This window comes from Rhinoraja longicauda, chromosome 22, assembly GCF_053455715.1.
Source record: "Rhinoraja longicauda isolate Sanriku21f chromosome 22, sRhiLon1.1, whole genome shotgun sequence".
Lineage (NCBI taxonomy): Eukaryota > Metazoa > Chordata > Chondrichthyes > Rajiformes > Arhynchobatidae > Rhinoraja > Rhinoraja longicauda.
The window spans coordinates 33,538,815-33,666,314 of record NC_135974.1 but is presented as its reverse complement, the minus strand read 5'-3'; the positions used below and the strand labels follow the sequence as shown (position 1 = coordinate 33,666,314).

The following is a 127,500-nucleotide window of genomic DNA, read 5'->3' as shown; positions in this document are numbered from 1 at the left end:
CTGGCAACATCCTCGTAAATCCTCTCCGTACCCTTTCCAGCTTGACAACAACACCTTTCCTTTAACATGGTGACCAAAACTGAACGTAGTACTCTAAATGCATCCTGGCCAATGTCTTATCCAACAGCAACATGACCTCCCAACTTATATACCCAATACTCTGACTGGTGAAGTAGGTGGATAGGCTAAGGTACAGATGAGGCCCAATCATAGAGACATAGAAAATAGGTGCAGGAGTAGGCCATTCGGCCCTTCGAGCCTGCACCGCCATTCAATATGATCATGGCTGATCATCCAGCTCAGTAGCCTGTACCTGCCTTCTCTCCATACCCCCTGATCCCTTTAGCCACAAGGGCCAAATCTAACTCCCTCTTAAATATAGCCAATGAACTGGCCTCAACTACCTTCTGTGGCAGAGAATTCCACAGACTCACCACACTCTGTGTGAAGAAATGTTTTCTCATCTCGGTCCTAAAAGACTTCCCCCTTATCCTTAAGCTGTGACCCCTGGTTCTGGACTCCAACATCGGGAACAATCTTCCCGCATCTAGCCTCTCCAACCCCTTAAGAATTTTATATGTTTCTATAAGATCCCCCCTCAGTCTTCTAAATTCCAGCGAGTACAAGCCTAGTCTATCCAGTCTTTCTTCATATGAAAGTCCCGCCATCCCATGGAATCCTAATGAGCAGCAGGTAAACTCAAAGATTCTAATAGCTGACTCTTGTTCTATGTTCACCCTTGGTCTGGCTGTGTTCTTGCTAATAAAACCTGTCAATCTTTACCTTGCAATTGAAGGTCATTGACTCAAAGTGTTATCTTTGGGTTTTTTTCTCTCTCAGCAGATCCATGTTAAACGAGTCTCTTCCAAGTCTATACTCAATCTGCATTAAATGTTAACAAAAGAAAAATACTGTCAAAGACCATTCCCCCCCCCCAGAGTACTGAGATCTGTAAACTCAATACAAGTGGAGGATGTTGGTTGAAGCTGGATACTTCTTACTTATTAGTACTTGTGAATACAGCTTCAAGGTGTTTAGAAAAAGCACAAGGAAAATCAATCAGACCAAATGTCAAGTGGCAAAAAGAAAAACTTTAGCTTTTATCTCGACGGGCTCCAAAACTCACCACCTGACAGCTTGGGCAGTTTACAACTCAGCGGTATGAATATTGATTTCTCTCATTTCAAGTGGCCCCTGCATTCCCCCTCTCTCTCTCTCTGTGTCTCTCCTGCCCTCCCCCACCCCTGCCAGTCGTCCTGCCAGTTCCACTGTTCACATCTATATATCCCTTCCTTATCAACTCTTCCACAGCCAACAATGGACCATTGTGGGCTCCACATTCCCGTGGCCGTCGGTGGCGGCTCTGATTTGTTCTGAACTTTCTCGTACCTCTAGTCTCTCTCTCTCTCTCTCTCTCTCTCCCCTCCGACCAGAAACGTCACCTCTTCCTTTTCTCCAGAGATTTGCTGCCCGAGCCGCTGAGTTACTCCTGCGTTTTATGTCTGCCTGGTAAACCACATGGGGTTCATTACTTCTCTAACATTCTGGCGGTCAGTGACTCTTCATGTCAAGCAGTTTCCACTGTGTAACTGACTGCTGCTTCTGCATTCACTTACTAGTGACAATCATCTCAATTCCTCATTGTTTTCTGAGAATTAAAAATGCACAACCACACAATTGTCTGCACATTTCCAAAGGCCAACCTGCATTTAAACAGCGCAAACCTTTGAATCAGTGAGGCCCACCGTAACATGGGCCTCCTCCAGTGCCATAGTGAGGCTCACCGGAAATTGGAGGAACAGCACCTCATATTTCACCTGGGCAGCTTGCAGCCCAGTGGAATGAACATTGACTTCTCCAACTTTAGATAGTTCCTCTGTCCCTCTCTTCCCCTCCTCCTTCCCAGATCTCCCTCCATCTTCCTGTCTCCACCAATATCCTTCCTTTGTCCCGCCCCCCTGACATCAGTCTGAAGAAGGGTCTCGACCCGAAACGTCACCCATTCCTTCTCTCCTGAGATGCTGCCTGACCTGCTGAGTTACTCCACCATTTTGTGAATAAATACCTTCGATTTGAATCACTGACAGATACGGCATGGAAACAGAGCCTTAGATCCACACGGACCATCTTTCACCCGTTCACACCAGTTCCACATTGCCCCAGGAGAAGACACAGAGTGCTGGAGTAACTCAGCGGGTCAGGCAGCATCTCTGGAGGACATGGATAGGTGTGGTTTTAGGTCGGGACCCTTCAGTCTACAAAACGGGACACAGAGTGCTGGAGTAACTTGGTGGTTCAAGCAGTATCTCAAGAGTTGCTGCCTTACAGCGCCAGAGACCTGGGTTCGATCCTGACTACGGGTGCTGTCTGTACTAGGCTTGTACGTTCTCCCCATGACAGCGTGGGCTTTCTCCAGGTGCTCCGGTTTCCACACACATTCCAAAGATGGTTAATTGGCCTCTGGGGTGCCCATAGTGTGCATGTTAGTGTTAGTGTACGGGATGATCGCTGGTCGGCGAGGGTACTATATTAATCACAGACAGGCCAATCAGAGTCACACACAATCAGGGCGGCACGGTGGCGCAGCGGTAGAGTTGCTGCCTACAGCGCCAGAGACCCGGGTTCGATCCTGACTACGGGCGCCGTCTGTACGGAGTTTGTACGTTCTCCCCGTGACCTGCGTGGGTTTTCTCCGAGATCTTTGGCTTCCTCCCACACTCCAAAGACGTACAGGTGTGTAGGCTAATTGGCTTGGTACAAATGTAAATTGTCCTTAGTATGTGTAGGATAGTGTTAGTGTGCGGGGATTGCTGGCTGGTGCGGACTCGGTGGGCCGAAGGGCCTGTTTCGGCGCTGTGTCTCTAAACTAAACTAAAATTATGAATTCAGATATATAACATGAATGTATCTACATAGACCAGAGGCAGTCTCGGTGGGCCGAAGGGCCTGTTCCAACCCGTACCTCTAAAGTAAACTAAACAATCCTTTCTGCGCATTGTCAGTATAACCTTCCAAAAACACGTGCCATTTCTAAGAAGCTTTGAATGAGTAGGGAACGCCCTGGAGATGTGCTAATTTAAGACTGATTTTAAAAAGAAATGGTGACGCTAATGTGAAGGAATGTTTCAGGGCAGGGAGTCAGCATCTATCAAAAGTTACCACGGGTGATTTGAACAAAGTGGATGAAACGTCTAACCACACCCAGGCAAGTTCTTGTCTAACCACACCCAGGCAAGTTTGTTTAGTTTAGAGATACAGCGCAGAAACAGGCCCTTCGGCCCACCGAGTCCGCGCCGACCAGCGATCCTCACACACTAGCATTATCCTACACACACGAGGGACAATTTACAACCTCTACCGAAGCCAACTAAACGACAAACCTGTACGTCTTTGGAGTGTGGGAGGAAACCGGAGCACCCGGGGAAAACCCACGCAGGTCACGGGGAGAACGTACAAACTCCGTACAGACAGCGCCCGTAGTCAGGATCGAACCCGGGTCTCTGGCGCTGTGAGGCAGCAACTCTACCGCTGCGCCACTGTGCCGCCCTGATTGAAGACTGTGGAAAAAGAGTTAAGAGTGTTTTGCTGTCATGTAAACTGAAACAGAACAATGTGAAATACTTGCATCAGCACAACAGGTATACAAACATGTAACAAAAAGGAACTGCAGATTACCGGCCTGGCTCTGCCCTGCCCTGCCCTGCCCCTCCTCTCCTCCTCTCTTCCAGCTTTCCTTCCTCTCCCCCCCCCCTCTACAATCAGTCTGAAGAAGGGCCTCAACCCAAAACATCACCGAGCCATTTTCTCCAGAAATGCTGCCTGACCTGCCGAGTTACTCCAGCGCTTTGTGCCTCCCTTTGACTTCACTCAAGTTTAATTTGATTTAGTTGTACAATCTTTGATTACTCAGAATCTCGAGTTTCAAAATTGATTGAACGATTGATACTTTATTATCACATGTGACGCGCCGCAGTGAAATTCTTCGTTTTGCACACCGTACACAAACAAGGTATGCAAAGGGTCGCTATGTAAAGGGCGCCGACAAAGTTACAAGTGTTCATTGCAGTCCCTCTTTGTTTTCTTGGTGGCCCCTGATAAGCAGAGAGTCGCTATGTATCAGGGCACTGACAAAGTTACAAGGGTTCAAGGTGGTCCCAATTGTCCCCCTATGTTCCCCCATGCTGGGACCCTCTTTGTTTTCTTAGCCCCCCCCCCCACCCTGGTACGCAGAGTTGACATGACAGGGGCACCACGTTACAATAGACAATAGGTGCAGGAGTAGGCCATTCGGCCCTTCGAGGCAGCACCGCCATTCAATGTGATCATGGCTGATCATTCTCAATCAGTACCCCGTTCCTGCCTTCTCCCCATACCCCCTGACTCCGCTATCCTCAAGAGCTCTATCTAGCTCTCTCTTGCATGCATTCAGAGAATTGGCATCCACTGCCTTCTGAGGCAGAGAACTCCACAGATTCACAACTCTCTGACTGAAAAAGTTTTTCCTCATCTCAGTTCTAAATGGCCTACCCCTTATTCTTAAACTGTGGCCCCTGTATATCTTCAAGGAAAAACTTTATTTACTTGCACTCAGTGGTAAATGTGATTTGACAACATTTTGATGCATAATGGAGGAGGATAGGGGAGAAGGTATCCTATTTATAGTATTCCAAAGGCTCTGATCAACCTATTCTTTCTTCTGCATATCTGGGATATATCACCTGAACAATTCCCCTGTGCCTGAAGCGAAGTCGCCAATGTCATTTGATGGTACTGGCATGGCTTCAAATAAAACTTCACCTGAACCCATGGAACCACTGTGTAGGAAGGAACTGCAGATGCTGGTTTAAACCAGCGATAGACACAAAATGCTGGAGTAACTCAGTGGGACAGACAGCATCTCTGGAGAGGAATGGGTGACGTTTCGCGTCGAGGCCCTTCTTCAGACGGACTGCTCCAGTGGGAAGAAGGGTCTCAACCCAAACCTTCACCCATTCCTCTCCAGAGATGATGCCTGTCCCGCTGAGATACTCCAGCATTTTGTGCCTATCTTTGGAACCACTGTTGCGTTTAATCTGAACCCTGAATCTGGCTTTCATATGGGGCCCAGTTGCCCTCTTAATTACAGCTCAGATAGGAACAGACACAAAGAACGTCTCGTAGATTAGTGGTGAATTTCTCAAAAAGGTTCGTTTATTCAAGGCCTTAACAATGCACTCTGAGAGAACCCAAAGTGTTTCCAAGATTCTTAGTACCCACAGCATTTTTATATTCCAACAATGTAATGGTTACATGTGGATTTTACATCTTTGAAACAATTCACCATTGATCAACATTTTAACCTCTTGTTTCCTGTTGTTTGAAAACAATTCTTCCCTTTACCTAACAAATGGGTGCAATAAAGAACAAATCTATTTCCTGCTACATGTGGAATTTATTTATTTAATCTATTTATCACCTCTCCTAATATTTTTAAGTTCCCTTTGCTATGTTGGCATGGTGCTTTCCCAGTACACAAGGTCTTGGGTTAAACCTATTACAGACTGTTTATCTTTCTTATGATTTTCAGAATTTCCTATATCAACCACCAAAGTAAGGAAGCTGCAGAACTAATACACAACTACATTTCCTTTACCTCAATCACCAATAAAATGGCACATCGATGAATATCATTTAAAGAAGTATAGGTATAGATAACGTCAAGTACTTTGTGCATGCTAAACAATTGTTAGTTGAATTGCCACGGCATGAGTAAGCAATATTAGTGTCAAATCAGCAGCACATAATGACTCGTATTGCAATCCAGTTGCTCTGCATACTCACAGTATCTCCAGGAACCATGTGCAACCATTTTAATTATCAGGTAGACTCATGCCAAAAACAAACAATTCACTCATGAAATTGGAATTCAGAAACTATAACCCCAAATGACCCGGTTGTAGGCAGATCAAATCGTAGACTATCATTTTCATGTGAAAAGTAATTTAATTCTTTCCTAGGTCTAACTGTTGTGCATGACTTTGATCCACATGCTTTCAAAAAAATCCCCACAGTGTCACCTGTTTGTGGCCAGAAATCTAAACATTGATCTTTCCGTGCCTACTGAGTTATTTTTGTTGGTGGGGTTGTCTTTATTTATCAGTACTCCCTTCCACATCATTATCCTCCTGTGTTAATAAATGAGAGGAAGTTTACTTGAAAAAGATAAAAGACCTCACTTCTCTCTTTTCATTTTCTCTTAAGCAACACAAGTTCAGCTGAGTGTTGTCTTAAACCTATACTACAGCCATAACATTTAGTCATTACAAACACAAAAATAATCTCTTCTGTAAATATCCTGATTTATTTTGATTCCTGTACTCCATTCAGTATCTGCGGCAGAAATAGGGGGTTTTGTTTGAATGGCTTTTAAGATCTGAAAAGAGTTGCAGCATGCCTCTCCTTCAATTTCCCCATCATCTTTCCTCTTGATAATCACAATTGCTGTTATGGCCTAATGTCACCATCTGCCATGCATACCAATGATTATGGAGAGGAGTAATCTCCGAATGATAAAGATTAAAGATACGGTAAAGGTGTAAGAAGTCAATTAACATTGCAGACAACAACATCATGGTTTCACAAACTGACCTCCCTTCCATTTACTCCATCTACACTTCAAGCTGGCTTGGTAAGTTCTGGGACTTTCAATAGACAATAGGTGCAGGAGGAGGCCATTCGGCCCTTCGAGCCAGCACCGCCATTCAGTGTGATCATGGCTGATCATTCTCAATCAGTACTCCGTTCCTGCCTTCTCCCCATACCCCCTGACTCCGCTATCCTTAAGAGCTCTATCTAGCTCTCTCTTGAATGCATTCAGAGAATTGGCCTCCACTGCCTTCTGAGGCAGAGAATTCCACAGATTCACAACTCTCTGACTGAAAAAGTTTTTCCTCATCTCAGTTCTAAATGGCCTACCCCTTATTCTTAAACTGTGGCCCCTGGTTCTGGACTCCCCCCAACAATGGGAACATGTTTCCTGCCTCTAACTTGTCCAACAATTGTTCACTGTGGCCCCTCTGTTCCCAGCAGCCTCCTGTCTGGGCAGAATTGACGAGCAGAGTGATACACCCACGTTGGTCGCAATTCGTTCCGTCCTGCCCTCGGGGGTTCGTTCCCTACCGGAGCGCAGTTCGTAGAATCAGTTGGCCGCAGGGGTTTCATGGAAGACATCAAGGCAAATAATATTTAAACAGAAACTTGGCACATGTCACCTCCCACAACCAGCAGCATGAACAGTTGTTGACATGAAAACCTTGGCCGGCATCAGGACAAAGCTGCGATCAAATGCGAGGGCTTTATAGGTTATGAGGGCAGCCCAGCAGCGCAGCGGGTAGAGCTGCTGCCCCACAGTTGCAGAGACCCGGGTTCGATCCACACCTCGGATGCCGCCTGCGAAGAGTTTGCACGTTCTCCCTGCGACGGCATGGGTTTCCTCCCACATAAAAACATAGAAAATAGGTGTAGGAGTAGGCCAGTCGGCCCTTCGAGCCAGCACCGCCATTCAATATGATCATGGCTGATCATCCAACTCAGTATCCCGTACCTGCCTTCTCTCCAAACCCCCTGATCCCTTTAGCCACAAGGGCCACATCTAACTCCCTCTTAAATATAGCCACCACTCTCTGTGTGAAAAAAAACTTTCTCATCTCGGTCCTAAAAGACTTCCCCCTTATCCTTAAACTGTGACCCCTTGTTCTGGACTTCCCCAACATCGGGAACAATCTTCCTGCATCTAGCCTGTCCAACCCCTTAAGAATTTTGTACGTTTCTATAAGATCCCCCCTCAATCTTCTAAATTCCAGCGAGTACAAGCCGAATCTATCCAGTCTTTCTTCATATGAAAGTCCTGCCATATCATCATATATATACAGCCGGGAGCAGGCCTTTTCGGCCCACCAAGTCCGTGCCGCCCAGCGATCCCCGTACATTAACACTACCCTACACCCACTAGGGACAATTTTTACATTTACCCAGCCAATTAACCTACATACCTGTACGTCTTTGGAGTGTGGGAGGAAACCGAAGATCTCGGAGAAAACCCACGCAGGTCACGGGGAGAACGTACAAACTCCGTACAGTACAGCACCCGTAGTCAGGATCGAACCTGAGTCTCCTGGCGCTGCATTCGCTGTAAAGCAGCAACTCTACCGCTGCGCTACCGTGCCGTGCCGTACCATACCGTGCCCAGGAATCAATCTGGTGATCCTTCTCTGTACTCCCTCTATGGCAAGAATGTCTTTCCTCAGATTAGGAGACCAAAACTGCACGCAATACTCCAGGTGTGGTCTCACCAATGCCCTGTACAACTGCAGCAGAACCTCCCTGCTCCTATACTCAAATCCCCTCGCTATGAATGCCAACATACCATTCACTTTCTTCACTGCCTGCTGCACCTGCATGCCTACTTTCAATGACTGGTGCACCACGACACCCAGGTCTCGTTGCATCTCCCCTTTCATCCCAAAGACGTGCGGGGTTGCAGGTTAAAATTGTGTAAGATTACCGCTGGTGTGCGTGGAGTGGATGAGAAAGTGGGATAAGGTGGAACTAGTGCGAACCGGTAATGAATGGTCAGTGTAGACAGAAAGGCCCGCCTCCATGCTGGATCTCTAAACGCAACAAAAATAAAACTAAACTATCTCCTGCAACTTTTGGCCTTGAGCCAGAAGGAAATCATTCACATCGACTACGCATTAGAGTCATTTCCCTCATCTCCGCCAAAAATTAACATGGACAATACAGAAAACATTTTTCCACACAAAGAAGGCTCAATACGTGAATCCGGGTCGCCCTGTTCATCTAAATCATATTCCCAGCCCTTTTTCCTTTTAGTTTAAAGTGTCAATTCTTTGGAAAGTGAACCAACATGTCACACACGTGACCAGATGTCACATAAATTGAAGGTATCACAAAATGCCGGAGTAACTCAGCAGGTCAGGCAGCATCTCTGGAGAAAAAGAATGGGTGACGTTTCGGGACCAGACCCTTCTTCAGACTGACGTCAGGGGGGGGGGCAGCAGGCGGCCTCCTGATAGGTCCCCCATTGTTCTCGGCGGTCCCTGCTAGGACCCCCCTTAATTCTCGGTGCCCCCCCCTGCTATGTCCCACCTTGTTCTCGGTCCCCCCCCCCCCCCGGTAACTCTCAGTGTGGACTCAGTGGGCCAAAGTGTCTCTTTCCACGCTGTATCTTTAAACTGAACTACACTTTACGCTTTAATTGAAGTTACATTTAGAAGAATGAGGTTGGGACCTCATTGAAACACACAGAATAGTGAAAGGCTTGGATAGAGTGGACGTGGGGAGGATGTTTCCACTGGCGGCAGAGTCTTGGACTAGAGGTCACAGCCTCAGAATTAAAGGACTTTCTTTTAGGAAGGAGATGAGGAGGAATTTCTTTAGTCAGAGGGTGGTGAATCTGTGGAATTCAATAGACAATAGGTGCAGGAGGAGGCCATTCGACCCTTCGAGCCAGCACCGCCATTCAATGTGATCATGGCTGATCATTCTCAATCAGTACCCCGCCCCTGCCTTCTCCCCATACCACCTGACTCTGCTATCCTTAAGAGCTCTATCCAGCTCACTCTTGAATGCATTCAGAGAATTGGCCTCCACTGCCTTCTGAGGCAGAGAATTCCACAGATTTACAACTCTCTGACTGAAAAAGTTTTTCCTCATCTCAGTTCTAAATGGCCTACCCCTTATTCTTAAACTGTGGCCCCTTGTTCTGGACTCCCCCAACATTGGGAACATGTTTCCTGCCTCTAACGTGTCCAACCCCTTAATAATCTTATACGTTTCAATAAGATCTCCTCTCATCCTTCCAAATTCCAGTGTATACAAGCCTAGTCGAACCAGTCTTTCAACATACGACAGTCCCGCCATTCCTGGAATTAACCTAGTAAAACTATGCTGCACGCCTTCAATAGCAAGAATATCCTTCCTCAAATTTGGAGACCAAAACTGCACACAGTACTCCAGGTGCGTTCTCACTAGGGCCCTGTACAAGTGCAGGACCTCTTTGCTCCTATAATCAACTCCTCTTGTTATGAAGGCCAACATTCCATTGGCTTTCTTCACTGCCTGCTGTACCTGCATGCTTCCGTTCAATGACTGATGTGAATAACTTTTAAAATATAACACCGATTTCAATGAAACTTCTTCCATTAGCACCAAAGGGACGACGGTGAGTAAGGTGGGCCTAAAATTGTTGTGCTATTGTGTACCGTTTTGGCTGTAGTTCAGGAACAAACAAAAAACAAACAAGAGTTTTAGTATATAGATAGATGTATTCCATAATTTTTCACATTTTTGGTCACACATGTGAATAAGAATGGCCCAAAGATACTGCACAGAAATAGGCCCATTGGCCCACTGTGTTCACACTGAACACCGACAACCCGTACACACTGGTTCAATGTTATCCCACTTTCACGTGCACTCCCTGCATGCGAGGGGCTGCCTGCGAATGCTGCGGGAACGGCTGCGACTCGTCGCCGGAGGCTCCGGCGCGGGCCGCGTGGACGTCGGAAGCCCGCAGGCCCCTGGATGGGGGCCGACATCGGGAGCTCCGGCAGCGGCAGAGGCAACGTGTTCGCCCGCCCCGAATCGCGGGGCTTGGGTCGGCCCGCCACGGACCTTTCACCATCCGGCGCGGCCTGAAATAGGCCGCGGGATTTTTTTTCACCGCCCAGCGGGGGCTTCAATATCGGGAGCCCCGACCGCCCCGACGCGGCAACTCCAACAGCCTGACCGCGGGACAAGACGGCAGGGAAGAGAAAAAGACATTCTGGCCTTCCATCACAGTGAGGAGGGACTGGAGGAGACTCACTGTGATGGATGTTTCTTTTTGTTTGGTGTTAGTTGTGATTGTATGTGTTATTGCATTTTTATTGATTAATCTTATTGGTCTTATTGTTCAACTGCGGGTAATGTTTCATTTTACTACACATTTATGTGTATGTAACAAATAAACCACTATTGACTATTGATATTGACCCCCACTTCTTTGGGATGTGAGGGGAAACACACCCAAATAAAAATGTCATTGTTCCATTTCAGGACATATGAGAATAAAACACTCTCGATATGACTTTAGACTTTACAGATACAGATTACGGAAACAGGCCCTTCGGCCCCAGAGTCCATGCCGGCCGGTGATCACCCTATAGACTCGCACTATCCGACACTTGCCGTGTGTGGAGATCGCTGGTCAGCGTGGACTCGGTGGGCCGAAGGGCCTGTTTCCTCGCTGCATCTCTAAACTAAACTAAAGTGCATTGGTTAGTAGGGAAAAAACCCTGCTGATGCTGGTTTAAATCGAATGTAGACACAAAAGGCTGGAGTAACTCAGCGGGTCAGGCAGCATCTCTGGAGAGAAAGAATGGGTGACGTTTCGGGTCGAGACTGATGTCAGGGGAGGGGGTGGGACAAAGATGGAATATAGTCGGAGACAGGAAGAATGGTGGGAGAACTGGGAAGAGGGAGGGGATAGAGAGGGAAAGCAGGGGCTACCTGAAGTGGGAGAAGTCAACGTTCATACCGCTGGGGTGTAAACTGCCCAAGCGAAATATGAGGTGCTGTTCCTCCAATTTGCGCTGGGCCTCACTCTGACAATGGAGGAGGCCCAGGACAGAAAGGTCAGATTGGGAATGGGAGGGGGAGTTGAAGTGCTGAAGGCTTTGTCCCGCCCCCTCCCCTGACATCAGTCTGAAGTAGAGTCTTGACCCAAAACGTCACCCATTCCTTCTCTCCCGAGATGCTGCCTGACCCGCTGAGTTACTCCAGCATTTTGTGTCTACCAGTGTACACTGTATTCTGGAGTGCACTGCACTGCCTCAATGGAGTTCTATTTGTGGGTTTGTTCATCTTTTCTCCAGAAATTCTAAAGGTTTCACAATAAACTTTCACAATAAAGTGTCCCTGGTTTGGCTCGTACTTCCGTTGCTGTTTATCCATCCTCACCCACCACTTGTGGACGTATCCGTAACATCAATAAACACAAAGTGCTGGAGTAACTCAGCGGATCAGGCAGCATCTCTGGAGAACACGGATTGGTGACGTTTCAGGTCGGGACCCATCTTCAGACTGAACAACCTTCTCCAGTTTGAAGAAGGGTCCCAATCCCAAGATGTTGCCTGACCTCTTGTGTGACTCCAGCACTTCTTTGGTACGAACCAGCACATGCAGCTCTTTGTCTCCAGGTTCTGAATAAGGTTCTGACTGTCTACCCTATCTATGCCTCTCATAATTTTATATACTTCTAACTGGTCCTCCCTGCCACCTCCATAGAAAACAGTCAAAGCCTGATCAACCTCTCCCTGTAGGTAACGCCCTGCTAATGTCAGTCTAATCCATCCCTACAAATTCCAAAACTTTCAAAAGTCCGCCAGGAATTGTCAACGTTTCCCTTTCCTCCTAAGACAACTTTACCGCATGATTTGTTTTGCATTAAGAATCTCTATGCAAAATCTAGTGGGCGAGTTTGAACGAGCAGAGTGGCCAATCCTCATAATCGAGTTGGACTAATTCCACCAGTTCTGCTCCTTTGTCCATTGAGCAGGTGAGTCAGGTGTGCTTTAAATGCCACCTCCAGTTTAAACAATAAGCACACAATGGTGTGATTTACATGCCACACATTCTTGTTACTCGGGCCTCAAACAAAAATAGAAGGGGTGTGCACACATGTGTGAACAAACCGGACTGTAAACTTAAAAAGTACTCCTTCAATAGACAATAGGTGCAGGAGTAGGCCATTCGGCCCTTCGAGCCAGCACCGCCATTCAATGTGATCATGGCTGATCATTCTCAATCAGTACCTGCGTTCTCCCCATACCCCCTAACTCCGCTATCCGCTATCCTTAAGAGCTCTATCTAGCTCTCTCTTGAATGCATTCAGAGAATTGGCCTCCACTGCCTTCTGAGGCAGAGAATTCCACAGATTCAAACGTTTTTTCTCACCTCCGTTCTAAATGGCCTACCCCTTATTCTTAAACTGTGGCCCCTTGTTCTGGACTCCCCCAACATTGGGAACATGTTTCCTGCCTCTAACGTGTCCAACCCCTTAATAATCTTATATGTTTCGATAAGATCTCCTCTCATCCTTCTAAATTCCAGTGTATACAAGCCCAGCCGCTCCAGTCTTTCAACATGCTTCTTTGCAAAACTCTCTCTCTCTCTCTCTCTCTCTCTCTCTCTCTCTCTCTCCCCTCCCTCCCTCCCTCCCCTCCCTCCCTCCCTCCCCTCCCCTCCCTCCCTCCCTCCCTCCCTCCCTCCCTCCCTCCCTCCCTCACTCCCTCCTCTCTCTCTACCCCACCCCCGTTATTAATACTACTGCGGCCAAACCACTTGTCAGGAGGATTAAAATTAACCAACAGGAGGTTAAAAAAAAACGCGCCGTCCTTCCCTCTTGTCCCCATTGCACATTATACACTCAGCACGCCAGCTGTTGTGAGAGGCAGGGAACTCCGAATAACTTTCAGTGTTGCAACGCCCGGCGCTGCCACAGTGTAACACTTGACAAAGTATCACCGTCAAATGCAACAGCGGTGTTGCAAATGTCTGCTTAAAGAGAAAAGGGTCTTTGGACTGCAGTTGTGCACATGGGATCGTGTGTGTGTTTGGGGGTTGGGGGGGTTGGTGGGGGGTTGAAGCAGCTGAGTGAAATAAACGTCCAGGCTCGGCGGCGTTTAGTTTGCCTGAGAGACACACAGACACACACACACACACACAGACACACACACACAGAGACAAACACACACACACAGACAAACACACACACACAGAGACAAACACACACACACAGAGACAAACACAGAGAGACACACACACAGAGACAAACAGAGACACACACACAGAGACACACACACACACAGAGGCACACACACACACAGAGACACACACAGAGACACACACAGACACAGAGACACACACACACACAGACACACACACAGAGAGACACACACACACAGACTGAGAGATACACACAGGCACACACACACAGACAAACACACACACACACACAGAGACAAACAGAGAGACACACACACAGAGACAAACAGAGACACACACACACACAGAGACACACACACACACAGACACACACACAGAGAGACACACACACACAGACTGAGAGATACACACAGGCACACACACACACACACAGACACACACACAGAGAGACACACACACACAGACTGAGAGATACACACAGGCACACACACACACACACACACACACACACACAGAGACACACACACACACAGAGGCACACAGACGCACACACACAGAGACACAGACACACACAGAGAGACACACACACACACAGAGACACACACACAGAGACACACACACACACAGACTGAGAGACACACACAGGCACACACACACACAGAGACACACACACACACACAGACTGAGAGACACACACAGGCACACACACACACAGAGACACACACACACACAGACTGAGAGACACACACAGGCACACACACACAGAGACACACACACACAGAGACACACACACAGAGCCAAGTGTGTGTGTTGAGTGGTCCCTCCCCCCACGGTGTGTGCCTTACCTGCTAGTCCTGCCCGCACTCTGGCCATCCTTGGCAGCGCCTCCCGCTTTCTCGTCATCTGCCATTGTTGTTCCTTGCTAGTGTGGTGGGGACTGGGCTGTGTGGTCCAGGCCAGCACTGGGCTGTGTGGTCCAGGCCAGCACTGGGCTGTGTAGTCCAGGCCAGCACTGGGCTGTGTGGTCCAGGCCAGCACTGGGCTGTGTAGTCCAGGCCAGCACAGGGCTGTGTGGTCCAGGCCAGCACTGGGCTGTGTGATTCAGCCGGCCCAGCGCCTCCCGCAGCCAAGACTACAACGCCAGCCAGCCACCGCGGCTCCTACACACACGGTCAAAATAGCAACATCCCAGCAACTGCGCCAAGCTCCACCTCCCACCCTAAAAAGGGGTTGAGTTTACTGACAAAACTTTAAGGTAGTCTGAAGTTCAGTCTGAAGAAGGGTCTCGACCCCAAACGTCACCCATTCCTTCTCTCCTGAGATGTTGCCTGACCTATTGAGCATTTTGTGAATAAATACCTTCGATTTGTACCAGCATCTGCAGTTATTTTCTTATAAAACTTTAGAGATAGAGCTCTAGGGGGTAGTGGAATCAAGGGATATGGGGAGAAGGAAGGCAGGCAGGCAGGCACGGGTCACTGGTTGTCATTTTCTATCACCTTGCTTAGTGATATATTGCAACAGTGATTATTTATTTATCTTAATCCCTTGTTAAATAACATTGTTTTTAAATTGTGTTATAGTGCTTCTATGTTAGTATGTTATGCACCAATGGAGTGGCAATAATAATTTCGTTGTATGCAGTGCTTTCAACGACAAATAAAGGCATTAATTCATTCAAGTAGAATGAAAGTTTCATTATATATGAATAAAATATGTAGCACGTGATGGTGGGGGGCAGATACGATAAGTGTCATTTCAGAGGCTGGTTGACAATATAATAATAATAATAATGCATTACATTTATATAGCGCTTTCCTAGAAACCCAAAGACGCTTTACATATCAGATCTAACATAAAGATAAATAAATAAACGAACATAAAAGGATGAATAAGGTGGAGCGGCGGTCAATGATTGAAGGCGGTGTTGAACAAGTGAGACTTCAGTGATGTTTTAAATGTGGTGAGTGAGGAGGAGTCTCTGACGGTTTGGGGTAGTGAGTTCCAGAGGGTGGGAGCAGCGATGGAGAAAGCCCTGTCCCCCCAGGTTCTGAGTTTGGTCCGGATGGGGGGACGGGACAGGAGGTTAGCAGCAGCAGAGCGGAGGGTGCGGGTGGGAGTGTGCCTGTGGAGGAGGTCAGTCAGGTAGGATGGGGCCAGGTTATGGAGGGCTTTGTAGGTCTTGAGGAGGATTTTGTACTGGATTCTCTGGGGCATGGGGAGCCAGTGGAGCTTGTAGAGGACGGGGTGATATGGTCACGGATCGAGGAGTGGGAGAGTAGACGGGCAGCGGAGTTCTGGATGTATTGGAGTTTATTGATGATTTAATGCCTTTAAATGCCACTCCGCTGTACCTCAGTACACGTGACAATAAACTAAACTCAACTGAAGATAGACACAAAATGCTGGAGTAACTCAGCAGGACATCAGGACTGTTAACACTCATATCACCAGGGACTAATTTAATCTACTGTATTAATTTATTTTTTGTGTTAATTTTTTTTCTTTCTATTCTGTTTTGTAGTTTAGCACAATCCGCAGGCATTGCCACTTTCATTTTACTGCACATCTTGTATATATGTGTATGTGACAAATAAACTTAACTTGTCTTGACTTGACAGGCAGGGCATGGAGCGATATTGATTATGCGCTGGTAGATATGTGATGTTTGCCATCATGTTCGGCACAGACATTGTGCAGTGCAGTGCTGTGCTCTATGAAATGGATGCTTGGTAAAATGCGGTTGTATCAAAACCTTCTTCCGTGAGGTTCACGCATCCCTTTGCATTTGCAACATTTCTGTTGGCTTCTACTTTTAAGACAGCAAGCAGCCATAAAGCTGGGCTCGATCCTGACCTCGGGTGCTGGCAGTGAGTGTGGAGTTTCCATGTTCTCCCTATGACCGCATGAGTTTTCCTTGGCTTTCTTTCACATCCCAAAGACATGCGGGTTTGGAGGTTAATTGGCACTCTGTAAAAACTGTTCTGAGTGGGTAAGGGAGTGGGTGAGAAAGTGAGATGACATAGAATGGGTGAAGGATGGTCGACGTGGTCTCGGTGGGCCAAAGGTGCTGTTTCCAAGCTGTATCTATCAATTAATCGAACAACCATGTACATAAATACGGACGTGGATAACAAGAACAGGTGCAGGGTCCCTGGAGCTGACACAACATGCAATACACATTTGCTTTTTTAGAAGGGACAAAGAGCTGTGAGAACACAATGCAGGCTGTAATCTAAGATGATGTTCCATGAACTAGTCACAACAGCAAACAATTAGATTATTTTCCCCAATGAATTGGAGGCAACAACAGAGGGGGGTTGCATGGGTTTGTATTACTGCAGTTGATTGTTTTCCACAAAATGAAGATTGTAAATCTTTCTGCGTGTATCTCAGGCAATCGACAGAGTGCCTGCAGAAGGGTCCCGACCCGAAACGTCACCTATCCATCGTCTGAAGAAGGGTCCCGACCCAGAATATCATCTACCCATGTTCTCCACAGATGCTGCCTGACTCCCTGAGTTACTCCAGCGTTACTTTGTGTCTTTTTTCATAAACCAGCATCTGCAGTTACTTGAATCGAAAGAATGTCATTGGCAAATTTAGTGCAGCACATTGGAGCAGCGGTAGAGTTGCTGCCTGACAGCACCAGAGAACCCGGTTCGATCCTGACATTGGGTGCTGTCTGCCAGTGGGCTGATGGGCCTGTTTCCACAATGTGCCTCTAAAATTAAAACTTTTGAGGAGTAAATAGTGAGCTGGAACCTCTTGACAACTGCTTTGCGGGAGTTGAGAAGAAAGTGGCCATCTATCTATATACTAAAACTCTCGTTTGTTTGTTTGTTTGTTCCTGAACTACAGCCAAAACTGTACACATTTTAAAGTTTAAATCTATCTCCTAGGGAGGGAGGGGGGAGCGGAGGGAGGGAAGAAGGGAGTGAGGGGGGAGGATAAGGGGGGTTGAGGGGGAGGTAGGAGGGAGGGATGTCTGGGGAGGGAGGAGAGGAGGGGGGAGGAGAGGGTGCTGCACCAATGCAGGAGAGGTTTGGGCCCAACAGGTCCACTTGGTCTAGTAAATATATAAAATTATGGGGTGTGCACATTTGCAGCTCTCAAATTCAGAGCTGAAACAGGTAAACCATGGAATTAAAAAACTTGCGCACAAGTTCAAGTCAAGTCCGACATTCTAATTACCAGCGCCTACAATTAACAATGCTTGACGTTTTCCTGAATTGCCTATTAGTTATAATTTTATCTAGCTATGAAATGGCTATGCAGAAGATGGAACTGGACGTTAGAATACCACAGACAGTCTCATTGGAGCCATTTCCATTTCCTAATGGAGGGATGTGCTTTGGATACACAAGGTTCTGGTAGTTTTGAAACTTATCTCCAGAAAATGCAACAAAACACTTTGGTTAGGGCGATGGGAAGAGAGATTATGATCTAAATAAATCAGTCTTAAAGGGAGTGGTGAAACAGGGATCTTGGAGTATATTTAGAGATCTTGGAGATGTTTAGTTTAGTTTAGAGATACAGCACAGAAACAGGCCCTTCGGTCCATCGAATCTATGCTGACCAGCGATCACCCGTACTCTAGTTCTATCCTACACATTAGTGCCAATTTATGGAAGTCAATTAACCTACATGGGAGGAAACCAGAGCACCTGGAGAAAGCCCACACAATCAAAGGAAGTATGTGCAAACTCTATCCAGACAGCACCCGTAGTCAGGATTGAACCTGGGTCTATGGCGCTTTAAGGCAGCAACTCTACCGCTGCACCACTGTGCCGCCTCAAATCTGTTCCTGTACTGCAGTGTTCTATGGTCTGTAAGTAACAAACTTCTGTGAGAATGGGCTGATAACGCAATTAGATTAGCTCAAGAGAACTTTGACGTTATTAATGGAGAGTGCAATAGTGAAGAGATGATGTTAAATCTTTACGAAGCAGTCCTGTGGTATCAGCTGGAAGGATTCATTTCTGGGCCCTGTGCAGCGATCGATACTTTGGAGAGGGTGTAGAAAATAATGGTGTCAGTGCACGAGGCATCAGTAATGTTTATCTTCAGGCAGCGAAGATTAAGGGATTTGGAGACACAAGGAACTGCAGATGCCGGAATCGTGAGCAACACAAAAAGCGCTGGAGTAATTCAGCGGGTCAGGCAGCATCTGTGGAGGGAATGGATAGGTGAGGTTTCGGGTTGGGACCCTTCTTCAGGTTGATTGTAATAGGGGGGGTCAGAAGGGATTATTTAACATCAGGAGGGATGATGAGACAGGGCACTTCGTGTCCTTCTTTTGCAAAGGCAAGTTATCTCCAAACCCTCCTGCTTTTGGGATATGGGAGGAAACCGGAGCACCCGGAGGAAACGCATGCTGTCACAGAGAGAACGTGCAAACTCCACAAAGACAGCACCCGAGGTCAGGATCGAACCCGGATCACGGGCTCTGTGAGGCGGCAGCATTATGTCACCCTCGTTAAAGCCTTAAATGTTTGAAGCGTTTCCTTGAGATCTGTGCAATTAAGTTGGTTTATGTTTTGTTCTAGAAGGGCGTGATTGCGATTCCGCGCTGTATCCTTAAACTAAACTAAACTAAACTTAGAGCATGGCACTTACAACAGGTTTGAAACAGACACATTAAGCGAAGAAGGGTCTCGACCCGAAATGTCACCCATTCCTTCTCTCCCGAGATGTTGCCTGACCTGCTGAGTTACTCCAGCATTTTGTGAATAAATCGATTTGTACCAGCATCTGCAGTTATTTTCTTATACATTAAGCGAACATCCAGTATGAAATCGAAAGAACACACCCATAATTTAACATCACTTTATTGAAAGAGATGGGATTTCATAAGCTGGTAATATAACAAAAAAAAATCATGATTTTTAAATAGTCTCAAAGTGATTTTGAGTACTCAAAAGAAAATGAATAGAGTGTTGGCCACAATTTGTCTGATAACTAGCACTTGATACCATTCTTTCATTTTTCTAGCTGTGCCTTAAAACATACGAGACACCATCATATCAGTATAAATTTTAATGAAGTGAAATCTTTTGCGTATACTTGTATCGTTGCGTACAAATAAACATACATTATTAATAAAGATACAAAATTGTGGTTTGAAAAACAATGCGGACTTTGCGAAGCAAACAGTGGGTTACAGAGTTTACTTAAATGATGCTAACATTAAATCTTAATTTTAATCTCGTCCAAACTAGTCTTGTCAACATCACTTCTGACATTCTGTCCGCCCGTCCCCCACCCCCCCACTCGTCTGACATTTTCAGACACCAATGATAAACCATACATTCAATTAACAATAAAAAATCCTTAAACCCTAAATCCCCCCTCCTTCAAATCTTTGAGATTTTGATCAGTGTTCACATTGCAAATCCCCTTTTCCCCCATATATCTAACAACAGCATGTCCAGGTATCCTTTGCACTGTGGTTCTCGATCTTATAGATTTAAATGCAAAAAAAAAAAAGGTTTCCCCACGTTTTATAAAATTTCATTCAAAAACAGTTTTACATATATATAGCTTGTCACATGTGACAATAAACGGAATCAATTCAATTCAATTCAATATAGCAGTACTATAAACTAAACTACAGGACTAATTGGTGGGAGAAAACCCAGAAATCTTCCACCGTTGGAATTGGTCTTGTGGTACTGATCAATAAATAATTCAGAAACCACACCCACTCAAGTGATTTGTGAAGCAGGGGATTTTAATTCGAACACATAGTCATCAATACAAAATTACAACTGTTTAACAGTAAACAGATGAGCACATTCGGACGAGCTCAAGAACAGTGCCCGAGCAATTGATTTCAACAACAATCAAATCTTGATTATGTTTTTAAGAATTTCTAAGTGTAAGGATAACTGCAGCATAAATTTGCAATCTTTTACCTTAAATAGGAAATTGATGCGTGACAATGCTGAGAACTATATTATGCACTCTGTATCTTAGATAGAGCTAGATAGTGTTAGATACTCTTAATGATAGCGGTCAGGGGGTATGGGGAGAAGGCAGGAACGGGGTTCTGATTGTGAATGATCAGCCATGATCACATTGAATGGCGGTGCTGGCTCGAAGGGCCTACTCCTGCACCTATTGTCTATTGTCTATTCTGCTTTGCTCTACCTATTGTACTTGAGTTTGAACTGATTGTATGTATGTGTGGTATTTATTCACAAAATGCTGGAGTAACTCAGCAGGTCAGGCAGCATCTCAGGAGAGAAGGAATGGGTGACGTTTCGGGTCGAGACCCTTCTTCAGACTGATGTCAGGGGGGCGGGATAAAGGAAGGATATAGGTGGAGACAGGAAGATAGAGGGAGATCTGGGAAGGGGGAGGGGAAGATGTGTGGTATATCTGAACTGTTTGGATAGCATGCAAAACAATGCTTTCCACTGTGTCTCGGTGTGTGTGTCAATAATAAACCTGAACCAAAAAATATATCACGACTATTGATTGTTAGATGGCTTCATACCAAGCTGCCCAATCTCCAGTTATTCTACCAACCGATCACGTTGAAGTTGACCACCAAGATTATTTTGCTAGTGAACATAGTTCACAAAAGGCACTCACCTGCGGAAGTACAAACTATCGGCCAAGACAAAGGAAGACACAAGGCGCTGGAGTAACTCAGCAGGTCAACAAGTAAAATGAAAGAGTGGCATGCTTTCAAAAGCATCAAGTGATTCTGGCTCCACACACTCATCCGCTCCTTGAATGTATACAGATACGCGCAAGAAATACCACAAGCAGTTTGCCAATAGCACTCCGTCACCAACACAAGGTGCTGGCACATAACACAAATTACATGAAGGTTAATTTCTCTTCAATTTTTTTCCCCATTCTCACAGCATTTAATAAACATTTCTGGCTTTTTTTTTAGATTTAGATTTAGATTTAGATTTAGAGATACAGCGCGGAAACAGGCCCTTCGGCCCACCGAGTCCACGCGCCCAGCGATCCCCATACATTAACACTATCCTACACACACTAGGGACAATTTTTACATTTTACCCAGTCAATTAACCTACATACCTGTACGTCTTTGGAATGTGGGAGGAAACCGAAGATCTCGGAGAAAACCCACGCAGGTCACGGGGAGAACGTACAAAATCTCCGTACAGACGGCGCCCGTAGTCAGGATCGAACCTGAGTCTCCGGCGCTGCATTCGCTGTAAGGCAGCAACTCTACCGCTGCGCCACCGTGCCGTTTTTAAATACAAATCATCTCAAAACATTTCATAAACATTCTTCTTTCGTTACTTTAAAAATAAATGTGGAATTAGAATACTTATGCCATTTAAGATCATAAGATCATAAGTGATAGGAGTAGAATTAGGCCATTCGGCCCATCAAGTCTACTCCGCCATTCAATCATGGCCGATCTATCTCTCCCTCCTAACCCAATTCCCCTGCCTTCATCCCATACGCTCTGACACCTGTACTGATTATACCACATGATTGAAACCCATTATATTTGATCATTGGACTTACTGTCACTTGCTGGAGCTAAGTCTGAAATATCGTGCTCACAAAATATGGGGAAACAAGACAAATACAGTTAAGGGATCCATTTTTCTCTCGTGATCTTGTCTGGCCTGCTGGGTCACTCCAGCATTGTTTGTCTATCTAAGGAATCAATTCCTCGAGTAATGGTGTATTTAAGCGACCCAGATTCTGTAATTTGATTTTATAAAAAAGAAATATTATTGAACTGCTCAGCTTCGCCACAAACGTCAGTGCTGTAAAACATGTAAACACTAAGCATTGGCAGTTTTGTTGAGAAATAAATGGTGAGTGGACGACGTTTCGGGTCGAGACCCGTCTTCAGACGTCTGAAGATGGGTCTCGACCCGAAACGTCACCCATTCCTTCTCTCCAGAGATGCTGCCTGTCCCGCTGAGTTACTCCAGCTTTCCGTGTCTATCTTCGGTTTAAACCGGCACCTGCAGTTCCTTCTGACACAATGAATGGTGAGTGTCGTTGCAAAATTGTCACATTAATTTTCTGGCCAAAGTCAGCTTTCAGAAGCTGCTGACTTTGAAATCCTTGTGTTTTACACATCCACTTGGTAAGGGCCAGTTTGAATCCCACTCAATCCAATGGTGTTTCCTGACACTCCTGTATTTCGGAGATCGTGAGATTGATAGAAATGCAGCAGTTCAATCATTGAAGATGAACGTACATTGCGTCAGTTTCCCCAATCATAATTCAATCTTATTTTAAAGTTAACGTTCTCTAACGTAATGTACAGAAAGTGCACTAGTTGAAACCTGTAGGTAGGAATTGAAATTTTTTTTTTGCACTAAAGTCTCTTAGGCCACAGTGAGGCAGGATAAAATCTTTACAAACAAAAGATTCAATATAATGCTTGGCATTTTATTCAGTACGTTTAAAGACTACAGTAAACATAGATGGAAACCTACTTATTTGGCAGCAGTATGCATTTCTATCAAGTGATAAATCTGATCAGAAAATGTATCTTAAAGTGCATTTGCTACATACTCATTTGGACTGACTCGAAACTTAATATATACATTCATATTCCACCTCACGCTGTATATAAAGCCACAATCTCTTTCTAAATTCACCTTTTTCACTGACTTGCTAAAACAGGACATGTACTTTTTTAATATATATATATAAGTGCTGTTAAACTTTATATGAAGGTGCTGATGTCAATTAATTTACATAAAACATTTTTTTTCCCTAAAATTTGTCAATCACATAGTAACATGTACAATTCAATTTCACAGGTAGGAGAATTTCACAAAACATAGACTTCCAAAATACAACAGAAAATACAAATCTTCTTTTTCAAAATGCATTTAATTAAAAATCTCATTGCATCTCACTGCCACTTTCAGTGTTTTAAATTAAATGTCAATCAGACTGAAGAATGATAGTGGTCATTTTACAATAGTCCAGAAAATTGGGCACTTCATCAGTTCGTAAGTTCTAGGAGCAGAATTAGGCCATTCGGCCCATCAAGTCCAATCCGCCATTCAATCATGGCTGATGCACCTTTCCCTCCCAACCCCATTCTCCTGCCTTCTCCCCATAACCCCTGACGCCCGTACTAATCAAGAATCTGTCAATCTCCGCCTTAAATGACGGCTTCCACAGCCGTCTGTGGCAAAGAATTCCACAAGTTCACCGCCCTCTGACTAAAGAAACTCCTCCTCATCTCCTTTTTAAAGTTACGCCACCTTTATTATGGGGCAATGTCCTCTGGTCCTAGACTCTCCCACCAGTGGAAACATCCTCTCCACATCCACTCTATCCAGGCCTTTCACTATTCGGTAAATTTCAGTAGGGTTCCCCCTCTCATCCTTCTAAACTCGAGGACTCAGGCTAAACCTCCAGGTCTCAGTCATTCTTGCATCTTTGACATGATCTCCTCATCTGGGATACCACGGCGACTTCATTGCCTGGGCACAACTCCATTTGGAGCATTACACCAGCCACATTTGAGTTTTAGAGCAAAGAGATCCTACTGCAGTTGTACAGGGCCCCGGTGAGACCGCACCTGCAGTTTTGTGCCAATTTTGGTCTCCTAATTTGAGGAAGGACATTATTGCTATTGAGGGAGTGCAGCGTAGGTTCACCAGGTTAATTCCCGGGATGGCGGGACTGAAATACGATGAAAGAATGGGTCAACTGTGCTTGTATTCACTGGAATTTAGAAGGATGAGAGGGGATCTTATAGAAACATATAAAATTCTTAAAGGATTGGACAGGCTAGATGCAGGAAAAATGTTCCCGATGTTGGGGGAGTCCAGAACCAGGGGGTCACAGTTTAAGAAAAAGGGGTAGGCCATTTAGAACTGAGATGAGGAAAAACGTCTTCACCCAGAGGGTTGTGAATCTGTGGAATTCTCTGCCACAGAGGGCAGTGGAGGCCAATTCACTGGATGTTTTCAAGAGAGAGTTAGATTCAGCTCTTTGGGGTAAAGGAATCAAGGGATATGGGGGGAAAAAGCAGGAACGGGGTACTGATTTGAGATGATCAGCCATGATCATATTGAATGGCGATGCTGGCTCGAAGGGCCGAATGGCCTAATCCTGCAAATATTTTTCTATGTTTCTGTGCCCCTTCCCGAACACATCCAATTTGTCTGGTCTGAATGGTCTCCCCATCATCCCCAACAAACTGCTGGCTCGATTTCCATCCTCGTATCCCACCACCGATACCACTATCCCGAGTGCTGGATCGAGACCCCCAGGGAGAACATGCAAACTCCTCTTAGACAGTACCCAAGGCTAGGATCGAACTGGGGTCTCTTGCACAGCGAGACAGCCTTCCCCTCTCAGCCTTCCGCCCCATGTCGAGTGTTTTGACCGTGTCCATAAGCATGTCTTGTTATATAAAGTGTTTCTACAATCCCAGTAGAATGCAGCTGAACTTACACTAGGCACAAAACGGACACATATCAGCAGAAAGATTTGCAATCCAAGGAAATAACAAACCCACACTGGCAAACTATACAATGTAAAGTATAAAGAATTTAGAGTATAAAATGGCAAGAGTATAAAATGCAATACAAGTGGTTGCTTAACTATCCAACAATCATGTGAAAGAAATTGCATTTGTGGAAGGAAGCCTTTCAATGTTCAGATTTAAAAAAAACAGTTTTCAAAGAGGATGGATTTGAAGAAAATACTCGCATTTTAATCAGAAGCTGAAAACGTTATTTTGTAGCCGAGTGAAGCTGAAATGTGGCTCACGCTGTCTAGACTGTCATTGTGTGCTGAGCGTATCGTCTCCAACACCCCATCACCTCCCCCCATGTAAACGCCCCTTTACTGTAGCTTGTGTTTGAGAGATTGAGGTGTGGTGGGTCAAGTGGTCGGAAATTTGGTCAAACTAAGGATCTGATGGATGAATTCTTCATTCTTTATTCCCTAGCACGATAAGGTATTTAGGAAATTCATTTTCGCTAAAATCCTGCTTTAAAAAAAAACAAAACTTTTTGCTGAAGATTAGTCTGGTAGAGCTTTTGCCTCACAGCACCAGAGACCCGGGTTCGATCCTGACCTTGGGTGCTGGCACGGTGGAGTTTGCACGTTCTCTGCATGGGCTTTCACCGGGTGCTCCGGTTTCCTCCCACACTCCAAACAAAGATGTGATGGTTCGTTGGTTAATTGGCCCTCTGTAAACTGCCCCTGGTGTGTAGGGAGTGGATGAGAAAGTGGGCTAGCATAGAACCAGTGTGAGTGGGTTGTGGGCTGAAGGGCCTGTTTCCATGCTGTATCTGTAATAAAAAACTAAATCTTGTGCATCCAGGTTTATATAGCTATAACAAATAAATTATTGTATATTTATTTGTTGAGTTGTTGCGTTTAATGTGCCTGTAAAATGCAGCCATTATGAATTTCATTGTTCTAGTCCTGGTACATTGAACAATTAAACACTCTTGCATCTTGAGGTGCAAATGCAGAGGAAATACCAGACATGTAATTCACGCTGAAACTATTTTGTCTTTATCGCAAATTATTTTATGATTCGGGCTATTTTATGATTGTGATAACCAATAATATTGTGACAGCAATATTAGCCAACTCCAAGCATTTGTACTTCAAACAGCTCCACTAGCGAATTAGAAATGGAAACACAAATAGGATGTTGTTCATAAGGTCATAAGTGATAGGAGCAGAATTAGGCCATTCGGCCCATCACGTCTACTCCGCCATTCAATCATGGCTGATCGATCTCTCCCTCCTAACCCAATTCTCTTGCCTTCTCCCCATAACCTCTGACACCCGTACTAATCAAGTTCAGACACTGTTGCAGGTTTTGTAACTGGTCATTCTCTTAAGTAGGCTGAATAAATGCCAAATCTACTAGATTTTCCCGCACTTTGAAAGATACAGTCCCTCCATGCCACCGAGTTTAGTCCCTACACACCAGGGGCATTTTACAGAATGCCAACTAACCCACAAATTCGCGAGTCTTTGGAATGTGGGTGGAAACCAGAGCACCCGAAGGAAACCCACGCGGTCCAACGGGGAACTTGCAAACTCCACACTGACAGGACCCGAGGTCAGGATCGAACCCGGTTCTCTGGCACTGTGAGCAGCATCTCTACCAGCTGTGCCACTGTGCTGCACAATTAATCTGCTCAAGGTTCTGCTACTGCGCTCTTAAACAGGGAGTTCCTGCTTCTTTTGCCTTATTCCGGTTTACTGAGACACTGAAGCAAGCCGTACTATCGAAACTTCACCCAAATAAAGTGCAATCTTGTCTTTTCCCCCAATCTGCAAACGTCCACATTCCTATTCTTCCTGTTTGAAGCTGATTTGGATATTTGTGTGGTGGTTATTTTACAGTGCAAACACTCGGATGAAGAAAGTGGAAAGAGAATTAGTGCAGATAGCGTGGGTGGAGTTGAATAAGAGTGAACAAGATTTCTCCCGTTTATTTTAAATCCCTGGCATTACATTGTTAGCCTGTCTGTTTTACAATGCGTCAAGGTTAATTGCAGAAAATATCAGGTGGTGCATTTCCTTCATTAACTCAACACACAAATGTCCCTTAGATAGACACAAAGTGCTGGAGTAACTCAGTGGGTCCGACAGAATCTCTGGAGTAAAAGGGCGAGTGATGTTTCAGATTGGGACCCTTCAATTTGAAGTCTCAAGTTCAATTTAAAGAAGGGTCCCGACCTGAAACAACACCCGTCCTTTATATGCTCACTGACCTGCTGAGTTACTCCAGCACTTTGTGTCTATTTTTGGTATAAACCAGCATCTGCAGTTCCTTGCTTCTACTGTTTTCACAAATGTGCCTTACTTGGTGCTGAGGAATCATCTAATTTTAATTTACTTTAGTTTCGTTTCGAGATATAGCGTGGAAACAAAGTCCTGCAGCCCACCGAGTCCGTGCCGACCAGCGATCTCTGCACACTAACGCTAACCTACACACGAGGGACACTTTACATTTATGCCTTTAATGCCAATTAACCTACAAACCTGTACGTCTTTGGAGTGTGGGAGGAAACTGGAGCATCCGTAGGAAACCCACGCAGGTCACGGGGGAGAACGTACATACTCCGGACTGACAGCACCCGTAGTCAGGATCGAACCCGGGTCTCTGGTGCTGTTAGGCAGCAACTCTACCACTGCACCACCGTGCCGCTAAAAATGGTGGACTCTTGGACAGGTTTGCATGTCATCCTTCGGTTACTAGACCCTGAAAGTGCGCATCAAATCACTAGAAAATAATAAGTCTATGAAATAAGACATTCTGCAGTAATTCCAATGCACTGAACCAAGAAATAAGAAGAGTCACATTCACCAAACTCAAGGAATAATTTTACTACTACACGTTGCCATTTAGGAAGCTGCCCACGATTATTGATATGAAAATCATGCATCCGCCTATAAAAATTACCCCTACCACCTTCAGTCCCACGATTTATTATATATATGTATATTATATCATTTATAATAGTTATTTTGGAAATAGAAAACACAGCCTTGGTTCTATAGTTATATATAAAAACATTAGTTTATATTGATAAATATTTATAAATATAAACTAATAGACTTGGATTGCAGTTTGATTATTAAATTTGTCTGTTAAATAATAAAAGAATTTCACCAATATAAATAAATAACCAATTTGATCAAAGTGCAATCCAATACTACCTATAAACCAACATTTTTAATGTCGTTAAAAAGCGTAACAAATCTCTTTTTTTTTTACATTTAACACCTTTTACCCCGTAATAGTGCCTACTTTATAAAAAGAAATCATAAACTATTAAGTCATAGAGCAGTATATAGTAACAAAGCAGTATTAAATAGCCATATAATCCTTTGTGCTAAACGACTGTACTCTTTCTGCATTCATTTTTAACCGAGATGCAAGGAGTGGCTTTTATCTGCAAAGACACACATTCTGCCTCTGGACCCAAATGCAGGTTCGTAATATATCGTACTACTTGTTAGGTAGTGCTATCTTATATTAATGTATCACTCTTCATTGATCGTGCTTGGAGGCTGACGAACATATCACCAGAGTAGTGGAGCTCTACCTTAATGTTGGCATTCATTTTGCACCTCCTTGCATCTTCCTTTTTTGCCGCCGGGTAACATATTCCTCCGTTTCACTTTGCTATTGCTCTTCAGACCTGGGGAGCACTGGCTGGTGATTTGATCTGTGGTGGCCTTTGCTCCTGCCATCTCTTTGTCCCTTCTCGAGAGCTCTGGCGCTATCTCCCTGGGCTTCCGGCCCCTCTTCTTGGCGGACGGGCACTCCTTGCTCTCTGAGTTTGCAACCTTCAGTTCTCTTCTGCTCCTTTGTCGGATTTCTGCAGAGGCCCTAAACCAGTTCTGTCAAAGGATATTGAACCTTTAAGTGTCGATTGCGTTTTCACGTTTGGCAAACCTGCATAGTATAATTTTCACTCCAACTATTTTCAGGATAAAACATGAAGTATTAGTGCAGGGGTGTGCATTTTTTTGCCACATGCTTACCTTCTTTAATGCAAATTTGTGCAAGCCTGGATATTTCTTTTGCTTTTCCAAATCCCAGAGCAGACACTTTCATGCTTTTACAAACATTTTGTTTAGTTTAGTTTAGAGATGCAGCATGGGTGCAGGCCCTTCGGCCCACCGAGTCCGCACTGACCAGCGATCACCCGTACACTGGTTCAATCCGACACACTAGAGACAATTTACAGAAGCCAATTAACCTACAAACCCGCACGGCTTTGGAGTGTGGGAGGAAACCGGAGCACCTGTGGGAAACCCACGCAGGTCACAGGGAGAACGTGCAAACTCCACACAGACAGCACCCGTAGTCAGGTTGGAAACTGGGTCTCTGGCGCTGTGAGGCAGCGACTCTCTCGCTGCACCACCGTGCCACCCTGGCCAAAGGAAAATGTGAGATAGTCCTCATGAATAATCCTCTCACTAATTTCCGCTAATTTTGGAGGAACAGCATCTCATATTTCGCTTGGGCAGCTTACAACCCAGTGGTATGAATATTGATTTCTCTCACTTCAGGTAGCCCCGGCATTCCCTCTCTCTCTCTGTCCCTCCTCCACCCATCGCACCAGCTTCTCGTTTTCAGCCTACAAACAGCTAACCTTCAGTTCTCTTCTGCTCCTTTGTCGGATTTCTGCAGAAGCCCTAAACCAGTTCTGTCAAACGATATTGAACCTTTAAGTGTCGATTGCGTTTTCACGTTTGGCAAACCTGCATAGTAGCACCCGGTGTTACATAAAGGGTGTTTCCTTTATCATCGTTACTTTTTCGAAAATCTTTTATTCATTGTTCTTTATCTCTCCACATCATCGTCTATATCTCTCATCTCCTTTATCCCTAACCAGTCTGAAGAAGGGTCTCGACCCAAAACGTCACCCATTCCTTCTCTCCAGAGAAGCTGCCTGTGTCTATCTTCGGTTTAAACCAGCACCTGCAGTTCCTTCCTGCACTAATTTCCCCTTCCTATTTAAGGGCAATATTTGTTTTACGCTCAGCACCTCTTAGTAAATGTACACCGATCAGCCAAAACATTATGACCACTGACAGGCGAAGTGAATAACATTGATTATCTTGTTACAATGGCACCTGTCAAGGGGTGGGATATATTAGGCAGCAAGTGAACAGTCACTTCTTAAAGTTGATGTGTTGGATGCAGGAGAAATGGGCAGGAGTAAAGACCTGAGCGACTTTGACAAGGCCCAAATTGTTATGACAAGACGACTGGGTCAGAGCATCTCTGAAACGGCAAGGCTTGTGGGGTGCTCCCGGTCAGCAGTGGTGAGTACCTACCGACAGTGGTCCGAGGAGGGACAAACCACAAACCGGCGACAGACAGGGTGTTGGGCGTCCAAGGCTCATCGATGCGCGAGGGCAACGAAGGCTATTCCGTCTGGTCCGAACCGACAGAAGGTCGACTGTGGCACAAGTCACAGAAAACTTTAATGGTGGTCACGGGAGGAATGTGTCACAATACACAGTGCATCGCACCCTGCTGCGTATGGGGCTGCACACGGAGGACCAACAGCATATTAGGCAGGTGGTCATAATGTTTTGGATCATCAGGTCATAATGTTTTGGCTGTTCGGTGTACGATTCTTGTCAGCACCTCAACATCCTGGGCTCCCTTGTGGTAATGCTTCAATGTATAATCAGCAGGTCAGGCAGCATCTCAGGAGAGAAGGAATGGGTGACGTTTCTTCAGTCTGAAGAAGGGTCTCGACCCGAAACGCCACCCATTCCTTCTCTCCTGAGATGCTGCCTGACCTGCTGAGTTACTCCAGCATTTTGTGATACCTTCGATTTGTACCAGCATCTGCAGTTATTTTCCTACTCCAATGTATAATTGCAAATAAACTAAATCATTTTAATTGAGTTTAATAGAAGACTTTTATCTGCAAATGATAAGCAAAGCAAACGATAACTACCCAGTTCTAAAACCTTACCAATTTGTATTGTTAAGGAAGGATAAAAGTAATATTTTCTCGTTATAAACTATTTCACCATAATTAGAAAATAAATATGGAATAATGTCTCTCTCTCTGTGATAATAATGGCATATTAGCTGATAGACTGTCAGTGTTGTTTACATTAGATTATAAATTACATTTTATCAAAGTTTTGATATTTATCTTTGAGTATTGTACATACATTAATCTGTGACAGATTTTGAAGTTTATTTTTAAATTGTCGGAAAAGACGTATTAAACAAAATTAGGCTGATACGGCAAACCTCCACTGAAGTTTAGTTTAGTTTAGAGATACAGTGAGGAAATAGGCCCTTCAGCCCACCGGGTCCGCGCCGACCAGCGATCCCCGCACTGCCCGACACACACTAGGGATAATTTTACATTTATACCAAGCCAATTGACTTACAAACCTGTACAACTTTGGAGTGTGGGATGAAACCGAAGATCTCAGAGAAAACCCACGCGGGTCACGGGGAGAACGTACAAACTCCGTACAGACAGCACCCGTAGTTGGGATGGAACCCGGGTCTCTGGCGCTGCATTCGCTGTAAGGCAGCAATTCTACCGCTGCGCCACCGTGCCACAACTAATTTTACTAATTTTCTCATGGTGGGTGGTTTGATAGTACACCAAGGAAATTAAAAAACTGTTATGGTTGAACAACAATTGTCCAGCTGTTTTTCATTCTCAGTCACAAATGTAGTTCTTCATTTCAAACCCTTTAACAGAGATTTAAATGTAATGACTAAACTTTAGGCTTTAGAGATACAGCACGGAAACAGGCCCCTTGGTCCACCGGGTCCGCGCCGACCAGCGACCCCATACACTAGTACTATCCTACACGCAAAGGACAATTTAACGCAAGCCAATCAACCTGCAAACCTGCACGTCTTCAGAGCAGTGAAGGAAACCTGAGCACCCAGAGAAAACCCACGTGGTCACAAGGGAGAACGTACAAACTCTGTACAGGCAGCACCCATTGTCAGGATCGAACCCAGGTTTCTGGCGCTGTAAGGCAACAACTCTACCTCTGCTCCACCGCGCCACCCTCGAATGAAAAAGGATAAAACCGGAGTCGGGACAATCAGTCCATTAATACTGGGAGAAGCTATTCCTGCTAATTCTTTGGCTATGACACTGTTTATGAAATGATGTCAGCTTACCTCAGAGTGCGAGTTGTTGATGTGATATTTAACTCCACTTTCCGAACTAAACTCCTTCTGACAAATCAAACATCTGTACTTCCCGACCAGGTGCTCACCCTGTTAATAGACAGATTATTAAATATTTTAAAAACTGTAAATTGCAGAAGTCTTGCCGCAAGACTTCAGCCGTTTTTAAGAGGCAACCTTTCATCTCTGCATTGCAGGTGGAAATTGTGCAGTGTTGGCTAAAAAACAGCAGAAACTGACTAAACGTACTGTGTGTTATGTATACTAATCACTCAAACGAAAGTTATTGTGGTACAGAGTGGAGCAGAAATTCCACCTAAGGGATGTACAAATGCCAGTTTACATCAACCAAACAACAATCAACAAGCTGCCTGAGGAGGTAGTTGAGGCTGGGACTACACCATCATTTAAGAAGCAGTTGGACAGGTACATGGATAGGACAGGTTTGGAGGGTTATGGACCAAGCGCAGGCAAGTGGGACTAGGGTGGCTGGGACATTGTTGGCTGGTGTGGGCGAGTTGGGCCGAAGGGCCTGTTTCCACACTGTATCACTCTATGACTCTATGACCTGCTCAGTACGTCAGAGTGTTATTACCTGAATTATCTGAAGAAGGGTCTCGACCCGAAATGTCACCTATTCCTTCTCTCCAGGGATACTGCCTGTCCCGCAGAGTTACTCCAGCATTTTGTGTCTATCTCCCATGTAAACCAGCATCTGCAGTTCCTTCCTACACATGTTATTATTTAATAATAACCACCCCATCTCCGGGCACTTTCCCCTGCAACCGTAGGAGATGCAACACCTGTCCCTTTACCTCCCCCCTCAACTCCATCCAAGGACCCAAATAGTCTTTTCAGGTGAGACAGAGGTTCACCTGCACCTCCTCCAACCTCATCTATTGTATCCGCTGCTCTAGATGTCAACTTCTTTACATCGGCGAAACCAAAAGCCGGTTCGGCGATCGTTTCGCTCAACATCTTCGCTCAGTCTGCCTTAACCAACCTGATCTCCCGGTGGCTGAGCACTTCAACTCCCCCTCCCACTCCCAGTCTGACCTTTCTGTCATGGGCCTCCTCCAGTGCCCTAGTGAGGCCCACCGGAAATTGGAGGAACAGCACCTCATATTTCGCTTGGGCAGCTTGCAGCCCAGCGGTATGAACATTGACTTCTCCAACTTTAGATAGCTCCTCTGTCCCTCTCTTCCCCTCCCCCTTCCCAGTTCTCCCTCTATCTTCCTGTCTCCACCTATATCCTTCCTTCATCCCGCCCCCCTGACATCAGTCTGAAGAAGGGTCTCGACCCGAAATGTCACCCATTCCTTCTCTCCTGAGATGCTGCCTGACCTGCTGAGTTACTCCAGCATTTTGTGAATAAATACCTGTTATTATTTAATGGTGCATCTGTTAAAATAATTTGCTTACAGACAAGCAAAGTCAATTGCTCACCAGGTTAAAATCTGAACTCAAATCCTACCCCTTCCCCAAACTGATTGTCATCTGCCAACCAACCCTTCCTGAGCTATATCCACCTATTGTCTACTAGCACTTGACCTAACCCTTCACCAAAACCCCTTCTTCATAGTGGACACTTCTCCTCTACTCTTTTAGTCTACATTCAGCTCACAACGCCTGTGGCAAACATGATGCCAAGACTGACCCTAATCTGCCTGCATGTAATCCATATCCCTCCATTTCCTGTGCTCGACCCAAAGTGTTGAATGTCATTTCCCTCCACAGATGCTGCCTGACCCACTGAGTTGGAGTCATAGAGCCGTACAGCGTGGCCCTTCAGCCCAACCTACCATGGCCCGTCAGCCCAACAGGCCCTTCAGCCCAACCTACCAATGCCAACCAATGTGCCCCATCTACATTTGCCCAATGGCTTGTGTTTAGCCCATATCCCTCAGAACCTTTCCTATCTATGTAACTGTTCAAATGTCTCTTAAATGTTGTTATGGTACCTGCCTCATCTACCTCCTCTGGTAGCTCATTCCATACACCCATCACCCTCTGTGTGAAAAAGTTGCCCTTCAGGTTCCTATTGAATCTTTCCCCTCTCACCTTAAACTTATGCCCTCTGGATCTTGATTCCCCAACAAAAAAGTAAAAGACTATGCATCTACCCTAAATATATGCCCCCCATGATCGTATACACTTCTATAAGATCATCCCTCATCCTCCTGCGCTCCAAGGAATACAGTCCTAGCCTGACCAACCTCTTCCTATAGCTCAGGCCCTTCATTCTCGTAAATCTTATCTGCACTCTTTCCAGCTTAACAATATCTTTCCTCTAAGGCTGACACAAAATGCTGGAGTAACTCAGCGGGTCAGGCAGAATCTTGGGAGAGAAGGAATGGGCGACGTTTTGGGTCGAGACCCTTCTTCAGACTGATGTCAGGGGAGGGGGCGGGCCAAAGTGCAGTGCACTGTCTCCCACTACATTCTATCTCTGTCCCGCCCCCCCCCCTCCCCTGATATCAGTCTCCTGACGTCACCCATTCCTTCTCTCCAGAGATGCTGCCCGACCCGCTGAGTTACTCCAACATTTTGCGTCCACCTTCGATTTAAACCAGCATCTGCAGTTCTTTTCTACACAATAACTTTCCTCGAGCAGGGTGACCAAAACTGAACACAAATGTGGCCTCGCCAGCATCTTGTACAACTGTGATATAATGTTCTCCCAGCCGTTTTGTGCTTTGATCCAGATTCCAACATCTGCAATCTTTTGCGCTTCTGTGCTAAAAAAATCCGCCTTGTTTGGGCTTCCATGCCCCCTACTGGATGTCTAGAGAGTGACACATGTGGACTCCACAGAAGCAACAATGCATCTTTGCATCCCTATCAGATTAACATCTTCCTCCCCTCCAATTTAAGTACAGTAATGTTATTCAACCCTACAATTCTAATTCTAAAGAATGGATCGACAGGGCTTGTATTCACTGGAATTTCGAAGGATGAGAGCAGATCTTATAGAAACATATAACGTTATTAAGGGATTGGACAGGCTAGATGCAGGAAAATTGTTCCCGATGTTGGGGGAGTCCAGAACTAGGGGTCACAGTTTAAGAATAAGGGGGAGGCCATTTACAACTGAGATGAGGAAATACTTTTTCACCCAGGGAGTTGTGAATCTGTAGAATTCTCTGTCACAGATGGCAGTGGAGGCCAATTCACTGGATGTATTCAAGAGAGAGTTCGATATAGCTCTTAGGGCTAATGGAATCAAGGGATATGGGGAGAAAGCAGGAACTGATTCTGAATGATCAACCATGATCATATTAAATGATGGTGTTGGCTCGAAGGGCCGATTGGCCTACTCCTGCACCTATTTTCTCTGTTTCTATGTAATTCCTTATACTCTAGAACCATTTGCTTTCATGTGTTTTAGGTTTACAAGTCAGCCGTATATTGGCCCTCAGTGTTCAGAGATGGTCGAAAGCTTTTAATTCCAAGGAGTCAATATCACCAACAACTTCGATTTATTCACAAAATGCTGGAGTAACTCAGCAGGTCAGGCAGCATCTCGGGAGAGAAGGAATGGGTGACGTTTCGGGTCGAGACCCTTCTTCAGACGGAAGAAGTGCATTGCATTGTCTCCCACTACATTCTATCTTTGTCCCGCCCCTCCCCCCCCTCCCCTGACTTCAGTCTGAAGAAGGGTCTCGACCCGAAACGTCACCCATTCCTTCTCTCCCGAGATGCTGCCTGACCTGCTGAGTTACTCCAGCATTTTGTGAATAAATCGATTTGTACCAGCATCTGCAGTTATTTTCTTATACTCACCAACAACTTCTCCTGGATCACCCATATTGAAGCAATGACCAAGAAAGCACACCAGCGCCCAAGAAAGCCTACTTCCTTAGAAGGCTTAGGAAGTTTGGCATGTCCCCTACAACTCTCACCAACTTCTACAGATGCACCACAGAAAGCATTTTATCAGGATGCGTCACAGCTTGGTTTGGGAACAGCTACGGTATATCCAAGACCGCAATAACTTGCAGCGAATTGTGGATGCAGCCCAGACCATCACACAAACCAACCTCCCTTCTATTTACTCCATTTACACCTCCCGCTGCCTCGGCAAGGCCAGCAGCATAATCAAGGACGAGTCGCACCCCGGCCACTCCCTCTTCTCCCCTCTCCCATCGGGTTAAAGGTACAGAAGTGTGCAAACGCACACCTCCAGATTCAGGGACAGTTTCTTCCCTGTTGTTATCAGGCAACTGAACCGTCCTACCACAACCAGAGAGCAGTGCTGAACGACTACCTACCTCTCTAGACGCCCACGGACAATCCTTGATCGAAAATGCTGGCTTTACCTTGCACCAAATGTTATTAATTTATCATGTATCTACACACTATAAATGGCTCGATTGTAATCATGTAGTGTCTCTGGTCGACTGGTTAGCACGCACTAAAAGCTTTTCACCGTACCTTGGTGCATGTGACAATAAACTAAACTGGAACTGAACCGAAACTGAAGTTTAGTTATCGTTGCCACTGTAACTCACCTGCTAGATCATAATGAGTAAAGCAAATATGTTCACACAAAGTGATCGCATTTTTTCCAACTGACCTTAGTACATGTTGCTAGATGGGCCTTCAGTCCAGAAAAGCTTGAGTAAATTGCTTCACAATGCTGAAACAAAAAATGTGCAAAGTGTTCATTTGCTCTATGTGTCTCTATATCACCATCTATATCTCTCTAATTCATCCTTGGCCTTCTCTCCTGAGATGCTGCCTGACCTGCTGAGTTACTCCAGCATTTTGTGAATAAATACCTTTGATTTGTACCAGCATCTGCAGTTATTTTCTTACACTCTCTAATTGATCCGGTCAGGCAGCATCTCTGGAGAAAAGAAATAGGTGACGTTTCCTCTTTCCTCTGACTCTCAGTCTGAAGAAGGATCTTGACCCGAAACGTCACCTATTCCTTTTCTCCAGAGATGCTGCCTGACCTGCTGAGTTACTCCAGCTTTTGGTGTCAATCCTCGGTTTAAAACAGCACCTGCAGTTCCTTCCTGCACACACGTGCAAAGTGACATTTATTTTCATCAGATCCAACAGCGGTAAGTTGTGGAAAAATGGTGATGCAGACTGAGCAGTGAAAATGCGGATCAGAGAGGGAGATACTTTCCTTGCTGTCTGCTCGACAAACGGTTCCAAATAATGAGCAAAGCAGCAATGTAACAGTTCATGGCAGCAAACCATTCTCAACATTCATGCTATTGTTTGTTTTTATGCGTATATAGATATATATATCTATATACTAAAACTCTCGTTTGTTTGCTCCTGAACTAAAGCTAAAACGGTACATGATAGCGTGACAATTTTAGGCCCACCTTACTCACCGTCGTCTCTTTGGGGCTAGTGGAAGAAGTTTCATTGAAATCGTTGTTATATTTTTTAACTTATTCACATTTTAAAGTTTAAATCTATCTCCTAGGGAGGATGAGGGGAGGGGGATGGAGGGGTGTGTGTGGAGGGAGGGGGTGAAGGGGGGGAGGTGGGAGGATAAGGGGGGGTTGAGGGGGATGGAGTGGGGGGGAGGGGATGGGAGGGAGGGGAGGGGAAGGGGGGGGGAGGGAGGGAGGGAGGGAGGGAGGGAGGGAGGGAGGGAGGGAGGGAGGGAGGGAGGGAGGGAGGGAGGGAGGGAGGGAGGGAGGGAGGGAGGGAGGGAGGGAGGGAGGGAGGGAGGGAGGGAAGGAGGGAGGGAGGGAAGGAAGGAGGGAGGGAGGGAGGGAGGGAGGGAGGGGGGGAGGGAGGGAGGGAGGGAGGGAGGGAGGGAGGGAGGGAGGGAGGGAGGGAGGGAGGGAGGGAGGGAGGGAGGGAGGGAGGGAGGGAGGGAGGGAGGGAGGGAGGGAGGGAGGGAGGGAGGGAGGGAGGGAGGGAGGGAGGGAGGGAGGGAGGGAGGGAGGGGGGGAAGGGGGAGGGGGGGAGGAGAGGGTGCTGCACCAATGCAGGAGAGGTTTGGGCCCAACGGGTCCTCTTGATCTAGTATGTATATAAAAGTTTGTGTGTATATGTGAGTATGTGTACATATACTGTACACACACTGAGCATTTTATTATATTGGTTAGAGTGTACCATGATTCCATATTCTGTTGTGCTGATACAAGTAAGAATGTCATTGTTCTACCTGGGACAAATGACAATAAAACACTCTTGACTCTTGACACCAGGTGTGCTTGCCACCTATTTGCTCCTGAAGTGAACTGTACACCTCGGCTGTCACCAGCCATGTCTCTGTGGCCCGGGACCGGGCAGGGAAGGAAAAGGCCTTCCCAAAAAGACATCGGCATGTTGAACAGTTTGGGGTTGAGAGATCCGGTGGCCTTTTGGTGGCTGCTCCAAACGTGAGGATGAAAAAGCAACATTGGGGTGAGTTCGAAGTTAGAAAAGGAAGGCAAGAACGACTTTGTGTGGAAAAAGATGTAGATCGGACGTGGTTGAAAGGTGGAAAACCAGCATGGAGAATAACCAAAGATGCAGAGGTGCCAAAGGCAGAGGGACAAAAAGGCAGAGCAAGAATGGAGACAAATTGCCTCAGGGAGAAGATTTTTTTTAGAGATACAGCGCAGAAACAGGCCCTTCGGCCCATCGGGTCCGCGCCGCCCAGCGATCCCCACACACTAACACTATCCTACACCCACTAGGGACAATTTTTACATTTTCCCAGCCAATTAACCTACAAACCTGTACGTCTTTGGAGTGTGGGAGGAAACCGAAGATCTCGGAGAAAACCCACGCAGGTCACGGGGAGAACATACAAACTCCGTACAGTACAGCACCCGTAGTCAGGATCGAACCTGAGTCTCCGGCGCTGGATTCACTGTAAGGCAGCAACTCTACCACTGCGCCACCGTGCCGCCTGCTAAAGATGGTCTTTATAAAAGAAAAAAAAGGGTTTTGGTTCTGGATAGATGACAATGCCTAATATGTACACAGTCCCATACAGGCAAGGAGATGGAGTTACTGTAGAATTTGCTAACTTTGTCACTTAAACCAAAGGCAATAATTTCAGGGTTCCCAAAGCTCATCTGTAAAAAATCTCATCTTGTCTAAAATTTAAAAGCAAAAAGTTTGTTTGAGCGATTAAATTTATGGAAGTGTCAATAGAAATGATGGATGTGGCGTCACTGATGTGCATGATATGACTAAAATAATTTGTTCACTTGCAGAAAAAACACATTGGCCTGGATCATTTTCAATGTACTTCCTTCCAAATGAAAAGTTTACGTGTTCACCATTAGTGGTAGAAGATTCCTGGCACATTTTCATGGGAATATTCGGGTGAAAAAGGAAATTGAGGGGAGAGCACTTGTCATAAATGGATCAAAACCGAAGCATTGTCAAGGAAAATCCTTCAAGAAAAGGAAGGAATCAAGGACTTGAGAGTTCAAGGAAGGTGAAAAGAGATGAAACACAGGCACAGAATAGCATTTGTGATGTCAGTTTTGATCATTTTGATATTGTGCAGTGTATGGAAACTTTTTCAGTCAGAGAGTTGTAAATCTGTGGAATTCTCTGCCTCAGAAGGCAGTGGAGGCCAATTCTCTGAATGCATTCAAAAGAGAGCTGGATAGAGCTCTTAAGGATAGCGGAGTCAGGGGGTATGGGGAGAAGGCAGGAACGGGGTACTGATTGAGAATGATCAGCCATGATCACATTGAATGGCGGTGCTGGCTCGAAGGGCCGAATAGCCTACTCCTGCACCTATTGTCTATTGTCTATTGCTCGGGAAGACTCAAATAAGGAGACTTGCAAGAGGTAGTCAGTGACTGGGAGATGATGGTACAAGTACTTAGGAAAGGAAGGAATGTTTGAATATCAGGCAGCGTTTCGGAAAGATGGGGGAGATTTTAGTTTAGTTTAGTTTAGAGATACAGAGCGGAAACAGGCCCTTCGGCCCACCGAGTCCGTGCCGACCAGCGATCCCTGCACACTAACACTATCCTACACACGAAGGATAATATACAACGATACCAAGCCAATTAGCCTACAAACCTGTACGTCTTTGGAGTGCGTGAGGAAACTGGAGCACCTGGAGAAAACCCACGTAGGTCGCGGGGAGAACGTACAAACTCTGTACAGACGGTGCCTGTAGTCGGGATCGAACCCGGGTCAGGCAGCAACTCTACCGCTGCGCCCTGGTGGAGATGCTGTGTATTATTTTAAGGAGAGGGTTTATAACAGCAGTTTTAAGAGTGGATGGAGAAAAATGTCAACAGAACCCAGTAGCGTAGGAATTGAGACTGGAGGTTGGGCGGTTAATTTGCTGGAGATTAGATTCAAGGAATATATACCAAAGATAGAGTGGGAGGGTCAGGAGGGAAATATAAGATAACACAAAACACCGCTGATGTAGTGATGGAAATAACAAAAATAAAACTAGTGCTGTTTTAACTTACATTATTTGGGCAGCAGATCTGACCATTTTCTTTGACTTCATTTTTCCAACTTTCCAGTTGTGTGGGATTGAACGTTGGGAATCCAGGACGGGTGTACTTAAGCTGCAACCAAAAAGAAAGAAGATTTCACTAAGGTAGACACAAAATGGCTGGAGTAACTCAGTGGGTCAGGCAGCATCTCTGGAAAGAAGGAATGGGTGACGTTTCGGGTCGAGAACCTTCTTCAGACTGATGAAGGGTCCCGAGCCGAAACGTCACCCATTCCTTCTCTCCAGAGATGCTGCCTGTCCCGCTGAGTTACTCCAGCCATTTTGTGTCTACCTTCGATTTAAACAAGCATCTGCAGTTCTTTCCTACACATGAAGATTTCACTAACTTATACAACAGGTTTCTCAGTCAAACAATATTCACTTCCATTGAACTACACAATGCTTTGTGATTCCAACTCTTGTGATTATGACTGCGCAATTCCTTTGAGGTGAATCTCATACCAACTGTTGCCATCACTTTCGCCACCATTTTGTAATACCACAAGATCTTTTCACCAAATGTTTGATGGTACTTTTTTATCAAGTGAGGAAAACCAAAATACACTTACACTCCAGGTCTTGAAGGCAGTTTAGTTAAGTTTAGTTCAGTTTATTGCCATGTGTACTGAGGTAGAGTGAAAAGATTTTCTGTGGCATGCTATCCAGTTAGCGGAAAGACTATGCATGATTACAATCGAGTCCTCCACTGGGTACCGATACAAGATAAAAGGAATTGCGTTTAGTGCAAGATAAAGTCCAGTGTGCGGTTGGAGTGGAGGTTTAAAAGAGTGGAGCGATTGTAATGTGTCCCACTCCAGGGACCAGCATGCATAGAGTCGCTTGGCTTGGGCGCCATCTTGCCTTGTTCGAAAATAACTTCTTAGTTTTTAACCGTGTTTGTGATTCCACCATCCAACATTGATTTTTAGGAACATGATGCTAATATTACCTGATCATTAACATTCCATTATTAAATAATTCCATTATTGGAATTAAACTAATGGTTGTGAGATTTTGCAAGAAGTTCATCAACTAGCGCAGTAATTGTGGCAAGTTTCTAGATGTAATTGTGGTTTGGGGTAGTGGAGCAAGGGTAAACAGGTTTTGCAGAAATTTTCCCAACACTTTGACAGAGAAATAACTCCCATTTCGAAAGGAGATGAGAGGAATTTCTTCAGTCAGAGGGCGGTGAATCTGTGGGATTCATTGCAACAGAAGGCTGCAGAGGCCAAGTCAATGGATATTTTTAAGGTGGCGATTGATAGGATCTTGATTAGTACGAGTGTCAGGGGTTATGGGGAGAAGGCAGGGGAATGGGGTTGGGAGGGAGAGATAGATCAGCCATGACTGGATGGCGGAGTAGACTTGATGGGCCGAATGGCCAAATTCTGCTCCAAGAACTTATGAACTGATGAACAGTTTTTTAAAATTGAAGTAGTATTAACAATTTTCATGGCACTTTAATTGAAATAAATAGGCTCTTACTCTCTTGATGTCCGGGACTAGGTCATCTTTATTTCTTCTTCTAGTCCAAAGTTTTGACAGCTCATCCTCGGCAATTTCCTGGAGATGGAAAACAGCCACTTGTGCAGATCTTCGTCGAATCCGCCCACTCGGCGTTTTCTCAAATGAATTCTCCAACTCTTCATCAACCAGTTTGTGATCAGAATCATCAGTTTCCTGAACGATATTTCATTGGAAGAGGTGTCATCAATGTCATTGCTTCACAAACACATGCTATCCATTTCTCTCCTATTACAAAGATAGACACAAAATGCTAGAGTAACTCAGCGGGACAGGCAGCATCTCTGGAGAGAAGGAATGGGTGAAATTTCGGGTCGAGACTCTTCTTCAGACTGTTTAGGGTTTAAGGGAAACGAGAGATATAGACGAAGTTACTCCAGCTTTTTGTGTCTGTCTTCGGTTTAAACCAGAACCTGCAGTTCCTTCTCACACATCTCTCCTATTACTAAATTGATACATCATACATTGGTACATGATTCATTCTTCATGTAAAGAGGCACGTTGGTGCAGCTTTACTGCTGCAGTCTCACCGCGCCAGAGACCCAGGTTCCATCCTCACCTTGGATGCTGGAGTTTGCACGTTTAGATTTAGTTTTGTTTAGAGATACAGCGCGGAAACAGGCCCTTTCGGCCCACAGGATCCGCGCCGACCAGCGATCCCCGCACATTAACACTATCCTATACCCACTAGGTACATTCCTTTTACATTTACCAAGCCAATTAACCTACAGACCTGCACGTCTTTGGAGTGTGGGAGGAAATTGAAGATCTCAGAGAAAACCCGCGCAGGTCACGGGGAGAACGTACAATCTCCGTACAGACAGCACCCGTAGTCAGGATTGAACCCGGGTCTCCAGCGCTGCATTCGCTGTAAGGCAGCAACTCTACCGCTGCGCCACCGTGCCGTCCAAACCCAGTTCTCCATGTGACCACGTGGGTTTCCCCTGCGTGCATAAGTTGGCCTCCCTAGTTTGTAAGGAGTGTATGAGAAAGTGAGATAACACAGAATGGCATTCAAGAGAAAGCTAGATAGAGCTCTTAAGGATAGCGGAGTCAGAGGGTATGGGGAGAAGGCAGGAACGGGGTACTGATTGGGAATGATCAGCCATGACCACATTGAATGGTGGTGCTGGCTCGAAGGGCCGAATGACCTACTCCTGCACCTATTGTCTATTGTCTATTGCTCGGGAAGACCCAAATAAGGAGTGATGGGTGATGATTGGTCGGCATGGACTCAGTCGGCCGAAGGGCCTGTTTTCATGCTGAATCTCTAAATTAAACTAACAAATGTCAACACTTGCCAAAGACTATCGGAATAGCTTCTATAGATGTGATTCTTCTCTGGAATGAGAACGGACTGCATATTACATTAACATACATGTAAAATTATTTCCGTATCTTATTTTACTCTTCATCAGGTTTAAAGGTGGGGAATATTTATAAAGAATGTTTCATGAAGTGAAATCATTTTAAACAATGAATTATGTACAACACAAGGAACTGCAGATGTTGGAATTATATGCAAAAAAAAAGTGCTGGAAGAACTCAGCAGGTCAGGCAGCATCTGCGGGGAAAACGGACAGGGAATGTTTCGGGTCGGGACCCTTCTTCAAGACAAATTGTAAGTTAATTACGCAGATTGTACTTGTTAATTCACAGATTGGTTTATTATAAATTATAATCCCTCAATAGGCCTGTACATTAGCAGGATTCGTGACAGTAAGTAATAAGAAACTGGTGCTTTTCAGAAAAATGTCAGGAAGAAATATTATAAAACTCAATATCCTGCTCAATACTGCCAATTTTGTTTGTACTATGTGTTCAATTTCTGCAGTTGGCCCTGTACCTACAAATATCTGACTTGGGGAAAAATAGTACACCAAGCCAATGTGGCAAAAACATATTTGAGATTGTGTTGTAAGAGTAATGTTTCTGCTGCATAAACTTTGCAGAATGTCAGATATCCTTGATAATTCCCATGGAAACATCCTTTCTTTAATAATAGTAGTCTTTCTTCCCAAGTAAATGTCAAGTCTTAATTAGACTTTTTTATTTAGAGATACAGCGCGGAAACAGGCCCTTCGGCCCACCGAGTCCGCACTGACCACCGATCCCCGCATATTAACACTATCCTACACACAACAGGGACAACTTTACACTTATACCACGCCAATTAGCCTACAAACCTGTACGTCTTTGGAGTGTAGGAGGAAACCGAAGATCTCGGAGAAAACCCACGCAGGTCACGGGGAGAACGTATAAACTCCGCACAGACAGCACCCGTAGTCAGGATCGAACCCGGGTCTCTGGCGCTGTAAGCGCTGTAAGGCAGCAACTCTACCGCTGCGCCACCATGCCACCCCGAAACTCAATCTATGGCCTAACTGGAAGGGAGGGCTACACTTTGAGTTGCCATTTTCTGTGGAGATGCTAAACCAAGGGCTTGGAGTTAATGTCTGGCACCATTCCTAGGACGTTTTCCAGAGCCTTTATTGGATAGCATTTAGCCCATATAACTAAAACAAAGTATTAAGTCACAGCTCATTTGTTCTGGCCTTTTCCTACTTCCGGCTCCTGCACTTCACCACCCCAGCCCTCTATTTTCAGTCTGAAAAAGGGTTTCGACCTGAAATGCCACCCATCCTTTTTCTCCGGAGATGTTGCCTGACCCGCTGAGTTACTCCAACACCTTGTGTCTATCTTCGGTGTAAGCCAACATTTGCAGTTCCTTCTTACACATATTAAGTTATTAATTTCACTCCTCCACATGGTATTAGCATTTTTCTCTGCATTTCAGCACATTTTCCAATAGTAGTCAATTGGATATCTTGTATGTTGTGCAAAAGAAAGTTCTCTTTATTCATTCCTGTTGTGAGCATTTAATGACAAACCAGCTCATCGCCAATGAAGTTTACAAACAGCAACAGATATACACCGATCAGCCAAAACATTATGATCACTGGCAGGCGAAGTGAATAACATTGATCATCTTGTTACAATGGCACCTGTCAAGGGGTGGGATATATTAGGCAGCAAGTGAACAGTCAGTTCTTGAAGTTGATGTGTTGGATGCAGGAGAAATGGGCAGGAGTAAAGACCTGAGCGACTTTGACAAGGGCCAAATTGTTATGGCCAGACGACTGGATCAGAGCATCTCTGAAACGGCAAGGCTTGTGGGGTGCTCCCGGTCAGCAGTGGTGAGTACCTACCGACAGTGGTCCGAGGAGGGACAAACCACAAACCGGCGACAGACAGGGTGTTGGGCGCCCAAGGCTCATCGATGAGCGAGGGCAACGAAGGCTATCCTGTCTGGTCCGAACCGACAGAAGGTCGACTGTGGCACAAGTCACAGAAAATTTTAATGGTGGTCACGGGAGGAATGTGTCACAATACACAGTGCATCGCACCCTGCTGCGTATGGGGCTGCACACGGAGGACCAACAGCATATTAGGCAGGTGGTCATAATGTTTTGGCTTATCTGCTCACAATGTTTTGGCTGATCGGTGTATACCTCTATACAGTGATGTTATGTGATGATACACATTGTTACAGTGTACCAGCCCCTCTAACGTATGGTTAATAATCGTGCTTAGCTAATGGATAATGTAAGTGAATGAATTGTGACATTTATTTGGATACACTGGGAACTGCAGGTGCTGGAATCTTGAGCGAAACACAAAGTGCTGGAGGAACTGAGTGCGTCAGGCTGCATCTTTGGAGGGAATGGACAGGCAACGTTCTGGGTTGATGTTCTGAACCTTCAGAATCGCCTCTGGAGTGAGATTAAGTGAGACACAAGAAAATGCAGATGCTGAAATCTCAAGCAAAGAATAAGCGCTGGAGGAACTCATCGGGTCAGTCAGCATATTTGGTGGCATGGGACGAGTAGCGTTTTGGGTCAGGACCCTTCTTCAGATTGAGTCCCAGAAGATTTATTTTGTTTAGACTTCGAATTCAGTTATTCTATTACAAGTACAACTGTGGGAATCTTGATGGGAAAATAATGGTGATGAATGTAGCTTAATTTTCAATTGATATGCATACTGACATCTTTTTATAAAAACGAAAAAAAAGCACTGCTTGTTTCTATGATGGGGTGGGGTGGGAGGGGGAGGAGGATGTTTACTTCAAGAAACATATGTACTCTGCAAAATAAAGTCCCCTAAACATTGCCTGAATAGCAGTCATGGAGCATGGAAATAGCCCATCAGCCCAACGCGTCCTTGCCAACCTAGATGCCCTTTCTGAGCTGGTCCCATTTGCCCACATTTGCCCCAAGTCCCTCTAAACCTCACCTATCCATGAAATGCCCATTCCTTCTCCCCAGAGATGCTGCCTGTCCCGCTGGATTACTCCAGCCATTTTGCATCTACCTCCGATTTAAACCAGCATCTGCAGTTCGTTCCTCCACATGAAGATTTCACTAACGTATACAAACAGGTTTATCAATCAAACAATATTCACTTCCATTAAACGGCACAATGAATTACAATACTTTGTGATTACAACTCTTGTGATTATGATGTCTAAGTTTCTTCTGAATATTGTTATTGTACCTGCCTCAACTACCTCCTCGAGCAGATCGATCCATATACACACATCCCTCTGTGTGGAAAAAGCTGCCCCTCAGGTTCCTATTAAATCTTACACCTCTCATCTTAAATCTGGTGTAGGAAGGAAATGCAGATGCTGGTATAAACCGAAGATAGACACAAAATGCTGGAGGAACTCGGCGGGACAGGCAGCATCTCTGGAGAGAAGGAATGGGTGACGTTTCGGGTCGAGATACTTCTTCAGACTTCTTTCTCTCCAGAGATGCTGTCTGTGCCACTGAGTTCCACCAGCATTCTGTGTCCATCTAAGTCCCCTGGTTCTTGATTCCAATCCCCTGGATAAAAGACCCGACATTCACCCTTCATCAGTTCCCCTCATCATAGGGGGCGTGGCTGGGCCCTGCAGCTGCGGCTCACCGGCAGTCTCTCTGTCTTTTTTGTCTTTGTTATCGTTTAAATGTATGTTTTGATTTATTTTTAACTCTGTATATGTGGGGGGTGGTGGGGGGGGGGTGGGGGAAACCTTTTTTTCTAATCTCCTCCTCAACGGAGATGCGACCTTTACCGTGTTGTGTCTCCGTTCGCGCTACGGCTAACACCGTGGAGTCGGCGGCCTCCAGCTGGGAACGACCTTGAAGACTCTGGTCGCAGGGCCTGGACTTACCATCTCGGAGGCTTCGGCCGTGGGCCCTGCAGACTGCAACATCGGGAGCTCGCAGGTCCCTGGCTGGCGACCGGCTTTCGGGAGCTCCAGCCGTAGCAGCTTCGACTGCCCTGAATCGTGAGGTTCGGTCGACCCGCTCGCAGGCCCTTCATCGCCCTGCGTGGCCTGGCCGCGGCACTTTCCATTGCCCAGTGGGGGCTTCAAAAGTCGGGAGCCTCGATCGCCTCGAGGTAGCAGTTTGACTGCCTGACCACGGGAGAAGAATGAGGAGGAGATAAGACTTTTCTTTGCCTTCCATCACAGTGAGGGTGTGCCTGTAGCAACCGCTGTGATGGTTTTTGTGTTAAATTGTAATTGTGTGTCTTGTTCTTTATTGTTCACTGTCGGACCCTGACGTGAGAGGACGCTGGCGCTATTTGTTCGCCGCTTCTCCGTCAGGACAAATCTTTTGTTTGTTTGTTTGTTTTTATGTCTTGTTTGCTTTATATACATGAGCGTGTATATATGTGTGTAGGAGTTGGCTGCGCCTAACGGCTGCGGCTCTCTGGCAGTCTGTTGTCTTTTTTTTTTGTTTGTGTCGGTGTTGGGATGGTTTTTGTTTCTGTTTTTGGCTGTGTATGTGGGGTGGGGCGGGGGAAACCTTTCTTTTATTAGGTCTCTTCCCCGGGGCGCAGCGGGACTTAACATCGCCGGCGCGGCTCGGCCGCGGGACGTTTCAGTGCCCGGTGCGGCTCGGCCGCTGGACTTAACATCGCCAGCGCGGTGCGGCCGCGGGACGTTTCAGTGCCCGGCGCGGCTTGGCCGCTGGACTTAACATCGCCAGCGCGGCTCGGCCGCGGGACATTTCAGTGCCCAGTGCGGCTCGGCCGCTGGACTTAACATCGCCCGGTGCGGCCGCGGGATGTTTCGGTGCGCGGGGCGGCTCGGCCGCGGGGCCTTCCATCCTCTTGCGGGGGCTGTGCGTGTCGGTTGCCTCGGTAGGGGTCGAGCTGCCTGTCCGTGGGTGCGGGGGGAAGGGAGGGGAAGTTTTGTTGCCTCCATCACAGTGAGGGGGTGTTTGGAGTCACTGTGATGGATGTTTGTGTTGGGGTCGGGTGTCCTGTGTTCTTTTCTTTTTTGCTGTGTCTTGTGACTGCTGAAATTTCGTTCGGTATTTATACCGAATGACAATAAAGTGTTGTTATACTGTTATAAAGCGTCTTTGAGTATCTTGAAAAGCGCTATATAAAATAAATGTATTATTATTATTATTATCATTTTCTACATTTCTATTAAGATCATCCCTTTGCCTTCTGCGCTCCAAGGAATAAAGTCCTAGCCTGCCAAATCTCTATGGAAAAATTATCCACTGTGTAAATCAGATGCTCCCCGGCTTACGACGCTTTGACTTACAATGTTTTGACTTTCGGATGGTGCAAACGGCAGTGACCCGTAGTGACCCGTAGCGAGCCGCGTGATCGCGTGTATTCAATGCATTTCGACTTACGATATTTTCGGTGTCCGATGGAACGTAGCCCCATCGTAAGTTGAGGAGCACCTCAAGAAATCTTACCTCAGTATGTTCACACTTTACATGGTGGTCATGGCCAGCCTTTGATTTGTATTCTTTCTCACAATGTTCACAAATGAAAAGAGCCTTTCCAATATCTTCCAGTTCCTTCCCACATCTTTTTTGATGATATTGGTAGCCCATTAGGCTGGTAAATGTCGTTATGCAACCCTAGGAAGATAATATTTGTAAATATAATGCAGCATGTGCAAAGACAGGGCCACGTAGTTTTTTTTCCAGATTACTCTGTTACAGTGTTTTTTTTCATAATTGCTTCCAATCAGAAACTCCAAAACATATATAACTTAAAACTATAAATGTTATCAATGGAATTTTCAGGCGGCACAGTGGTACAACGGTAGAGTTGCTGCCTTACAGCGCCAGAGGATTTGATCCTGACTACGGTTGCTGTCTGTATGGAGTTTGTACCCTCTCCCCGTGACCTGCGTGGGTTTTCTCCGGGTGCTCCGGTTTCCTCCCACACTCCAAAGACGTACAGGTTTGTAGGTTAATTGGCTTCGGTAAAAATAATAAATTGCCCCTAGAGTATAGGATAGTGTTAGTATACGGGGTGATCTCCAGTCAGAGTGGAAGGTATTTATTCACAAAATGCTGGAGTAACTCAGCAGGTCAGGCAGCATCTCAGGAGAGAAGGAATGGGTGACGTTTCGGGTCGAGACCCTTCTTCAGAGTGGACTCGGTGGGTGGAAGGGCCTGTTTCCGCGTTGTATCCCTAAAGTCTAAACGATGCCTATTGAGGTGTTTGTGATTGTAACCAGGTGGGTTCCAGCAAGCAAGGACAGCTATCACCGCAATTAACCCCAATAACTATCCAAAACCAAAACATTTTGAGACGCAAATTCAGCATTAAACCTTCCCATTTTTTAAAATTTAGAATGAATTTCACCTCATTGGGGCATTTCAGTTTTCCCATTTGTTTAAGAACACATCGGAGTCTGTCACGTTCCTGATGTTCATCCAGTAACTTCTCTGCGTTCATCACAGGCTGAAAGACAGGCCATGAGAAGTCTTGCTTTAATATCAGTTCAGAATTTCTTGTCTCCTTTTTATTATTTTAACCATTGAGTACCATGTTTATAAGTTCACAAGTCATAGGAGCAGAAGTAAGCCATTCGGCCCATCGAGTCTACTCCGCTATTCAGTCATGGCTGATCTATCTCTCCCTCTCAACCCCATTCTCCTGCCTTCTCGCCATAACCCCTGACACCCGCACTAATCAAGAACCTGGGAATCTCCGCCTTAAAAAAACTAATTGACTTGGCCTCCACAGCCGCCTGTGGCAATGAATTCCAAGATTCACCATCCTCTGACTAAAGAAATTCCTCCTCACCTCCCTTCTAAAGGTACGCCATTGGTGGAGCGGGAGCACGTGGCCGCTGGCAGGGTGAGGTCACGTGGGGCGGGTGACGTCACCCTTTGTCCTGTATTTCGGAGTGAGGAAGTTGGCGACTCTGCTAATACGGGACACAAGGGCGGTCCCGTACGGGACAAACTAATCTAGTCTAAAATACGGGATGTCCTGGCTAATAAGGGACAGTTGGCAACCCTAGCCACATGTGACATTAACGTATCATTCATTCATTCACGTACCAGGAGCTACTTTATATAATCTGTGTATGGTCCCACCAAGGAACCATGCCAATTGAAGGTGCCTGTTGCAAATTGGAGTAGGGCCCAAACAAAGATACTGGAGGAGCAAGATAGACCACTCGACCCTAAAAACCGTAGTATGTCACGGTGCCATTTTAGTAGGCAGAAACTTGCAGAAACATTTAAAAAGAAAAATAACAAAAATCTGTGAATTGATAGATGAGATATATTCTGCATTTTAATGGTATCATCACACATACTGTTCCCCCAAAACACTGATCACACTGCGAGAGGCAGAGCGAACGGCAGGTTTTGCCGACTAAAACGGCTGTTGTTATGCTCCTTTGTGTATGCACTTCAGTAGAGGTGATTTCAACGGAGTGGTTCATCTTGTTCCTCTAATATCTTTGCGCCCAAATATCCTGTTGTCTTCTTCCAGCGGATAAGATTTATCAAAGAGAGCTGACATTTACCAGATCAACTCGGGACGGGCGTGCAGGCCCACCACTGATCTTCTGGCACCCTCTGTCCCAAGAGCCTTTCCAGATGATCCTGTCCCGTGTTGCCGGACCAGCAGAGGTCACGGCCTCAGAGAGGAGTCCAACGGTATCGGAACGTTCCGCCTAGGCCGCCGAGGGGAGGGGCCAAGATACCAGCCCGCAAAGTCGGGCTGTGGGGACGGATCTGCCGGCTCGGGCCGGGCCGGAGTTCCAGAGCCCAGGCCGTAGGGGGCAGAGTCCACCCGCCGATTGGGTGCGGAAGTCCCGATGAGGTCGGGACCGGCCGCCTCACCCGGCCTGGGGGACACATGTTTGTGGGTGGAGTTCTGAGGGGGGGGATTTAAAGTGCGTTCTCGTGATTTTGTCCGGATTAAAGGAGGTGCCAGACCACCAGTGCCGTAAAACCGGTGGTAGAGCTGTATTAACTACTACAAAGGAAAAGATGTCGTAAACTTACTTTATTGTTGTGCTCCGCCATCATGTGATACCTCAGACCAGCTTTAGATTTAAACTGCTTGCTGCAATGTTGGCATTTCAATGCATCCTGCAACTGCAGGCAAAATAAAATAAAGCAAAGTGTTTACCCAACTAGTAACACTACCTCATATCACAACCGTTGCAAGTCATCTCAAAGAATTGACTCTTGTTCTGCAAGAAAATCTATATAAAAATAAATTACTTTATCAGCTGCAGGTACATTAACAACATTTAAAAGACATTTGGACAGGTCCATGGATGGCAAAGATTTAGATGAGTATGGGCAGTGTACAGGTATATGGGACTTGGGCACCTTGGTTAGCATGGATGACTTGGGCCAAAGGGCCTATTTCTGTGCTATACAATTCTATGATGCTGTAACAGACTTTGGAAACGAATAGGTGACTGATCAACAGAATACAATAAACTTTCACTTTTAACAAATAATACAACTTCGAAAATCCTCAAAGGGTTGAGCAACACTACAATAGTGAGCAATATTTCCACTTATGATCGCTTTCCAGCTCACTTTTCACTCAGGGGGTCGGGATGTGGAATCATGAGATGAAGACTGCACGGTGGCGCAGCGGTAGAGTTGCTGCCTTACAGCGCCGGAGACCCGGGTTCCATCCTGGCCACGGTTGGGTGCCATCTTGGAATGCAAACCTATTCTCAGATACGCATCCCAAGTTCCCTTCCAGGAGGCTACGGATACAAATCCTTGGTGTTGCGGGAAACTATCAGGAATGCAGTGTTCATCTCCTGGTGCAGAAACACAGTGTTCTGGGCAAGATAGCCAAAAACATTTGGAGAAGGTGCACAGACAGAATACTTACCGAATAGTGAAAGGCTTGGACAGAGTGGATGTGGAGACGATGTTTCCACTAGTGGGAGAGTCTAGGACCAGAGGTCATAGACTCAGAATTTAAGGACGTTCCTTTGAGGAGATGAGGAGGAATTTCTTTAGTCAGAGGGTGGTGAATCTGTGGAATTCTTTGTCACAGGCTGTGGAGGCCAAGTCAGTGGATATTTTTAAGGCAGAGATAGATAGATTCTTGATTAGTACGCGTGTCAGAGGTTATGGGAAGAAGGCAGGAGAATGGGGTTGGGAGGGAGAGATAGATCAGCCATGATTGAATCGTGGAGTAGACTTGATGGGCTGAATGGCCTAATTCTGCTCCTATCACCTATGACCTTATGACAGAAATCTGTGATCTATGCCAATGAACATTGAAAATGCTTTCCAATATCTTTGGGCCCCTTCCCACATCTATTTAGCTCTTCGGGCTAAAGGAATCAAGGGATATGGGGGAAAAAGCAGGAACCGGGTACTGATTTTGGATGATCAGCCCTGATCATATTGAATGGCGGTGCTGGCTCGAAAGGCCGAATGGCCTACCCCTGCACCTATTTTCTATGTTTCTATTCAAGGCAAGACAAGGGCCACTTCACTTCAAAGAGGTTCAACTAATTACAGTACTGTCAAATGTCGCCTATTAGGCTAGTAAAAAAAAGTTGTGCGACGTTTAATGAAAGCCTTTAATTACGGGTCGTGGGTTATCCAAGTGATTGAGATACCAATCCATCAAGTTAATTAAAAAAATCCCAGGAGTCTGCCATGGGTTAATTCGTCCGTAGATTGCTCCAGGAACTGCTTACCAGCTTTATGACGTCCTGCTACATTTTTCCTTGCAGTATTGGCATGCAGTGGCAAGGACTGCACAGTGGCGCAGTGGTAGAGTTGCGGCCTCACAGCGCCAGAGTCCTGGGTTCGATCCTGACTACGGGTGCTGTCTGTATGGAACTTGTACGTTCTCCCCATGACCAGGGTGGGCTTTCCCCGGGTACTCTGGTTTCCTCCCTCATTCCAAAGACATGTAGGTTTGTAGGCTAATTGGCTTGGTATAATTATAAATTGTCCCGGGTGTGTAGGATATAGTAAGTGTGGTGCTGGGATCGCTGATCGGCCTGGACTCGGTGAGCCAAAGGGCCTGTTTCTGTGCTGTGTCTCTAAACTAAAAAAACTAAACTAAATATTGAAAGTGAGACAAGATGGACATTCTACTTGCCAAAAGGCTGAGGTGCCTTCATTATTTAGTTTCAACGTCCGGTCAGTGGAGGAACGTGATAAACAGCCGGAGGAGAGATAGGGACCGGGGAGAGAATTTGAAAGCAGCATCTGGAATTATGAGTGAGGAATGTTGGAACAAGGAACTGCAGGTGCAGGGTTACGCAAAAGGACACAAAGTGCTGGAGTAACTCAACGGGGCAGGCAGCATCAAGAACATGGATAGGTGATGTTTGGGGTTGGGACCCTTCTTCAGACTGAGGAAGGAAGGTGACCCACATATTCAACACCATAGTCAGATCAAATAAACAAGGAGTACACGTTAAGGACCCAAAGCCAAATGAGCTCCAAATCCACTACTGACACTTGATATGAGGGCATTCCTTCATCTTGTCCATTAATGGCACTAGAGGTGAAATTGGGGTTTAGAAAATGGAGGCAGAAGAACGACCTACATCATTTTAGTTTGCTGCCTCCCTTCTCTGAGATCTCAATTTAGAAAGGCTTCTGCATTTGAGCACCACGCTTGAGTGGGCAATTTACAATTGTTTTACCGAAGCCAATTAACCAACAAGCCTGCACGTCTTTGGAGTGTGGGAGGCAGCCGGAGTTCCCAGAGAAAACCCACGCAGGTCACGGGGAGAACGTACAAACTCCATTCAGCCCGGGTCTCTGGCGCTGTAAGGCAGCAACTCTACCGCTGAGCCACCACTGTGTCTTTCTGATATATTTTGCTATGCACCTCAATGAAGCTGTCCCGACTTAAAGGTTGAATATTGATGGGGCTCGGTTTTGTGTCCGTTGGAAGAATTAAGCCTTGCGTACCTCCTTGCAAATTTCCAGGTGCTTCTTCAAACCTGCGACAGTCTTCCGGTGCACAGTCGCACAGTTAGGACAGAGAATCTCTCCTTTCTTCGTAATCTCCTGATGCCACTTTTCTTCCTGGCTACCTGTTATCAGCAGTGTGGGCACAGCATTAATAGCAACACGAGGGATCTGTTCCCATAATATTAAGCGCATAGCAAGTGTTTCATTTTATATAATAGAGCCTTGCTTGTGAACCACTTATTGAACCCAGCTTAACAAAATACTTCGACACAAGTAACGAGACACAATGTTTCAGAAACATTTACAACATTTAAGAAGCATGAAGGCGCATGGATAGGACAGGTTTAGAGGGAGGTGGGCCAAACGCAGGCAGGTGGGACTAGTGTAGCTGGTACATGTTTCTTGATTAGTACGGGTGTCAGGGGCTATGGAGAGAAGGCAGGAGAATGGGGTTGAGAGGGAAAGATAGATCAGCCATGATTGAATGGCGGAGTAGACTTGATGGGCCGAATGGCCTAATTCTGCTCCTATCACTTATGACCTTACGTCGGCCGGTGTGGGCAAGTTGGGCCGAAGGGCCTGTTTTGTTACTGTGCAACTCTACGACTCCATTAAACGTTTTCACCACAATCTATCTCCTGTTTGTGAATTGTTTAGACAATAGACAATAGACAATAGGTGCAGGAAGAGGCCATTCGGCCCTTCGAGCCAGTACCGCCATTCAATGTGATCATGGCTGATCATTCTCAATCAGTACCCCGTTCCTGCCTTCTCCCCATACCCCCTGACTCTGCTATCCTTAAGAGCTCTATCCAGCTCTCTCTTGAATGCATTCAGAGAATTGGCCTCCACTGCCTTCTGAGGCAGAGAATTCCACAGATTCACAACTCTCTGACTGAAAAAGTTTTTCCTCATCTCAGTTCTAAATGGCCTACCCCTTATTCTTAAACTGTGGCCCTTTGTTCTGGACTCCCCCAACATTGGGAACATGTTTCCTGCCTCTAACGTGTCCAACCCCTTAATAATATTATACGTTTCGATAAGATCTCCTCTCATCCTTCTAAATTCCAGTGTATACAAGCCTAGTCGCTCCAGTCTTTCAACATATGACAGTCCCGCCATTCCGGGAATTAACCTAGTTAACCTACGCTGCACGCCCTCAATAGCAAGAATATCCTTCCTCAAATTTGGAGACCAAAACTGCACACAGTACTCCAGGAGCGGTCTCACTAGGGCCCTGTACAACTGCAGAAGGACCTCTTTGCTCCTATTCTGGTTAAAGCTGGTTATTTAACTGGCTTTTATGGATGTTACCATTGCACATCACACGTTAAAACAACTGCACACAGCTGTCGGATTTGGCAAAAGAACAATCCATAATTCCAGACAATTGGGAGTGAATGGCATTTTAAACCTAAACAAAGGCAGTGAACAGCCACTAAATCCAGGCTTTAAAATTCATTAGCTCCCGTAATCCCAGTGAACAAACCAACAGAAGACAACAGTATCATTCTTTAAATATATGAATACCGTTCTGACGATCCGATTTCAAGCTCATGTCTATATGAGGTGGCGATTGAGGTATATGGTATATTTATTTTTTAATAAAAAATTGTCAGCATGCTGCTTTCTTTGCCTTGCGTGACACAATCTATGAAAGATATAGAATATACAAAAACACAATGTGGGTGTTTTTTAGAGAGACATTGCATTTCATCATTTCATATTGTAGTCAGATATTAGAATATGAAATAGAATCATTCTTTGCTGGACACAGTCAGTGGGTATTATTAAACTGTATAAACAATTCTAGAGAGAAACAAGGAAATGCAGATGCTGGTTTGTAAAAATAACACAAAGTGCTGGAGTAAATCAGTTGGCCAGGGAGCATCTCTGGAGGACAAGGATAGTCAACTTGTTTTCTGAACAAGGGATAGACACAAAAAGCTGGAGTAACTCAGCGGGACAGGCAGCATCTCTGGAGAGAAGGAATGGCAATAGACAATAGACAATAGGTGCAGGAGGAGGCCATTCGGCCCTTCGAGCCAGCACCGCCATTCAATGTGATCATGGCTGATCATTCTCAATCAGTACCCTGTTCCTGCCTTCTCCCCTTCTCCCCATACCCCCTGACTCCGCTATCCTTAAGAGCTCTCTCTAGCTCTCTCTTGAATGCATTCAGAGAATTGGCCCCCACTGCCTTCTGAGGCAGAAAATTCCACAGATTCACAACTCTCTGACTGAAAACGTTTTTCCTCATCTCCGTTCTAAATGGCCTACCCCGTATTCTTAAACTGTGGCCCCTTGTTCTGGACTCCCCCAACATTGGGAACATGTTTCCTGCCTCTAACGTGTCCAACCCCTTAATAATCTTATACGTTTCAATAAGATCCCCTCTCATCCTTCCAAATTCCAGTTTATACAAGCCTAGTCGCTCCAGTCAGTCGTGTCGGGTCGAGACCCATCTTCAAACTGAACAAGGGTCTCGACCCAAATCGTTGGCTATCCATGCCCTTCAGAGATGCAGCCTGAACCAGAGTTAGGAGCAGAATCAGGCCATTCGGCCCATCAAGTCTACTCCACCATTCAATCATGGCTGATCTATCTCTCTCTCCAAACCCCATTCCCCTGCCTTCTCGATGTAACCCCTGACACACCAGAGTTAGTCAAGCACTTTGTGTTTAAACGATTCTACACTTCAGTTTAGCAAAGTGCCTCAGTATTTTTAGAATGGCTGATCGATACGACTTTGAATTGTCCTTACCTGGTAAAGGCGTGACAGGTTCTTTTTTTACAGGGACCCCGACAGGTTTCTGGTGCACGTCTTCAGCGCTCGAGCTCTTATTTTTCTTCTTGCCTTTGCCCCTTCTCTTGTCATCTGATTTTGACAGGCCTTTAATTAATGAAGTAATAAATCCACAGAGTTCAATGAAACACCTTCAGAAAAGCATGTAGTGTAGGAAAATAACTGCAGATGCTGGTACAAATCAATGGTATCACAAAATGCTGGGGTAACTCAGCGGGTCAGGCAGCATCTCAGGAGAGAAGGAATGGGCGACGTTTCGGGTGGAGAAAAGCATGGTCTTCATCCAACACTATATTCAATTACCCCCTCTGCTATTTCTCCGGTTGTTTTTTTCACTCTACATTTTCTACTCAAATATATTGGGATTTTATTAAATCTGTTTGGAATGCATTTTCCAGAATTCTGTGCTGATATGAAACTTAAATAGTTTATTTCCCAACACTTAGACATTTCTATTTATGGTTGATTACCTACCTGTGTGTGGGGGAATATTAACAGTGCTAAACTCTCCCTGACAGTGGATTTGCCATGTTACAGAGGAACAGAGGGATCAAGGATTCACAAGTTGTCAAAGACTACAGGGCACAGCTTTAAGGTGAGGGAGGCAAAGTTTAAAGGAGATTTATGGTGGCAAGTTATTTTCATACAGAGGGTGGTGGGTGTCTACCAGGTAGGGTTGCCAACAGTCCCGTATTAGCCGGGACATCCCGTATTCTGGGCTAAGTTAGTTTGTCCCGTACGGGACCGCCCTTGTCCCTTATTAGTAGGGTTGCCAACTTCCTCACTCCCAAATAAGGGACAAAGGGTGACGTCACCGCCCCGCGCCCCAGGTGACCTCACCCAGCTAGCGGCCACGTGCTCCCGCTCTACCAATGGCGGCCGCCATTGGTAGAGCGGGAGCACGTGGCCGCTGGCTGGGTGAGGTCACGTGGGGCGCGGGGCGGTGACGTCACCCTTTATCCGCATTTGGGAGTGAGGAAGTTGGCAACCCTACTACCGGGGATGGTGGTGGAGGCAGATACACTAGTGACGTTTAAGAGGCTTTTGAATAGACACATGGATACACAGGGAATTGAGGGATATGGATCGCATGCCGGCAGATGAGATTAGTTTATCTTGGCATTATTTTCGGCACAGACATCGGGCCTGTTCCCGTGCTGTTCTTTTCCCTGTGGGAAGGAAGTGCAGATGCTGGTTTAAATTGAAGATAGACACAAAATGCTGGAGTATCTCAGTGGGACAGGCAGCATCTCTGGAGAGAAAGAATGGGTGATGTTTCGGGTCGAGACCCTTTGTAGGCTGGTAAACATATCAACGCTGTAGATCACTACACCAATCTAGTTTTTAACATTTTCGAGGTGTTGGCGTGCTGCAGAGGCATGTATGATCGCAAACGAAACACTGCTACATGCCCTTCATAAGTTTCAACGTTTAACACGATCAATTTCCCTCCTGGGATAAATAAAGTTCTATCAATAGACAATAGACAATAGGTGCAGGAGTAGGCCATTCAGCCCTTCGAGCCAGCACCGCCATTCAATGCGATCATGGCTGATCACTCTCAATCAGTACCCCGTTCCTGCCTTCTCCCCATACCCCCTCACTCCGCTATCATTAAGAGCTCTATCCAGCTCTCTCTTGAAAGCATCCAACGAACTGGCCTCCACTGCCTTCTGAGGCAGAGAATTCCACACCTTCACCACTCTCTGACTGAAAAAGTTCTTCCTCATCTCCGTTCTAAATGGCCTACCCCTTATTCTTAAACTGTGGCCCCTTGTTCTGGACTCCCCCAACATTGGGAACATGTTTCCTGCCTCTGTGTCCAATCCCCTAATTATCTTATATGTTTCAATAAGATCCCCCCTCATCCTTCTAAATTCCAGTGTATACAAGCCTAATTGCTCCAGCCTTTCAACATACGACAGTCCCACCTTACCGGGAAGTAACCTAGTGAACCTACGCTGCACGCCCTCAATAGCAAGTATATCCTTCCTCAAATTTGGAGACCAAAACTGCACACAGTACTCCAGGTGCGGTCTCACCAGGGCCCAGTACAACTGTAGAAGGACCTCTTTGCTCCTATACTCAACTCCTCTTGTTATGAAGGCCAACATTCCATTGGCTTTCTTCACTGCCTGCTGTACCTGCATATCGTATCGCATCGTATGGTATCGAGTCATCCCAATTATATAAAATGAGCTTGAACTAACAGCACAGTGGCACAGCTGGTAAAGCTGCAGGGAGACAATTCCCAATCTCAGTTACTGTCTGTGCGGAGTTTGCAAGTTCTCCCTGTGACCGCGTGGGTTTCCTCCAGGTGCTCCGGTTTCCTCCCACACCCCAAAACGTGTGAGTTTGCAGGTTAATTGGCCTCTGTAAATTGTCCCTGGCATGTTGGGACTGGATGAGGAAGTGGGGTGACATTCAACTAGTGTGTGAACAGGTGATCGATGGCTGGCGTGGACTCGGTGGGCCGAAGGGTCGATTTCCATGTTCTATCTTTAAAGAAATCAAATCGAGTTGTTCATTTACCTTTCAGTCCAAAAGTGCCAGATATGGATGGCTGTTCTCCTGTGAACTTCTTTGGTGTCTTCTGTTTCCTTCCTGGCTCAAACAAATTATTGTAAAGTATCAGTGAAGTATTTTTAGTGAAACTGTACATTGACCCTAAGTCACATTCAAACATATGCTTTCGAACTGATGCTCCAAATGCTTTCATGTCGTCAAAGCTGTGTTATAATCAGTCAAAAATGTATGAGGTAGACATATCCTTGCTCGACCTTAAAGTAATTTTAAAAATATATAGTTTAAAAAATATATATTTAAAAAGTTAGATGAAGCTGTTGGAAGTAGTTAAGACAATGTTTGAAAGACTTTTGCTCAGGTACATTGTTAGAAAAATGTTTTAAAAATTTAGAAAAAATGTTTAGAAGGATGCGGGCCAAATGTGGGCAAACTGGACTAGCTTAGATCGAGCATCTTGGGTTGGGCCCAAGGACTTTTTCCATGTTGGATGACTTCATGATTCAATGATTGTATTAAACATTGCGCAATAACATTATTAATGATTTTGTCGGCATTACTTTTGAAATTAATCTTGGAATCATTTTGTGCAATAGTATTTCTCATTTTCCACTGCATTTAATTTGCCGACCAAAGTTAATTACAGGGGTTAAACTCCACCAAGGTCATGAAGGTCCTACTAATCTGATAACCAGAAGGATATTTACATTCAGGTGGGAAAACAGCAGTTGATAGGCAGTAGAGAATGTGGGTAGGCCTTGTGCATTTAAGCTGCTGATGTTGTTAGCTTGGTGAATAAAAAGGCAGAAGGATTTGAGGTTAGGCTCGGGAAAGGAAGATGAAGTATTAAATCAACGTTTGAGACAAGTTCAATTGGACAATCGGAAATAACAAATAGTATTAAGGAGCTATTGATTATTCATAAAGTGTACAGATTTTTGGAAAAGATTTGGTTGCATAAATCACTAATGAATCTCCCAAAATAAGTACATTTATGTCATGAAAACTCTAATTTCACTGTCATAGAAACATAGAAAATAGATGCAGGAGGAGGCCATTTGGCCCTTCGAGCCAGCACCGCTGTTCATTGTGATCATGGCTGATCATCCACATTCAGTAACCAGTGCCTGCCTTCTCCCCATATCCCTTGATTCCGCTAGCCCCTAGAGCTCGATCAAACTCTCTTTTAAATTCATCCACTGCCTTCTGTGGCAGGGAATTCCACAAATTCACAACTCTCAGGGTGAAAAAGTCTTTTTCTCACCTCAGTTTTAAATGACCTCCCCTTTATTCTTAGACCGTGGCCCCTGGTTCTGGACTCCCACAATATTGGGACCACTTTTCCTGCATTTTGTCATCAACAAAAGAAGCATTTGTGTTCGTAAAAGTCCCGAATGCTGACTTAATGCCAGCAAAAAGCCCCAGTGGACAACCTGGAACATCACTGCATGGAGGCAGTGCTGCATCAGCTGATGTGAGCAGAAATCTTTTGAGAATTTTACGTGAACACTGAGAAATAGACAGTGAAATAATACTGAAATGAGATTATTAAAATCAAAAGTCAAACAATGATTTCCTCAAATGAATCAGTCCATTCCCACACGTGTTTGGATGAACAGTAGTGTATACCTATCCACAAGATGGGCAGAAGAGTCATAAGGTCATAGGTAATAGGAGTAGAATTAGGCCATTCGGCCCATCAAGTCTACTCCGCCATTCAATCATGGCTGATCTATCTCTTCCCTCCTAACCCCATTCTCCTGCCTTCTCCCCATAACCTGACACCTGTACTAATCAAGAATCTATCTATCTCTGCCTTAAAAATACTCACTGATTTGGCCTCCACAGCCTTCTGTGACAAAGAATTCCACAGATTCACCACCTTCTGACTGAAGACTTTTCTCCTCATCCTCGTCCTAAAAGAATGTCCTTTAATTCTGAGGCTATGATCTCCGGTCCTAGACTCTCCCACTAGTGGAAACATCATCTCCACATCCACTCTATCTAAGCTTTTCACGATTCGGTAAGTTTCAATGAGGTCCCCCTTCATTCTTCTAAACTCCAGCGAGTACAGGCCCAGTGCCGACAAATGCTCGTCATAGGTTAACCCACTTATTCCTGGGATCATTGTTGTAAACCTCCTCTGGACCCTCTCCAGAGCCAGCACATCCATCCAAGGGTCTGTCCAAGAGTGTGAACGAACACAAGTGTATGTTTAACCGCAAGATATGCACAAGTGTATGGATGTATAGTGCCCATCTCAAGGCCAGAGTTATGCAATGTTTCTTTGTTTGGTTTTTTGTGTGTTTATATATATGAGATATATATATATGTGTGTGTGTGTGTGTGTGTGTGTGTGTGTGTGTGTGTGTGTGTGTGTGTGTGTGTGTGTGTGTGTGTGTGTGTGTGTGTGTATTTGTGAGTATGTGTATAATATATACACACACTGAACTTTTTTCCTCTCCTTTATTACACTGTTTACAGTGCACTATGTTTACATATTCTGTTGTGCAGTAGCAAGTAAGAATTTCATTGTTCTGTCTGGGACATAGATGACAATAAAACACCTGTAGGAAAAGAACTGCAGATGCTGGTTAAAATCAAAGGTAGACACACAATGCTGGAGTAAGTCATTAACTTGGGAGAGATGCTGCATGACCCGCTGAGTTACTCCAGCATTGTGTGTCTACCTTTGACAATAAAACACTCTTGACTCATAAATTATTTTTGAAACATCAAATAAATAACTCGCATTATTTCACCTTTTCTCATTACTTGAGTAGAATATTAAATACACTAGACAGTCATTTCTGTTTTGCATAACAAAAGCTTTAAGTTGATAAGTTATAGGAGCAGAATTAGGCCATTCGGCCCATCAAGTCTACTCCGTCAATTCAATCATGGCCGATCGATCTTTCCCTGTCAACCCCATTCTCCTGCCTTCTCCCCAGATACACTGGTGCATACTGGTTCCACCAAGATGCAGGATGGAACGCCAGAGGAGATCCTTCTTTCCTCTGGCTATCAAATTTGGGTATGGAGAGAGGGCAGGAACGGGGTACTGATTGTGAATGACCAGCCATGATCACATCGCCATGATCACATCACACCTGCACCTATTGTCTATTTACAACTCCTCCCCCTTCTGTCGTGGGCTAGACTGAGACTGACTCCTCTCCCCAAATCTTTGCACATCCCCCAATCCTTTCCACTCATCACTTTAATTTCATGTATTTTGTGTTTTTATGACTGTTGCCAGATCAATTTCCCTCCTGAGATCAAGAAAGTTCTATTGTATCGTGTCGCATCATAATCAATGTGCACATTTATGTACAACTAGAATCGTTGTTGTCTTACTATGCTTTGTACGCTCCGGGTCTTCCTCTGGAATTAATGTCTGTTTCTTGCTTTTGTTCAGTTCATTAGACGTCAGAGCTTCTTGAGTGTTTGTAGCGTTGGTTACACTGTTGTTTCTGTTCTGCGTCGTACATTCCCCATTCTCAGAGTGCAAACTTAATTCTCTCTTCTTCTTCTTACACTTTTTCGGCGAGTTTTCTGCATTTTCAGTAGCCCTGAAGTCAGTAAAACCCCTTTAGTATGCACAAGCAAAGAACTGCAGATGCTGGTTAGTGCACAAAAGGCCACAAAAGTGCGGCGGCTATCTCTGGAGGACATGGGCAGGTGACGCTTCAAGCCTGAAGAAGGGTCCCAACCTGAAACGTGACCTCCTGAGTTACTTCAGCACTTTGTGTACCTTTACCTTTTACGTTACTTGTATGCAAACAATAAAAGTGGCCATTACATTGATGAGAACCTTGAACTCTATAAGATGGCATTTCCTTAACAAAAATAAGGCATTAATTGACCAAGGGTCATTAAGACCAAGTGGGCACACACACACAAAGACTTCAATGAAAATGTATTCAATATCACGCCCTTCCTCGTTAGTTTACTAATGATATGTCCGATATAAAACTGGTATTTATTTCACAAAATGCTGGAGTAACTCAGCAGGTCAGGCAGCATCTCAGGAGAGAAGGAATGGGTGACGTTTCGGGTCGAGACCCTTCTTCAGACTGATGTCAGGGGGGGCGGGACAAAGGAAGGATATAGGTGGAGACAGGAAGATAGAGGGAGATCTGGAAGGGGGAGGGGAAGAGAGGGACAGAGGAACTATCTAAAGTTGGAGAAGTCAATGTTCATACCTGCAAGCTGCCCAAGCGAAATATGAGGTGCTGTTCCTCCAATTTGCGCTGGGCCTCACTATGACAATGGAGGAGGCCCATGACAGAAAGGTCAGACTGGGAGTGGGAGGGGGAGTTGAAGTGCTCAGCTACCGGGAGATCAGGTTGGTTAAGGCGGACTGAGCGAAGGTTTTGAGCAAAACGATCGCCGAGCCTGTGTTTGGTTTCGCCGATGTAAAGAAGTTGACATCTAGAGCAGCGGATGCAATAGATGAGGTTGGAGGAGGTGCAGGTGAACCAATGTAAAACTGGTAAATTCTATCAATGAAATTATTTCATTCCATTTTTTCATGGGCTTTGCCATGACTAGACTTACGAACCAAATAGTGATTTTAATTACCACTTATTGTACACACCCCAAACAAGCCACTGCTGTTAAGTGCATTTAGGACCAACAGCTTAATTAAAAAATTAAAGTGAAATTAAATTTCACCACCAAATTTGTATTTGTGAAAATCATAAATAATAGTTAAAACTTAAATGGTTTAATGCATCATCAATTATTGCCTCCCATCCCTGGGGGCACTTTAATGAGATTAATGTCAAGCATTTATTTCAAGAGGGCTAGAATACAAAAACAGGGGTGTAATGCTGAGGCTCTATAAGGCGCTGGTCAGGCCACATTTGGAGTGTTGTGAACAATTCTGGGCACCATGTCTGAGGAAGGATGTGCTGGCTCTGGAGAGGGTCCAGAGGAGGTTTACAAGAATGAACCCAGGAATGAGTGGGTTAACTTATGATGAGCGTTTGTCGGCACTGGGCCTGTACGCTCTGGAGTTTAGAAGGACGAGGGGGGATCTCATTAAAACGTACAGAATAGTGAAAGGCTTGGATTGAGTGGATGTGGAGAGGATGTTTCCACTAGTGGGAGAGTCCAAGACTAGAGGTCATAGCCTCAGAATTAAAGGACGTTGCTTTAGGAGGGAGATGAGAAGGAATTTCTTGGGTCAGAGGGTGGTGAATCTGTGAGATTCATTGCCACAGAAGGCTGTGGAGGCCAAGTCAATGGGTGTTTATAAGACAGAAATAGATAGATTCTTGATTAGTGCGGGTGTCAGGGGTTATGGGGAGAAGGCAGGAGAATGGGATTAGAAGGGAGAGATAGATCAGCCAGGATTGAATGGCGGAGCAGACTTGATGAGCCGAATGGCCTAATTCTGCTCTTATCACATGACCTGATGACTTTCTGCAGCACACGGAGTTCTGGGTAAGCACCGTCGCCATTGTTGGCTTGTTTCGATGACAACGTGAGTGATCGTACAGAGTTGTGGAAATGACAAACTACCTTGGTTGAACTGGGGATTGAGTATTGAATTGTTTACGTAAGTGCGTGTTTACGTAAGCTGCCTATTGTGTAAGTCAAGGAATGTCTATATATAAAATTCAGTGGTGGCACGGTAGCGCAGCGGTAGAGTTGCCAGGTGCTCGGGCTCAATCTATGACTGCAGATGCTTGTCTGTACGGAGTTTGTACGTTCTCCCCGTGACCTGCTTGGGTTTCCTCCGAGATCTCCGGTTTTCTCCCACACTCCAAAGACGTACAGGTTTGTAGGTTAAGTGCCTTGGTATAAATGTAAATTCTTAAGGATAGCAGAGTCAGGGGGTATGGGCAGAAGGCAGGAACGGGGTACTGAATGAGAATGATCAGCCATGATCACATTGAATGGCGGTGCTGGCTCGAAGGGCCGAATGGCCTCCTCCTGCCCCTATTGTCTATTGTCTATTGCTGTAAGTGCATAGACACAAAAAGCTGGAGTAACTCAGGCAGCATCTCTTGTCTATTGTCTAATTTGTCTCTGGTGTGCATAGGATAGTGTAAATGTGCGGGGATCGCTGGTCGGTGCGAACTCGGTGGGCCGAAGGGCCTGTTTCCTCGCTGTACCTCTAAAACTAAAACTAAAAAGGCTGACACTGTGGATGGAACTTTCAAAAATGGAGAAATACTTAAGCCCACCCAAAGAAAATGCCCTCAGCCCATTACAAACCCTGCGGAGGACAAACAATGTCTGTTATATTCCAGGTGAAAGCATCATACCTTTTTCTACCTCTACCTCGACCAACTGTTTTTGCAACTTTCCCGTCCACTGACGCCTGTGTTCTTTCTGCATGTTTCCACTGAATATGCTTTTCCAGTTGGGACTTCGATACAAATGAGGCTTCACACTGCAGGCAGTGGTGACTATATTTCTTTGCAGCTATGACCTGCGATAAAACAGTCTGGTTTCAGCAAGAGTTGCAGCTTTGCAGGCAATCCCCATGTTACACAAGAGTTACGCTCCTGAGAACTATCCATAAATTGATTTAAAGTCAGAAACGTTCATTTCCTATGGCTGCTACCACTGGCCTTGTATTCACTGGAATTTAGAAGGATGAGAGGGGATCTTATAGAAACATACAATATTCTAAAAGATCTGGACAGGCTCGATGCAGGAAAAATGTTCCTGATGTTGGGGGAGTCCAGAACCAGGGGTCACAGTTGAAGAATAAGGGGTAGGCCATTTAGGACTGGGATGCGAAAAAAAAAATTTCATCCAGAGAGTTGTGAATCTGTGGAATTCTCTGCCACAGAAGGCAGCGGAGGCCAATTCACTGGAAAGTATTCAAGGGAGTTAGATATAGCTCTTAGAGCTAACGGAATCAAGGGATATGGGGAGAAAGCAGGAACGGGGTACTAATTTTGGATGATCAGCCATGATCATATTGAATGGCAGTGCTGGCTCAATATGATGTTTCTATATCATATCCCTTTGCATACACATCCTATAATTCTTTCATTTCATTGAATATCATCCATACATTAGGCATGATTAATTTAATGGGGCATGTACAGAAAGACTGGAGCGACTAGGCTTGTATACACTGAAATTTAGAAGGATGAGAGGAGATCCTATCGAAACGTATAAGATTATTAAGGGGTTGGACACGTTAGAGGCAGGAAACATGTTCCCAATGTTGGGGGAGTCCAGAACAAGGGGCCACGGTTTAAGAATAAGGGGTAGGCCATTTGGAACTGAGATGAGGAAAAACTTTTTCAGTCAGAGAGTTGTGAATCTGTGGAATTCTCTGCCTCAGAAGGCAGTGGAGGCCAATTCTCTGAATGCATTCAACAGAGAGCTAGATAGAGCTCTTAAGGATAGCGGAGTCAGGGGGTATGGGGAGAAGGCTGGAAAGGGGTACTGATTGAGAATGATCAGCCATGATCACATTGAATGGCGGTGCTGGCTCGAAGGGCCGAATGGCCTCCTCCTGCACTTATTGTCTATTGTCTATTGTCTACCCAGGACACAAGGAACTGCAGATGCTGGAATCTTGGTTTCCTCCAGGCTTTGTTCCCACATCCCAAAGACGTGAGGGTTTGTAGGTTAGTTTGTCCTCTGTAAATTCCCCCCTCGTGTGAAGGGAATGTAGGGATGAGAAAGTGGGATAACATAGAACTAGCGTGAAAGGGTGATCGATGGTGGGTGTGGACTCGGGGGGGCCAAAGGGTCTGTTTCCACGCTGTGTCGCTAATCAAAAAAAAAACATGACTGTATCTTTTAAATGCACATTCACTTTTAAAAAGCCAGATCTGTGCATTAAAACAGGTCACACACACAGAAACGCTACGCAAGCTTGTTAAACATTCACACGTAATATTTTTTAATTGAAAGTTCTACCCTAATAATTATTTTGCAGTTAGGTTATGAAACATACAATGTGCATTCAAATGGTGCACTATCCAATATGGCGTCAATGTCCTGTATTAATATTTACATTGATATCCCAATAATTTAATCACAAAGTGCATATTATCGAAGTGAATATTTAGGTTTTACAAGCATTTATGGTTCAAACTACCTACTGGGAGTTCCTTAAGATCTTTGTCCTCAGCTTTGTGCCTCCCCTTCCGTCTGTTTTCAACTTTTGCAGTATGTCCTAAATGATAAAAAAAACAATGTTCAGACAATAATAATTTTATTATGCTTAAATATTACATAACAAATATGCATTTGCACCTCATGGGATAATTACAATTGACTCTGCACCATTGTAAACTTTTTTTATAGTTTGTGTTAATGTTCTCTGGTTTATTTTATGTGGGGGTTGGGGGGGGGGAGGGGGGAGGGGGAAACTCTGTTTCAATCTCTTACCTCGCCGGAGATGCGATTGTTTTGCGGGTCGTATCTCCGGTCGCTCTGCGGCCTAACATCGTGGAGCTGGAGGCATTGCCCGGGACTGACTTTAAGCCCCCCGCGGGGCGTGGACTTACCATCTGAGCGTGCGATTCATTGCCTGGGATCGACGCTCCAACCGCGGTCTGTGGACTTTAACATCGCGGAGCTCGCAGTCTCAGGTTGAGACCGAAGTCGGGAAGCTCCAAAGCCGCACGAGGTTCGACAAGCCCCGACCTGGGGTAGATCGCCCGGCGAGTGGGAGCTGAGATTCCACCCCACCCCCCGATGCAGGAGCTTGATCGCCCCGACGAGGAAGGCCCGCTGCCGGCTACGGAAGTCAAGATCGTCCCGTCAACGGGAGGTTCGAGGCCCCCGACCGCTGGAGGACAAAGAAGGGAGAGATTGAACTTTTTTTCGCCTTCCATCACAGTGAGGAATGTGGAGGAGTCACTGTGGTGGATGTTCATGTTATAATGTATTTTGTGTGTCCTGTTGCTTTTTATTGTTATGACTGTGCGGCAAATGAAGCTCCTCGTATATGGTGCAAAACATACTTGGCTAATAAAGTATGATTGTGAATGGTGAATTGTGAATTGTAGTGAGAAACTCAATGATGTTTTGATTTTTCGAATCTTAAAAGATATATTAATTTTACGACTCAAAAAAAATATATCAAAAAAACAATTTGCTGGAGGAACTCTGAAGACAGGTTCCGACCTGAAACGCACCCATCCTTTTTCTCCAGAGACGCTGCATGACCCGCTGAGTTACTCCAGCACTTTATGTCTATCTTCAATTTAATTGTCGTGCATCAGAGAGGCAAAGTGGCGCACAGGTAGAGTTGCTGCCTTGCAGCTCCAGAGACCCGGGTTCGATCCTGACTACGGGTGCTGTCTGTATGGCGTTTGTACGTTCTCACTGTGACCTGCGTGGGTTTTCTCTGAGTGCTCCCACACTCCAAAGACGTACAGATTTGGAGGTTAATTGGCTTCTGTGAATTTTAAATTGTCCCTAGTGTGTAGGATAGTGCTAGTGTACGGGGTGATTGCTCGTGGGTGCAGACTTGGTGGCCCTATGGACTTGTTTCCACACTGTATCTCCAAAGTAAAGTCCTCCAGATTTTCAATTAACATATCAGGCCACTACTAGCTATAAGTTCATTGGAATTTCTGTGTGTTCAAAATATAACAGTCAGGGGGTATGGGGACAAGGCAGGAACGGGGTACTGATTGAGAATGATCAGCCATGATCACATTGAATGGCGGTGTTGGCTCGAAGGGCCGAATGGCCTCCTCCTGCACCTATTGTCTATTGTCTATTGTCTATCAACAAGTCAAAAGAAAAAGAGAAATGTATAATAATTTTTAATTAAGTTTGACAATTAAAGTTGATAAACTTGGTCAAACTAAGTAAGAAGAGAGAATGACATAAAACGTTAAATATTTTGTGACTACTTGTGAGTAATGAGGAACAAGTATTTAAGTATATGATTAAATTAAATTATCGTTAATTTCATTTCATGCACAGCTATAATTAAGCAGTTCTGATCGATCACAAAGTAGATATTAAAAAAGTATTGCTGACGACCAGGATTAGTCTCAGACTTAGGATGGGCACAAAAAGCCGGAGTAACTCAGCGGGACAGGCAGCATCTCCGGAGAGAAGGAGAGGGTGGCGTTTCGGGTCGAGACCTTTCTTCAGACTTCAGTCTCAGACTTGCAAGTCTGCGATCTCTACATTTATTTGGGCTGTGGATGCCATTGCCAATCGTCCGTCCCTCACCGCCATCAATAGATGGTGGGGAATGGTGGGGAATTACGGCCATCAACAGATGGTGGGGAATGACGTTCCTCAGTTCATCCAGTGATGGTAAACCCACAGCGTCTGGAATGTAAACTCGTCACAATGAAGGGAGCAGCTTAGTTTCATTTAGTTGAGAGATACTGTGTAGAAACAGGCTCTTTGGCCCACCGAGTCCACGCCGACCAGCCGACCTACACCAGTACTATCCCACACACTGGGGGACAATTTTAGAAGCCGATTAACCTGTAAGCCCGCACGCCTTTGGAATGTGGAAGGAAACCGGAGCACCCGGAGGAAACCCACACCGTCAAAGGGAGAACGTACAAACTCCGTGCAGACAGCACCCGTAGTTAGGATCAAACCCGGGTTTCTGGCGCTGTAAGGGTGCAGCTCTATCGCTGCGCCACCGTGCCGCCCTTTAAGGCAATGTGGTGTGGACATGAGAGGGGACTCAGCAGATGCTAGATCCTCATTCACCTTCATTGTCATCCTTCTAGGGAGGGAGTTCAAGAGCTGGTAGTGAACGAGCTGGTACAGAATGGAGCTCTGGTGTAATGATAGTGGAGAGTAAGGTCATGGAGAGGGTGAATGCGCAAGAGTCTTTCACCCAGGGGAGGGGAATCAAAAAACAACAGCCCATACAAGATTTAATAAGAACCTGAGGGTGGCACGGTGGCGCAGCGGTAGAGTTGCTGCCTTACAGCGAATGCAGCGCCGGAGACTCAGGTTCGATCCTGACTACGGGTGCCGTCTGTACGGAGTTTGTACGTTCTCCCTGTGACTTGCGTGGGTTTTCTCCGAGATCTTCGGTTTCCTCCCACACTCCAAAGACGTACAGGTATGTAGGCTAATTGGCTGGGCAAATGCAAAAAAAAAAAAAAATTGTCCCTAGTGTGGGTAGGATAGTGTTGATGTGCGGGGATCGCTGGGCGGCACAGACTGGGTGGGCCGAAGGGCCTGTTTCCGCGCTGTATCTCTAAATCTAAAAAAACCCAAAACCTTTTCACTCAGAGGGTGGTGGGAAGATAGAACGAGCTGCCAGAGAAGGTAGTTGAGACAGGAATGAAAAAAAACAGCTTTAAAAGACACTTGGACAGGTACACGAATGAGAGAGATTTAGAGGGATCTGGGCCAAATATACAGGGGTAGAGCAGCTGCCTCTTGCACCAGAGACCCGGGTTTGATTCTGACCTTGGGTGTTGTCTGTGTGGAGTTTGCACGTTCTCCCCGTGACCGCGTGAGTTTCTTCCGGGTGCTCCGATTTCCTCCCCACACCTCAAAGACGTGCGGGTTTGTGGGTTAATTGGCCTCTGCAAAATTGCCCCCTAGTGTGTAGGGAGTGGAAGAGCAAGTGGGATAACATAGAACTAGTGTGAACGGGTGATCGATGGTCGTTGTGGAGGGAGTGGGCCAAAGGGCCTGTTTCCATGCCGTCTCCTTCAATCAATTCAGTTTAGTGTCTAGTTTTAGAGATACAGGGCTGAAACAGGCCCTTCGGCCCACCAAGTCCGCGCCGGCCAGTGCTCACCCATACACTAGTTCTATACTACACACTTAGGGCAAATTTTACAGAGGTTAATTAACCTACAAACCTGGACATCTTTGGAATGTGGGTGGAAACCGGAAAAACCTGGCGGAAACCCACGCAGTCACGGGAGAACGTGCAAACAACGTACAGACATCACCCCTTAGTGAGGATCGAACCTGGGTCCCTGGTGCCATGAGGCAGCAACTCTACCACTGCGCCAAAACTAGAAATTTGTCACATTTGCTTCCAAATGCATTCGATAACCTACATTTAAGGTGAGCACACCAGTGAAACTGTCAGATCCAGGGTGACATATTTCAAGATCGAAGTTAAATGCTAGATTATTCTATACTTAAAAACGTTTGCATGATGGATAAAACAATGAGATTTTGATCCACAACACAAGGCAGTTAAGTGTGTGGTCAAATCATGTCTCAGAGTCTTGCCTTTTGTGATTTTCATGATTATTGCTTTGGGAAGGCATTAATAACTGCTCTAAAACGGCCCAGGTTTAAATGAAAACAATAAATTAAAATATTTACAAAAATGTAATTCTCGTTGGGCATTTTAATGAGACGTTTTGTTTGAAAGGTTACTTCCCATCCTCACCAACCATCACAGATAGAATGGCTTTTATTAATAAAGAGAAGTGTGCACATCATTTGTATTCAGCTCAACTGCACATGCAAGTATGAAAATGCATAAAAGAAGCCTGCCTTTGTTATGAAAGGAGCTAAATATATCTGGTTTCTGCAAATGGATGATTTTTCTCTGGATAAGCAAGGCTTCTGAACACGACTCGGTGGGTCAGAAGCCTCACTAAAAAGACACTAATTAAAAAATATCGTAGCGCAAAATCATTCAGCTTTATAATGAGGCTGACCACAGGGAGGAAACGTGGCTGTGTTGAAACAAGGCGGAACGAAATAGAATGTGCCAATAGTTGTATACATTGGAAATTACTGCATTCCAGTTTGGTTAAAATCAACTGTTTAACAGATATAAAGTGCAACATTCTGAACAAACCAATAGTTAATAGTTCATTTAGTTTAATTTAGAGATACAGCGCGGAAATGGGCCCTTCAGCCCACCGAGTCCGCACCGACCAGCGATCCCCGCACATTAACACCATCCTACACACACGAGGGACAATGTTTACATTTACACCCAGCCAATTAACCTAAAGACCTGTACGTCTTTGGAGTGTGGGAGGAAACCGAAGATCTCGGAGAAAACCCACGCAGGTCACGGGGAGAACGTTCAATCTCCTCTTGGGGAGAACGTACACACTCGGTTGGTGGTGACCGGTAGAATCTTTCCAAAACTAAAATTATTAATTCGTATAATTTTATTTTTGTTATCTTTTTAAAACCATTTTTTGAATTTTCTTCCAAAGGTCTTCACCATCTGTGGTCTACCGTGGGAGCAATGTAATCGTGATCCCAAAGTCACATACCTCACTCCAATAACAACAACAGCGGTATGAATATTGATTTCTCTAACTTCAAGTAACCCTTGGTTTCGCTCTCTCTCCGTCCCTCCCCCACCCCTTGTTTTCCGATTAGTTTCACTGTCCCCCTGATTAATTTTACTGATTGTATTAAGAAACAGTTAGACAGGTACAAGGAGAGGACAGGTTTCAAGGGATATGGACCAAACGCAGGCAGTATTGCTGGGACATGTTTGCCGGTGTGTGCAAGATGGGCCGAAGGGCCTGTTTCCACACTGTATCACTCTATGACTCTATGTATGCCTCCTTATCATATCATATCATATATATACAGCCGGAAACAGGCCTTTTTCGGCCCACCAAGTCCGTGCCGCCCAGCGATCCCCGTACATTAACATAATCCTACACCCACTAGGGACAATTTTTACATTTACCCAGCCAATTAACCTACATACCTGTACGTCTTTGGAGTGTGGGAGGAAACCGAAGATCTCGGAGAAAACCCACGCAGGTCACGGGGAGAACGTACAAACTCCTTACAGTGCAGCACCCGTAGTCAGGATCGAACCTGAGTCTCCGGCGCTGCATTCGCTGTAAAGCAGCAACTCTACCGCTGCGCTACCGTACCGCCCTTGTCACCTTCCCCTCAGCTAACAATGAACCATTCTACATTTCCTTTTCAGCATCTGCTTTGATCTGTTGTTTTCACACCCTACTTTTCCATAACTCTAGACTCACTCTCCCCTGACTCTCAGTCTGAAGAGGGGTCTTAACCCGAAACGTGACCTATTCTTTCTCTCCAGAGATGCTGCCTGTCCAGCTGAGTTACTCCAGCATTTTGTGTCTGTCTTTGGTCCTTCCGATACACGGAGTGTTAGGTTGTGTAAGCACATGACCTAGAATTTGGATTGAAATTTCAAGAAGCTCTCATCAATGATGATCAAGTAATTTCATTAGATTGGGCACTTGAATACACAAAGAAATGTCCTCAACAACTCATGATAAATAATTGTGTTTCTTTCAGTCATATAGACTTTGTACTTTAGACACACAGCGCGGAAACTGGTCCTTCACCCACCCAGTCCATGGCGACCAGCGATCACCCCGTAGACTAGCACTATCCAACACACACTAGGGACAATATACAATATACAATTTACAGAAGCCAATTAACCTATAAACCTGCACATCTTTGGAGTGTGGGAGGAAGCGGGAGCACCCAGAGAAAACCCATGTGGTCACAGTGGGAACGTACAAACTCCGTACAGATAGCACCCATAGTCAGGATCAAACCTGGGTCTCTGTTGCTGTAAGGCAGCAACTCTACCACAGCTGCGCTGCCCGAATCTCGATGGATATAAATCTGGGCGGCACATAAATCTATATATATTTCAGCAATTGTCCATCTACTTGAGGAAAGTAGGGCGGCACGGTGGCGCAGCGGTAGAGTTGCTGCCTTACAGCGAATGCAGCCCCTGAGACTTAGGTTCGATCCTGACTACGGGCGCCGTCTGTACGGAGTTTGTACGTTCTCCCCGTGACCTACGTGGGTTTGCTCCGAGATCTTCGGTTTCCTCCCACACTCCAAAGACGTACAGGTTTGTAGGTTAATTCACTGGGTAAAAAAATGTAAAAATTGTCCCTAGTGTGTGTAGGATAGTGTTAATGTGCGGGGATCGCTGGGCGGCGCGGACTCGGTGGGCCGAAGGGCCTGTTTCCGGACTGTATTTCTAAATCTAAATCTTTAAAAAAATCTAAAATCTAAAACCAGTACCCCGTTCCTGCCTTCTCCCCATACCCCCTGACTCCACTATTCTTAAGAGCTCTATCTAGCTCTCTCTTGAATGCATTCAGAGAATTGGCCTCCACTGCCTTCTGAGGCAGAGAATTCCACAGATTCACAACTCTCTGACTGAAAAAAGTTTTTCCTCATCTCCGTTCTAAATGGCCTACCCCTTATTCGTAAACTGTGGCCCCTTGTTCTGGACTCCCCCAACATTGGGAACATGTTTCCTGCCTCTAACATGTCCAACCCCTTAATAATCTTATACGTTTCGATAAGATCTCCTCTCATCCTTCTAAATTCCAGGGTATACAAGCCTAGTCGCTCCAGTCTTTCAATATATAATAGTCCCGCCATTCCGGGAATTAACCTAGTAAACCTACGCTGCACGCCCTCAATAGCAACGATATCCTTCCTCAAATTTCGTACAGACAGCACCCATAGTCAGGATCGAAACCGGGTCTCTGGTGCCGTAGGGCAGCAACTCTACCGCTGTACCACCGTGCCATTCAAATATCATATGCTATGATATTTTCTACGAGATCTTTTTCGTTTAACATTGAGTATTGTATCAACTTTTCAATTGCCTCTTCAGGATTCAGGATTCAGGATATCTTTATTTGTCATCCAAAAAACAAGTTTTTTGGACGAAATTTAGTCACCCACGGTCCAACAATAAAAGCAATAAAATAAGCAAATTACACAACCCCAACCAACACAAAAAAAAGCTTGTATCACATTTGTATTTGTTGAGTTCTCATTAATTATTCATATGACAACATCATATGACAACATTGTTTAACTGGGTTGTTTATCCATTGAATCAAACCCATTCTATAACTAAGGATGAATACCAGAGACAAGGATAAGAATAAGGTTTAGTTTAGTTTAGAGATACAGCATGGAAACAGGCCCTTCGGCCCACCGAGGCCATGCCGACAATTGACCTCCCGTTCACACTATTTCTACATTATCCAGCTTTCTCATAATTTCCCTTACACATTTGAGGTCATTTTGCAACGGCCAATTAACCTACAACCACCTCCCACCCCCACCCCCTCCCCATCTTTGGGATTTGGGTGAAAACCGAAGCACCCAGAGGGAACTCACAGGGCCAAAGGGAGAACGTGCAAACTCCACGCACACAGCTCCCGAGGTCAGGATCGAACCTGGGTCTCTGGTGCCGTGAGGCAGCAGCTTTACAACCTGCGCCACTGTGCTGCCTTGCATATGTTGAACACCCTATGAAGAAGGGTCTCGACCCGAAACGTCACCCATTCCTTCTCTCCCGAGATGCTGCCTGACCTGCTGAGTTACTCCAGCATTTTGTGAATAAATCGATTTGTACCAGCATCTGCAGTTATTTTCTTAAACCCTATGAATTATAAAAGGTGGTTTAATTTTATTTTTAAAATGATTCAAGCGCATTCAAGAGAGAGCAATCATTCAATCATTTAAAATGATTCAAATGCATTCAAGAGAGAGCTAGATAGAGCTCTCAAGGATAGCGGAGTCAGGGGGTATGGGGAGAAGGCAGGAACGGGGTACTGATTGAGAATGATCAGCCATGATCACATTGAATGGCGGTGCTGGCTCGAAGGGCCGAATGGCCTCCTCCTGCACCTAATGTCTATTGTCTATTGTCTATTAAATAATGTTTGATATTTGTGAATGGTTTACAAAGTAAGGCACATTCAGAAGAATTTTAAGTCCTGAACAAATTTGCCAGCTGACAAATCCTAAATTTATGGCTTTGCAAGTCTTGCACAATTTTCAGGCCATTTATGAGTTAAGTGTGTAATCATTTTGGAGTTAAGAAGTAAACGTTGGTGAGGTCACATTTGGAGTATTCTGTTCAGTTTTGGGCACCATGTTACAAGAACGATGTTGTCAAGCTGGAAATGGTGCAGAGAAAATTTACGACAATGTTGCCAAGACTCGAGGGCCCGAGCTATGGGGAGAGGTTGAGTAGGCTCGGACGCTAACCCTTGGAGAGCAGGAAGATGAAGGGTAATCTTATAGAGGTGTCGAAAATCATGAGAGGAATAGATTGGGTAGACACACAGAGTCTCTTGCCAAGAGTAGAGGAATCGAGAAACTGAGGATATAGGTTTAAGGTGAGGGGGGAAAGATTTAATAGGAATCTGAGGGGTAACTTTTTCACTGAAAGGGTGGTGGGTGTATGGAACGAGTTGCCGGAGAAGGTAGTTGAGGCAGGGACTATCGCAGCGTTTAAGGAAACACTTAGACAGGTACATGGATTGGACAGGTTTGGAGGGATATGGGCCAAACGCAGGCAGGTGGGACTAGTGTAGATGGGACATGTTGGCCGGTGTGGGCAAGTTGGGCCGAAGGGCCTGTATCACGCTAGGACTTTATCAGCAGATGTGCGACTGAGAGATCTGTAAAGATTTCATTCCAATGCTGGTATCCAAGTTAACAGCGAGTTTGACTAACTCATCGATGGCAACAAGTTGGAGTATGTCCTTGAAGAGTTATCTATCCATTTCTTCATTTATTATTGACACTGTTCTACCTCTCCAGGAATGCTTTGATGTTGTCATATGAATCATTAATGAGAATTCAACAAATACAAATGTGATACATGCTTTTTGTACCAAGTGCGACAAGGGAATAGTGACATCTGAACCACCAGAGTCAAAGCTCAAATCCACCACATGCAAACCAATGGATCTCCCATTCCATTGCTCGTATTAACCTGGGCAATACCTTGCTTTAGAGTAGAAACAAGGCTGGTTTCATATGTTTATAAGTGATAGGAGCAGAATTAGGTCATTCGGCCCAACAAGTCTACTCCGCCATTCATTCATGGCTGATCTATCTCTCCCTCCTAACCCCATTCTCCTGCCTTCTCCCCATAATCCCTGACACCCGTACTAATCAAGGATCTATCTACCTCTGCCTTAAAAATATCCATTGATTTGCCCTCCACAGCCTTCCGTGGCAATGAATTCCACAGATTCACCAAAGATAGACACAAAGTGCTGGAGTAACTCTGCAGGTCAGGCAGCATCTCTGGAGAAAAAGGATGGGTGACGTTTCTTTGCAAGGTCTACAGCAATATTGTCCTGGAAACTAAATCATGTACATTTTTCTATTCCGTGTGCCTTAATGTCGGGGAACATGAAAGTCATGGGGCTATACAGGTCACAATCAGTCTGAAGAAGGGTGCCGACGTCACCTATCCATGTTCTCCAGAGATGCTGCCTGACCCGCTGAGTTACTCCAGCACTCTGTGAAACGTCACCCATCCATGTTCTCCAGAGATACTGCCTGACCCGCTGAGTTACTCCAGCACTCTGTGAAACGTCACCCATCCATGTTCTCCAGAGATACTGCCTGACCCGCTGAGTTACTCCAGCACTTTGTCCTTCATAAGATTTGCTACCCCCCATTGCTCTGGCACCAGCCCTGAATCCAACAAGCACATGTAAGTGCAATTTACAAATTTAGTGTAGTTTAGTTTAGTTTAGAGATACTCGACCCACCGAGTCTGCACTGACCGGCGATCCCTGCACATTAACACTAACCCACACACAGAAGGGACAATTTACAGCTAATTAACCTCCAAACCTATATATTTGCAGTGTGGAAGGAAAGCGAAGATCTCGGAGAAAGCCCACGTGGTCACAGGGAGAACGTACAAACTCCGCCCGTAGTTAGGATCGAACCCGGGTCTCTGGCGCTATAAGGCAGCAACTCTACCACTGTGCCACCCTATTACTTAGGTTCTATTACTATTACTTCTAATACTTATTTTCCATTAGTTACTTTGAGGGCCAAATGAAATCAGAGAATAAATCACTCTTGAAGGAACTCTTAGCCCTATTTGTAGAATAAGAGGCATGACAAAATATTGAGTGAAGCTGCTTAGTTTTTCAGTGATTAAGTCATTCGCTGTCTGAGATGTCCTTGCTGTGTCACTGAACAAGAAATGAAGTGAACTGGATGAATTAAACTATTGTCAGTAACATCGCAACACAGTGGGGCACAGTAGCCGATGTCCTTCACATTGGTGGTATTTATTCACAAAATGCTGGAGTAACTCAGCAGGTCAGGCAGCATCTCAGGAGAGAAGGAATGGGTGACTTTTCGGGTCGAGACCCTTCGTCAGAAGAAGGGTCTCGGCCCGAAACGTCACCCATTCCTTCTCTCCTGAGATGCTGCCTGACCTGCTGAGTTACTCCAGCATTTTGTGAATAAATACCTTCGATTTGTACCAGCATCTGCAGTTATTTCCTTCACATTGGTCTGCATAAGCATTTCCAAAGTAATATGTTTATCCCGATTAATTTAAATTCATGACAAAACACACGGTGGCGCAGCGGTAGAATTGCTGCCTCACAGCGCCAGAGACCCAGGTTCGATCCTGACTCCCGGTGTCTGTCTGTACAGAGTTTGTACGTTCACCCCATGCAAACCTGCATGGGTTTTATCCGAGATCTTCAGTTTCCTCCCACACTCCAAAGACGTACATGTTTGTAGGTTATTTGGCTTGGCATAAATGTAACTGGTCCCCCAGTGTGTGTAGGATAGTGTTAAGTGCGGGGATCGCTGGTCGGTGCGGTCTCGGTGGGCAGAAGGGCCTGTTTCCATGCTGTATCCTTACAACTATGTAAAATCAATGAATCAGTCATCGAGCATGAATTAATGTACTGAGGTAGTATCTATATTTCTCTAAAGCAATACGTTTGTTTGTAATCAGATGATATTTTTTCATGTACATCTACCTTCCAAACTTTTCCACAGTTATCTTGATAGATTTCTAACATACCTTCAAAAGACAACAGTACATTATATAAAGGCCCTGACAAAACAGTCATTATGTTACTTGGTATCCTAACACATGGCATCCCTGTGTGGTACCTCAGCTGCACGGAGGCAGAGAGGAAAGCTCTTCAGCGGGTAGTCCATAGAGCTCAGAGGACCATCGGAACACAGCTACCAGCCTTGGAGGACATCTACAACACACAATGCCTCAGAAAAGCCACCAGCATCCACAAAGACTCTTCACACCCCTGCAACAGTCTGTTCGAAATTCTACCATCGGGCAGACGATACCAGGCCTTCTACGCCCGCACCTCCAGACTCAGGAACAGCTTCATCCTCAGGGCCATAGCTGCTATGAACCGGTCCTGCTGAGCCGGATGGTCACATCGCACAGTGAACCGGCACAGATCTACTTGCACTTTATTCTGTTTTAAAACTTTTCTAATTTGTTTCATTGGGTTGTTTAAATTAATACTGACTAGCTAATTAAATTATTGCATCGTATGGGAGGCGCATTCCCAATCTCGCTGTACTCCTGTACAATGACAATAAAGATATATTGTATTGTATTGTATTGTATTGTATTCCTTCCTCTGGCTTCACAATTCGTACTTCGTCTCTCCTTATCCCACACTTTTTGTCTTTTTATTATCGGCCATTGTCGTTCCATCTGACGAACAGAAATCCTCCTCACCTGCTGCAACACCTGTCCCTAGACCTTCTCCCTCGACTCTGTCCAGGGACTTAAACAGCACTTTCAGGTTAGGCAGACGTTTGCATGCACATCCTCCAACCTCATCTACTGTATCCGCTGTTCAAGATGTGGACTCTTATACATCAGCGCGACCAAGCGTTCGTTTCGCTGAACACCTTCGCTCAGTCCGCCTGGACCTAACTGATCTCCCGGTTGCCAAATACTTTAATTCCACTTCCCATTGCCACAGTGACCTTTCTGTCCTAGGCCTCATCCATTGTCAGAGTGAGGCTCAACTTCAAATTAGAAGAACAGCATCTCATATTTCACTTGGGCAGCTTACAACCCAGTGTTATGAATATTGACTTCTCTAACTTCAAGTAACCCCTCCATTCCCTCTCTCTCCAAACCTCCCCCACCCAAGTCACACTAGCTTTTCATTTTCACCTAGCAAACAGCTAACAGAGGCCTGTTTCCTTTATGTGTAGGAAAATAACTGCAGATGCTGGTTCAAAATCAAAGGTAGACACAAAATGCTGGAGTAACTCAGCGGGTCAGGCAGCATTTCAGGAGAGAAGGAATGGGTGACGTTTCGGGTCTTGACCCAAAACATCACCCATTACTTCTTTCCAGAGATGCTGCCTGACCCGCTGAGTTACTCCAGCAGTTTGTGTCTATCACTTGCCGGGCTTTGTCATTAGACTTTAGTGATACATCACAGAAACAGAAGTCTACACTGCCATTCAATCATGGCTGATTTATCTTTCCCTCTCAATCCCACTCACCTGCCTTCATCTCATAACCCCTGACACCTGTACTAAGCAAGAATCTGTCAGACTTCGCCTTGAAAATATCCATGGACTTGGCCTCCACAGCCTTAGACAATAGACAATAGGTGCAGGAGGAGGCTATTCGGCCCTTCGAGCCAGCACCGCCATTCAATGTGATCATGGCTGATCATTCTCAATCAGTACCCCATTCCTGCCTTCTCCCCATACCCCCTGACTCCACTATCCTTAAGAGCTCTATGTAGCTCTCTCTTGAATGCATTCAGAGAATTGGCCTCCACTGCCTTCTGAGGCAGAGAATTCCACAGATTCACAACTCTCTGACTGAAAAAGTTTTTCCTCATCTCAGTTCTAAATGGCCTACCCCTTATTCTTAAACCGTGGCCCCTTGTTCTAGGCTTCCCCAACATTGGGAACATGTTTCCTGCCTCTAACGTGTCCAACCCCTTAATAATCTTATACTTTTCGATAAGATCTCCTCTCATCCTTCTAAATTCCAGTGTATATAAGCCTTCTGTGGCAATGAGTTCCACAGATTCACCATCCTCTGATTTAAGAAATTCCTCCTCATCTCCTGTCTAAAGGTACTTTTCTTTTACATCTGAGGCTGTGGCCTCTGATTCTAGACTCTGGTGGACACATCCTCTCCACATCCACCCTGTCCAGCCCAATGAACTGACGTCAAATTTCACTTCATAAAATTCTCATGAAATGCATCGTGACTCTCAAACTTTCCAACACAAAGACTATTAGTGAAGTCTGTGCATTGAGCAATGTTTAGGAAGTTACCAGCTCATTAAATGCACCTTTAACTGCTAAACAGGTTGGTTAGTGTTATTGTCACCGAAGCCTTTGATTTAGACGAACTGCCATGATTTCCAATAATCTATTGACATACACGTTATTCACAATACTGTATCCATGTAACCTTTAATTGAAGACAATCAAGATTGCAGCACCAGGGATACTTCCCATAACTCACCGAAAGTGCCGCTCGCAATATGTTCACATGAGGAATACCTGTCAAGTGTGAAGCTGGACACAGTAAAGCAGATACCTGTATGAAAAGTTTGCCTCTATCTCAAGTGGTGGGGCATGACCGACTGGTGACAGCCCATACTGGTTTTAGTTTAGTTTAGACATACAGCGTGGAAACAGGCCCTTCGGCCCACTGAGTCTTTGTCGGCCATCGATCACCCTTTACGCTCGTTCTATCCTACGCACGAGGGAAATTTTTCAATTTACAGAAGCCAATTAACCTACAAACCTGTATGTCTTTGGAGGGTGGGAGGAAAGCGGAGCACCTGTAAAAACCCATGCAGGTCACGGGGAGAACGTGTAAACTCTGTACAGACAACACCCACAGTCGGGATTGAACGCGGTTCTCTGGCGCTGTAAAGCAGCAACTCTACCGCTGCGCCACCGAACTAGTTTTGTTGAGGAACTACTGAGGAACTTTCTTCATCCAGGAATGAAGGAGATGATAAAAAGGTAGTGGACACTGTCGGGTTCACCATGGGTATTAACCTGTGATAACAAGGAGCTGCAGATACTGGTTTACGAAAAAAAGACACAACGTGCTGGAGTAGCTCGGCGGATCAGGCAGCTTCTTCTTCTTTCGTGTCCATCGTCTATGTTCCAAATGTCACCACTGTCATCGTCCGTCCTGAAAACGACGCAAGCTTCCGGCGACAGTCAGTGGGAGCCATCACTTGTGCAATAGATAATGGTGGTAGCAGAATTAGCTCAGGACACTTCCAGTTTCCAGCCCCGCGACGTGGGCACTTCTGCTGTGGGACGGATCAGGCAGCTTCTCTGGAGATCATGGATAGGCGATGTCTCGGGTCGGGACCCTTCTTCAGACCTTGCAGAAGGGTCCCAATGCAAAAAGTCACCTAACCACGTTCTCCAGGGATGCTGCCTGACCCACTGATTTACGTCAGCTTTTTGCCTCTGACCACTACTGATGTTGCTTGGGAGCTAACTGAACATGAACACGGATATCAATGGACAGGATTAAACAATATCAAAGACAGGCACGAAATGCTGGAGTAACTCAGCGGGACAGGCAGCATCACTGGAGGGTAGGAATGGGTGACGTTTTGGGTCGAGACCCTTCTTCAGACTGAAGGTCACGGGAAAGGGAAACGGGAGATATAGACGATGATGTAGAGAGGTACAGAACAAAAGAATGAAAGATGTGCAAAAAAGTCAGCAAAACCTGGTTATGCGAAGGCATAAAAAATGTTCCATGAGTAACTTCAGGAGTGAGTGACCATCAATCTGCCAAACCCAAAACACAAACATTGTACACCATTGCTGTAGAACTAGCGCTGAATCTGTTCATGCTGTGCCTGTTCATCTCAATAAACGTTAGCATAAATAATAGAAATATAATTCTATAATATTTAATATATTTATATTATTATATATCAATCCATATTAGGGATAGACTCAAAGTGCAGCGTAGGTTCACGAGATTGATCCCTGGGATGGCGGGACTGTCATATGAGGAAAGATTGAAATGACTAAGCTTGTATTCACTGGAGTTTAGAAGGATGAGAGGGGATTTTATAGAGACGTATAAAATTATAAAAGGACTGGACAAGCTAGATGCAGGAAAAATGTTCCCAATGTTGGGGGAGTCCAGAAACAGGGGCCTCAGTCTTAGAATAAAGGGGAGGCCATTTAAAACTGAGGTGAGAAGGAACTTTTTCACCCAGAGTGTTGTGAATTTGTGGAATTCTCTGCCACGGAGGGCAGTGAAGGCCAAGTCACTGAAAGAATTTACAAGAGAGTTAGTTAGAACTCTGGGGGCTAGTGGAAGAAGTTGGGCACAGGTTACTGATTGTGGATGATCAGCCATGCTCACAATGAATGGCGGTGCTGGATCGAAGAGCCCCTCAATCACTTTCTGTAGGAAGGAACTGCAGATGCTGGTTTAAACCAAAGATACACACAAAAAGTTGGAGTAACTCAGTGGGTCAGGCAGCATCTCTGGAGAAAAGGAATAGGTGACGTTTCGGGTCCTGACCCGAAGAAGGTTCCGTAGGGTCTGAAGAAGGATTCCAACGCGAAACGTACCCCATATACATTAATGACTTAGATGAAGGGATTAAAAGTACCATTAGCAAATTTGCAGATGATACTAAGCTGGGGGGTAGTGTGAATTGTGAGGAAGATGCAATAAGGCTGCAGGGTGACTTGGACAGGTTGTGTGAGTGGGCGGATACATGGCAGATGCAGTTTAATGTAGATAAGTGTGAGGTTATTCACTTTGGAAGTAAGAATAGAAAGGCAGATTATTATCTGAATGGTGTCAAGTTAGGAAGAGGGGATGTTCAACGAGATCTGGGTGTCCTAGTGCATCAGTCACTGAAAGGAAGCATGCAGGTATAGCAGGCAGTGATGAAAGCAAATGGAATGTTGGCCTTCGTAACAAGAGGAGTTGAGTATAGGAGCAAAAAGGTCCTTCTACAGTTGTACCGGGCCCTGGTAAGACCACACCTGGAGTACTGTGTGCAGTTTTGGTCTCCAAATTTGAGGAAGGATATTCTTGCTATTGAGGGCGTGCAGCGTAGGTTCATTAGGTTAATTACCAGAATGGCGGGACTGTCGTATGTTGAAAGGCTGGAGCAATTAGGCTTGTATACACTGGAATTTAGAAGGATGAGGGGGGATCTTATTGAAACATATAAGATAATTAGGGGATTGGACACATTAGAGGCAGGAAACATGTTCCCAATGTTGGGGGAGTCCAGAACAAGGGGCCACAGTTTAAGAATAAGGGGTAGGCCATTTAGAACGGAGATGAGGAAGAACTTTTTCAGTCAGAGAGTGGTGAAGGTGTGGAATTCTCTGCCTCAGAAGGCAGTGGAGGCCAGTTCGTTGGATGCTTTCAAGAGAGAGCTGGATAGAGCTCTTAAGGATAGCGGAGTAAGGGGGTATGGGGAGAAGGCAGGAACGGGGTACTGATTGAGAGTGATCAGCCATGATCGCATTGAATGGCGGTGCTGGCTCGAAGGGCTGAATGGCCTACTCCTGCACCTATTGTCTATTGTCTATTGTCTATTCCTTCTCTCTAGAGATGCTGCCTGACCCGAAACGTCACCCATTCCTTCTCTCTAGACATGCTGCCTGACCCGCTGAGTTACTCCAGCATTTTGTGTCTATCTTCAATAGAAACCTGCACCTGCAGTTCCTTCCTACTCAATAAATGGACCATCAGAGGCGAGGGGGTGGGTGGGTGTGGTGACAAGTGGAGATCCGGAGAATGGTTACTGATCAATAAACAAAACAGATGCAATCCTACCATGTGTTGCGGCGTGCGTAGATGTTTTCATTCTGATTGCCGCTGTTTTACTATGATCACCAAGAGCCCGATTATTCCGTCCTTTACTTCCACGGACCTTTCCCACCTGGCCAGGATCTGCCATTTCTGCAGGACGACAAAAATATCTCAAACTCTCACTCAGTACAATTCAGTTTCAGTTCAGTTCAGTTTATTGTCAAGTGTACCGAGGTACAGTGAAAAGCTTTTGTTGCGTGCTAATCGGTCAGCAGAAAGACAACAATCGAGCCATTTACACTGTATAAACATAGAAACATAGAAAACAGGTGCAGGAGTAGGCCATTCGGCCCTTCCAGCCTGCACCGCCATTCAATATGATCATGGCTGATCATCCAACTCAGTATCCCGTAGCTGCCTTCTCTCCATACCCCCTGATCCCTTTAGCCACAAGGGCCACATCTAACTTCCTCTTAAATATAGCCAATGAACTGGCCTCAACTACCTTCTGTGGCAGAGAATTCAACAGATTCACCAAAAAAAACTTTCTCATCTCGGTTCTAAAAGACTTCCCCCTTATCCTTAAACTGTGACCCCTTGTTCTGGACTTCCCCAACATCGGGAACCATAGATGGATGATAAGGGAATAACGTTTAGTGCAAGGTAAAGTCCGATCAAGGATAATCCTAGGATCACCAAAGAGGCTGATAGTAGTTCAGGACTGCTCTCTGGTTGTGTTAGGATCACTCAATCACTCAATGAACTTCCACAAGAACCCAGATATCATTAATATAAGCAATGAAACATAAAACTTCATGTTCATCTTCTACAGGAATAGAAAATACATATATCCACATCAGAGCATGTCCGGAAAAAATAATTTCGTTTCGTTTTAAGATACAGCGCGGAAACAGGCCCTTCGGCCCACTGAGTCCGCACCGACCAGCGATCCTCGTACACAGGTGTGCAAGGCTGCAAGTAGGAATTTTGGTGTCCTATCAGGGGACATATGACAATAAAAACACTCTTGGCTGACGCTGTCCTACACACTAGGGACAATTGACAATTTTACCAAGCCAATTAGCCTACAAACCTGTCGGTCTTTGGAGTGTGGGAGGAAACCGGAACACCTGGAGAAAAACCCACGCAGGTCACGGGGAGAACGTACAAACTCCATTCAGACAGCGCCCGTAGTCAGGATCGAACCCTGGCCTCTAGCGCTGTAAGGCAGTAACTCTACCGCTGTGCCACTGGGCCACGCAAATATCCAATGCCGAAATATCACATCCGATGATACTCTCTACGAGCTTTTTCTCGCTTATTATGAAGTATTGTATCAACTTTTCAATTGTCTCTTTACTTCCAATAATTGGATTTGCCAGATTAGTTGTAGTAATAACACATTTTGCCTTGAGACAGTTATTGCAGGTTTAAAACACTGATGAGGACATAATGCAGAATAACATTTCAATCCAATAAAACAAAGTGCTACAATTTTGAAGGCACCGTCTTCTGAATTAGACATCAACTTCCTTGTCCCAATGTTTCTGTGAAACGTTAGAGATCTCATGGCCATAAATTGAGAAACAGCAATAACTTGCTTATTGCATGAAGCAGCTTTATAAGACTTTGGTTAGGCCTCGTTTGGAGTATTGCGTGCAGATCTGGTCTCTCCATTACAGGAAAGATGTGGAGGCTTTGGAGAGAGTACAGAGGGGTTTTGCCAGTATGCTGCCTGGATTAGAGGGTTTCATCTACAGGGAGAGGTTGGATAGACTTGGATTGTTTTATCTGGATCGACAGACGTTGATAGCACCTCCTCAAGTCCCAGCCAACATGATTTGCTCAACCATCTCTAAACTAAACTAAACTGAACTAAAATAGCACTGCAAAAAACCTCAATGGTTTTATCCAACTCACCTCAAGGGTTCTATCCAACTCACCTCAACGGTTCTATCCAACTCACCTCATGGAGTTGTTAGTATTCCTTCACACATTCCCAATCCTTAGCTGATCCCAAGACTAGTTCCAAACGGAAGCTCCTAGATATCGGTGAGACCAAGCGCAGGCTTAGCGATCGTTTCACTGAACACCTCTGCTCAATCTGCCCAGACCTACATGATCTCCCGGTTGATAAATGCTTTAACTCCCCCTCCCATTCCCACACTGACCTTTCAGTCCTGGGCCTCCTCCACTGGCAGAGTGAGGCCCAGCGCAAATTTGAGGAACAGCACCTCATCTTTTGCTTGGGCAGCTCACAGCCCAGCGGTATGAATATTGACTTCTCTAACTTCAAGTAACCCTTGCATTCCTTCTCTCTCCAAAGACGTACAGGTATGTAGGTTAATTGGCTGGGTAAATGTAAAATGTAAAAATTGTCCCTAGTGGGTGTAGGATAGTGTTAATGTACGGGGATCGCTGGGCGGCACGGACTTGGTGGGGCCGAAAAGGCCTGTTTCCGGCTGTATATATATGATATGTTATGATCCCTCCCCCATCCTAGTTCTCCGACCAGGCTGACTGTCCTGATTAAATCTTTCATTTTATGCCTCGTTGTCACCTTCCCTCAGCTAACAATAATCTATTCTAAAGATAGACACAAAAAGCTGGAGTAACTCAGTGGGACAGGCAGCATCTCTGGAGAGAAGGAATGGGTGACGTTTCGGGTCGAGACCCTTCTTTTTTTGTGTCTATCCGGTTTAAACCAGCATCTGCAGTTCCTTCCTACACAATGATCTATTCTACATTTTCCTTGATTTTCGTCCTCTTTGATCTCTCGTTTTCACACCTTAACCTTCGATATCTCTCGATATCAGTCTGAAGAAGGGTCTCGACCCGAAACGTCACCAATTCCTTCTCTCCTGAGATGCTGCCTGACCTGCTGAGTTACTCCAACATTTTGTGAATAAATACCTCTCTCGTTTCCTTCTCCCCCTGACTCTCGGTCTGAAGAAGGGTCTCGACCTGAAACGTCACCCATTCCTTCCATCCAGAGATGCTGCCTGTCCCACTGAGTTACTCCAGCATTTTGTGTCTTTGGTGTAAACCGGCATCTGCAGTTCCTTTCCACACAACTTCTCATAGAAAATACACCCCCAGTCCCTTGAAATGCTTTGGAGTTGAGAGAAACTGCATGTAAATAGGCCCTCTGGCTGACCAGGTCCACGCGACCATCCATCACCCATTCACACTAGTTCTATGTCCTACACACGAGGGGCAATTTATAGAAGCCAGCACCATCAAGGACCCCCACCACACTGGGCATGTTCCGGTTTCACTCTTACATTGTGGAAGAAGGAGCAGCAGTCTGAAAACCCTGACCTCCAGGTTCAGGAGCAGCTTCTTCCCAGCAACCATCACTACAAACTCCAACCAAACTTCGACCTACGAACTGTCTTGGCTGCACGAGGGACTTTAGACATTTTGGTTTTTGCACTTTATTTTCTGAACTTTTTTTTGCTTATGTTATTTATGTCTACTGTCTTTACAATCCTGTTGTGCTGCTGCAAGTAGGAGTTTTATTGTTTTGTTTAGATACCTATGACAATTAAACACTCTTGGCTCTTCCTGAGCCATTCTTCTCCTAGGTGGCGCAGCGGTAGAGTTGCTGCCTTACAGCACCAGAGACCCGGGTTCGATCCTGACCACGGGCGCTGTCTGTACGGAGTTTGTACCTTCTCCCCGTGACCTGCGTGGGCTTTCTCCAGGAGCTGCTCCGGTCTCCTCCTACATTCCAAAGACCTACAGATTTGTAGTCTGAAGAAGGGTCTCGACCCGAAACGTCACCCATTCATTCTCTCCTGAGATGCTGCCTGACTTGCTGAGTTACTCCAGCATTTTGTGAAATAAATACCTTCGATTTGTACCAGCATCTGCAGTTATTTTCTTACACTACGATCTGTAGGCTAAATGGCTTCGGTAAAAATTGTAAATTGTCCCTAGTGTGTGTAGGATAGTATTAGTGTGCGGGGTCTCGACCCGAAACGTCACCCATTCCTTCTCTCCAGAGATGCTGCCTGACCTGCTGAGTTACTCCAGCATTTTGTGATACCTTTGATTAGTGTGCAGGGATCGGGTCGGTGCGGACTATGTGGGCTTGTTTCCGCACTGTATCTCTAAACTAAACTAAACTAAGTTAAATGAATCAAGGTATTGAGGTTAGGCCAGTTCTAATTTGAAGTATGTTCAGCAGATAGATTTCCCAGAAAAACCGTTGCGAAATTGCAGGAAACTTGTGCTGAACTCCATGAGTCAGAGCACAGTGGGAAAGCTGGTGGAGAGAATTTAACAGGGAGGTTGGGACTCCATCTGAATGACCCTCAGAAACGCTTCAGATTATCATTTATGTTTAGGTTTATTAATGCCACGTGCATATTAGTGAAAAGATTTGTATTTGCATGCTACCCCAACCGTTCAGATGTAGCAGGCAGCACGGTGGCGCAGCGGTAGAGTTGCTACCGTACAGCGCCAGAGACCCCGGTTCGATCCTGACTATGGGTGCTGTCTGTACGGACAGCACATTTCTCTGGATATATCTGGTTATATAGGTAATTTAAAACAAGCCCTCAACTACTGCCAGCAAAGACTTGTGTTTATTAGCAGTCTGGGAAAGGTTACATGGTTACAGTGTATTGGCACTAATGGTTTGAATGGAGCTTAAAGTTAAGTAAGTTTTCCCACTAAATCACATTGAACAACGTGCAGTTTGTACGTTCTCCCCGTGACCTGCGTGGGTTGTCAATGGATGCCCCGGTCTCCTCCCACAATCCAAAGACGTGCAGGTTCGTAGGTTAATTGGCTTCGGTAAAAATTGTAAATTGTCCCTCGTGTGTGTAGGACATCGCTAGTGCCCGGCCACTCGATGGGCTGAAGGGCTAGTTTCCGCGCTGAGTCTCTAAACTAAACTAAGACACGCCTAAGGTTGTACACCTGCCATTCGTATCTAGGGCACACCTGGACTCACATCTGGCCCTTCACAATGGGCCAGTAATATAAACCGCGATATGGTGCATGGCATCCTCAAAGCAAATAAACTCTGAGCGCTTTCTTCACCTGCCTGCTCAGGCTGTGCATTGATGGGTGCCCAGAGACACTGGCCCAGGGGTTGGGTTTGGGCAGAGTGAGGGGGAGGCTGCAGGGTGAGGGTAAGAGGGAGGTGGGGCGAGGGGCAATGTGAGAGGGGAGTGAAAGAGTGATCAACAGAGGGTGAGAACGAAAGGTTTAGATGGAGGGAGAACGGGGAGGGGAGTGGAAGAGGGGAGGGCGAGTTGTAGAGGGAGTGTGTGAGAGTGAGAGGGCGAGAGAGAACGCGAGGGAGAGAGGGTGGGTGGGTGGGGGTGAGAGGGAGGGAGTGGGAGGATGAGAGAGAGAGAGAGAGAGAGAGGGTGTGTAAGGGAGGGTGTGAAAGAGAGAGGGAGGGAGGGAGAGAGGGAGGGAGAAGCTGGGAGTGAGCCACAGTCACGTGCACACCACCCCTGCCCAAAGTTGGCACGTGCCAACAATGTAGAACACGGGGGAGAGAGGAGAGAGAGAGAGGGGAGAGAGAGGGGGAGAGAGTAGGGGAGAGAGAGGGGGAGAGAGTAGGGGGGGAGAGTAGAGGGGGAGAGAGAAGAGGGGGAGAGAGTAGAGAGGGGAGAGAGTAGAGGGGGAGAGATAAGAGGGGGAGAGTAGAGGGGAGAGGGGGAGAGAGTAGAGGGGGAGAGAGTAGAGGGGGAGAGAGAAGAGGGGGAGAGAGTAGAGGGGGAGAGAGAAGAGGGGGAGAGAGTAGAGGGGGAGAGAGTAGAGGGGGAGAGAGTAGAGGGGGAGAGAGTAGAGGGGGAGAGAGTAGAGGGGGAGAGAGTAGAGGGAGAGAGAGTAGAGGGGGAGAGAGTAGAGGGGGAGAGAGTAGAGGGGGAGAGAGTAGAGGGGGAGAGAGTAGAGGGGGAGAGAGTAGAAGGGGAGAGAGTAGAGGGGGAGAGAGAAGGGGGGGGAGAGAGGAGAAGGGGGAGAGAGAGAGAGGGGGAGAGAGTAGAGGGGGAGAGAGAAGAGGGGGAGTGAGAAGAGGGAGAGAGAGAAGAGGGGGGAGAGAGGAGAGGGGGAGAGAGTGAGGAGGGTAGAGAGTGAGAGAGGGTAGAGGGGGAGAGAGGGGCTGTAATAAGTTGGCTGGTCCAGTCCCTCCTCCCCGGGGCTCAGACCTGCCGCTGTGCATCAGCACCAGAGCCCCGCAAAATGGCGACATTGGATGAGAAGCGGGCGAACTAAAGCTGGCAGCGGCGACGGGAGAGAGAGAGAGAGAGGGAGAGAGTGGGAGGGAGAAGGAGGAGAGAGAGGGGGAGAGAGAGGGGGAGAGAGAGGAGGGTGGGAGACAGAGAGAGAGAGGAGGGGGAGAGAGAGAGGGGGAGAGAGAGGGAGAAAGGGGGAGAGAGAGAGGGGGAAGAGAGAGGGGGAGAAGAAGAGAGAGGGGGAGAGAGAGAGGGAGAGAGGGTGGGAGAGAGGGAGGAGGGAAAGAGAGAGGGGGAGGAGAGGGGGGAAATTGGGAGAAGAGAGAGGGGGAGAGAGAGGGGGAGAGAGAGGAGGGTGGGAGACAGAGAGAGAGAGAGGGGGGCGAGAGAGAAATTGGGAGGGGAGAGAGGGAGGGAGAGAGGGAGGAGGGAAAGAGAGAGGGGGAGAGAGGGGGAAATTGGGAGAGAGAGAGGGGGAGAGAGAGGGGGAGAGAGAGAGGAGAAAGGGGGAGAGAGAGGGGGAGAGAGAGGGGGAGAGAGGGTGGGAGAAGAAGAGAGAGGGAGAGAGAGAGGGGGAGAGAGGGTGGGAGAGAGGGGAAGAGAGAGAGGGGAGAGAGAGGGGGGGGGGAGAGGGTGGGAGAGAGAGGGGGAGAGAGACAGGAGAGAGAGAAGGGGGAGAGGGACGGGAGGGGGAGAGAGAGACAGGAGAGAGAAGGGGGGGAAAGAAGGAGAGGAGAGGAGGGAGAGGGTGGGAGAGAGGGAGGGAGAGAGACAGGAGAGAGAGATTGGGAGAGGGAGAGGGAGAGAGGGAGGAGAAATAAAAGATAGCAAGAGGCATAAACCGCTCAGTTGTCAGCGGCTGCAGTTGCCCTGGGGCTGGTGGGAGTGGGGGCAGGGGAGTGTGTGTTGGCAGGGGGGGGGGGGGGGGGGGGTGTTGGCAGGGGGGGGGTGTGTTGGCAGGGGTATGTGTGTTGGCAGGTAGGTGCGGGAGGCCGGGGCGGCACCACAGCCGTGTGTCTTACCTTCAGTTTTCTGTTTAGATGATTATCTTGCCAGGAAGGGCCCTTCCAGTGGAGTCTGTCTGTTCCCGGTCATGCGCGGTTCCACTTGTCCTTTGACAGTTGTACAGTGAGGAGGTAAGTTTCCAACTCTCGCGTTGCTGTTTAATGTTGCACGAATTTCCACAAACGGCAAATCCAAATCCAAATCCAAATGCCTCGCTCTTATTTCTCTTGCAGCAGCGTTCGGCAGATTGCATACTTCCATCTCAAGTGGTCGGGAGCGTTTTATTGTCAGATGGTCCCAAGACACAGAACAATGAAATCCTTACTTCCAGCAGCACAACAGAATATGTCAACTCTGTCAACAGTATAATATATAATAAACAGAAAAAATAAAGTTCAGTGTGTGTACATATACACACACAAGTGTGTGTGTGTGTGTGTGTGTGTGTGTGTGTGTGTGTGTGTGTGTGTGTGTGTGTGGGTGGGTGGATATATACACATACACACACACACATAGTATAAGAAAATAACTGCAGATGCTGGTACAAATCGAGATGCTGCCTGACCTGCTGAGTTACTCCAGCATTTGTGAAATACACACACACATATATCCATATGTGTAGGAATAGAACTGCAGATAGTGGTTTAGACCGAAGATAGACACAGAAAGCTGGAGTAACTCAGCGGGACAGGCAGCATCTCTGGAGAGAAGGAATGGGTGACATTTCGTGTCGAGACCCGCTGAGTTACTCCAGTTTTTTTTGTGTCTATCTTAGGTTTTAACTCAGCATCTGCGGTTCCTTCCGATACATATATATATACTAACATATCTAGTATAAGAAAATAACTGCGGATGCTGGTACAAATCGAAGGTATTTATTCACAAAATGCTGGAGTAACTCAGCAGGTCAGGCAGCATCTCAGGAGAGAAGGAATGGGCGACGATTCGGGTCGAGACCCTTCTTCAGACTGATATATCTATATGTCTATATATCTATATCTATATGTATACACACACATACATAAACATAAACAGACAATAATCGTACAAAAAGACAAAAACCAATGCCCCCAAGTCTATGTAGTTCAGAGCTTATTTGTAAGTGTAGGGGGAAAAACTACAGATGCTGGTGGAAATCAAAGGTAGACACAAAATGCTGGAGTAACTCAGCGGGTCAGGCAGCATCTCTGGAGAGAGGTAATGGGTGACGTTTCAGGTCGAGACCCTTCTTCCTTTGGAAGTAGGGTCTTGACCCAAAACGTCACCCATTCCTTCTCTCCAGAGACGCTGCCTGACCCGCTGTGTTACTCCGGCATTTTTGTGTCTACCTTATTTGAAGGTTGTCGTTCCCCACATTATTTGCGTAAACAGCACCCTCAGGCCCTTGTAGAAATTATACAGTAAGCCATTTAGATCGGAGATGAGGAAAATCTTTTTCACTCAGAGAGTTGTGAATCTGTGGAATTCTCTGCCTCAGAAGGCAGTGGAGGCCAATTCTCTGAATGCATTCAAGAGAGAGCTGGATAGAGCTCTTAAGGATAGCGGAGTCAGGGGGTATGGGGAGAAGGCAGGAACGGGGTACTGATTGAGAATGATCAGCCATGATCACATTGAATGGCGGTGCTGGCTCGAAGGGCCGAATGGCCTCCTCCTGCACCTATTGTCTATTGTCCCGAAACGGAACAATGAAATTCCCACTAGCAGCAGCACAACATCTATGCGAACATGGTACTCTGTAAAACCCAAAATAAACAATAAAAACGTTCAGTGTGTGTAAGTATATGTTTGTGCATATATAGTAGCAGACAAATAAACATAATAATTGTGCAAAGTCAAAAATATTACATAGAACGAAGAACTTCCATTCAATCGTCGCCATTTCATTTGGGATATCAATACAACGTATATATGTAATATACGTTACATATGTAACATATGTACATGTGTTACTGTATGTACAGTAACATGTTACTCTTGGAAACATACGGTATACTGCATGCCATTTTATATTTTTGTCTTAAGTTTACAAGTTACACGAAACTGTCTTTTTATACACTCGAGGTTCTCTGAAAATTCGCTTAGTACAGCAACTAGAATACGGAATTAACGAGTCGGTAACACACACACACACACACACACACACACACAGTCACTCACTCACTCACTCACACAAACACACACACACACACTCTCTCACACACACACACACACACACACTCACACACACACTCACACACACACACACACACACTCTCACACACACACACACTCACGCATACACACACACACACACACACACACTCATATATATAATTACAAAACACTGCCACGCTACGCATCTCCGGTTAAAATCTATTGTAAATTTGAAAATAAAGTGAACACTGAAAAATGGTACCGACCCGTGAGGTCGCCCGTCCATTCCCTCCACAGACGCTGCCTGACCCGCTGAATTACTCCGGTACTTTGTGCTTTCAGATTCCAACATCTGCAGTTCCTTGTTCCCCCCCCCCCCCCCCTCTTAACTACTGGACTTTTGCAAAAAAAAGGGTAAGTTGGATGTTAAAAAAAGAGGTAACAAAAGGCAAAGGTGAATAAGCTGAAGCTTCTTATCTAGGCCGACTAAATGAAGGAAAAGTTACAACGTTGCAATGGAACGCCAACAACCAGCAACGCCATAAACAGCGGTGAAGCAGACCATAAACAGACTGAAGAAGGGTCTCGACCCGAAACGTCACCCATTCCTTCTCTCCTAAGATGCTGCCTGACCTGCTGAGTTACTCCAGCATTTTGTGAAATAAATACCTTGGATTTGTACCAGCATCTGCAGTTATTTTCTTACACTAACCATAAACAGCGGGATTGATTGGTGTCAGAACAGAGGCATAAATGGGTCTTTTCGGGTGGCCTGTGAGCTGGTTTCTCGTTGAAAGTGCGCCGTTTGCTCGTCTCACTGAGGGTGGGAAAGACAGGAGTCGATTTCTCATTTGACTTTGAGAACAGGTACAAAATCATACGAAGCCAGACACAAAATGCTGGAGTAACTCAGCGGGACAGGCAGCATCTCTGGAGAAAAAGGAACAAAGTGACCTTCTTCAGACCCGAAACGCCACCCATTGCTTCTCTCCAGAGACGCTGCCTGACCCGCTGAGTTACTCCAGCATTGTGTGTCTGTCTTCGGCGTGGACCAGCATCTGCACTTTCTTCCTTCACGGGTAAAACCACGTTCAGGAATAATGCGTTGGCGGTGCTTTTTAAAGTCGGCCTTGGTTGAAATTCTGGTGCAGGAAGGAGCCGCAGATACTGGTTTAAACCCAAGACAGACACAAAAATCTGGAGTAACTCAGCGGCACAGGCAACATCTCGGGAGAGAAGGAATGGGTGACGCTTCGGGTCGAGACCCTTCTTCAGACGAGCATTCCCTCTCTCCAGAGACGCTGCCTCAGTAGAGCAGGCAAAATAATAAAAGATCCATCCCACCCCGGCCACCGTCTGTTTGTTCATCTGCCCTCTGGTCGACGTTTCAGGTCGATCAAATCCCGAACAAACAGACTTAAGAACAGTTTTTACCCCAGGGCCATACGAGAACTGAACACTACCTTTGCACTAGGCAACACCGTTAAAAAATCTTGTACTTAATATAATTGTATTTAATTGTATTTATGTATTTATTTGTTTTTGCATTTATTGCATATATGTTTGTACGCACCGTCAGGATTGGCTATTTTTTAATTCCGTTGTACTCGTTGCAATGACAATAAATGAATATTATTATTATTATTATTATTATTATTATGTTGCCCGTCCCGCTGAGTTACTCCAGCTTCTTGTGTCTATCTTGGATGTAATGCAATCGTGCAACAGTTTTGTTGGCACGCATGACGATTAAACAGAAGATAGAGACAAAATGCTGGAGTGACTCTGCGGGGACAGGCAGCGTCTCTGGAGAGAAGGAATGGGTGGATTTTTTTGGAGAGAAAGAAAGGAATGAAACTCTCAAAATGTTGGGGGAGTCCAGAATCAGGGGGGTCACAGTTTAAGAATAAGGGGTAGGCCATTTATTTAGGACGGAGATGCGGAAAAACGTTTTCACCCAGAGGGTTGTGAATCTGTGGAATTCTCTGCCACAGAAGGCAGTGGAGGCCAATTCATTGCAATGTATTCAAGAGAGAGTTAGATAGAGCTCTTAGGGCTAACGGGATCAAGGGACATGGGGAGAAAGCAGGAGCGGGGTACTGATTTTGAATGATCAGCCATGATCATATTGAATGGTGGTGCTGGCTCGAAGGGCTGAATGGCCTCCTCCTGCACCCAGGGCCGTCTTAACGCATGGGTCTGATGGGCACTTGCCCGGGGCCCCACGAGCATAGGGGCCCCATGCTGATCTGTGTATGTTAAGTGACTTGCAATAAATAAATACTACTTTAAAAATGTAGGTTCAATAAGCACTTTTTTCGCAACATTTTCCATCCCTAAGTGTTTTTTCGCAACATTTTCCATCCCTAAGTGCTTCTCACAGCGATCTGTAAGTGCTTTTCACAACAATGTAGCACCCTAAGTCCATCGCTAAGTGCTTTTCGGTAAGTGCTTTTCGCCGGCACGACTGGGGGGGGGGGGCGGTAGGGAAAGGGGGGTGGGGGAGAGTAATGGTAGGGGCCCCAGTACACTGCTTTGCCCGGGAGCCCATAATGCTGTAAAAACGGCCCTGGGAGGGAGGGAGGGATGGAGCTGGTAATGGTGGACGCCAGGAGTAGGGGCCGGTGGGAGAGACACCCGACGACTGATCTTCCTTCTGCGCCCTCAAGGTCAGCCACGGTAGGCGCCCCTGGACCCACCCCTCTTTAAGATCACCCCTCATCCTCCTGCGCTCCAAGGAATAAAGTCCTAACATGCTCTACCTCTCCCTATAGCTCAGGCCATCGAGTCCTGGCAACATCCTCGTAAATCCTCTCCGTACCCTTTCCAGCTTGACAACAACACCTTTCCTTTAACATGGTGACCAAAACTGAACGTAGTACTCTAAATGCATCCTGGCCAATGTCTTATCCAACAGCAACATGACCTCCCAACTTATATACTCAATACTCTGACTGGTGAAGTAGGTGGATAGGCTAAGGTACAGATCAGTCCCAATCATAGAGACATAGAAAATAGGTGCAGGAGTAGGCCATTCGGCCCTTCGAGCCTTTCAATATGATCATGGCTGATCATCCAGCTCAGTAACCTGTACCTGCCTTCTCTCCATACCCCCTGATCCCTTTAGCCACAAGGGCCACATCTAACTCCCTCTTAAATATAGCCAATGAACTGGCCTCAACTACCTTCTGTGGCAGAGAATTCCAGAGACTCACCACTCTCTGTGTGAAGAAATGTTTTCTCATCTCGGTCCTAAAAGACTTCCCCCTTATCCTTAAGCTGTGACCCCTGGTTCTGGACTCCAACATCGGGAACAATCTTCCCGCATCTAGCCTCTCCAACCCCTTAAGAATTTTATATGTTTCTATAAGATCCCCCCTCAGTCTTCTAAATTCCAGCGACAGGGGGGGGGAGCTGGTAGGGAAAAGGGGGTGGGGGAGAGTAACGGTGGGGGCGACGGGGAGGGTGGGAGGAGGAGAGAGTGGGGGCGGGAGGAGGCAGAGTGGGACTGGGGAGGGGGACAGCAACGGTGGGGGTTGGTGGTGGGGGGGAAGAGGGAGTGGGGTGAGTAGTTGTCGTAGGGGCCCCAGTACACTGCTTTGCCCGGGGCCCATAATGCTGTAAAGACGGCCCTGCCTGCACCTATGTTCTATGTTTCTATTCAATCATGGCTTATCTATCCCTCCCTCCTAGGTTGGGTGATGTGGGCAAGTTGGGCTGAAGGGCTTGATTCCACGCTGTATGACCTTATGACTATAAATTTGAAACTCTTTTTGGGCCCAGTAACGTGGGGACACTTGTGTACTGAAGTCTACTATTACACTACAGTCACACCTTTATACTTATCTACAGTTGTGCTTATCTATAGTATGATTTTACTGGATTGTATGTAAAACAAAGAGTTTCACTGTGCCTAGGTAACGTAGCAATAAAGCATCATTGAGTCATTGAGTAAACTGACAGATTAGGTGGTGGATAGAACAAGGGGGTTACAGTTTAAGAATAAGGGGGAAGTCTTTTAGGATCGAGATGAGAACGTTTTTTTTCACACAGAGAGTGGTGAATCTGTGGAATTCTCTGCCACAGAGGGTAGTTGAGGCCAGTTCATTGGCTATATTTAAGAGGGAGTTAGATGTGGCCCTTGTGGCTAAAGGGGTCAGGGGGTATGGAGAGAAGGCAGGTACAGGATACTGAGTTGGATGATCAGCCATGATCATATTGAATGGCGGTGCAGGCTCCAAGGGCCGAATGGCCTACTCCTGCACCCATTTTCTATGTTTCTATGTTTCTATGATAGACACAAAAAGCTGGAGTAATTCAGCAGGTCAGACAACATCTCCGGAGAAAAGGAATAGGTGACATTTTGGGTCGAGTCCGAAGAAAGGTCACCTGTTCCTTTTTCTCCAGAGATGGTGTCTTCCCCGCTGAGTTACTCCAGCTTTTTGTCCACATCTTCGGTTTAAATCAGCATCTGCAGTTCCTTCCTGCCCAGTTTAGTTAGCAACGTGGGCAGCTAGGTTTGCCAGCTATCGGTTGTTGCCTAAACCTGCCTGATAGATTATTAAAGTCAAAACAATCAATTAAAAGCCAGTCAGAAGGCAGGCGTCCACATTTGGAGCCTGAACTCTAAGCCACACCAGGCAGCTGGCAATAAGCCAGGTGCAAACATCATGTGAAGAGAATGCAAATTGATTGTGATTAATCTCGGTGGAATGTTATAGTGCAGCTGTATTTGCTGACTTCCATGAAATCAGTGCTCAAGTCTCGAAAACCAGTCAAAAGTTTCAAGACCAATGTCTAATAATCTATACCAATAACGCTTGTGGGATTTAAAACTTTTTTTTTGTGTTGTTAAAATTTTTGTTTGTCTGTCTTTAAAGCAACGAATTCAATGGTCGATGCCTAGTTTTAAGTTCAGGAAACAGGCCCTTCGGCCCACCGAGTCCGCACCGACCAGCAATCCCCGCACATTAACACAACCCCGCACACACTCTGTACGAGATTACACGAACTATGTCTTTGGAGTGTGGGAGGAAACCGGAACACCCGGAGAAAACCCACGCAGGTCACGGGGAGAACTTACAAACTCCATACAGACAGCGCCCGCAGTCGGGATCGAACCCGGGTCTCCGGCGCTGTGAGGCAGCAACTCTACCACCGCCGCCCTTTATTCTTTCAATATTCTCATGTTTACCAGCTACAGTGAAACACGTTTTGTTTTGCATCCAGCTGGACTATCCCCGTACATGAGCACAATCCCCGGTTAGTACAGTTTGCACAGAACAGCCCACTGAGTCAAAATGCAAGAGGCACCCACTCAGTATTTTTATATCTTTAAAAAATATATATTGAATTTTTCTTTGTTTAGACAATAGACAATAGGTGCAGGAGTAACCTATTCTCAATCAGTACCCCGTTCCTGCCTTCTCCCCATACCCCCTGACTCCGCTATCCTTAAGAGCTCTATCTAGCTCTCTCTTGAATACATTCAGAGAATTGACCTCCACTGCCTTCTGAGGCAGAGAATTCCACAGATTTACAACTCTCTGACTGAAAAAGTTTTTCCTCATCCCCGTTCTAAATGGCCTACCCCTTATTCTTAAACTGTGGCCCCTTGTTCTGGACTCCCCCCAACATTGTGGGAGTCCAGCATGTTTCCTGCCTCTAAGGTGTCCAATCCCTTAATAATCTTATATGTTTCGATAAGATCCCCTCTCATCCTTCTAAATTCCAGTGTATACAAGCCTAGTCGCTCCAGTCTTTCAACATACGACAGTCCCGCCATTCCGGGAATTAACCAAGTAAACCTACGCTGCACGCCCTGTTTAATACATTATCTGTTGAATACTGTGTCTACAAACCTGTTGTGCTCCTACTTTACACTCCAAAGGCACTCCAAAGACGTACACGTAAGTAGGCTAATTGGCTTGGTACATGTAAAAAATTGTCCCTAGTGTGTGTAGGATAGTGTGTTAATATGCAGGGATCGCTGGTCGGCCCCGACCCGGTGGGCCAGAGGGCCTGTTTCCGCGCTGTATCTCTAAACTAAACTAATATACAGCGTGGAAACAGGCCCTTCGGCCCTCCGAATCCGTGCTGACCAGCGATCACCTCGTCCACTAGCACACTCGTCCACTGCACACTCGGAACAATTTACAATTCTTTTTACCGAAGCCAATTAACCTATTAAGCTGTACACCTTTGGAGTGTGGGAGGAAGCCGGAGACAACTCAAGCAGACACAGAGAGAAGGTACAAACAAACTCCACACAGACAGCACCCGTAGTCAGGATTCAGACCGGGTCTCCTGTGATGTAGTAACTCCACCACTGCGCCTGTTTGACTACATTTCACTTATTCCAGTCTAGCTTTTTGTCTCCCCTTTGAAGAGTGAATATAGTTGCAGCTGTTCACACAAACTGGACTGGTCTGCCTGGCAATGCGAAACTGTGACTGTAAGACACCAATGTACCTCGGGAGGGTAAACCTCAGCCTGAAAAATGGAATCCGGTTCTTTTGACAGCATTCAGCGCAAAATAAATTTGAGTTATTTCAATTGCTTTCTTACTGGCAGTGGCTCATGATTTGGCATAGATTTAACAATTTTCTAGTCACAAGGCCTCTCGTACTGTACATGGCATGGGAAAAATGCCTCTTTGGTCCAATACTGGATGTTCTACAGAGCTGGAACCGGTTAAGGCAGAACGTAGGGATCATTTTTCTACATCAACACGCCTTTGAAGTAATTGAGACTTCCAAAGTGAACTTCTGTGGTCTGTTGCATTTAGGACGTTGGTTTTCGCACTAGTATTATGGTTATTTATTTTAAATTATTGAGTTGGAGTTTAGTTTATTGTCATGTGCACTGAGATGCAGTGAAACGCTTTTGTTGAGCGCTTCATAAGTTCATAAGTGATGGGAGCAGAATTAGGCCATTCATAGAAACATAGAAAATATGTGCAGGAGTAGGCCATTCGGCCCTTCGAGCCTGCACCGCCATTCAATATGATCATGGCTGATCATCCAACTCAGTATCCTGTATCTGCCTTCTCTCCATACCCCCTGATCCCTTTAGCCACAAGGGCCACATCTAACTCCCTCTTAAATATAGCCAATGAACTGGCCTCAACTACCTTCTGTGGCATCGACCCATCAAGTCTACTCCGCCCTTCAATCATGGCTGATCTATCTCTCCCTCTTCACCCCATTCTCCCTCTTCCCCCCCCCCCATAACTTCTTGACACCCGTACTAATCAAGAATCTATCTATCTCTGCCTTCAAAATATCCACTGACTTGGCCTCCAGAATTCCTCAGATTCACCACCCTCTGCTAACCAGTCAGCGGAAAGACTATATATGATTACAATTAGGCCATCCAAAGTGTACAGATACATGATAAAGGAAATAACATGAATAACGTTAAATCAAGATATAGTCCAGTAAAGACTGTAAAGATAGTCTGAGGATCTCCAATGAGGTAGATATTAACTCAGGACTGCTCTCTAGTTGATGGTAGGATGGTTCAGTTGCCTGATTACGGTGGGAAGAAATTATTGTATATCATCTATGTGTATCGTGGCTAAGGGGAACATCATTGCAACATCCTGGACCCATACTGTAGATCCATGTCTGGTTTTACTGTTGGTCCATAATCCAGGCCGGGTTTTGTACTACGTTATCCTGGTACTGGCACGGCTAGTCTCCAGACTATCGTGAGAGCTGGAGGTGACAGTAGCCAGCAGTGATCTGATAATAAAGAACTTATGTACATAGACTTGAGTGACTCTGAATATATACGCATACAAACATGGTGTCAGAAGTGGGACCCTGGTCATGCTCACAGTTCACCCCTACTGTGGGGAAGAAGGAACGGGAGCCAGAAAACTGTGACATCCAGGATCTGGAGCAGCTTCTTTGTGGGAGGAAACCGGAGCACCCATGCGGAGAAAACCCACGCGGTCACAGGGAGAACGTACAATCTGGGCACAGACAGGATTTGACCAAGGTCTCTGGCGCTGTAAGACAGCAACTCTACCCGCTGCGCCCTTCAACGTACAGATCTGAAATAACTTATAGATCAGGCAATAACTCTGGAGAGGAGGAATGGGTGGTGTTTTGGGTCGAGACCCTTCTTCAGTCAGAAGGGTCTCGACGCAAAACGTCACCCATTCCTTCTCTCCAGAGATGTTGCCTGTCCCCTGAATTACTCCAGCCTTTTGTGTCTATCTTCTGAATACAGCATGAGGCAGTGGAAAGGGTGGGGAGTTGAATAGTCACGCTACTTCCATTGAATAAGTAATATGAATTTATTGCACAGCACGGCATAATATATTGGTGGGGAAAGGACATATTCAAGGAGGCTTTTTTTTTAGTATAGATTGGAGAATTTATAAAACTCTTTATGGATTCATACCAATCCACAAAACTGCGCTTAATTGCAAACTCATTTGGCATGAAGGTCACACGGTGTAAAAGTATTCCGAGCGTAATCAATCCAAGTTCTTGATATTATGATTTAACGAATGGAAAATTAAGGTCAGATGTCTGTGATTATTTAATACATCTGGCTGTTGGGTGTGACTTCCTGCCAATAGCATGCAGTTGGGAAATTACTGCTAGAATCGGGGGCTGTTAGGTGATGGCCATAAATTGCTTGGAAAAACTATTACAGAGCATGCAAAAAAAATCCTGTAATGTGAGTTAAAGAAGAAACGCTCCACAGATATGATTTTTCTCCAGCTGCCAGATGATTTATTCCACTGTACCATTAGTCTTGCCAAACCTCCAATAAATGCAATCTCACACTACATATAGCCTATAAAGTCGGCAAGTCTGCAACTATAGAGCCTGCCTACAGTATATATATATATATGTCTGCTATTCCCTTTCTCCAGAGATGCCGCCAGACCCGTTGAGTTACTACAGCATTTTGTGTCTATCTATATACCTATCTATATAGGCCAACGGAATGTTGGCCTTCATAACAAGAGGAGTTGAGTATAGGAGCAAAGAGGTCCTTCTGCAGTTGTACAGGGCCCAAGTGAGACCGCACCTAGAGTACTGTGTGCAGTTTTGGTCTCCAAATTTGAGGAAGGATATTCTTGCTATTGAGGGCGTGCAGCGTAGGTTTACTAGGTTAATTCCCGGAATGGCGAGACTGTCATATGTTGAAAGACTGGAGCGGCTAGGCTTGTATACACTGGAATTTAGAAGGATGAGAGGGGATCTTATTGAAACATATAAGATTATTAAGGAGTTGGACACGTTAGAGGCAGGAAACATGTTCCCAATGTTGGGGGAGTCCAGAACCAGGGGCCACAGTTTAAGAATAAGGGGTAGGCCATTTAGAACGGAGATGAGGAAAACTTTTTCAGTCAGAGAGTTGTAAATCTGTGGAATTCACTGCCTCAGTAGGCAGTGGAGGCCAATTCTCTGAATGCATTCAAGAGAGAGCTAGCTAGAGCTCTTAAGGATAGCGGAGTCAGGGGGTATGGGGTGAAGGCAGGAATGGGGTACTGATTGAGAATGAACAGCCATGATCACATTGAATGGTGGTGCTGGCTCGAAGGGCCGAATGGCCTACTCCTGCACCTATTGTCTATTGTCAATATACGATACGATACAATATGATAGAACTTTATCCCAGGAGGGGAATTCATCTGCCAACAGTCATAAAACACAACAAGATACATGAAACATGAAATTAAAGTGAAGAGTGGAAAGTTCAGGATCGGGGAGGTGCAAAGATTTGGATGGGGGGGGGGGGGGGGGTTGGGGGGGGGGGTTGGGGGGGGGGGTAGGGTAGGGAGAAGGGAAGTCAGTCTACACCACGACAGAAGGGGGAGGAGTTGTACAGTTTTATCTATCTATCTATCTATCTATCTATCTATCTATCTATCTATCTATCTATCTATCTATCTATCTATCTATCTATCTATCTATCTATCTATCTATCTATCTATCTATCTATCTATCTATCTATCTATCTATCTATCTATGTATCTATCTATCTATCTATCTATCCTGATTTTTTCCCCCCGTTTATAATATTGCTTACAGAGTAATATGTTTACTTATTCTGTTGTGCTGCTGCAAGTAAGAATTTCATTGTTCTGTCTGGGACATATGACAATAAAACACTCTGGACTACAGTCACTGTATGTTGGAGAACACTAGGAGGCAACCTTGCCCTCGTGACATCATTTGGTTTACATGCAAAAGATCAGGATGTCTGCAGAGCCAATGAAGACTGCACCAGCGACACTCACATTGACACTTAGACGAAGTGCTGCACAATACATCTTAGCTTTGCACAGCTCTAGTTTGTAGCAATTACATCACAGACCGTAAAAAATGTGGAATGTTACCCAGATTCCAGCAAATTATTAAGATAATCAATAAGTAAGGATCTAAATTGCTGTGTAGTTTTAAGAATTTTCTCATGATATGCACATTTGAAATAAAGTTGTTTCTGCTTTATTGCAATAATATCATAATGTACTGGTGCCCATTTGTTGTAATAGCCTGATGAACAGAATCAATGTTGTTAAAAATGTGCCCTTCAACTACATTCTTATCGTGTGCCACCAACCTAATTTCTGCATCACGAACTGCAGATACTGGTTTATAGAAAAAGACACAAAGTGCTGGAGGAACTCCGCGGGTCAGGCAGAATCTCTGTAGAACATGGATAGGGGACGTTTCGGGTCGGGACCCTTCTTCAGACTGATTGTAGTAGGGGGGGGGGAAAGCTGGAAGAGAGGTGGGGTGGGACAAAGTCTGGTATGTGATAGGTGGATACAGGTGAGGGAGGGGGGAGTGGGGGGAGTTGATTGGCAGATGGGTAGACAAAGGCCAGAGATGAAAAGACAAGAAGTGTGAGATAGGGAGATCAGGATAGAAGAGGCGTGAAATGTGAAGCTAGAGGAAGGAAGATATCCATGTTCTCCAAGGATGCTGCCTGACCTGCTGAGTTATTCCAGCACTTTGTGTGTTTTTATTGTCCTGTTGTTTCCCTACAGAGCTGGGTAGAACCAACGATGTCTGACAATAGACAATAGACATTAGACAATAGACATAGGTGCAGGAGTAGGCCATTCGGCCCTTCGAGCCAGCACCACCATTCAATGTGATCATGGCTGATCATTCTCAATCAGTACCCCGTTCCCACCTTCTCCCCATACCCCCTGACTGCTATCCTTAAGAGCTCTATCTAGCTCTCTCTTGAATGCATTCAGAGAACTGGCCTCCACTGCCTTCTGAGGCAGAGAATCTGCTTACCATGATACCGAGTGAAGTAAGTATGAAGGAACTGCAGATGCTGGTTTAGACAATAGACAATAGACAATAGGTGCAGGAGGAGGCCATTCGGCCCTTTGAGCCAGTTTTCCCTCATCTCAGTTCTAAATGGCCTCCCCCTTATTCTTAAACTGTGGCCCCTTGTTCTGGACTCCCCCAACATTGGGAACATGTTTCCTGCCTCTAACGTGTCCAACCCCTTAATAATCTTATACGTTTCGATAAGATCTCCTCTCATCCTTCTAAATTCCAGTGTATACAAGCCTAGTCGCTCCAGTCTTTCAACATATGACAGTCCCGCCATTCCGGGAATTAACCTAGTAAACCTACGCTGCACGCCCTCAATAGCAACCGTTTAACCGAAGATAGACACAAAATGCTGGAGTAACTCATTGGGTCAGGACAGCATCTCTGGAGAGAAGGAGTGGGTGACGATTCGGGTCGAGACCCTTCTTCTGACAGTGAAGTATGATCCCTTACTGTAAATTCCTTTGTTTAACAAAGTTTTATTAGCTTAAATTACTGGCCATCCCCCACCACATTAACGCATCAGTGAATTAAAGCTACTCGACAAATATTACACAATAACATCAGTCTGAAGAAGGGTCTCGACCCGAAACGTCGCCCATTCCTTCTCTCCTGAGATGCTGCCTGACCTGCTGAGTTACTCCAGCATTTATGAAATAAATACCTTCGATTTGTACCAGCATCTGCAGTTATTTTCTTACATCTAATATTACACAATGAAATACTTTTGAAGTGTTATCTCTTCATTTCGGGAAAGGAAGCTCCAAATTGTCTAGAACAAAATGGAGGATCATAATCAGGTAATCAGTTTTTCGGAAGTTGATTGAAAAATTAATTCTGCTCAGGACACCAAGAAGAACCTATAACTCTTCTATGAAATAGTGCATTTATCTCGGACCTGCCCTCATTGAACAGGTAACATCTCAGTTGTCTCATCTGAAACATCTCAGGAACTCGGGGGAGAGCGTTTCTTTCAGTTTAAATGTGTTATTTGTGGAATTCTCTGCCACAGAGGGCAGTGGAGGCCAATTCACTGGATTAATTTAAAAGAGAGTTAGATAGAGCTCTAGGGGCTAGCGGAATCAAGGGATATGGGGAGAAGGCAGGCACGGGTTACAGATTGTGGATGGACAGCCATGATCACAATGAATGGCGGTGCTGGCTGGAAGGGTCAAATGGCCTCCTCCTGCACCTATTTTCTGTGTAGTAAGGAACTGCAGATGCTGGTTTTAAATCAAAGATAGACACAAAATGCTGGAGGAACTCAGCGGGACAGGCAGCATGTCTGGAGGGAAGGAATGGGTGATGTTTCGGATCGAGACTGCAGAAGGGTCTCGACCCGAAACGTCACCCATTCCTTCTCTCCAGAGTTGCTGCCTGTCCCACTGAGGTACTCCAGCACTTTGTGTCTATTTTCTTTCAGTTTACTTGACTGTAGTTTATTGTCACATGTACCGAGGTGCAGTGAAAAGCCACATGTGTCCCAGATAGAACAATGAAATTCTTTCTTGCAGCAGCACAACGGAATATGGAAACATAATACACTGTAAACAAAATACACATGAATATAGATCATTGATCAGCCACAACAGGTGAAGTGAATAACATTGATTATCTTGTTAAGGGGTGGGATATATTGGGCAGCAAGTGAACAGTCAGTTCTTGAAGTTGATGTGTTGGATGCCGGAGAAATGGGCAGGAGTAAAGACCTGAGCGACTTTGACAAGGGCCAAATTGTTATGGCCAGACGACTGGGTCAGAGCATCTCTGAAACGGCAAGGCTTGTGGGGTGCTCCCGGTCAGCAGTGGTGAGTACCTACCGACAGTGGTCCGAGGAGGGACAAACCACAAACCGGCGACAGACAGGGTGTTGGGCGCCCAAGGCTCATCGATGCACGAGGGCAATGAAGGCTATCCCATCTGGTCTGAACTGACAGAAGGTCGACTGTGGCACAAGTCACAGAAAATTTTAATGGTGGTCACGGGAGGAATGTGTCGCGATACACAGTGCATCGCACCCTGCTGCGTATGGGGCTGCACACGGAGGACCAACAGCATATTAGGCAGGTGGGCATAATGTTTTGGCTCACCGGGTCATAAAGTTTTGGCTCATCGGTGTGTATAGATCATATATATACATATATTATATATATATATATATATATACACGCACACATACGTACGCACACACAAAAAAACGGACAATAATAGTGCAATAATAACAATAAACGCCTATGTAGTTCAGAGCTTATTTGAGGTTGCAGTTTTTAATAGCAGAATGGCTGTAGGGATGTAGCCTATGTGAAAGTAGTTGAAAGAAGTAGGATGAGATGTGTGTTTGCATCCCAAGATCCACAATGAGGGCGAACTGATATGAAGGAGAATGTTCAGATAAGGGAGGCGGCAGATGGTTTGAGGACAGGAGCTGAAGCTACCAGGTGCTTCCTGGTACGAAATGCTGAGGTGAACACACATTATCAGGACCTGCTGCAGATAGAAGTACATGTGAAAAACCAAGTGCCCTCATACACACATGTTTAGTGTAGCGAAACAGCGTGGAAGCAGGCCCATGTGTAGGAAGGAACTGCAGATGCTGGTCTACTCCGAAGACGGACACAAAATACTGGAGTAACTCAGCGGGACAGGCAACATCTCTGGAGAAAAGGAATAGGTGACGTTTCGGGTCGAGACCCTTCTTCAGACCTTCACTGAGTTGCTCCAGCATTTTGTGTTTGTCTTCGATGGAAACTGGCTCTTCGGCCCACCGGGTCCACGCCGACCAGTGATCATCCACACACTAGTGCTATCCTACACACTAGGAGCAATTTACAGAAGCCAATTAACCTGCCAACTTGCACGTCTTTGGAATGTTGTAGGAAATCGGAGCACCCAGAAAAATCCCACCCGGTCATCGGGATAATGTACCAACACTGTACCAAGACTGAGTCTGAAGAGGGTCTCGACCTGAAACGCCATCCATTCTTTCTCACCAGAGATGCTGCCTGACCCGCTGAGTTACTCCAGCACTTTTGTGTATTAACCGGCTTCTGCAATTCCTTGTTTCCACCCATGGATTACCTGTAAGGACACAAAGTGCTGGTGTAACTCAGCAGGTCAGGCAGCATCGCTGGAGAACATGGATAGGCGATGTTTCGGGTTGAGCCCCATCTTCATTACCTCTTGTAATAGAACCACTATGCTCGCCCCGTACCCAAGAACAAGCCAGGAACACGTCCATCTTGCCAAAACAATTACAAATGGGAGGTGAATCCTGTTGCCAAAGCAGAACGTATTTGAAAATTAGTTCCTATTTGTATCCACTGCTGAACCTTTATAATTATTGAATTAAGACAAAATGCTTCAAATCTGGTGAACTTTAATATGGTTTTTTTTTCCAGCTGGATTTAAAGAAAAACCTCAAATTGTTGCAGAGGAAACACAGGGAGGAATCTTATTATCTCTGATCAGCAGAGGCGAGTCTGATGCTAATACAAACTGATGGCATAACAGCCATGATACATTAATGCTGGTGAGTGGTCGTTGTGCTTCATGTTAGTGATGTGCTGAGTCGAAAGGAACAATTACAAGGGGGAAAGATTGTAAGTGGACTAAGTGCCTCTCAAGACCGTTGGCTTTTTAGGTCTGCCAGCTAAATTTTATCCCTAATAAAAACACTTAAAAATGGACGTAACGGAATCAACAGAAAGAAGCCTTTCTTACTTCCAAAACAAACGTACAGAGAGATGGATAAAAGTCCCCCAGTGTTTCCTTTAGCAAATGGTAAAAGCATTGGGCAACAATGGGTCAAAGTGAATCTGTAAATCTACAGGTTGTATTATTAAGCACAGTACATTTTTTTCCGAGTCATTTTGATATTCTAGGTTAGATAATATGCAATAACAGTCCCGGCTTACCAAAGCTTACCATAACAAGGATGTGCAACATGATGTGACTCCCCCATTAATTTTACAGCACTCTTCAAATTTCTGATACATCTCCCTTTTGCGTGAAATTCCAAGCTACTGCTTATAAAACCTACCCCTCACATGTGTGGTAGATTACAGTTACAAATTTACAGCAGACATGTATGATTTTACAATACGATTCATTTTTACAACAATCCTTTTATCTAATTATTTTGTCAACTGGGAAGCTACAGTTGTTCCTGGAAAAATAATCAAGGATAATTTTACGATATTTTCTTCCAGCAAAATCCACGGAACAGCAGAATTTTGAAAAGTAACCCTAACAAAATTGAGAGAGAAGGAACCTCCGTTTGTAATATGACAATACCAAAGAACATTTAGTCTCACGCAGAGTACAGTAACAATTATAAAATGTTAGAAGATTTGTTAACGGACTTTAACATGCACACTTACACAATTAATTACAGCGTGGGGGGAGAATGCATTGTGAGCAGGAATCCCTGCATTTCGAGGCATATGTTTATTACTTAGTAAAAAGTGAGAGATGAATTTTTACAAGTCCCTGATGATCATCAATACTCTTTACATTTAGTCCATCTCCCTTTGACCATGCATGGATTTTTTTCGAACAGTGATCTTGCCACATAACAAAAAACAACAAAAAACCTTACATTTATCATTAAACTAAACTAGTTTTACATGTATTATTAAATATTATTTAATTATGATGAATCAATCAATTCTAGATTTTATATATGTGAGATATTGGTAAGATAAACAGTCTGAATATGCACTACCTTGGAGGTGTCCAATGGTAGTTTTATGTCAGCTGGTAAAATCATTTATGTTTTCATTTCCATATTTCTTTCTCTAAAATAATACTGACCTAGTCCCTGCCCACCCACCACAAAGATACAATTTAATACCCCAGTATCTGTTGTGAAACCATAAATCTTCATAATTAACTTTGTTTAATGAGCGTTTCACATGCTGAAGAAATGCAATGTTTATTTTATAAAAACCCCAGTTTCATCCAGATGTGTGAATGTCACCAAAATATCACAGTGTACTGGCCTGTATTTGAAATTTTATCACAGCTTTGATGATGTGGGCGTTGTTTAGCAGGGAAACTTATTTTAAGAAAGCACACATTAGACAGTAGAAGATTCCTAGCTCAAACTTTTTAATTCCTTTAGTTTTCACTTTGCCTTGCTGTTTCTTTGCACCGATCTTAATCTTAGGCAGTGCAGCGTAGGTTCACGAGATTGATCCCTGGGATGGCGGGACTGTCATATGAGGAAAGATTGAAATGACTAGGCTTGTATTCACTGGAGTTTAGAAGGATGAGAGGGGATTTTATAGAGACGTATAAAATTATAAAAGGACTGGACAAGCTAGATGCAGGAAAAATGTTCCCAATGTTGGGGGAGTCCAGAACCAGGGGCCACAGTCTTAGAATAAAGGGGAGGCCATTTAAAACTGAGGTGAGAAGGAACTTTTTCACCCAGAGTGTTGTGAATTTGTGGAATTCTCTGCCACGGAGGCCATTGGAGGCCAAGTCACTGGAAGAATTTAAGAGAGAGTTAGATAGAGCTCTGGGGGCTAGTGGAAGAAGTTGGGCACAGGTTACTGATTGTGGATAATTGCTCACAATGAATGGCGGTGCTGGCTCGAAGAGCCCCGCAATCAATTTCTGTAGGAAGGAACTGCAGAATCTGGTTTAAACCGAAGATACACACAAAAAGTTGGAGTAACACAGTGGGACAGGCAGCATCTCTGGAGAGAAGGAATGGGTGATGTTTCGGGTCGAGACCCTTCTTCAGACTTTGTCTTTAAAGACTTTATTCCACATGAACCCCTCCCCGCGAGACTCATGCATTGTACGATATTAGTTAGATTTATGTAGAATTAAAAAAATTCCACTCAAGGTTGCACAACTAAGTCAAACACTAATTTGGCGCTGTGAAATAAAGCCTCTATATCGTTGGGAGACGGAAGAAACTGGAGATGCTGGAAGCTGAAGCAAAACACCAACTGCTGGAGGAACTCAGTGGGTCAGGCAGCATCTGTGGAGGGAATGGACAGACGACATTTGGAGTTGGGACTAGGGTTGCCAACTGTCCCATATTAGCCGGGACATCCCGTATATTGGGCTAAATTGGTTTGTCCCATAGGGACTGCCTTTGTCCCGAATTAGGCCCGGGTGGAGGGGCCACCGTAGGCCCGGACATTGTAGGCCCGGACACCATAGGCCCGGACACTGTAGGCCTGAACACTGTAGGCCCGGACACTGTAGGCCCGGACACCATAGGCCCGGGGGACACTGTAGGCCCTGGGGACACTGTAGGCCCGGACACTGTAGGTGTGGACACTGTAGGCCCGGACACAGTAGGTGTGGACACTGTAGGCCCGGGGGCCGCTGTAGGCCCAGAGGCCTGGGCGCTGCCTGACGGAGGTTGCATAGCAACCGGCCTCCCGACCCGGGCGGCCGCCATTGGTGGAGCGGGAGCACGCGGCCGCTGGCTGGGGCACGTGGGGCGCGGGGCGGTGACGTCACCTTTTGTTCCTTATTTGGGAGCGAGGAAGTTGGCAACCCTAGTTGGGACTCTTCTTCAGACTGATAAAGGGTCCAGAAAAGAATTGCTATTTGTCCATTTCTTCCAAAGGTGCTGCCTGACCCGCTGAGTTCTTCCGGCAGTTTCCTTTTTGCTTTGTATTATATAATTACATCAGCATGTTGAAGCAGAAAATAAAGCCACGATCGGTTACACTGGAATCTTGAGAACCGCAACAAGTGCTAAATTTATTTCATTACCACTTGAAATACTTCCCTTTATCCTTTATTTTTATCAGGGCATCTGTGGATGGTTTGATTGTATTCGTATATAGTCGTTTCTTTGACTGGACCACACACAAACAAAAGCTGCACTTCGCTGTACATGACAATAATAAACTAAGCTAAACTTGTGCAGCCAGAAGTGAACAAATGAAAATTGGCTGACATGGCATAACATCACTCCCTGTACCCCAGCCTTACACATGTGCTTCAGTCACGACAAAGATTGCAGCAATATAAAACTAATGTGCAGAGTTATTCGGTAGTTTCTCAAAGTTAGGTTCAGAGGGAAACATTTATCCATTTTATGTTACAATCCAAAGTGTTCTTCTTCTATCAGCACCTGCTTTGTATCCATCTTGTGCCATTTATCCCTGCCCTTTTCAGAAAGACACCATTACTTCTCAGCTTCAAAATAATTGGCTTATTCTGGGCTGTTTGAAGGCAGGTACAGGATACTGAGTTGGATGATCAGCCATGATCATATTGAATGGCGGTGCAGGCTCAAAGGGCCGAATGACCTACTCCTGCACCTACTTTCTATGTTTCTATGTTTCTAAGTATCTGTAATCTAATTCAACGATTCTCAAATGCATGAGCTGAGCCTTGCATAGAACTGTGGAAACCAGGAACGGCAGATGCTGGCTTTCAAAAAACCACACAAAGTGCTGGGGTAACTCAGGAGGGGTCAGGTCACATCCCTGGAGGGCGATCTTAAAAAGGGCCCCTACCCGAAACGTCGCCTATCCATGTTCTCCAGAGATGCTGCCTGACCCGCTGAGTTACTCCAGCACTTTGTGAAACGTTGCCTATCCATGTTCTCCAGAGATGCTGCCTGACCCACTGAGTTACTCCAGCACTCTGTGAAACGTCGCCTATCCATGTTCTCCAGAGATGCTGCCTGACCCGCTGAGTTACTCCAGCACTTTGTGAAACGTCGCCTATCCATGTTCTCCAGAGATGCTGCCTGACCCGCTGAGTTACTCCAGCACTCTGTGAAACGTTACCTATCCATGTTCTCCAGAGATGCTGCCTGACCCGCTGAGTTACTCCAGCACTCTGTGAAACGTCGCCTATCCATGTTCTCCAGAGATGCTGCCTGACCCGCTGAGTTACTCCAGCACTCTGTGAAACGTCGCCTATCCATGTTCTCCACAGATGCTGCCTGACCCACTGAGGTACTCCAGCACTTTGTGTCCTTACACAGAACTAACAAATTCAGCAGATTCATAGAACAAGACAAGAATACTGTCATTTTAGTTCATATCAGAATTGTCAAAATGTTCTGTATAGAAGCTATTTGTTAACTTAATTCATTAGTAATTGACATTAATGAGAAAGAAAACCTTTCCTTTAATATACAACCGTACTTATAAATAGCAGTACAGTGTCAAGCTGGAGAGGATACAAAGAAGATTTACAAGGATATTGCCAGGACTCGAGGTCCTGAGCTGTATGGAGAGGTTGAGAAGGCTGGGATTCTATTCACTAGAGGTGTACAAAATCATGAGAGGAATAGTTTGGGTAAACGCAGTCTCTTGCCCTGAGTAGGGGAATCGAGAACCAGATGACATACGATTAAGATGACGGGGGAAGATTTAATAACAACCTAAGGGACGACATTTTTACACAAAGGTTGGTGGATGTATGGAATGAGCTGCTGGAGGAGGTAGTTGAGGCAGGGACTATCGCAACGTTTAAGAAAAATTGAGACAGGAGCATGGATAGGATAAGTTTAGAGGGATATGGGCCAAACACAGGCAGATGGTGCAGCGGTAGAGTTGCTGCCTTACAGCGAATGCAGCGCCGGAGACCCGGGTTCGATCCCGACTATGGATCCTGTCTGTTCTCCCCGTGACCTGCGTGGGTTTTCTCTGGATCTTTGGTTTCCTCCCACACTCCAAAGACGTACAGGTTTGTAGGTTAATTGGCTTGGTAAATGTAAAAATTGTTCCTAGTGGGTGTAGGATAGTGTTAACAGGTGGGGGTCGTTGGTTGGCGCGGACCGAAAGGGCCTGTTTCCGCGCTGTATCTCTAAACTAAACTAAACTAAAAGTGTAGATGGGACATATTGGTCGGTGTGGGCAAGTTGGACCGAAGGGCCTGTTTCCACACTGTATGACTCTATGAAATCAGTCTGAAGAAGGGTCTAGACCCGAAACGTCACCCATTCCTTCTCTCCCGAGATGCTGCCTGACCCGCTGAGTTACTCCAGCATTTTGTGTCTACCTTTGTCTCTGTGACTCTGTTTGTAGGTGAATTTGCTCGGTAAAGATTGTAAATGGTCCCGCGTGCCGAGGAGAGTGCTAGTGTATGGGGATTGCTGGTCAGCACCAAGGGCCTATTTCCACGTTGTATCTCTAAACTAAACTAAAAACAAATGTTGGAGTAACTCATGATGCCAAGTGAGATTTTATCTGTCTCTACATGATCCATATCCGTCTATTCCCTGCATATCAACATGCCGATCCAAAAGCCTCTTCAATGCCACTATCGTATCTGCCTCCACCACCACCCCTGGCAGTGTGTTCCAGGCCCCCCCCACGTGCTCCGTACATCACCCCTCTCACATTACAGCTAACCCCGCTAGCATTTGATATTTCAGGAACATCGGTAGGTTAACCAGTCGGGTTGCCAACTATCTCACTCCCAAATACGGGACAAGGTGACGTCACTGCCCCGCGCCCAGCCAGCGGCCACGTGCTCCCGCTCCACCAATTGCGCCTGACTGGGCCTGGGGGGCGGGTTGCTACGCAATCTCCATTAGGCGGCGCCCGGGCCTCCGGACCTAGACTGCCCGGAGCTAAAATGCCAGACACCTAGAGTGTCGGGACCTAAACTGTTGGGACCTAAACTGTCCGGTGCCCAGGCCTACAGTGTCCGGGCCTACAGTGCTCGAGCCTACAGTACCCGGGCCTACAGTGCCCGGGCCTACAGTGCCTGGGCCTACAGTGTCCGGGCCTACAGTGCCCAGGCCTACAGTGTCCAGGCCTACAGTGTCCGGGCCTACAGTGTCTGGGCCTACAGTGCCCGGGCCTACAGTGTCCAGGCCTACAGTGTGCGGGCCTACAGTGCCCAGGCCTACAGTGTCCGGGCCTACAGTGTCCGGGCCTACAATGCCCGGGCCTACAGTGTCCGGGCCTACAATGCCCGGGCCTACAGTGTCCAGGCCTACAGTGCCCGGGCCTACAGTGCCCGGGCCTACAGTGCCCGGGCCTACAGTGTCCGGGCCTACAGTGTCCGGGCCTACAGTGCCCGGGCCGACAGTGTCCGGGCCTACAGTGTCCGGGCCTACAGTGTCCGGGCCTACAGTGTCCGGGCCTACAGTGTCCGGGCCTACAGTGTCCGGGCCTACAGTGTCCGGGCCTACAGTGCCCTGGCCTACAGTTTCCGGGCCTACAGTGCCCGGGCCTACAGTGCCCGGGCCTACAGTGTCCGGGCCTACAGTGCCCAGACCTACAGTGTCCGGGCCTACAGTGTCGGGGCCTACAGTGCCCGGGCCTACAGTGCCCGGGCCTACAGTGTCCGGGCCTACAGTGTCCGGGCCTACAGTGCCCAGGCCTGCAGTGTCCGGGCCTACAGTGTCCGGGCCTACAGTGTCCGGGCCTACAGTGTCCGGGCCTACAGTGTCCGGGCCTACAGTGTCCGGGCCTACAGTGTCCGGGCCTACAGTGTCCGGGCCTACAGTGCCCGGGCCTACAGTGTCCGGGCCTACAGTGTCTGGGCCTACAGTGCCCGGGCCTACAGTGCCCGGGCCTACAGTGTCCGGGCCTACAGTGCCCAGACCTACAGTGTCCGGGCCTACAGTGCCCGGGCCTACAGTGCCCGGGCCTACAGTGTCCGGGCCTACAGTGCCCAGACCTACAGTGTCCGGGCCTACAGTGCCTGGGCCTACAGTGCTCGGGCCTACAGTGTCCGGGCCTACAGTGTCCGGGCCTACAGTGCCTGGGCCTACAGTGCCCGGGCCTACAGTGCCCGGGCCTACAGTGTCCGGGCCTACAGTGCTCGGGCCTACAGTGTCCGGGCCTACAGTGCCCAGGCCTACAGCGCCCCCCCCCCGGCCTAATACAGGACCAGGGCGATCCCATACGGGACAAACCAATTTGGCCAAAATAAAGGTTGTCCCGGCTAATACGGAACAGTTGGCAACCCTAGTAACCAGGAATCATTCAACATATTGCTGCCTGCAAATGACATTCATGTTTATCCTGGTTGTGGGATCGCGTTTGGTTATTTCATGAACAGCACTGTTTACGGTTCTTGCTTTCCCACCGCACCATCCACACAGACCCATCGCTGTGCTCAAAACATTCATGCACCACAAGCCAACTTCCAAGCTTGGCCGAAACTCAACGGCATTCAAAACCATCTGTGGGAATTCTTCACAAAGTGTGTGTTTTGGCCGCAGCGTTTAAGTGAGCAAACATTTCCGAATTTTGTAACCATCATGTCAAATTACAGGAAATGTATTTTCTGTGATATCTTGTTCTGAGCTATTTTCTCAATCATTAAGTAGAGTTTTCATTGAGTGATATTCTACAAGGGAGCATTGTCCAGAGCCGTCAGAACATAAGATTAGTCTGAGGAATTAGTGGAACCTGATCAATTAATGTTTCAAGAGAGACCCAAGGAAATGCAGGTACTGGAATCTTAAGCAAAAATCAAAGAGCTGGAGTAACTCAGAGGGTCAATCGGCATCTGTGGAGGCAATGGACTAACGACGTTTTGGGTCTGAAGAAGGGTCCCGACCCAAAATATCACCTGTCCCCTCCCTTCACAGATGCTTCCTCACCCACTGAGTTACTCCAGCATTTTTAAGTATAGTTTTTTTTTTGTTTAGTTCAGAGATACAGTATGGAAACAGGCCCTTCGGCCCACTAAGCCCCCGCCGACCAGCGATCCCCGCAAACTAACATTATCCTACAACTAGGGACAATTTATAATCATTACTGAGCCACATGGCCTACAAAGCTGTACGTCTTTGGAGTGCGGGAGGAAACCGGAGCACCCGGGGAAAAACCAGGCAGTCACGGGGAGAACATATAAAGTCCGTACAGACAGCATCCGTAGTCAGGATTGAAGCTGGGTCTCTGGTGCTTTAAGGCAGCAACTCTACCGCTGCACCACTGTTTTTAATTTTTGTAACTGCATTTTAAGGTTCAGTTTCAAGGTGGCACAGGCAAGGCATGTTAGAGATTGAGCGTAGAAACACACCCTTCGGCCCACCGAGTCCGCACCGACCAGCGATCACCGCACACTAACAATGTCCTACACACCCTAGGGACAATTTACATTTATACCAATTAACCTACAAACCTGTACGTCTTTGGAGTGTGGGAGGAAACCGAAGATCTCGGAGAAAACCCGTGTGGGTCACGGGGAGAACGTACAAACCCTGTACAGACAGCACCCGCAATTGGGATCAATCCCGGGTCTCTGGCGCCGTAAGGCAGCAACTCTACCGCTGCGCCACCGTGCCGCACAACCCCCCTGGTCTTCCCGGTTTACGACATTTCAACGAGATAAATAAGTATGTAATTATTCTAAATTCACAGTTTCATTGTGTAATCTCATGTACATACCAAGAACAGCTCCTAGAGGATAGGCACAAAATGCTGGAGTAACTCAGCGGGACAGGCAGCATCTCTGGAGAGAAGGAATGGGTGACGTTTTGGGTCGAGACCCTTCTTCAGACTGAGAACAGCTTCTTCCCAGCAACCAGCAGACACGTGAACACCACACACCATCCACAAACCCTACACCAGCAGATATGATCCACTATGGGTATAAGAAAATAACTGCAGATGCTGGTACAAATCGATTTATTCACAAAAAGCTGGAGTAACTCAGCAGGTCAGGCAGCTTCTCGGGACTGTTTTGGCTGCATTATGTTCTTTGGTTTGGCATTATTATTGTCTGGTTACCGAATATAACTGATTATTAATTTGTTATGCCATTGATTATTGTATATTTATCTGTGTGTTATTGCTGGAGTAACTCAGCGGGACAGGCAGCATCTCTGGAGAGAAGAATTCGGTGACGTTTCAGGTCGAGACCCTTCTTCAGACTTGACCTGAAACGTCACCTATTCCTTTTTCTCCAGAGATGTCGCCTGACACCGCTGAGTTACTCCAGCATTTTGTATCTATCTTCGGTTTAAACCAGCATCTGCTGTGTTCACACTAGTTCTATGCTGTCCCACTTTCTCATCCACATTTTACACAACTAGGAGCAATTTACGGAGGCCAATTAACCTACAAATCTGCACGTCTTTGGGAAATTGGAGGAAACCCACACGGTCGCAGGGAGAACGTGCAAACTCCGTGCAGACAGCACCCGAGGTCGGGATTGAACCCTGGTCGCTGGTGCCGTGAGGCAGCAACTCCACCAACTGCTCTACCAGCTACACCACTGTGCCCCCCCCCCTCGTATGTTAAAGATGCAGTGGTAATATTGAAATAATTCGTATAAAATTGTAGGTAAATACTTGGTGGAGGCTTGAATGAAACCTTTCAGGAGCAGTTTCATTTTATTGTGTTGCAAAAGAATAACTAACTCCCTGCCTGGGTCTTACAGCAAACTATCAGCAGGGGTTAAGTGTTTAACAGAGCAGGTTTAGTGAACTGTGGCACCTTTCCATCTCCATCACCATCACCAGCTGACTAGATTTTTCTTTTTGTATTTCATTTACAAACCTATAAAAGGAAATGTTCAGTGTTTTTTTTTTCTTTTGCCTTGAAAAGTAAATTTGTGATGAAGTTTTGCAAATCAGCTGAGCCCAGGAGTTGCTTTGTTGCAGAATGACCACACCGATTCACTGCCAGATACTCCAGGGTTTGAAATCTGCCCCCGCACAGATGATGCCTTGGTGTTGATGGTCCACTCTGGACACAGCGGGGAGGTGTCGGCTAGGAGCCATTGTCAAATGAGGCTGAAAACAAAGAAAGCGAGGATGAGCAACACTGGAAACAGGAAGCCATTCATGTCTACTTAACTCTTTAAAAAAAATTAATCAAAAATATTTATTCAAATATTAAAATAATATATACAATACGATGAAACCAAAACAGAACCCACCACCATGATACAAGATAAACAATAAAACATAGAATCATAGCAAATAGGTGCATGAGGAGGCCATTTGGCCCTTCGAGCCAGCACCGCCATCTGAATCTGAATTACCTTTATTGTCATTCAAAATGAAATGAATGAAAATCATTTGCCACACAGCCACAACAGTACAGAGTAAAAGACACAAGACACACAATTTTTACACAAACATCCATCACAGTGACTCCTCCAGACACCCCTTCACTGTGATGGAAGGCAAATAAATTTCTTCTCTCTTCCCCCATGCTTCTCCCACGGACAGATAGTTTGACTTCTGCCGAGGCGTCCGAGGCTCCCGACTCGCGCAGCCCCCGCAAGGAGATGGAAGGTCCCGCGGCCGAGCAGCGCCGGGCGATGGCGATCATGGCTGATCATCCACAATCAGTAACCTGTGCCTGCCTTCTCCCCATATCCCTTGATTCCACTAGCCCCGAGAGCTCTATCTAACTCTCTCTTAAATCCATCCAGTGAATTGGCCTCCACCACCTTCTGTGGCAGAGAATTCCACAAATTCACAACTCTCTGGGTGAAAAAGTTTCTTTTCACCTCAGTTTTAAATGGCCTCCCCTTTATTCTGAGACTGTGGTCGGTGTGTCAGAAGGAACTGCAGATGCTGGTTTAAACCGAAGATAGACACAAAAAGCTGGGGTAACTCAGCGGGACAGGCAGCATCTCTGGAGAGAAGGAACGGGCGGCATTTCGGGTCGAGACCCTTCTTCGGACTCTCAGACACCTACAGTCAGGATCGAACCCAGGTGCTGTAGGGAAGCAACACTACCGCTGCACCACCGTGCCACCTGATTATGCATGGGCCTCCTCCAGTGAGGCCCACCGGAAATTGGAGGGACAGCAACTCATATTTCACTTGGGCAGCTTGCAGCCCGACGGTATGAACATTGACTTCTCCAACGTTAGATAGTTCCTCTGTCCCTCTCTTCCCTTCCTCCTTCGCAGATCTCCATCTATCTTCCTGTCCCCACCTATATCCTTCCTTTGTCCCGCCCCCCCCTGACATCAGTCTGAAGAAGGGTCTCGACCCGAAACGTCGCCCATTCCTTCTCTCCCGAGATGCTGCCTGACCTGCTGAGTTACTGCAGCACTTTGTGAATAAATACCTTCGATTTGTACCAGCATCTGCAGTTATTTTCTTATACACATTATACCCCCCACAAACTACCCATTTCATTTATGACTTTTAACAGTTTATGGAAAAGTGTGAAGCTTTAACCATCAAAAAATAGTGAATGAAACTAATTACTTTGCAGCTGTTCGTCCTGCAGCTGTGCTAAAGCTGTTCTGTGAGGGCCCAGTGTGTCGTTACTGAGATGATGAGAGTCCTGAACAAATGATTCCAGATCCTGGAAATGCTGGCACGTTGACCAGGGGGGAAAGGGATAATTACACTGAATTCCTGGCACACAAACTCATTCAGAGCTTGAAGTTCACTTCATAAAGATTGGACACGGAGAATTGATGACGATCCCGGAACACAGATGGTTTTCTGGGCTATAATCTTCAGTCAGAGGGTGGTGAATCTGTGGAATTCTTTGCCACAGAGGGCTGTGGAGGCCAGGTCGATGGATATTTTTAAGGCAGAGATAGACACTTTCTTGATTAGTGCGGGAGTCAGGGGTTACGGGGATTAGGCGGGAGAATGGGGCTGAGACGGAAAGATAGATCAGCCATAATTGAATGGCGGAGCCAACTTGATGGGCCGAATGGCCTAATTCTGCTCCTATCACTTATGAACTTATGAATACAGTTTACTAGGCACGGTGGCGCAGTGGTAGAGTTGCTGCCTTACAACCAATGCAGCGCTGGAGACCTGGGTTCGATCCTGACTACGGGTGCTGTCTGTACGGAGTTTGTACGTTCTCCCCGTGACCTACGTGGGTTTTCTCTGGGTGCTTCGGTTTCCTCCCACACTCCAAAGATGTACAGGTATGTAGGTTAATTGGCTTGGTAAATGTAAAAATTGTCCCTAGAGGGTGTAGAATAGTGTTAATGTGCGGGGATCGCTGGTCGGCGCGGACCCGGTGGGCCGAAAGGGCCTGTTTCTGCGCTGTATCTCGGAAACGTCACCCATTTCTTCTCTCCCGAGATGCTGCCTGACCCGCTGATTTACTCCAGCATTTTGTGTCTACCCAAGACTAGAGGGCAAGGCTTTAAGGTGAGAGACGGCTGTGGAGGCCAAGCCATTGGGTATTTTTAAAGCAGAGATTGACAGATTCTTGATTCGCAAAGGTGTGAGAGGAAAAGATAGATCAGCCAGGATTGAATGGCGGAGTAGACTGGATGGACTGAATGGCCTCATTCTGCTCCTATGACTTGAAGTAATGAACATATTTATACCATCCTGTACCACCACCACTCAGGCCAATTCCTTCTCTCCTGCTCCCTTTCATTCCCTTCACCTCTCCTGCTTTTCTCTGAAAACTCTCTAAGGCGTCCCACTTCCGATGTAAACGTCCTTCACCTGAAACGTCCCTCTTCTTCTTCTCTTTCTCTCTACTGCTTTCCTGCAGTCAGTTGCCTTCCCACTCAAAGCGAGTGTGGACAAGAGAAGTTGTAGCCGCAAGGAACTGCAGATGTTGGTTTACAGAAAAAAGACACAGAGTGCCGGAGTAACTCAGTGGGTCAGGCAGCACCTTTGGGGAACATGGATAGGTGACGTTTTGGGTCGGGACCCTTCTTCAGATTCTCCACCAGAGTGGAGGACCTGATTGAGAATGATCAGACATGATCACATTGAATCTGATTGAGAATGTTCAGCCATGATCACATTGAATGGCGGTGCTGGCTCGAAGGGCTGAATGGCCTACTCCTGCACCTATGGTCTATTGGGACTAAGCGTAGAAAATCCTCCTGGAAACCCGTGAAACAAACTACAGATGCTGGAATCTTGAGCACAACACAAAGTGCTGGAGAAACAGAGTGGGTCAGGCAGCATCGGTGGAAGCAATGAAGAAGGGTTCTGACCCAAAACGTCACCTATCCATGCTCTCCAGAGATGCCGCCCGACCCATTGAGTCACTCCAGCACTCTGTTTCTATTTTTTAAGGACAACGGTGGCACGGTGGCGCAGCGGTAGAGTTGCTGCCTTACAGCGAATGCAGCGCCGGAGACTCAGGTTCGATCCTGACTACGGGCGCCGTCTGTACGGAGTTTGTACATTCTCCCCGTGACCTGCGTGGGTTTTCTCCGAGATCTTCAGTTTCCTCCCACAGGAATGTAGGTTAATTGGCTAGTGGTGTAGGATAGTGTGCGGGGATCGCTGGGCGGTGCTGACCCGGTGGGCCGAAGGGCCTGTTTCTGCGCTGTATCTCTTAAAAATAAAATAAAATAAAAAGATAAAAGACGCCTCCACGTTAGAAAGCCTGATTTACACCGCTTCCATTTTTCTTTCCATTTCTTAATTCCACTGCGTCGCACGTAAATTTTGCCATTTATATTGTTTGACACTTGAATTATTGGAAGCAAGCAGCTATAAAAAACACATTCAGGCAGAGTGTCAAAGGCGGCGTGTGAATCCCGCAGCAGAGTAATCGCTGTGGCTAGCCACAAAGCCATCAGTTTTTCAGGCAGCTCAATATCACTCGGCCAATATTTCAAAGTTCGCTGCTGGAGTTTTTTCCTTTGTGCGTTAGTCACAGCGGTAAATTACATAATAATTTCCACTGATTCTCACTGAATGTGGCATTTTCAGCAGGAGTCACAAGAATCACAATGTCACGTCTTTTTTATGGCATGACACCTTGCTGCTTCTAATTTATCGCTCACATCTGCATTAACTGGGAAAGCAAACAGGGGTGTGTGTGTAGGAAGGAACTGCAGATGCCAGTTTATACCGAAAATAGGAGGCGCAAAGTGCTGGAGTAACTCGGCGGGTCAGGCAGCGTCTCTGAAGAAAAAGGATGGGTGACGTTTCGGGTGGGAAACCTTCTTCAGACCGGGGAGGAGAGCAGAAGTTGGAATCTGGCCCGAGGAGAATGTGTCCTTCAGAGGGCCTGTTGCAAGTTCCTCTTGTTCATTTTAATAGTTGAATGAAACTGATTTATGCAAATTTATGAAGATTTATGCTGTTAATTAGGTGGAGAAACGATCGGAATGGCGGACAGTTTGAAATAATTGGAAGCATTTAAAAGGATAAGGCCAATTAAAAAGGTAAGTTTAATTAGGAAATGAGTCTTTGGAATGTGAATTGATTTTAATGTCAGTTCTTCCTCAAGTCGGGGCGGCACGGTGGCGCAGCAGTAGAGTTGCTGCCATTCAGTGCCAGAGACCGACCGGCGGCTTCGACCCTGACCTTGGGTGCTGGCTGTATGGAGTTTGCACCTTCTCCTTGTGACCGCATGGATTTTCTCCAGGTGCTTCGGTTTACTCCCACACTCCAAAGGCGTGCAGGTTTGTAGGTTAATTGGCATCGGTAAGTTGTAAAATCGTCCCCAATGTCTACGATAGTGCTAGTGTACAGGGCGATCGCTGGTCGGTGCGGACTAGGTGGGCCGAAGGGCCTGTTTCCGCGATGTGCCACTCGTCTAAAGTCAACCATTACTTCTATCCAGACGCTGCCTGTCCCGCTGAGTTACCCCAGCATTTTGTGTCTGTCATGTGGATCCAGAGCAAGGCTCTAAAGAAAGTTCAGACTGAAGTGCAAGTAGTGTAAGTGCTGCCCTTCTTCCCTTGTGTCTGAGGAGCTGGGGTAGGCAGCAAGAATTGGCTGGAGCGAAGTGGGAAATAGAAGATGGGGGTGTAGGAGCAACAATCCCAGCCTGACCCAGGGAAGGGTCTGATCTTTGGATGTCAGATGCTGCCTATGTGTCTGTTCATCGAGTTGTAGAGCCACACAGCATGGAAACAGGTCCTTCATCCCAACTGGCCCACACCGGCCAGCATGTCCACTCTGCACCAGTCCCACCTGCCTGCATTTGGCCCATCTATATACTAAAACTCTCGTTTGTTTGTTTGTTTGTTCCTGAACTACAGCCAAAATGGTACACGATAGCGCAACAATTTTAGGCCCACCTTACTCACCGTCGTCCCTTTGGTGCTAATGGAAGATGTTTCATTGAAATCGGTGTCACATTTTAAAGTTTAAATCTATCTCCTAGGGAGGGAGGGGAGAGGGAGGGAAGGAGGGAGGAGGGTGGATAAGGGGGGTTGAGGGGGATGGAGTGGGGGGGAGGGGAAGGGGAAAGGGCGAGGGGAGGGAGGGATGGTGGAGGAAGGGGCGGAAGGGGAGGGGGTGGTGTGGAGGAGGGGGGAGGGGAGGGGGAAGGGAGAGGGAGGGAGAGGGGGGGAGGAGAGGGTGCTGCACCAATGCAGGAGAGGTTTGGACCCAATGGGTCCACTTGGTCTAGTATCCCTCTAAACCTGTCCTATCGATACACCAAAGGTAGACACGAAATGCTAGAGTAACTCAGCAGGACAGGCAGCATCTCGGGATAGAAGGAATGAAGAACATGAGTGATGATGTCAGGGGAGAGGGAGACATAAAGATATGGAAGGGTAAGGTGTGAAAACGAGAGATCAAGGGGGACAAAGGTCAAAGAGCCTGTCTAGTTGTTTCTTAAAAGTGGCGATGGTCTTTGCCTCAAGTACTCCACTGTCAGCGCGTGCATCCACCACTCTTTGTGGGCAGCACGTTTGCCAAGGTCTGCACTACAACACTGGTCCTTGTCAAAGTTCATCCCAAGCTGCTACACTTTGCATGGATCAGCTCTTCCAGCTGCTCTTCAGGGTGCATAATGAGACAAATTCAGGGCGGCTCGGTGGCGCAGCGGTAGAGTTGCTGCCTTACAGCGAATGCAGCGCCGGAGACCCGGGTTCGATCCCGACTACGGGTGCTGTCTGTACGGAGTTTGTACGTTCTCCCCGTGGCCTGAGTAGGTTTTCCCCGAGATCTCCGGTATCCTCCCACACTCCAAAGACGTACAGGTATGTAGGTTAATTGGTTTGGTAAATGTAAAAATTGTCCCTAGTGTGTGTAGGATAGTGTTAGTGTGCGGGGATCGCTGGTCGGCGTGGACCCGGTGGGCCAAAGGGCCTGTTTCCGCGCTGTATCTCTAAACTAAAAACTAAACAAACATTGACTGCTGCTGGAAGACATGTGACAATTGAGTTATAGATGCAATTTGCTCTGCTTAGATCTTTCTTCGGGAGCCAGTTCAATTTACAATGGAGCTCTGCAGCCTGGCACATTCCCAGGAGCTGAGAACGTGCTCTGGGGAACAGTGAAGCTTGCTGCACAAAGACTAAGTGGGGTAAGGCCACAGTAAAGGGACCACCAGAATCGGACCACCAGACTCAGGAACACCTTCCCCTCTGTTATCAGGCTTCTGAACGGCATTCCTTCCATAATCTAGGGTACTGTCCGATTCACCTCTAACCCATTCATAAGGAATAGGAGTAGAATTAGGCCATTCGGCCCATCAAGTCTATGCCACCATTCAATCATGGCTGATCTATCTCTCCCTCCTAACCCCATTCTCCTGCCTTCTCCCCATTCATGACCTTGGCCTTAGTCTGTAAAACTGGTGCTGAGAACTATATTCTGCACTCGCTATCTTCCCCTTTGTTCTGTCTACTTGAGTTTGTACTGATCGTATGCAAGTATGGTTAATATTTGATCTGTTGGATAGCATGCAAAGCAAACGTTTTCATTGTACCTCGATACATGTGACGATAATAAGCCTCGAGCTAAATCTTCCTTATGGTGTTGACCCAAAATGTCACCTATCCATGGTTCCCCAGAGATGCTGTCTGACCCGCTGAGTTACTCCAGCATTTTGTGTCTTTCGAAAGAGAGCTATCCCTGATCTTGAGAGCCGCTCCGACAAGATGACTTGCTTGGTGCTTTTCACCAAGAGCCACAGAATCATAAACAACTGTAAACCGACAAACTTTCATCAGTCGAGGTAATTAGTCTCCATTTGGTCTCATGATGTGTCTGCTTACAATAATGAGGCAAGAGGAAAGGGAAGATTAAACACATTTTTTAAAGTGGAATTTGCATTACAAAGTACACACTCTGTCATTAAAAAGCAGTCAATCTTCAAACCGACTGTGGAGAATATACAGGGGAGCCTTCATTGGATTTAAAACTCTGCGTTGTTAATGACAACCTCAAAAAAAAAGATTAAATCAAGTGGGGGCACACGTTGGCACAGCAGTAGAGTTGCTGCCTCACAGCGCTAAAGACCGTGGTTCGATCCTGACTACGGGCGCCGAGTGTACGTTCCGTGTGACCGCGTGGGTTTACTCCGGGTGCTCCGGTTTCCTCCCACACTCCAAAAACGTGCATGTATGTCGGTTGATTGGGTTCGGTAAAATTAGACAATAGACAATAGGTGCAGGAGGAGGCCATTCGGCCCTTCGAGCCAGCACCGCCATTCAATGTGATCATGGCTGATCATACTCAATCAGTACCCCGTTCCTGCCTTCTCCCCATACCCCCTGACTCCGCTATCCTTAAG

General features: G+C 46.0%; 3 protein-coding genes across 6 annotated transcripts in view; all 3 read right to left on the bottom strand.

Annotated features, from left to right (window-relative positions):
- LOC144604546 (uridine-cytidine kinase-like 1) overlaps nucleotides 1-14,817 on the bottom strand; it is an 83,503-nt gene extending 68,686 nt beyond the window's left edge. The window contains exon 1 of the mRNA XM_078419093.1: nucleotides 14,613-14,817. Within this exon, the coding sequence (XP_078275219.1) occupies nucleotides 14,613-14,677 (65 nt within the window). The 5' untranslated portion in view covers nucleotides 14,678-14,817. The remainder of the gene's footprint in view (nucleotides 1-14,612) is intronic.
- Nucleotides 14,818-28,461: 13,644 nt separating this feature from the next.
- LOC144604545 (zinc finger protein 512B-like) lies at nucleotides 28,462-92,782 on the bottom strand. 3 transcript variants are annotated; one of them, XM_078419088.1, is made up of 17 exons: nucleotides 92,714-92,782; nucleotides 85,516-85,641; nucleotides 68,054-68,127; nucleotides 66,248-66,414; nucleotides 63,327-63,541; nucleotides 59,979-60,050; nucleotides 57,405-57,533; nucleotides 54,638-54,762; nucleotides 51,725-51,817; nucleotides 50,064-50,162; nucleotides 49,160-49,327; nucleotides 47,608-47,853; nucleotides 42,351-42,545; nucleotides 40,837-40,938; nucleotides 37,002-37,064; nucleotides 32,417-32,515; nucleotides 28,462-29,130 (listed from the first exon to the last, which is right to left on the bottom strand). In XM_078419088.1, exons 2-17 carry the CDS (start codon nucleotides 85,637-85,639, stop codon nucleotides 28,834-28,836), a joined length of 2,268 nt encoding a protein of 755 aa, XP_078275214.1. In that variant the 5' UTR covers nucleotides 85,640-85,641; nucleotides 92,714-92,782; the 3' UTR covers nucleotides 28,462-28,833. The 3 variants fall into 3 exon arrangements, with proteins under 3 accessions (XP_078275214.1, XP_078275215.1, XP_078275216.1); XM_078419089.1 differs by having other exon boundaries at nucleotides 57,405-57,518; XM_078419090.1 differs by having other exon boundaries at nucleotides 28,996-29,210.
- Nucleotides 92,783-117,706: 24,924 nt separating this feature from the next.
- The window catches only part of LOC144604706 (sterile alpha motif domain-containing protein 10-like), an 83,855-nt gene continuing 74,061 nt past the window's right edge, over nucleotides 117,707-127,500 (bottom strand). For both annotated transcript variants that reach the window (XM_078419354.1, XM_078419356.1), the window contains exon 5: nucleotides 117,707-119,846. In XM_078419354.1, the coding sequence (XP_078275480.1) occupies nucleotides 119,824-119,846 (23 nt within the window). In that variant the 3' untranslated portion in view covers nucleotides 117,707-119,823. The remainder of the gene's footprint in view (nucleotides 119,847-127,500) is intronic.

Bases quoted from the DNA above. Each gene is read 5' to 3' on its own strand.
- LOC144604545 (XM_078419088.1), bottom strand. From the start codon at position 85,639: ATGGCAGATCCTGGCCAGGTGGGAAAGGTCCGTGGAAGTAAAGGACGG. The intron at 40,939-42,350 runs GTAAGAGCCTAT...TTTTGGTTGCAG, and splicing joins TAGTCCCGGACATCAAGAGA to CTTAAGTACACCCGTCCTGG. The intron at 32,516-37,001 runs GTCAGTTGGAAA...GTCTATTAACAG, and splicing joins ATCTAGCAACATGTACTAAG to GGTGAGCACCTGGTCGGGAA.